This window comes from Halichoeres trimaculatus, unplaced genomic scaffold (genome assembly GCF_033239565.1).
Source record: "Halichoeres trimaculatus isolate MK-OKI-2021-1 unplaced genomic scaffold, fHalTri1.1 fHalTri1_scaffold_10, whole genome shotgun sequence".
NCBI classification, from domain to species: domain Eukaryota; kingdom Metazoa; phylum Chordata; class Actinopteri; order Labriformes; family Labridae; genus Halichoeres; species Halichoeres trimaculatus.
Window position 1 is genome coordinate 32,259,116 of NW_027437187.1, and position 138,746 is coordinate 32,397,861.

Sequence of the window (138,746 nt, forward strand, 5' to 3'; positions counted from 1 at the left end):
ACAGTTAAAATGCAGCTAAAATAATAAATCAATTATGGAACTACAAGAGGATTTTTTTCTTTAATTGCAGGGAACTGACTCACAATATATTTTCCTGTAAACCAACATTTCCAAAAGGAACATTTCACCCAATGCAGCCATGATAATTCTTTGAGATTAATCAGGCTGTGACACACTCAGAGGACTCTTGGACACAGAGCAGCTGGGATTTAGTGATGGCAAGAGGTATTTTCTATGTGGACTTTGATTAGGTTATTTATTTCTTTTATTTTGACACTATCATCTAATTCTCTTCACTTACAGCAGCCACACTAAAAATGATGAAGACTCTTATTTTGAAATGCAGGCTTTGCAGCCTACCTAAAGAATCCTGAAATTTCTCACTAATTCAGATCATTCAGATCCAAAGGTCTCAGCTCGGTTAGGAAACAAAAGCCCGAGCAGCAGCCTGTCAAAGCATAATACAGTTTTGTTTTGCCTCTGACTAAACACGGTCACATGACGCTCTGCAACCACGCTGATCACAATCACGCTCCTGGAGCTCGGTTACCGTGGTTACTTAAAGCTTGGGCTGCATGCTCAGGCAGAATAAAACCCGGTCCATGTGGAGACCAAAAAAGGAAACAAGTGAAGCAACAAAGTAAGACACGGAGTGGAGGAGGAGGTACTGTTAAATAGATGATTTCTTTAATAAAAGACGTTACGCTGTGACATTCAGTGATGAGCTGGAATGATATTGCTTCATAGCTTACAGTACAGAACCCAGCCCGGCCAGTGTGAGTTATTACATCAGACACCAGTGTGTCATCAAACATACAAAACCTCCTCAGTCTTACCCTGTTAATCTACATTCAAACCCACTCCAATGGTGAAGAGAAACACACGAACCACGATGGAAATAAAGCACAGATGGATGGACTTTATAAGCACCAGATAGTAGTCATGATCAATCAACACAGAGGGACCAGAGAGGGGAGGGGGGGAGCTGAGTATAGGACATGCGTCAGAGGAGGAGGGAGGCGGGGTAAAGCCAGGACAGGTGGGCCGAGGAGAGCTGGAGATACTGTTTTGGCCATGCAGAGATCAGCCGCCATTTTGGCTCTGATACAGTTTGTGCATTTTCCACCGAAAAGCAAGATTTGAGTTTAAACATCTTCAAATGCAAACACTCTGAAGCCAAATGCAGTATAGTGGGGCTTTTTGGTCGAGCCAGAATAATACATGTAGGTTATATCTTAGAGAGGTACACAAGGAGGGAGGGTGGGTGAGTAGATAAGTAGTTAAAATGAGGCGATGACATAGATATTTATAATATCTACGGGCACAAAGAGGGAGTGTTTGTGCATGTGTGTGTGCCCAGAGGTTTGTGGGGTGAGGTCAGGGGTCAGTGAGGGTCTACTTGAACTGCTTGATGGGTGGGGGCACCTTGATGTCCTGGCCTCTCTCCAGCCTCTTCTCGCACTCGATGAGATAGTTGACGCCGTCGATGACCGTCTGCACCAGCTGGACCTGAAGGAGGAAGCAAAAGATTGTGGATCGTAAAAAAAAAAAAAAAAAGTGTTGCAGTTCCTTGAGTGTCCACTTGGGCTCCAAAACCAAAGATACTTGGTGGATTAAAGAATTCATACGACATGACACTGAAAACACAACAGCGTCTGAGCTCCACAGGCAAGCAGCTGCTGTGTGATTGGTCACATCTGCTTCTTCGTTGTTCAGCTAATCAGTTTTAGCGTACAGCTTCCTGACTCAAAAGGAAACACAAATATGCTAATTCTAGTAGCTTTTTGATTCAGACGCTTTTGTCTGAAACGACGTACATCACAAGCAAGAATTTAGACAGAAGGAAAAACCTTGTTAGTGCAACCTAGTGCTATAAGTGCATGATTTTTTTTCAATAATGTAGAATAATCTAGCCAACTAACCACAATTAAGTGCTTCAACAATATACTTCAACCTTCAACAACATTCAGTAATTAGTGCTGAAAATTCACTGAGAGCTGGGTCTTTCTAACTCATTCTACCCCTGAGGACAAAGAGAAGAAGGCTCAGATCAAGGGTCCAAGTGTTCCCTGAACAGATGAGTCTTCAGACATCTCTTAAAGTAGAAAGGGACTCTGTGGATTGTATAGAGTTAGGTAATTCATTCCACCATTTGGGAACAACAGAGGGGAAGAGTCTGGCTAGAGATTTGGAGCTGCGCTGGGCTGGGGGCACCACTCACAAGCAGAGTGTAGTGGGTGAGAAGGAGTGTAGACCTGGATGAGGGACCCCAGGTTGGCAGGAGCCATTCTTGTCAATGTTTTGTAAGCCAGAAGAAGAGCTTTGAATCGGCAGAGTTTGTGGCACAAGTTGATTGAAATTAAGCAGGAAACCGATCTGTGGTTGAACCAAAGGTCAGGGACAGCGGAGGAAAAAGGGTCCAAAAAAAAGGTGGTTTTTGCAGTACCACCTTCGGATATATCATCTCTGAGCTCTCTGATTCTTTTTTCCTCTGAAGAGCTACAAGAGAAACAACTCCTCACTATTTTTTCCTTCTCTCCGCTCCAGCTGTCCCGACCTTGCCTTCATCTATCACGTTGTTGGCTCCGCCTGCAGAGAGCCGCTCCCCTGAGTGCTCATCCGTCTTCAATCTGGATGATGGAGACCCAAACGGCAGTGAGCGGCCCACGGTTTGGGTGCTCCTATTTACCATCTCACACTACAACCTCCTCCTGGTTTTATTCCTCCTGAACGAGAGCAAAGAGCAGACTGTGCTCCCTCAGTCCCAAAGAGTCACATCTCAAGGTTATGTAACAGTAAGAAAATCCGAGGAGTGATCCTCATTCTGAGAGCGAATTAGCACACCGAGCTCCAACCAGCAGAGAATTACACCAGGAGAACAGCTCTATTGTGCTGTATGACTGTGACACATAGGCATGACAGCATGAGCAGTGACATAACGAACACACACGACATGAAGAGTCTGGACAAGAACACCCTTCTACTCTCCCACTTTAATGAAAAACAGAAAAGTCTGCAGCTGTTGTGCATCCAAGGTTGCATGCATGAGAGAAAACTGCATTAAATTCTATATCGATAAAACTTTCAGTGCTCTGTTGAGCTTTGTGAACGTGTCTCAGCATCCTGTCTCTGTGTTAAGCTTCTCGAAGTGTAGACATGAGGTGAAGCTGCCTCAGTGTCAGTGTAAGTTGATGTTAAACTGAGCGTCACATAGACTTAGCATGTAAACAGCATATGTTTGATGAAACACTCATCCCTAAGTCTCCTCTGTGTGATTTTATAGGTACAAGCTTTTGACTTTTAACCCAAACAGATTTAAAAATCTTGCTGCATAATGCACAGAAAGTAAACCTTGACAGATACTCTGCTCTCTAATCTCACACCCTCACATAACAAGATATCAGAATAAAAACACACCTCCCTTTACAGGATGTTATCAAGATTATCCCTCCATTGATCTTAGAGGGAAGGAGATGTAAACAAACAGAGTCAGACTGCAGTCTGCTGTAGAGACGCTCTGCTGCTCTGCAGTGAGAAATATTAAATAACAACGGAGAGGAAGTTAGTGGATGTGTGGGTGATTTGGGAAAGCAGTAAACACATGGTGTGTTTTCTTCATGGAGGACTGAATGTGAGAGCTGACCTGATTTTGTATCTGTCAGCTGTAGCATGCTAGCTTTCTTTAGCATCAGGGCTAATTTGATTAGCTTGGGAATCCAATCAGTGTGTACTTCCCTGTCTCTGATAAGTTGTCCTGGTCTAAGTTTGGGTTAGCATATTGTGACTGTCACCAACACTTTAGTCCTACTTTAATGTTATACTCCCTTTCAGCAGACTGTATGCAACAATTTGGTGTTAGTTGCTGGTTTGTACAATAATTTGTTTCCTGACAGTGTTGATGATTATGATGATCCAGTACATATTTCATATTCCAGATCTTAGTTTCCAGAATATTGCTAGGATCTGGATCGTACTTTTGCATCCGTCAGAAATTATGGTGACCTTGTCTTGTATTGTTTTGCAAAGCAATCCGACCATTTATGGTGGAGTTATATACACATATGGTGAAAACAGCCCTATCTCACAATGATAAAGAATCCTTTAAAAAGTCCTGGATCCAGCCAGTGATCAGGATCACCTCCAAAATTTAACCACTTCTTCCTTATTCCATTTTGAACATTTCCTGAAAATTTCATCAAGATCCGTTTGTTACTTTTTGAGTTATGTTGTTCACAGACAAACATAGACATAACTTCCTAGGTGGAGGTTATTAAGCCATTTACCTGGAGCATAAAGACAGTGAAACATATACAAGATCAAAAATGTCTACCTGTGTCCATTTCAACACATCACCTGATGCCAAAAACATTCACGTCTATAAAGTGGAAACACCCCAAAATATTTAAATGTTCTAAACATTGATCCTGGAGGCATGAAGTGTGTGCACTCTATCTTATATAAGTATAGAAAAAAACAGCCTGATCTGACACCAACCTGAGCCCTGTCATGTCTAATTAATAATGTTAAGTCTGCACTTTTTATTTGGGTCTTTGTCTTTCGAATTGGTCATGTTTTTTTTGTTGTAATGTCTATCTCTTTTTCTGGTCACATCACTTCCATAGACTGTATATAGAGTGGATAGCGTGGCTTCGCCATTTATCATTCTACGGTTTTGAAGCCAAAATACCACCGACTCAGGTGCCACCATTGTAGCAGTTTGGAGCCAGATTCTGCGCAGTAGAGATGATGAGGGATTCTGGGAGAATCTGAGTGGAGCTAGGTGACTAACATAAGGATTATTTTTTTTCTTTCGAGAGTCTAATCACTTCTTGACTCTACCTCCCGACATAGTTTACGATCCCCGTAAAAAATATACGAGAACGGCAGCTGTCAATCATTGTTAAACGTTACGTAAAGCCTCGTTTTTAACCTTGTATAACTAATGAAAACGAAACTTTTCAGAAAAAAAGAGGACTCGGGTACAAGACAGCCAAATTATATCTTCAAATCACCACAACAATCGGACGTGAGAAACATTTCTATGAGGTGTATCAATTTTTTTAAGTTTGACCACAGCCCATCTGGAATGGCTGGAAAGCTGGATTTTTTAACCTATACTGCAGCCAGTCACCAGGGGGAGCAGTTTTTGTGGAGACCTCACTTCGAGCCTAGCAAGCTGACGTCCATTTTTTTTACAGTCTATGGCCACTTCCTGCCCTGGTGTTTTCCTGCCTTTGTGACTGTGATCCACATCACTGGTTGTCCTTAAGGAATAGAAGCCTGCATCTCCTTTTTGTCCTGAGTCAGATTGGTGTGTCTTCTCTATCGTTCATGTGCCGTCTTACAGTTCCACTGTTTCAATTAGCAGATGCTTTTGTCAAGTGTTACAAGTTATTTGGCGGCAGGTGCTGCCATTAAGTGTAAGAAGAAATGTTTTGTTTTTCCTGTGTAGAATAATGTGTCCGTAACTAACCACAATTAATCACTGCAACAATGTAGTTCAACCTTCAACATATTCAATAATCAGTGCTAAATACTGACAAAGAGCTGGATCTAGGACCTTCTAATTCATTCTACCCCTGAGGACAAAGAGGAGAAGGGTCAGATCAAGTGTTCCCTGAACAGATGAGTCTTCAGACATCTCTTAAAGTGGAAAGGGACTCTGTGACTCTTAGTTGCTGCTTTGCTCAATTAGTTTTTCCACATAAGATGTTTTTTTGTTGTTGTTATTTATTAGTTCTCAGTTTCCATTATTCAGACTGTGATGTATTGGTGATGCTTTGTTTTGATAGTCTTAATAGTAAAGACTTTATTTCTTTTACACATCATGGAAGTTGTGAGTTTGGGTCTTTCCTCCAAATGAGGAGAAATGTCAAAGGACAAAAGAAAAGATACATCAGCATGACAAGTAGGGGGTAGGGATGAGATAAATATTCAGACCACAACCTGTGAGCACTGATGGTCTCTGAACATATTTATCTGGGAATTCACCTCTGTGACTATGCAAACATAAAAACACACAGCACACACAGAGATGTCTCTACCTCAGACTGTCCCAGGCGGTCCAGGTTTGAGATGTCGAATGTACCGCCCACAGCAGCTGTGTCTACACCGCCTGTCCCTCTCTTCTGCAGACGCAGGTTACCCAGGATCTTACTGAAGCGAGGATCCTGAGGACAGAGGAGGCTTATTCTTACAGGAGCCTCATCTATGAGCAACATTTAAAAGAGTCTTTTGAACAACTGAGGCGTTACCTTGCTAAGCATGGGCAGTTTGACGTGGACTCCGGCCCTGAGTCCTGTGCCCAGGTTGGAGGGGCAGGTGAGGATGTAACCGAGCCTCTCGTTCCACATGAACTCCCAGCCTCTCTCCTGGATCAGACGCTCCACCTGGGGCAGAGAGACAATCACTTTCACCCACACACTCTCTGATCTTTGGTGTGTTTGATGGATGTGGACTTAGTGACTTTAAAGATTGGAAAATGCACAAGAGAGTCAGAGAATCTCTGTGTGGTCAGAGCTTAAACATCCAAGCTGAAGTCTCTATCCCCCAAACATTTCAAGAATTCCCTCCTGTTTACAAACAGCCATACCTCCTTCAGGCCTCTGCAGAACCTCTCAAAGACCCGCTTCATGTTCCCTCCTTTCTCCATAGAGATGACCCTGGTGTGATCCTCCTCATTGATCCAAACCAGGAACGTCTTCTCGTTGTTGTGCCTGCAGAGAGAATTTATATTAAGGTATAAATCCAATTATAAAATATTGATCCTCAACATGTCAGGGCTTATTTTGTCCTCAGAGAGCACACAGGGGAAACGTATTCTGCTTTGTTTACTTTCAACAAGACCTTCAAAGCTGCAAAACCTAAGATCACTTTGTCAGCGTAGAGGTGAAGGTTTTGTTCTTGAAACTGTGAGATAAAGTGAAGAATGGCGTGCTTCCTGTTACTCTTTGTCTCTAGAAAAGAATTTAAACAATCTATGTATGACGAAGTGAGCAAAAGGAGGTGACGACATTAGTCAGCAATCTTAGTCAGAGTTTGTGCCCCCTCAGACCTTTATCTGAGGCTTTTGTTCCCATCTGTGAATAAAACACCCACCGGTGACTTTAGTTAGCACACCTCTCTAACTGCTCGTTAACGCAAATTCCTCATCAGCCAATCACATGGCAGCAGCTCAATGCATTTAGGCATGTAGACATGGTCAAGACAATCTGTTGCAGTTCAAACCGAGCATCAGAATGGAGAAGAAAGGTGATTTAAGGGACTTTGAACGTGGCATGGTTGCTGATCTAAGTATTTCAGAAACTGCTGATCTACTGGGATTTTAACCCACAACCATCTCTAGGGTTTACAGAGAATGGTCCCAAAAAGAGAAAATATCCAGTGAGCAGCAGTTCTGTGGGACAAAATGCCTTGTTGATGCCAGAGGTCAGAGGAGAATGGACAGACTGGTTGGAACTGATAGAAAGGCAACAGTAACTCAAATAACCACTGGTCACAACCGAGGTCTGCAGAAGAGCATCTCTGAACACACAACACGTCCAACCTTGAGGCAGATGGGCTACAGCAGCAGAAGACCACACCGGGTGACCCTCCTGTCAGCTAAGAACAGGAAACTGAGGCTACAATTCACACAGCAACACCAAAACTGGACAATAGAAGATGGGAAAAACGTTGCCTGGTCTGATGAGTCTGGGTTTCTGCTCCACATTCAGATGGTAGGGTCAGAATTTGGCCTCAACAACATGAAAGCATGGATCCATCCTGCCTTGTATCAACGGTTCAGGCTGCTGCTGGTGTAATGGTGTGGGGGATATTTTCTTGGCTCACTTTGGGCCCCTTAGTACCAACTGAGCATGGTTCAAAGTCCACAGCCTACCTGAGTATTGTTGCTGACCATGTCCATCCCTTTATGAGCACAGTGTACCCATCTTCTGATGGCTACTTCCAGCAGGATAACGCTCCATGTCATAAAGCTGGAATCATCTCAGACTGGTTTCTTCAACATGACAATGAGTTCCCTGTACTCAAATGTCCTCCACAGTCCCCAGATCTCAGTCCAATAGAGCACCTTTGGGATGTGGTGGAACGGGAGATTCTCATCATGGATGTTCAGACGACAAATCTGCAGCAACTGTGTGATGCTATCATGTCAATATGGACCAAACTCTCTGAGGAATGTTTCCAGTTCCTTGTTGAATCTATGCCACCAAGGATTAAGGCAGCTCTGAAGGCAAGGTGTACCTAACCTCTGTCATTCTGCATGTTGCTGACCTTCTTGCAGCAACAGTCTGGGAACTAGCTGTCAACTTTACCTCATCATGCTCCAAATTAGAGCTGCAGTCAGCCACTACAGAGGCTTTCTGTCCGCACACTGACCTCCTTAATACTGTTAGAGATTTAATAAAGTAATGGAGAGGTTTTGAAGACAGTGAGTTGGGGAGAGGAGAAGGAGGAGGAGAGGGAAGTCAGAAAAAAAACGCAGCAGTGCGGGACACTTACATTACTGAGAGAGAAAACAAAACAGGGCTATGTGAAGGAGAGAGGTTGGGAGATGAGATAAAGTAGAGCAAAAATAGGAGAGTGAGCTGCCAGTGAAACTAAAGGAAGGGATGATGGAGGGATGGAGTGAAGGTGAATTATTAAGGAGAGCAGAGGAGCGGAGAGGGAGGGTGCTGATTGATTTTGGCTGGCCAACACATCACTGTGGACTATTCCTGGGAACACATGGAAACTTAAAGCTGAGGCAGCCCTGTCTGCATCGCTAATACACCTCCAGCAGAGCTCAGCTGAAGAATGATGGTGGAGTCACGTCAGGTCAGAAATACATAGGGATGATTATAAAGTCCACTTCAAATTAATCAAAGTGTGATTGAGCAAAACAGTGAAATTTGAAAAGCAAAAAAAACGAAGCTTCATCAGGGCTGGCTTTTTAAGGTCATTTAGTTTCTAGCAAATGGGAAGTGGAGGTTCATAAAAATCCAGTTGGATCACACTGAATATTAATTTGTCATAGCATTAGAGCTATTCCTAGAAAAAAAATGAATGAATATATAACATCAGTCTGTCTCAATCTTGTGTCAGATTACTAACAGTCCTCCTCTGATCAAAGAACAATTAATTCCTGTATGTTACAGTTATTTCACATGGTTCTTTGACAGTAATTTTACGGTATCTATCTGGAAACTTTGCTGCCAGCGCTTTTACAATTTTTTACAGTTTTCTTGTTTTTTTTTTTTTGTTTGTTTTTTTAACAGGGTAATCCTCTATTTGTAAGGTTGTTTTACAAATATTTTAAGGTTTATTTTTTTCCGTGGTTGACTGTAATTTTTTGGTATCTGTCAGGAAACTTTGTTGCCAGTGCTTTAACTTTTTTTTTTTCTTTTTTAACAGTTTTTTCTTTTCTTTTTTTTTACAGTGTAATCCTGCATTTTAATAGTTATTTCATGTATTTCTGTGTTTTTACAGTGTTTGTAATTTTATGGTATCTGTCTGGAAACTTTGCTACCAGTGCTTTTACTGTTTTTTTTTTTCCTATTTTTTTTTTCTGACAGTGATTTGCAACTACCAGTGAGGAGGGTACAGAGCGCAGCTATACGCTATCATTAGCATAATAGCTAAAAACAAAAAAACATCCAGGATGTTATTTTAAAGATAATTTCTGTAATTTCACAGTTTTGTATACGATTTTTGAAAAACAGAAAAATACTGTAAAAATTTAGGGTTAAGAACCATAAAATTATTTTTTTTTCACAGTGTAAAATTGATGAAATTTTTGTAAATCTACTAGCATTTTGTTGATTTATAAGAAAACAGGAAAAATCTGTGAAAAATTACAGACGTAATCTGAAAAATTACATTTTTTTTCTACAGTGTATCAAAGTAAAGACATATGCAAGTATATGTAGTCCACTGAATCACTAAGAAAGCAGAGTTATCCCGCTACCCTAGCTTTTTCTGAAGTGTCTCAATGTTCCAGGATGAAATGAGATGCATGGACGCTTATGTAGATTCAGCTTCAATCTGTTGCAGATCTCGAGTACCTACCGAAATCGAAACAAAACCACCACTTTAAATTTGTTTTTCTCTCATTTCGCTGCTCGTTTGTATTACAAACCAAGAGGGAGACTAGAGAGAGGCACAGAGGGCTTAGCCAACAACTGCAAACATTACATGGTTTATATGAAAATTCAGATAAAGATAAGAGTTGAAATTCTTCAAAATGTCCTTTCAAAGAAAATATCATTAAGGACTCAAGATTAAAACCCTAAAAATAGAAAAATGACTCAATATACAAGATATAGAAAACAACAAAGAACAACAAAGAATATCTTGGGCTTTTCCTTCACTTCCCTCTGACTTATTGTGAATTTCCTCTAGAGATCTTGAGTAAATGATACATGTACTGTCCTTTTACCTACTCTGCTAAATCCTTCTCAGTGATTTCTTTTGACCCCATGAGATGTCTGCTTAAAAACTGAGACCCACATGAGCTATATCTGCACACTCAGACTTCTCTTTAATCCTTTTTTAAACACAATGCTAACTCACTTTGCCTGAACTGATATTTTGTTTTCAAGCAAGCAGTTTGAAATATAAACCAGTTTTTATTCATTCACTTAAAATTTTATTATGACCACAGAGTGAAAACAAACTTCCATCTTTTGTCTAGTCGACTTCACAGCTGCCTCAGACCCAGCTGATCACAGTCTAATTAAAGATTTATTCAGTCTTTTTTATTTATATGATGAAAGCCCTTCTATTACCATCAGATGTGTAATTTTTCTGAGAGCAAGTTGAATCTGTGGGATCATGTTTTATTTGTTCAGGCAGACGCATCTTGTCTCCCTTCTGTTAGGTTTTCAGCTGCTGTGTTTCAGGTTGTGAAACCACATATGTTAACCCAACGTGAGCAGGTTAAGGCCCTGTTTCAGTGTTTTTGTAAAACCAAGATGGCTGATGCTGGTGTTACGGACTCTAAAATTTTGACAATTTAATGATGATATTTCACATTACACATGCAACAAAATTTTGCATATAAGCGCTACGTTGTCCATTTCTTGTAATTTTTTCGTGTCTTTTTTGTCATTTTTGCATTTGGAGTGGGTCATTACTTTGTATGGCTCATTTGTTTGTCACGGACACCAAACTGGTTTTGTCTTCAGTGGTTTTACTATTTTGGCTTCTGTGTTTGTCTGAAGATCCTACATGTTACCATGGCTGCATTGTTAACATGTGAAATCAGCTGTTAGCAGCCTGTAGCATGTCAATGCTAACTGGTGCAAGGCCGGATGTTTTCCCACAAGGTGAGGACGACGTGCTGGTTCTCAGGTGTGAGCTAAGAAGTGACGACATGGACCTGTCCTTCCATCCATCGTTATTGGGAAAGTAAGATCTATCTTCAATAAGATGGACAAGCTAGCTGTGCTAGCCCAGCAACAGAGGGAATACCAAAAGGCAGAGTAGCATCATGCTAGTCACAGACATGGCTAACGGAGCTTACACCAGACACCAACACCACATTGGAAGAACTTCACCTGCTGTGAGCAGACAGGATCCAGGAGACAGAGACTGAACAGACTGCTGAAGAAGCTCAGTCCTGGACCCTGTGGAGGTGGAGGCTGGCTGACTGGAGAGTGATGGACCAACTGTCAGCATCTAGTTTCTCATGGACCTTTTTGCACTTTCTATACACTTTCTTACTTTTGTTTTCTTGATTGCTGTTGTGACTCCTCCTGAATTCCCCCTCAGGGATGAACTAAATATTTTCTATTCTATTCTATTCTATTCTATTCTATTCTATTCTATTCTATTCTATTCTATTCTATTCTATTCTCATAGGAAACAGGGAGGATAAAGCTTAACCAACTAGCAGGCAAACCATACCAACAACATCCCTAACTGAAGCTCCATACTGAAGCAAGTACTATCATTTTGAGCTCTTGAGATCAGAATATTTATTTACACCCAGAGTCATGGTCTTGAAACCAGAGTCTTATAACTGAAATTACCCAGGACCAAAAGATATATGATTTTAAAAGCATATTTACAACTGATTTCCTGTTCAGTGTCCAAAGACTGTAGCATCTGTGACACGGTTCACAACATGCAGGGTTAGCCCGTCCCTTCCTTTCACCTACCAGATACCACGAGCGTCCGGCCAGTCCCGAGCCATTCCTGCACACGTCAGGAGGGGTGACACGGGCTTGTCGAAGAGGAAGTGGTCCTATTACACACACAGAAAACAGAAGTTATATATTCAGAGAGCTGACAATGAGTAAAGCTGAAGCATTGAAAACTTAGAGGGGTCGATATGGTCTGAGGGGAACAGAAACAAAGGTGTGAGGCTGGAGAGCTCAATTATCATGTCAATCTTTCTTTCATTGTTGTGAGAACAAAAACAGTGCTGCAGACACAGCACCAAGCCATTTCTGTTTACTGAGAAGAGATTTTATACACTCTCTTTTTGTCCTCTGCTATTCATAAACAGCGAACCTGAGTATAAAATAATATACAAAAGCTCAAATCATAAATACACCATAAGGAACTCAGGGACAAAAAAGTGATTGTCAAGTGACTGTTTATATAGACAATAATCATTTCTTTAATGTTAGTTGAAATTGAGATGGAAAAAAGGTTAAACACGTTATTCACACAGTATTCACAGTCAGAAGTGTTACATCACTCACATCGATGAGCTGTTGCTGCTCTTTTTCTGTCATCTGGGTGAGACTGAAGTACCTCCCTGACAGGTCTTCCTTGAGGCCGGCGAGGGCGTCCACCACCACCCTCTCCACCTCCCTGCGCTCTGCTCGGGTGCAGGCAGGAGGCAGACTCAGCCCCCGGATACTACGGCCTGTTCTCACTCTGGATGACAGCACGTAGCGCTCGTCAAAGTGCCCTGCCTGGATCTGAAAGGGAGACAGACAGAAAATGCAGGAAGTCTGACTTGTATTTACTCCACTGCAGTGCTGCTGCAGTGTTTTTTTCCTCAGAGGTTTTTTCCTCAGAGTGAAGCTTTTGGAGAAGCTTTTCTATAGAAAACTGTAGTTCATTTATTAAAGTGTCTTCATGCAGTGACTAAAATCTGGTGGCATGTTTCTGTTCTGGGAGCTTGAAGCTTGAGGTGGGGCCTGTCAGCAGATACAGGCTGGTGTTAAGATCTGACCCTTCACCTTCACCTGTGTTCTTAAAGGTGGTTTTACCTTGCTAGCATCCAGATCAGTGGGGTGTGTCATGGTGCGGGGGTCGTAGCCGTTGTGCCTCTCTTTGATAATGGGGTCCAGCAGGTCTGCAAATACCTGAAACAGATAGATTCTGAGTGTGAAGATATGGCTTCCCATGTATGTTTTAAGGGGACATATCATGCTTGTTTCTCCTTTTCACCATACCAGACTAGGATGCCTGTAAAGCATTTCTGCCCTTAGTACAAGTCATTTAGTTCCTTTATTTCCCCACAATAGCGTTCTCAATATCCTCAGTTTAGGCCATTCTGAAGATCTCGTTGAAACGCACCGTTTCCAGAATGACCTCCAGTAACCTCGCAACGTCACAGCCCTTTGTGCTCTGATTGGTCAGTTCTATCAGAGGGGCGGAAGGGGTAGAGCCAGGGGGCGTCTTTTGCAGCATGGCAGTATTTATAAAATCGCCATATTGGATGGAGCAGACCGAGCAAGTTTGCTGTTTGCCTAAACTTCACTGTAAGGCATTGATAGCAGTAATAAAACGGCAGAGTGTAGGATACGTCCTTTTGTATTGGACCCCGAGTCAGACCCGGACGGTTCTGCAGCTCAGGAGGAAGAAAATCCACCTCGACACAGATCATCTCAGGACGCTTCAGTGTGATGAGTCAAACCGGTACTGTAACATGTATAGTTTATACGTTTATACTCGGCTCTTGGTGGATGTATCCCTCGGTGGCGGTTGTGTGACTTACTGACATCACAGAGGAGGAGCTGCTTTATCAGATTACTCCAATAAAAAGAAAGGATCCTCGTGTCGTCACGACGTTTGAGACCTATTTTCAGAGGCATCAAATCTCGTTCTAGGATATCAGAAAAAATACAAGATCTCATTTTTTGAAAATTCAGGGGGTGAAAGGTCTTGTTTTCAAATTTATTATATTATATTATATGTAAGTATTAAATCAGGCATCAGCATGATATGTCCCCTTTAAGCTACACACTCCTAACAGGATGTAAAATATGACGTTATCAATGACTTTGAACTTTCTGCTTGGTTTAAAAGCCCGTGACTGTGCAGTGCTTTCAGCTTATACTCCCAATGACGGCACTGTTACAGTGGCCCTGACACACAATGTAGCGCTTACTTCTGGAAATCAACCGGGGAAAAGTTTTCCTCCCCAGCCAAAAAGTTGGACCGTGTGTTTTTCCAATTCGTAACGTTTCTGGTCGCCCACAGGAACCTACCTTTTTCTGTGTTATTTTGTCGTCATGTTTTTTACAAGTTGTCATGCTTTCTTTTCTTTGCTTTGCTATATTACATTTTTCAATGTAATGCTTTTTTTGTTTTTGGGTCCTCATAAGGGATGCACAATATATTGGTATCAATTTCAGTATCGGCGGATGTTGGTCATTTTTTTTACACATCAGCCGATGTGGAAAAGTGGGCCGATATTTACTCATTGGCTGCCAGCCATTTTCAGAGTATCTTAAATGATCTTTCAGGTCCCAAATAATATTGTTTTCCATGACTATGTAAACACCAAAACTACCTAAGAAGAGTAGACTCTCTTCTTTCATGTCTCTCTTCCTGTTTTTGATCCAAAAATCAGACAAACATACTTTTTTATCGCGTTTATCTCAGTTCTTTTTTGTTTTCTACCATTCTCTGTTTTTGTTGTTGTTTTCATCAAATTTTTCCCTTTTTCTATTTCATTTTTGTTGCTGTGTTTTCCTTTTTTAGTTGCTGCTTTCTTGACATCTTGAGGACGCTTTCTCGTTGTGTGTTTTTTTTCTTGTTATGTTTTTTTTGTGTGTTTTAGTTGTTGTTGCATTTTCTTTTTGTTTCCCTGTGCTCTTTATTTGTATTGCACTTCAAGGCCACCAAACACTAAAGCATCTTTTGCTTTATTAAGACTATTCCACAGGCTACATTTCATACAACTATAAAGTAGTAAAAGAGAAGTTCAGTGTACAAATACATGTCTGGTTTCACCTTCAAATGTCTTTTTACCCCATTGAGAAAGACTTTGTAAAGTATTTTATACATTTGCCCTATAAATCATTATTCACATTGTTAGTAACGTTTCTATGCTCCAGCAGCCCTGAAAGGAACTCATTCACCAAGCACTGACCTGCACGTAACCCCACACTCCCCCTGGTTATTTCTCAAAAACCAGAGTGAACATGGACCAAAAATATGCTGACTACCATTAAGAGTGAGAGATAAAATACAGGAAGTGAGATTAAAGGTGAAACAAAGTCAGACCTTCACTATAGATAGAAGCTGGGATCCCAGAAGAGGTGTCCTAACCTAAAACTCTCCTCCTCCTCCCCCAGCACTCCTTCCTCTTCAACAGAACAGGGAGGATGGATGACTGTCTTCTTTGAATTGTGGTGTGGCAAGTTTCCCAAACATTTTGTAGTCATTCATGTTGAAATCATTCTTACAGTAACAGGAAGTCAGTATGAGGCTGACATTCAAATGAAAACTGCTTCAGTGAATGAGAAACAGCTGCTAATGAAACTCATGAGGAAGTGCTGAAAACTGCAGTTCTTCAAATGACCACTTGAGGCTGGCACCAAAAGTGAGCCAATCCCAATCGATGGCCATGGTAAAATGCAGAAATAAACATCTTTCAAGCCAAATTCACTAATGGACATGTGAGACGAGCTACTGTTGATTAGTGTTTGTTTTTTTCTGACCTCATAGGACTCCTCGTCTCCTGCCACCATGCCGACCGTCTTGATGAAGGGGTGCCCAGGGTTGTCCACGCCCGTCTGGATGGCCTGGTCCAGTGTGTAGCCATTGGGAGTGGCCTTATCCAGCAGCTTGGCATAGATGGCAGGTGTCAGGTGAGTGGCCATGCAGTTGTTGTGTTTGCGCAGGTCAGGGTACTCGGCACTGTTCAAATACAGACGTAAGATAGAGAGGAACAAGTCTCTTTAGCTGTCAGTGTGGGCACAGCTAGGGATGAAGCTGTGTCCTCTGAGTGGGTGCTGGATAAATTACTTAAATAAGGTCAAACCTGTTAACACCTGGCTACAGGACATCTGCTCTGAGAGATAGAGGACACACAGGGACATGAGCCTGGTGCTATTTAGCATATTACTTTAGTGAAAGTCTTTGTAAGGTTGCCTTTACTGCTACACTAAAGTGAAACTATTTTTGTTCTGCTCTGTTTTTCTGTTTGATCCCAACAAACAGTCTCTAACGTGCCAAAAACTCAACACAGTACTCTCGTATGAGCAGTGCAGAAGCAGCCAGTTGAGTCACAGTCCCATGCTGTTGAAACAGTTCCCTGAACTGTTAATATAATATCTTTAAATAAAAAGATGTGGAAGTTTTTCCAGCAGCTAGTCACAATCTCACCCATGTCATCCCAATCTAGAGATTTCTCCAGAAAAGCAACTAGATGTGGTGAATTCTTGAAGACATTTTGAAGGGTCATCAGGATGTCAATGGTTGTCACATGGAGTCGTTGGCAGAGTTGTTGACCTAGTTCCCCCGAGTTGTTTGGATCACATGGTACAATATTGACTATGTGTATAACCTTACAAAGCCTTGTCCATACTTCTGCGTTGACTCTACGCTGTACTTGGTGAAATACTTCGTTGTGTTTGTGACATTCTGTAATACTCTGCTGAAACACTTGTGGGCAGTGTTGTCAGTTCCATAGTCAGATCACATGCTTCTGGTCTTCTCTAGGTTTTCTGTTTTCATTTTAACAACAACTCTGAGGGTATTGTGTTACAATAGGGCTGATAATAACTGTTGTAGTAGTTATTTCAGGAAAGAAGAGAGAGGAGACGTCTTGGCTGACGTGGAGCAATTCCACGAGTCGCCATACATGGGTATGTTGTTGTACATCAGTATGCCGTAGCATATGTGATTGGTCTGAGTAGCCGGTGTTCCTATACAGAGACCAACACACGGGGTCTGACCTGTACCTTCTCCAAACTGCAAATATGCAAGCAACAAAGACCGCAAGCTCTGTTATTGGTCTTCTGAGTGAGACCATGACTCCTCCTCATTTCTGGAATATCTGTATATTTGCTGAAGATTTAATCTCCTTCAACATCTCCTCTCTATTCTTCCACAAATTGTTCGGTAAATCACAACATGTATCAGCAATAATTTATAACAATAATAATGCTACGAAAGGGTATTATGTGAGAGTATTAAGAGTAGACTTAAAACTGGGCTCCTGTTTCCCTCTTCCCTCTGTCAGTCTAACTTCGAATCTTAATGTCCTGTTATAGTCACTGACCATACATCTCTTCAGGAGTCTCTGGGTTTGTCTTGTAGGTTTCTCTGGATTGTTACTGGGAATGGCCCGCTGCTGTGGACCCATAAGTTTCACTTTAACCAGCAGCACATCTCCGAACTATGGACTGTGTCTCTCCCCCTCTTCTATCTCTCTCTAACTCCAACACAGTCGAGGCAGATGTCTGTCCAACATGAGTCTGGTTCTGTCCGAGGTTTTTCCCGTTAAAGAGAAGTTATTGCTCGCCATTGCAACTTGCTGAATGCTGCAAAGTGCTGTACCCTTGGTGGGTTAAGGTGAGACCAGACTCCTTATCTTGTCTTGATGTTGGGTTTCTGATAATAACATTTTATCCACATGAACGTGTCTAGACCTGTAGGGATGGGTACCAAATTAGGTACTTATAAATGAACCGACCAATTTCTGTCAAAAGTACCGGGTACCGATTCATGGAAAATCAAAAGGTACCATGTTTAGGTACCTAAATGCATCCTTGTGACTTTGAGGGACTGGAAGAGTAGATAATTTTCCATGCTGACCACTAACACAGCATTGCAAGGTTATATACAGAAGATTAAATATGTGAAGTTAAGAAATTTGAGATTTTATTACTACTAACTTTTATTAAATTGACATTTTTTATCACATGAACACAAAAAATTACCGGAAATTGGTACCGTTGAGCATCGATACCGGTTGGCAGGTACCGGGCATTGGTACCGAATCGGTTCAATTGTGAAAGGTACCCATCCCTATAGACCTGTAAACGATTTTTAGTAAGTGTCTTGAGATTAGCAATGGGTACCGAATTAGGTGCTTTTATAGGTACGGACTGAATCCCATCCGTGGTACCTAGTACCGATTCACGTAAAATCAAAAGGTACCGTGTTTAGGCACCTATACATATGCTTGTGCCTGTAAGACAGTAGAAGAGTAGGTGATTTTCCATGCTGGACACGAACACAGCATTACAAGTTTATATATTATAATATAATGATGTTAAATTAAAAAAAACTTTGCGGTTTAGTATTGAACAAATCTATATTTATTACGACATAAACACACACAAAGTACCAAAAACTGGTGCCGTCTAGTACCAATACTGATTGCCAGGTACCAGACATCGGTAACGTATCGTTTCAAATGTGAAGGTACCCATCCTCACTTGAGATAATATTTGTTATGATGTGGCGCTAGAAATAAAGATTGTAATTGAGTGATATAACATACGATCTAAACCGCTATGAAAAAGCACACAGAAATGTTGCGGGACTGCAAACAGGTGTTGACAGTGCCCTCTCGTGTTTTGCAGGAATATTGCAGAACTTCACGGCTACTTGGACACAGAAGTTTGTGGTGCCAACAGAATTATGAGCCAGGCTTTAAGCAAGTTTCTCGAAGTCTACTGCTTTTCATGTAATTGTTGCAGGAGAATAAGAAACCTAGAAAAATATCACCCACCAAATGTGTACCGTTCCTTCTTACAAGTATCAGAATTACTAAGAAACAGACACTATTTAAGTCCTGATACTTGTCCCTCAACCAGGAAAGGAAATTGACGTATACATAGATCAGTAATCCTATGTAAGGCACGTTGACAAGTACAGTAAGTAACCATAAGGCAAAGGGACTGCAGAGAGTTCAGTGCCAACAGGCTAAAATAAATCTATGCGAGGTGTTCAGTGAATGCAGATAGAGGAGATATAAACTAATACTGTAAATACAATAGTGTAGCTAAATGTTGACCAATAAACCTCTAAATTCACATGAAATATTTAGGCGTAAAGAGAGCTTTCTGTTAAAATCCGGCTTTCATCCAAACAAACACTTCTGAAATGAAATTGCCTTTTTGGAGCAGAGTGTCACAGACTAAGCAGCTCAGTGGTTTCTGTTTCCTGCTGACTCACAAAAGATAGCAACGGCTAAGACGTTTACCACGACAAAAATATATTTTTGATATGAATGGTTCTGCTCACAGAACAGAGCTGAGAAATGAATTATAAACCCACCAACAGTCATCGTGAAGGTTTTTTTTCTTACTGCAGAAAATCAGGCAGAGCATCACTGACTGCAGCCCATGCGGAGCCACAGGGGGACCTCTTAGAGCCAAGAAAACACAGGTGGCTGCAGGTCATCAGTGAAGACGCTCCAACATGTCCTGGTTTCTGTTTTAATACAGGGTTTAATGAATTAACATGCTGCCTGAAAAGAGCTCCAAAACCTGTGTTTTTTTTCCCAAAAAACACAATGGATGGATGACTCACTGACCACTTATGAAATGCAACTAAGTGATGCAGTGATGGCTTTAACCTCACACTTAAGAATAATAATGTACACTGGCATGTTATGATTAAATTTAACACATATTACATTATTTTTTAGCTTAGATTTAACTACACTCTGTTCATTTATTGGCTTGAAACCTAGAGTATCTAATAAGTGCTGTCATAAAATGATAAGGATTTAGGTCATATAACCCCTGAGATAATACAGAAAGAAAATGATATTCTGAGCTGAAACAGAGAATATCATTTGCAGAGGGTGTTACTTATACAAAATGTAAATATTGTGCCCTACAATTGGGATTAAATGGGATTTTTTATCGTCAAACCCCATTCTGTATATTCCTTTTATGACTTGCACAGTAAGATAAGACAGATATGAGTGATAAATTGAGAACTGGAGCATTAATGGGTTAAAAGCTCCCTGCCTGATGTGACTTCCGCAAAACTGCTTTGCTATAAAGAGACGGAGCCCACAGAAGAATCTGCAGACCAATATCAGAGCCTTAAAGTTAAAGATGCTGTATGACTGACGGGCTCCTTTTTGCATAAAATGTCTGGTGTTGTAGGTGCATTTTCAGTGTGACAGTTATGTAACACTCTGGGCTTGGTTTTATATCAGAGCAGCAGATAATGTGTCACTGATCTTTATATATGCACTGCTTTATAATGCATGCATGCGTGGTGTAAGACACGTACACATCCTAACCTCAACCACTGTTTGACTTTCATTTTCTGCTTTTGCTTTTTCAATTCACAGCTATATCCACACATATAGCACAAGTCTGTCCCACGATATTAGATGGAGTCAAGAAAAACCTTCTAGTTCTTTCCACAAAAAAATATGGGAGGACCAAAATGCAAAGATTTCATATATGTGATTCTATGAGCTCCCTCCTATAATATTATTTAAAGGTACAGATGCCCCATGTTCAACGTTAATACATCAACGTCTTTGATTCGTGTCAAACTACATCCTGTTTTAACGATTCCCCGGCTAAATTGGTTAAATATGATACCATTTAAAATATATTTTTTCATTAACTGTCATCTATAATTTTAAATATACAGAAATTGCACATCTCTCAGTGTGAGTTTTTTTTAACGCGGCCGGGGCGGTTACCTTAAATGCCCCCTTCTGAAAACGGGGTTCTGCTGGCAAGGTTACTTCTATGTATTGCACCGCGCCATTTTCCATAAGTTACACACAAAACAACATTTTTTGGCACTAAAGGATTAAGGTGAGGCTGATAACGGAAAACAATGTAGATATATTGAGAAAAAAACAACCCAGCAGGGTGTCGATACCTGGCGGGGTAACTCTTGCGGACAGGGACTCCGGCGTTGACATGTTCCCGGTGGAGCAAATATCCAGCCGTTACTGACCCTCCAACGAACGACAAGAGCCCGATTTTTCGCTGCGAAGTGAGGATTCTTGAGAAGCTGCTTGCCATTTTTATTTTATTTTTTCCTTAAAAGTGATAGAAAGAAGTATTTTCCTCGGTGGCAGAAAGGGAGGGACAGGTGGATGGGTGAGAGTCAGTGATGAAGTGCCTCTAGTGGAATGATAACGGGGAAAGTGGTCTAACGGAGCAGCGTCAAGATGGACAGGCGTACAGGCCGTGGCCGGAAACACGGCTTCAAAATAAAAGCACAATTATTCTATCGATGAACTAATTTACCTTAATTTACCTTAAAAAGGTAAAGTCAGTTTTTTAAGCATGGTTATGAATTCACATATCAGATTTAAAAATGCATATCTAAGTTACACATTGACTAGTTTGACAACTGTATCATATATTTTGACAAGGTAGTGCAAAACTACATTTTATCATAATTAGATGCATAGAAATACAAATATATGAACATGAATTTAATTTGCAATTCATAAAGTATGACTAATTATTGAGGCTTGAAGTGTTTAGAGGTAAAATCTATTATTGTACAGTTTTAAAATATTGTTTTGACATTGTCTTAGTATTTTGCATAGGGTTTTTTTTTTTTAAGAATAATACAATTTACAACATAAAACATTACAAAAAAAAAGAGGCAATTCTATGAACCCTCTTAGTGAACTTTATAAACTTTCTTAAGTTATTTTTGCCACAGTAAAACTTGCTGACCACAATTTAAAATGACTATTCTTTTCCTTTACTACTAGTACCTATTAATGCATTTCAGTGAGTCGAATTACTCAAGGATTTAAGATGTAATCTGGAGGGAATAAAACCCACAAATTGAATTACACAACTGTCCAATCTTCCAACAGAGTATGTATATGTCATTTATTGATCGTTAATTTCTTTCTGTTAAATTTCTGAGTCTGGGCCTGCTAGTGTTGATAACTTCAGAACACTGGCTTATGATATTATTTTTCTGATTTAATTTAGTAATAAGGAGGAGTAATTTGAAAAAGAAAAAACAAAAACAAAAAACGCACTTCTTAAAGGTGAGCAAAAGAGTGACTACTGATAGTTTTATTGTGAAAGCCCTCTAACACAGGAAGTCTCGTATCTACTCTATGCTAGTTTGACAGTTTCAAAGAAGTGCGTGAAGTGAATACTGAAGGGCATCAGTGAATGAGGCTGCAGCAGGGAGAGGTTTCACATCACGCTGGGTCACTCCGCATTCCCCAAACACATACTTACACACACTCATTGTTAACACAACAGATGAGGACAAGAGAAGTTTTTTTTTATTTCCTGCACTCAAACTTATCACAAGGTTAAATCTGTTCATTCACAGCATAAAAACTGCTGTAACTTCCTTATAACGATGCGTCACGCCTGATGTGACTTTACAGGAGTTCAATAAAGGAGCAGATGATTCGAGGTAGCACGGAGATCAGTTAACTATAAGCCTCCCGGCACCCGTAGTATTAAAAAATTGAAAGTTCAAAACGTTTTTATATATTTTTGTATAATATAATACCACTCTATTTTTTTCATTTATATAAAACATCTGTGTCTACACTGGCATACATAAATATAATGTGAAATATGCGTTTCTTTTAGATTATTTTTCCTTGTTTTTTTTCTTTCAGTGCGTCACAAATAAAGTGGATTGAATCAGGTCATAAGTTTACCTTTACAAGCTAAAATTTTATAATGATGAACAAAAAAATATAATTAATTCAAGTTTTCTTTACCAAAACAAGACTTATAATTTGATTTAGCAAAATCTTGGACATCAGCATATAAATGATTAATAAAGTGTGTTGCCACCAGATTCATTATAGGTGTAGGGCCTTTTTTAATTTTAAGATAGTCTGTTTCATCTCGTCAAACATTTCAGTTCCTGTGCCTTGCTGGCACTGTGTTGTCCCTGAATGTCTCAAAAACTCAAAAAATCTATGAATACTCTCCTTTTCTTCATGTTTTTTTTTTTGTTTTCATTGCAGCAATTTGAAACTGCAACAAGAGTAAAAACAAGGGAGTGAAATTTAGTTATAGTGACACATAAAAATAACTCTCTGATTTCTATCAATGTAATAATGAGACCTCCTCATTTCCTTTAGTACCAAGTTTCCAGACAGAGGCGTTCCTGTTTATTTTCAGAGCCTGAGCTCCTTATGAAGGATAATTCAGTAATCTGTGGATTATTAAAGAGGAAATGGAGGGCGTACAGTACTCAGATCAAAGTTCACTTTGTATTTCTGCAGGACGTGGAATGAGTTTACAGCACAGGATGAATTAGAGCAAATAAAGTATGTTCAGCTTGTTAACCTCTTACAACTGGGAGGGAGGTAATCATAATCATTTAATCACATGCTCTGAACCCTGGTAGATTTAAGTTTATTTTATGTTGATGTTACCAAAATACACTTTTGTTCAAACAGAAGCTTGGTGGGACTTGATGATTGTTGTATAATTAGGGCTCAGGAACCAATTCACCTGCATCTATAAACTGCTTCATTGATTATCTCTCAGATTACAGGCAGCTCTGCTTTAAAGGAACAGGACTTTGGATCAAAAAGGCCCAGAGAATGAGGTCAACCTGAGGTCAGCAGCTCCATGCTGTAAAAGGAAGGCTTGAGAAGCCTCTGGAAGTATGTTATAGGAAAAAAACAGTGTTAGAGCCGAGGTAAAGCCGAGTCACAGCATAGACAAAACATAGGGATTTAAAGAGGCAGTTCACTCCAAACTTACACAGACAGAGGTTTAATTTCTCAATAATGCTGTGAGGCCATCCTTTCCCCTAACCGAGCTGATTTTTATAGAAACACGTGGTGCTAACCTGAGGATTAATAATTAACGACCAGCTGCTCTGTGGAAACTATAAAATCAAACTTCCTGTTTGGATCAGTTTGATTTTAGGGTTATCAGCTTCAATGGAAATGTTATATCCTGTGTGCGCCATCCTTTAAACCCTGCCCACTTACCTTCTGTATGGACAGTTATTAACTTTTACAGCACTGATCTTTGGACAGGTTATTATGGGATGGTGTTATCAGGTTTCCTTTTGTTTGAAGTGTGATTTACTTAGAAAAGTCAAGCCAGTCCAACGATAAAGTGAGCAGACTAGGTTTGAGTTACCATGCAGCTTTTCTGTTTCCTTCACGTGGACTAAAAGTCAAAACAAGATTATTAAAACTTTAAAAAAGAAGTTTCCTTAGATAAACTCAGAATCAGGATTTATTTACATAAAACTTTGAAAACAAACAATATTTACATTATGACTCACTTGGTAAACCTTCCCTTTTACTTAAAGGCAACTTTATAACACAAACAAACTAATAAATAAACACAAAAAGGATTAAATCATCAACTTAAGGCTTCAGACTTGATTCTAAAAGGCTGATTAAAAGTTTGAAAAACAATGAGGACATAATTTCCCTGTTCTCCAAACCTCAGTACCATAAAATCATCAAGAGGAACATTTCATAAAACTTTTGTTGAACTGAACAGCTTTGCAGCTGCACCTGTACTCGTGAAATGTCTGGACTAAAACTGAACCCTGGTGGAAGAGCATGAAGGCGGCACTGTTCATTTAAAAACCTTTCATGTGGTGCTTGAAAGACATTTTTCAGATGTGCCATCAAAGAAATCCAGAAACTTTGTCAAAGAAAGTCCAAAAGGCTCAGAGTGACACAGTGAACAGTCAATACTTGTGCTGTGCTCCACAGATGGTCTCACGGTCAGGGAAGAAGTCTCTTCCTGCTGTAGGTCTTCCCTGTGTTTGAGCGTCTGATTGGCTGGCTAAAGGGAGAGAGCTCCACGCCATCAACGTCTGGTCTCCTCCCTGATGAAGCCTCGTCTGCAGAGGAAAGCAAGTTGGAGAAATGTGAATTTTATGATGTTGCAGGCTGTAAATTGTGGGTTCAGATCAGTGAGGCTAAAGAAAATAAACGCAGAAGTAAAATCCTAAAGTCAAAAACACTTCAGTCCAAACTTTAGAAGAGGAGTTATCAGAAAAATGCAGAATCTGTAGGCATGTTGTGTTTCTGTTGTCAAAGAAGAACTGATCCATGAGCCATCAGCAGGCTCTGACTTCATGCAGGAAACAGTCCACAGGGGGAGCAAGAGGAGGAGGAAAACACTGACCATGATTCAATCTATGGACAGTCACTTGATGTCCATTGAGGTTTCTTTAAACCTTTATGATCTAAATAACACATTCAAGTGCTACTAAAATCCACCCACGATGTCAACATACTTCTGAAGTTGTTGGTTGGCTGTGAAAAATAAAGACGCACTGAAATCAAAAGCCATGTTTCCACCAAGCAGTTCAGTTTGGTTTGTCTCGGCACGGCAAGTGATTCATCCTTGGACGGATCCCAAAATAACTGAGACAAGCTGTCCCAATTTTTGGGACCCTTGAGCCGCGTTTCCAACAAGCAGTCCGGTTCAGTTCAGTTCAGTACGGTTTGTCACAGTCTGAAACAGTCAAGCCTGATCCTATTTGTGTTTCCACAGCAAACTGTGCCCTCTTGTGGTAGGTGGCGTGTAAGCCGGATGCCGAAAGCCGCAGCTGTTAAACAATAGTGTGACGCCGAACAAAATGCCACTTACCATGCCACAGCGGCTATATTTTTTTTTGCGGCACACAGCCTTCTCTGAAACAAAACTTGCAAATTAAAAAGAGGAATTGTTGGATGCTTCCCATCGTTGCTTTCAGTTTACTGTGTTGCGTTTTTCTTATTTGTTGGATTTATTAGAGAGGTACACTGTGTCACACCACTATGGTGTTACACTGTTATTCAACTGATGCGGCTATTGGCACCCTGTTCACACGCTGCCTACCACAAGGGGGCATGGTTGGCTGTGCAAACGCAAACAGGACCAGGCTTAACCAAGCCAACCTGTTCCAAACCGTACTGATCTGAACCAGGTTGCTTGGTGTAAACGGGACAAAAGTCTTGTTTTCAAGTCATGGATGATGCACAAGAAGGCCTAAAAATTGACCCCTTTTTTTAATCCACAGCAGTGTTGTGATGAAGCTCTGCCACCATCACCACCTGATGCCTGCAATGGCATTACATTAGTGTCCAAGTGTATTTTCACATCAGCATTGCAAACACACAGCCCTGTTCTGCCCTGTCAGATCCCAATGATCCTGGCTCGCCTCTTTAACGCAGCTGTAAATATCTCTTACCCCTTTTCCACCAGTGCTAAGAACTGGTTTGGTTTTCCATCAGCAAAGAGCCAAGTCTGGGCCACGTCATTGCATCACAGTAAAACATCAGTACGTTACTGCATACTTTCCCGCATGGGGTGGGAGACGGCTACAAAGTTGGCGCTTACAACTAGAAAGCAATTTGATTTACATTACTTGTTTGACTGTCTGCAACATGTAGTGTGCTTGTCTCTCTTTCTCTGAGTGTATCTGTGTGTGCGGCCACGTGTTAGTGTGTCTGTGAACAGAGCAAATCCATGCCGTGGGTACTACAGAGCAGGAGAGAAATGTTAACGCACTAACATGAGAAAAAAGTGACACCCTAGTGTTCCCTCTACCATTATACAGGGGGAAATAACATAACTTCAGACAAGTGCCTCTTCTTACCTTTATAATTTGGCGTTCTCTTGGTTGCAGAGCCTGTTTTGCTCTTGAACAACAGAGGAGAATTAGTCAGGGCTAAAATCCCGCTTGCTGTCACCGGCTTCCTCTTTTTAGAGCTTGGAGGAGTCGCTACTATGAAAGAGGAAAAAGAGGAAAAGATAAAATTTCATACTTTAACACTGAGTTATTAAGAAGAACAAAACCAGAGAACCATAACTCACTGGACTTAAAGTCTTCATTTTCCATGGCACAGATCGTTTCTTCGTCTCCTCGCTGAGGATCAGCGCAGTCGCCCTGCTCGGCCAGCTTCTCTATCCAGTACAGGCCCTCCAGTGGAGAGAGGGGAGACACGTCTGCTGCAGCTGACGGCGACTGTTTTGAAGATTTAATGTCCGCAGGCTCGTCTGTGTCCTCGACGTCCTGCAGTCTGCTGACTCCCAGCTCGGCTTCCTCGAGCAGCTCTGCCAGCAGGGGCTCCCCCTTCAGACAGCGATCCTTCCCTCCGCCCACTCTAACCTGCGCTCTCTTCCTGCGGGGCCAGCTGTTCAGGTTGTCTGGGGTCCCTTTACCGGCACTCTGAGGTGAAGGCGTCAGGGGGATGATGTCTGACGTTGGGATTGGAGACACTGTTCCTGCAGGATGGCGTGTGGGGGTGTAGGACTGGCAGATGAACGTTTGGACACTTCCTCCTTTACCGGGCGTGCTCTTGGCGGGGGTGACGTGAGTGCAGACAGAAGGTGATACACACCCAGGATCCCTTTGCTTTGGGAACAACGCCAAGGGGCTTTCAAACTGAACAGGTTTTATAACAACTAAAGGGCTCTGAGCTCCGGGATGCTGACCCCTTTGTTCTGAATTCATGGAGTCTGTGCGTTTGAATTTCAGTTTGGGGAGTCCTGATGTCTGCATCTCCATTTCCACTTGATAAGTCAGAGGATTTGGAGTGCTTGTGCCTTTCTGTCGACTACTTTTTGCAGGACCTCTTGGAGTTGAAAACCTGGGGGAGTCATTGCTGTACCCCAAGCGAGCAGCAGCTTCTCTCTGTTGGCGATCAGGGGTTTGTCGGAAGCCGTAGCTCCGGCTCGGTGTGCCCTGTAGAAGAACTCGAGGTCTGGGAGAGTCCGTCTGGAAGTCTTCTCCTGACTTCGAAGGCTTGCGGGAGAAGCTTATGTTCATCTTGAGACCTCCGCTAAACTGTGTCTTTACAACTGATGCATCTACTATGTCCAAACTATCGTCTTCTGTGGATGCAGAGTTAAAACGTGACGAGTCCAGCTGCTGGGAATCGGACTGGGAACTGGAGTCAGGGTCCGAAGTTTCCACCACCTTTGGATCTTCCTCGGCCCCTTTCTCCTTCTCAGGAGTTATCGAGCTCGGTTTGTCAACAACGTTTTCCCCTGAATTTGATCTTAAGTTACGTCTGGTGGCTTTTGCACCTTGACCAGACCTTTTAAACCTCAGGGACTTTGCTGGAGACTTTTCTGAAGTATCTAATCCTTCTGAAACAGCAGAACTTCCTGGTGGAGTGGACGGCAGCTTACATGGAGATGCAACATTCAAGCTTTTAACCGGAGTTCGTCCGGAGCGAGTAATCATCGGGTGAGTGGGACTTGGTGTGCTGGTTTGAGTTTTAGTGTTGGATTTAGGTGAGAGCTGATGGTCTACAGGGGGTGTGGATTGTGGAGGAGATGTTTTTGTTAGTGTGTCACTTTTTTCAGGTGTTCTGGGAATTTTCTCAGACGACCTCAGAAGTTTTTCCTGTGGTGAAGCAGCCTTAACTAAGTCTTTGGAGACCCTCACCAAGCTCGGCTGACAGGTCTTTTCTGGGGTCTTGAAAATGTCTCTCTTAGTGTTGGAGCTCCTGGCAGGACTGCTGAACTTGTTGGGGGAGTTGGTCAGTCTCGGGGAAGTGCGAGATGAAATGCGCGGAGACTCTGGCACCTTGAAAAGATTACTCTTCTCTGCAAGTCGACATGTTTGAGGGGAAGGAGACCACGTGACGCTCTTTTTGGGAGTCCGGGTATTTGGACTGCTGAGTAAATGTGAGCCAGACTCAACCAAAGCCTTTACCGGTGTCCTGAGGATACCCTTCAGTGGGCTCTTCATAGGGCTTTGTTTTGTCGGTGTCTCCACCACGAGAATCTTTCTGGTTGGAGATCTGAACGGACTTCCTCTCAGAGACACGCTGAGGTCGCGGGAGCTGCCTGCTACGGGACTCTCAGCCACAGAGGAGACACACAGCCTGGAGGAAGGTGGGGTTTTGGGGGTTCCTGTGGTTCTGGGGGTCTTTGGTGTTGTAGGAGTTCCTTGGCCAGCTTGCCAGTGTTTGCCCGGTGACTTTGTTGGGGTTTTATTTGGACTCTAAAAAACAAACAACATTGTAAATATTGTAAATATTCTTAAACTAACATTGCTCAGTCTTCTTTTTCAGCTCTAAGACGTCTAAAACACACAAAAGTTTATAACATGACTAGGGCTGCAACGACATATTGATAAAAATCGATTTATAAAAGCATCAATAACGTTTTTCGATGTGCTGTGCCATTACTGTATTAGTTTGTTTCCAGTTGATTTCTCTTCTTCCTTTTTGTTGGATTATTTCGCGGTAGGCAACTAGTTGAAGGTGCATTACTGCCACATACTGGACTGGAGTGTAGATTACCTGGGCTGCGGGGCTGTATGCGTCACATAAACAGATCAGCGTGGTGGAGGAGAAGCTGAGCTGGCAGGTGAGGGAAACAAGTAAACACGCGAATATTGGCAGAGCTGGAGAAGTCGTTTTTCCCCAAAATGTCCAGAGTTTGGGAGTATTTTACGCTGAGTAAAGGCACACAGCGTGTTATTTGACAAAAATGACCTAGCAAAGCACGGCAATTCGACTGCAGTGATCCAGCACTTAAAGCGCGAACATGTTTGGCTCATTGATGACAAACCGGGAGCTCAACAGCGAGGTGAGGAGCTACAAAATCCCACATACACTCCTTTATATGTTGTGAAATGCATATGTCTTTTAGGACTCGTTATGTCTTCTTAACAAATCGTCACACTGTTTTAAAACCATGAGGAGTTCATTAAACTAATGTTAGCATTAGCATTAGCTGTCACAGATAGTGGTAGGGCAGAGGGGTGAACTGTTTGACCTGCAGGTGAAAAGATTGAGGACACATTTTTATTTATTTGCTTTTTTTGGTACACTAAGTTCTTAATCTGACGAGATAACAATATATTTTCTGTTATTTTGTCTAAACTGTTGATTCCTTAAGTGACAATACATTTATGTTATTTGTTATACCTTATAAAAGTAGCATGTGGTCAGCTTTAACTATGTTCATATGTTTTTTCTTTGTAATCTTTAAAAAAAAAATAGTCATCAAGTAAAATAACAGCACGTTTGATTTGCGAATTTGACTATTATGCATTCTCATCTTTTTTTTTCCGATTCATCAATTAATCGTAAACATAATTGTCAAAGTAATCGATTACTAAAATAATCGTTAGTTGCAGCCCTAAACATGACTGTAAAATAATGTTAAGGTCAACAAAGTTAAGGAGGAAACTTTACTTCAAAGACACTGGAGTCTGTGAACAGCCGTGACCTCGTCGACCTGGTTGCACGGGACAGCTCGGACTGACTACTCGGAGATTCAACAGCTCCAAAAAGAAGCCGCATGGGAGAGCGGATGGTTTCCACGTTGATTTTCACTTCCCTGAGCGGGAGCTGGGACGCAGAGAGAGCTCTGTCCAGGTTACGGGAGCGAGGCTGAGAGCTGGAGTAGAAGGTGTTTGAGTTCCTTCGAGCAAACTTCTTAAACCTAGGGCTTCTCCTAAGGTCTGAAATGAAGAAGGTACAAGAATACCACATTATTTCATTAACTATCAATCAATGAAAGTTAGTTAAAAATTTTAAAAGTTGGATGTAAAATGTTGCATTTGAGATTAAGATTTATTTTATACGTTTTTCTGCTCAAGACAAACCAATAGTTAGAGAATTACCGTCCGCAGGTTTGATAGGCGACTCTTCAACGATGCAGTCCTCAGTCGGGACAGATCTCCTTTAAATAAATTGAAAAAAAAAAAAAAAACACAACGTGAAGCATTTTTGCAGGGATTGAAACTGTACAAAACTAGAAACAAAACTTAATAAAACAAACTGTCAATATCTAAAACCTACCGTCCCATTCTCTGCCTGTAAAGGAATCGATTGGACCCTTGTTTGTGGAGTGGAGTTTCACACACTGTCTTTGTTAGAAGTCTGTGTCTCTCTGAAAAGGAAAAACAAAACATTAGTTCAGCATCTGAACACATCACTGGAGAAATATACTGTCACTAATTAAAAACACAAAATCTTTCTCTAGCTTTCACTTTAGCAACAGGTTTCTGTGCGACGCCCCGAAGCTGCAGCGAGGAGCGTTCAGTTTGTGCTTCCTTTGCTGAAAATTAGACTGTTTCTTCAGACTGCTTCTCCCTTTGCAGTGGCAGGTATAAAAAATAGATTTTACCTTCAGGTTCATGAGATCTTTTGCGTTTTAATCCCTCCACAGCGGACACAGACCGGCTCCTTGGAAGCTTGGCTCTCTTAGATGGGGAAACAACTTCTTCATTGAACAGGTTTCTTCTCACCTTTGTCACCTCTGTGGAGGATCACAACATGGGTTGGTTTTCGCTCAGCATTATAACACTTATTTCTTTATCACATAATTAAACAGTCCCCCTCTATGGGCTTCAATCAAGAACTTAAAGAGTTTAATGTTGCCATTGATATACAAAAACTGACACTGCTTGATTTCAGCTATATGTAGTGACACAGAAAGCTATCTTTGCGCTCAAGAGGCTGAGGAGACTCTGACAGATGGACACAAAGACAAGTCAAGCTGTCCCCAGTCATTTGAACATGAAAACTCAAAACTTTAAACGTCAACAATGCGCCTGATGTGAACATACCTTGTGTTTGTTGTTTCTGTGGTTGTGGTTTTGGTTCTGGTACAGGTTTCTCTGAAGCAACAAAGGTCTTTGATTTGGACTGATGAAAAGAGAAAAAGGAAATAACCATGAACTAATGCACATCCTTTGTTATTGTTTTACACCAATTGTAGGATAAAGACATCAGCGTAGATTCATTGGCTTTCTTACAGCTCTCGTGGCCTTTTTGGGCATCTCTATCTGACGGAGACTCTGTGAGGCTTCGGTCATACTGCGATGACGGGTCAGCATGCCGCTCCTGCAAGGACAGGAAAATAAGAATAAGCTTTTAATTCTAATATAATCATTTTTTAAAGCAAACTAAATAAAGTCTGAGACTGAACTTAAAGCCTCCACTCACCTCCTCTTGCTAGCTGAGCGATTTCGTAGGTCCTGCAGACGATCTCCACCCTGTGTGGAGAGAGGAGGCGTGGAGCCTGAAGGAGAAACGCTGTCTTTGGCAACGGACTCATCGCTGAAGAAGTCAGAGGGAAGAACAGCCACCAAAGCTTCAGGGAGCTGCGTGCCCAGACTGTGATAGACGTCTGCCAGGACTCGAGGCACAGCAGTCAGGAACCTGCCGTAAGAAATAACAATTAATAGATTTATACGACCCAGGATAAGAAACCTGTGGCTCCTCTAAATCTGCCTCAAATAATAATCAAACAGGGGAGCTGTGGTGAATCCAGTTAGTCGTCTTTTCTGCATTTTTAAGTATCAAGGTAAAAATTTGAGCCTGGTTCTTGAGAGAACGTAAAATTGTTAGGTTTTTTGCCCAGTGACAACAAGAAATCTTATCTTATTTCTAGTTAGTTATGATTAATGTGGAGTCTTGGAATAGGGGGGTGAAAAGACATAAAATTTGATTTTTAAAATTCAGAAATATCTCAAACTCACCCAGGGAAGACATCGTCTTGAAGGAATCTTGTCATGCAAACAGGATCTTTAGTTAAGGAGATTATCCTGAGCATCTCAGCCACCTGAGGAGAGATTAAAATGAACTTTTTAATTCATGATGTTTATTGTATTCAGAGTTCTAAATGATTAACACTTCTAAAGAATGACACACCATCCTACTTCTTTGGTGTTCGATAAAAAAAATGCACCCATTATTGTATGCAATCATAATAACAGTGCTAACTTTAACAAAAAATGCTGTAATCTTTCTCTAAATAAGGACTACAAAAAGAAGGATCTTACCTCTTCTGCCATCTGCTCAGCATCCAGTGAGTCCGTCTGCTCCGAGGAGAAAAGTTTACACAGCTCCAGCCTCAACATCACCTGCAGTTTACACCTAGAAAACAAAACCCTGATTACTGACATCAGAAAAAAACTGATTTGAGCAGAGGAAAGAATAACTAAATAAGTTTTTATTGGTTGGAGTTTTGTAACACTGTGAAAAAAGTTGCAAATAAAAAAAGCACTAACTCTGAGACTTTGCTGTCAACATCAGAGGTCGTGCCGTATTGCTGCCTGATTGATTTTCCCGTCTTGAGGAGATGCTGCTGGACAAACTGGGAAGTCTTTACCTGCAAAGAAAGATCAGAGCACCAAATCAACCACAATACCACAGTTTAAACTAGACTTAACGTCATGTAGTTACTCTTGTAGCTATTGTTGTGGCAGCTGTGGTTTTTGACATTTTGGCGTGCTTTCTCTGTTTTTATGGAACATCATCCGCTGAGCTTTATTGACAAGAAATACTTTCCAACAGGAGTGATTAAGTCTTACTTTCAGGTCTGACTCTGCCACCAGGAAGGATTTCACTGCACTCAGGAGCTGCTGGACGGATGTCAGGAGAGAAGAGTCTCTCTCTGCCACAGTCTTCTCATAACTGGACTTGAGATGGGACAGAAGTTCAGCCTCACTGGCAAAACCTGTCAAAGGAAAAGAAAAATACTTATTTTGCTTCTATGTCAGAGAGAGAGTTCGACTAGGGTGTTTTTTTTATTGTGTTCTTCTAGAGAAAATGTGAGTAAAGTTTTAACAGTGGCACTCACTGATGCTCTTGGCTCCTTCAGATCTTTTCCTGTCACTCGACCTTCTCTTGCCCTGCCGGTCTGACCCCCTGCTCTCAGGCTGCTCCGCCTCGGCCTGAGTCTTCTGGGCTTTGACATTCAGTCGTGCTACATTTAGCATCTGCAGAGAGCGGCTCATGGTCTTCATCTTCTGTTTCACCGGTGTGCGCTGGGTGCCACCTGCAGCTCAAAGGAAGGAAATGATGAAGAAGCAGCTTTACTTTAAATGCTGCAATTTGGAAATATGTTGTGCAAAACTAAACATAACAAAAAATCTCAATCAGAACATCCCAGATTTTATGTATGCATAGAAACTTTCAAGAGCTTTCTTACGTTTCTTGCCCCTTTTATCATCTGTGCCTCGGGACGTTTGATACAAATCAGCCAGACCAATGATCAGCTCTTGCTGCAACACAGATGACTCCTCTTCTTCTTTCTGCTCTGGCGCAGCGTGCAGCAACCTGATCAAAAAGGAAAGAAAAGCATCAAGGCCATGTTATATGTATCAGAGACTTAGAAAGGAAATATCTGAGGTTGTAATCTTCTTACCTCATTGACTCCATTAAATTAGAACTCACTCCTGCCTGGTCAGACTGAGGGAACCAGCTCTCCAACACGCCTGCTGTCAGAGGGCGGTGGCTGACTTCCTGCTGAGCCCATTCAGGAACCTGATAATCTTTTGACTTGTCTAAAAAATAAAATATATATTTTATTACATGAGAAATTCAATGTATAATCCAAAATTAAAAAACACTATTTTCTTCATACCTTCCAAATTTTCACCATCTTTCTCCATCATGTCATACACAACCCCCAGAACACTGCTCACAACCTCCGGCAGGTCAGCTGAGGTGTCAGCTGTGGCGGGGGCGATGTTTTCAGAGGAAGGAAACTGGAGCTGGGTGATCTCAGGTTGTAGAACAGTGAGCAGAGCTGAGGAGTGTGACAACGGGGAGAGGACAGCTGAGCACACCAGGCCGCAGATGTTCACCTCAGAGAGCTGCAGGGGCATTAAGAGACAAGGGAACGCTTAAAAAGGAGACAATAAATTATACGAATCTGAGAAATACAGATCAGGAACAGGCACTTCCAGAAAAGCTTTGTGCATCATGTGTTAAAAAACATCTCACCATGTGCAGACCATGTGCGGACAGTTCCCTCAAGAGATGCTGGAGGGCAGCAGCAGCTTCCTGATCACTGCTGCTGGAGCACTGGAGCACCCATGACTCTGTGGAGGTCTGCATAAGCGACGAGGCATCCCAGCCCTGCAGCACTCCTTTCAGACACACTTCCAATGAGTCAGGGAGGAGCTGCTGCCTGCGAGACACTGGTTCCACCTCGATCCCACAGCTCTGTGACACTTCACCTTGTGAGGGGAAGAAACAACAAGTGAATAAATGAAGGCAGCTTGTTCTTATTCTATGATTATATACTTCAATCTTTTTGTGTATAGTGTATATCACCTGTTAATTTGTCAACATATGTTTTGGCTACGTACAACCAAACCAGACAATCCACATTATCAACATACCACATCTTGTCCCTTGCCTTGAGATTCTGCACTAATGTGTAGTTGTTTGTTTACTGACTTCAACTTCTGTACTACCAACCTTGTCTCCACTGCAGAACACCCCCTATAACAGGGAAAGCCAGGCGATGGAGCCTTTCAGAGGACAGCAGATATCCAACGCTTGACTTGAGTGTAAATGGGTCTCTACCAAAGCTCAAGTCTGTCATCTGAGAGCTGCAGAGGTTCAGCAGCGCGACCAGAGGGATCACTTTGCCACCTGCCAGAGCCAAGACCTCTGAGAGCTTATCGAAGCCGAGGTGATCCTCACAGTTCATGACCTGGAAGAAGAAAATGTAATAAAAAATTCATTAGTCGTCCGTCCAGTCTTGAAATTATGTTAATTTCTTTCCGCAGCAGTCCAGTGCTGACAGCTCGCCGCTATTTTTAAAGTTGAGGAACGTCTCTTGTTGCGTCCTACGTCATATCTGAGCATATGCTGAAAGAACGCACCCTGACAACTTTCCATTTGAGTGGATACATGGTACCTCAATCGTTCTGGGAAAGGAATATTCCACCCCTGTGAAACCCATTAAATGTCTATTCGGATTGGCACTTTTCTTCGGAATGAGGTGTAAAAAAAGGTTAAATTCTTTCTGTTCGAGCAAATAAACCAAATGCAAGCGGAATATTCGGGTCTATGTAAACATGGCTACTGATGAATTCAAAATAGGAGTTTAGCAAAAACCCGAAACTTAGAGTTGGTATTTGGTTTGTTTCTTGCTATGAAGATTTTAAAGCATCTATAAACATGTTCATCCAATAGATGATGGTGATATTTCTGCAAACTTACTCCTGATATCAAGCACATAATTTGCAAAAGCAAGGAAACAGAAAGACGACAATGTTAAAGGTAGAGCTATGAAAAAATATTGATACAGCAACATCTTTAGCGAGACTTTGAGCTGTGATAAAAATATAAATATTTCAACTCTTAAAATCAATATTTTTGTTGAATTAAAAATTTGTATTTTTGTGGAGTTGGAAGTAAAATATTTTATTTTTTCGTATTTATATACGTCAGCTGCTGCAATGCATTATGGGGCGTCCTTTCTCCTTTCCTTTCGTAAAGGATGGTCCAGTGTTTCCTAAGCTAAAGGAGCTAATAAAGGAAGCAACGACCTTCCTTTCCTTAACGTTTGGAGAATTCGAACAGCCTTTATCATGGCCGATGCTGAAATACTACCGGGTCATTCCTTCAGTAAGGAAGGTTCCTTACCAAAAAGGAGTTTTCGAACGCACCCATAATTTCAGGATTCAAAGTAATTTATTCCTAAACTTGATGATGTGGGTTTTGATGCTGTTAATATCAATGTTTTCTCTCTGTTCTTGAAGTTAGTTTAAAACCAGTTTAAGTTTAATTTTAACAGTGTAGTAGACTGATAAAATAGTCATCATAGTCGTGTTTTTCGCAACATTAGATGTTTTACAAGTAACATTGGTCACACCAAGTGACACCCAACTATTTTTTTGAAAGTTTTTGTATGAAGCACTGCATTTGACTTGCATTACTTCAACAACAATAGAATAGAAAAGCTGTTTTCAATCCAATAGTAAACTGTTTGGAATATCGAAACATATCACAATATTGTGATACAGTAATATTATCGTAACGTGGCCCAAGTATTGTGTATAGTTGCAAACTATGAAGTCTGAGCACTCTGTAATGACAACTTTGTGATGACATCATTTTTAAAGCACCCCACACCATATTTGTTATATAATCTGTAGAAAGTTTGATGGTGCAGTCAGACAAATCAATCAGCCTCTGGTCTTAAATATGAACTTCCACGACAAAAAGGTGCGGAGATATACCTGCATTTTGAATTTTTCTGCTCATAATGATGTGATTTTAATAATCCAAAACTTGGCCACATACAAAACAGCAAAAATACTTGTACAAATGTTTTGTTATGAATGCAACGATACATCCTCTTCTCTGTTCATATCTGGTTTATTGGAAAGCTCTTTTGAGTGCAAAATAGTGAAATCTGTTCTGTTCTCACCTGTAGATACGATCTGCTGTCAATCCAGTGCAGCACCACCTGTTTCTGAACCAGCATGTCATGAAGGCCCCTGGATATCACCTGCTCTGCCACATCTGTACTCAGGTCAGGATTTCCCAAAGATAGGTAGTCCACAAGTTGTGTCCTGGAGCGTGGACACTCAGAGACAATAAACACCACATTCTTCCCGTTGTTTGAAATATCATCCTCCTGTGAAACACTGGACTTCCCTGCACGGCTCGACTTCCTGGGCCTCAGGGACAGCTTTGTAGGGGAGGTGATGTCCGGTCTGTCCCACTGGAAGTCCAGCAGGGTTTCTTTGAGAGCATTCTGGACTGATGCAGAAGGGTGCTTCTGCTGAGAAATTGATGGTTTCTCTTTGATGTCAAACTTTGATTCAAACTCTATTTCAAAGTCCTCAAAAGTTTTGTGCCGGAGCTCCTTGAAGTCAGATCCCCTTGATATGAGACGACCGTTACGGCCAGCCTTTGATTGGAAGAATTTATAACCCCATCGCACTTTATCTAATCCGTACTTGCAGCTGAAGTGAAGCAGAATTTGCAGAATTCCTCGTTTCAGTAGATGATTCCTGACGTCCACTTGATCACCCGAGCTGAGATCTTCATAATCCACATCGATAACAAAAACCAAGTTGTGTAGCATTAAAGCCATTCCGTCAACTGTAGTGTTTCACGACAATCCATGTATGTATAAGGAGCTTGATTCAATGAAGTCCAGTCCGCTGTCATAAGTAACACATTTAGTTTAACAGGAGGGTCACAGTTTGTGGACACGATGACGCCATTTACAGCAACGAGCATTGAAACATTTCAGTTTGTACTGTCCGTTAACATAAAACATACCAAACCAAGCTCAAATTTACCACATTACATGGCTAAACCTTATCTATCGGCGGTAATCACTAACTGTACAACGCCAACACTAATATATTACCAAACGTCTATTCAAACTGCTAAAACTTCATATTAAAACTCAACAATATTCGCCATTTTGTCGTCGCCACCAGCCTGATCTAACGTTCGCGCTCCTTCAACAAAAGCCCACCCCTTCGCTGTGATAGGTTGAATGCGGTTACAGCAGCTACTCAATTGGCCCAAAATAAATGACGACACTTGCAAGGAGTCGCCAGAAGTCTCATAATGACTTTTGCTTGGACATATGTCCTGTCAATCAAATCTAGACCGACTCACGTTACTTTGTGAAACATTCACTGGCAAGACGATGCATCCAGAAGTTGTTGAAGGACCCGGAAAAAAATGCAAGTATTAAGTTAAAAACTTGATATTAACAAATTAACACACCCAAGAAATTTCAATAAATCGTTTACAATTGACTTTGACAGTTGAAGCACCACTTTGAGGGGTCACATGTTCCAACAAGTTTAAATATTTGCATGTAGGTTAAACTTTGTGTATATTTATACGCTCATTTAGAAATTTTCGTAGTATCTTCATCGCTTTCGAATGTGACCATTTGTTTCTGAACAAGTTAAATGCTCTAGTTTATTCTCAGCAATAATATTACGTAATAGTTGTTTAAAAAAACAGCAGCGTGGTTTCGACGGTTGCTATCTTAACATAAAATTCCGAGCATTTAAGGAGTTATTGAATGCACCAGTGACAGACGCTGTTCTCTTTCGTTTCACTTAAAATAATTATAAAACAACAAAAAACAACAACAACAACAACAATAAAAAAATAATAATAATAATAATTGTTATTATTATTATTATCATTATTATTATTATTATTATTATTAATAATAATATTATTATGTAAAAATGAACTGATAGAGTAGCAATTATTATTTACGTTGACATTTGAATCGTTTGCAAACAGGTATGTAAAAGTAACTAGACAGTGATTAATTAAAAGTGTTAATATGTCAAGATGAGACTATGTTTAAAAGAAACAAAATGATCATGAAACTCCTATTTTCTTTATTTTGGTGGCCTACTGATGCTTTCACTTGTGTGCCAAGTGAAAGGAGTGAGAAAGAGAGTTTCTCATCCTGTCCACTCTATCTTTCACTGTCTTGACTTGGAAAAAATCATTTGAACCAACATTTGCCTTTGGTCTGGAGGTCTGGGTCTTATCACTAGTTTTCTAAAGTTCCCTCAAGTTTTGAGCAAAGATGCATGCTCTTGTTCTATCTACAGACAGAAAAAAGTGCCTGCAGCTTGTATCCCATGTTAATATTTGTAAAGCCTTTGCATCTGAAGGGTAGATAGAATAGATAAGAAAACTCATCTTTGTAATTAGCCATAACATTGTGTCTGTCATGATATACCCATCTTTTTTCTTACCAGGACCGGAGGGAAAACCAGAAAAAGAAAGATTTAAAGAAACCAAGCTCTTTGGAGACGAGGTATGTGGGTCACCTTATGTTTTGCATCCGTAATCACCTCTTTTCTGCAGCACCAGGGGGAGATGAAGAGCTTGAAAAAGCCCAGAAATAGAGAAAGGGAGTTGAAAAAAACCTGCTGAATGTTCCAGACTCTGCTTCTCTGCTTACTGTGTCCTCAAGTCATGAGACCAGGATGTAGGTCAGGGATGCTTTCAGGAGCTGCTGCTTCTTAAAAACACAGACACCTGTGCAATAAAACACAGTCAGAGGATGAAAATGCATGTAAGATTATCAGTGTAGACTACCTGAGGTAAATGGGACTTATAGTGATGAAGCTTTGACATACGTCAGATTTAATGCCTATCTGGGGTAAGGCATGATCTAAAAGTTTAGACTGCTTTAAAAAATAAGACGAGTATGAGATGGAGGTCAAAGTTTCCGATAAAAAAAGTGTCATAGTGGCACCACTAAACACTTGTACACACTTTATCTCTAAAGTTGCATGTTTGTCATGGTTTACTCAATTAATTAATTAAATTAGCTGTAGCTTGTAGAAAATTTACTTGTGCATTTACATCACAGGAGTGTGCAGGTAGACTGCACAGATGCAGATGGTGTCAGAAGTACAAAAACATTGCTGTGACCCACTAATAGCTGGCTAGAATCAAATTAACTATGAAAGATGATTACTTTAGACATAAGATGACATAATAAGAAAATGATTGAAATAAAATCTAAAAAATCAGGAGAAAAGAAAGAATCTTGAGCACAGAAGGAGGGTGATTGAAGTACAATTTGTATCAGTTATATTAAAAGTTGTGTCGTTATCCTATCTGATGACTCAAATACTTAACAAAAGTTGGTCCCCTGTTCCTGCAGTGTGTCCAAAAATGGCTACTGTCCTGACGATAAACCCTCTTGTTTCACTGTGACCTTTTAGTTGCAATAAACAGTCGCCTCTTGGCTTTCCATCCAGCCCACTTTGTTTATTTGACCTCCGACTTGGAGTTTTGTTTTATGGTGTAAACATAAAAGAGGGTTCAGTGGGTCACTCTGGAGTTCACTGCATACCTCACTGGCGTCCAGCCAGACTCATAGCCATCACAGATGCACCAAACAAATGTCAATAGATTCATCAAAATGCAACCAGGTCGAGTGTGCAGATGTGAGACAGAAGCAGAGCAAACACACAACAGGCTGTTTAGCATAATGCTCTGCAGGCTGTGGGGGAAATCACTTAGCAGATGCTTTCAACTTGGCTGAGGATTGTTCCAGATATCGTTCCTGCTGACCTGCGTATGAGCGCTTATTACGGCAGCAGCCTCGCCAAGATGTAAATGAAGTCGTAGGTACGCCACTGAAGTAAGGCGAGCCTGATTCAGGGCTGCTTTCTGATACTGCTGACCCTAAATATAAATCCTCCAGTCCCTGCAGACTGTTTCTCTGGCTTCTGTTTGGACTACAAATAAGGCAGAGGACTGGCTTGTTTGGGGACATTTCTTTCAAAAATAATATTTATGACTCTCTCCTTTTTCGGACAGGTTTTGGTGGTGAAGGGAACATGAAAACAGCATGCAATAATATTGCTGTAGGAACCAAATAGGCCTTTCTGTTTTTCTTTGGGGACATTTTCCACTCGATCTACTTACAAATAGATTAAGCCAGGTTAATTTCATTTAAAACAAAAAGTTGAACACAGACTAAAGGGGAAGTGGATGATAAACTTCAGAGTGCAAACGTATTAAAGAGGATGATAACAGAGGTGATTCACTTGTTGGATTGGAATAAAACAGAGACAAAGTACACAACCATGAATTATTTTTTGACTGGTGGGAAAGTTTTGAAACAGGATGTATATTTCAGTCGTTTTAGTCAGCTGTGGTATGTTTTGCTCAACAACGTCATGATGCATGCATCATTTGACGCCTAGTTTACTGGGGGAGTCCATGATCCATAAAAACAGACGATGACGCAGACAGTGTTTAAACTTTAAACAAAGAGTGGCATGGTGATCAGTCTGAGTACGGATTAGAAGTTTATATAATCTCTGTTGTTGTTCCTCTTTCACCATGTAACTATGATGACAGGGTCATACAGAGTAGACTTTAACTCTTATATTACAACATCCAGTAAAACTGAACACATCTTAGACTCAAAGTAACATGTTCAAAATCATGTGTACATTTAGACTTTTTGTCAAGGTCAAAAACAAAACCAAAGTCTATCTAGTAACATCTCACTAAAATACATTTTGACTATGCATAGGCTACTTGTATAAAGCTAAAACTCTTTACATTCTTTAGAAACTCAATAACTCTTACAGCTGATGTTTTTAAATGAATGGATTTATCATGATGGGAAAATGCAAGAGTTAAAAAAACAGTAGAGGAAACAAGATTAAATAAAAGTTATAAAATGGTGTAGGAAATACAAAAGTGGTGTATAAAAGATGTTCAGAATGCAGTATAAGACATATTTGGGTCTAAAAATGTTGTTTGCAGGTCTAGTATAAATTTGCCCATATCGCCCCCTGATGGAGAACATTTTCTTTGGTCAGAAGCAGATGTTTATGCAGCAGGTAACACTGCAGAAAACTGACCACTTATCATCTGGTATCTAGAGATATAATTTCACAAGTCTGTAATTATGTTTTTGACCACACTTAGTGACGAGAAATCACAAACAAAAGCAGAAACAGTTAAAGATGCTATGAGGAGGATCTGTTTTTATTGCACTCCCTCGCCACCTTCTGGCCCGGAGTCTCACACACACTGACATAAATTACTTTTGGTGAAGTGTGTGCTTGTTTAGGAATTAAATGGAGATCAGATACAAACAAATTTTCTTTCTTTAAGACAAGGTAAGGTAATTATCAGTATGGTTACGTTTGAAACAAAGCAAACGTTGTGGCAGCCGGATAATATGTAGTGCTATCGGCAGCCTGGTGCTCCGACGTATCTGTAGGCAAATGTGGCAACAAGTAAACACTGTCAGTTTGTAAATAGTTTAGTAGCTGTTTATATTTAGCACAGCTGTCAGCCCAGTGCTCTAAGACATGTCTGTAATGTGTAACGTCAGTGAATCCTGGTTATGTCCTGCCAGTCATCTACCAAGCAGAGCTAACGTAACCTCACTCTTCATTTTATTGATAGACTCTCAAGTTTGAACAGACCACTGCAGAATAACTGCTGACTGTGGGTTGGAATAAACATTAGCACAAATAGTTTAGCTCCTGTGTTAGCCTTTAGCTCGCGCTCTATCTCTCTCCTGTTTATCTTACTTCTACTCTAATGCCCTTTTTCTGTCTGACAGTTTGGCTCCAGTGTCCACCATCACTACAAAATTAATCACAGAAATTGTTTTCAGCAGAGAAAAACACAGATCCCTCTTCTCACAACTCAACTGTGTCAGCTGGCGTGGTGTCGTAGTGGAGACCTAGACGTGCCGTAAATCAATCCGGTCCTGGACAATTTGATCGAGAAGCTAAAAAGTAGCATTTTGAAATAACCTGTAATCTCATTTCAAAATGTGGATTACAATCAGGCATATATCTTGAAGGGAAACATTTTCAAGACCACTGAGAAACTCCTCACAGCCCCTTTAACAAACAGAGCATTCATATGATACCGTTACAGTTACCAAATATGTCAGTAAGAGCTGTTGGTTGTTGGACTTTTGCAAAATCAAACATTGCCTTCTTTGAACTTTTATTTTCACAAAATATGATCAACATGGGAATGAATTTTTGCCCACAGAGGGCGCCAAACATGATCAATGTAATCTAAAAGTTCCTCACAGCAGCTTTAATCAGTAATCCAAGGCTTGGGTGAGCTTGGGGGATTGTAAGGTTAAAAGAATATCTAATGAAAGAAAAAACAAACCATAGATAAGAGTAGATGCGTTATTTGTCACTTTTAGGGAAAAGTATTCACTATGAAAACAGGATTCTCTGCATGCACACCTCTAAATGTGCTCTGTGCTTCTTGTAGATTTTAATGTGGTTATGAAGTGGACAGAAGGCAGTGCTGTGTTTGTGTCTGTATCCTCTCAGCTCTGTCTCATTGACTCAGCTCACACACCATCATTGAGGTTCACCGCTCACAGCAGTGACGTACTTTCAAACATCTCAGAATCAAACTTCCATCAGAGGAAGTGAAAGATCACGGCGTAGGAACTCTGTGTTTTCAGCTCTAAGGCTGGTACATGTGAGCTAACAGTACAGTTTGTTCCATGTGCCGCTGGTTCTCCTTAACAGATGATTGGGCTGTTATGTTATTGTGCCTCCTGCCAGGATGTTCAGAAACACATCATGGACGTCACAGGGTCACATGACCCTCCTCAGACCTCTCCACACTGCCTTCCTGTTGATTTTAAGATTAGAACAGTTGCTTTTAGAGATTATAGGAGTCTGGTACCTGCCTTAGATTTCTGGAAGGATTAAAGTGAAAGAATTAACCTTTAACCCTTAGCGCAACCTTACAGCTTTGGTTTTACTTCACAGGTTTGTATTGATGAATGGGTGAATAGAGAATATTCTCTCTATATTCCCAGCTCTACATTATTTAAGTCTACCATGCATTTCTAGCCATGGGAAAAAAGAGTCTTTGACGCAGTTGGAATTAGAGTCCGACCGATATGGGATTTTTGGGGCCGATGTCGGTACCTATACTGGGGGCAAAAAGAAGCCGATATCTGATATATCGACTGATATCCGATATATCGGCTGATATATGTTATAAATTCATTGATATACACAGGATAAATACTGTATATGAACACAAATTATTACTAGCTATTGAAAAGTTCCATCTTTCATTTAATGCATGGGACTAAACTAGATTTTAAGTAACAATGTAGCTGCTTTCCAAACATGCAATAAATACAATTACATCAAAATACATTGAAACATCTTCAAAAATTATTTCAAACAAAACAATAACTTGTGAATTTATAAGGCCAGGTTAATCCTGCATGGCATTATGAAGTGAGACACTGAGTAGTAGCCTTATTTTAATTAACACACAGGAGCAGGAGCAACAGAATCTCTGCGGAGCAAACATTTTTATAATCGGCTACATTTTGGCCGATGTTGATTAATCGGTGACAGGCTATAATCAGCCCGCTCGATTAATCGGTCGGGCTCTAGTTGGAATCATCATAAATAACAAGTAGGGATGGGTACCAAATTAGGTACTTTTAGAGGTACCAACCAAATTCCGTGTGTAGTACCAAGTACCGATTCATGTAAAATCAAACGGTACCATGTTTAGGTACCTAAACGCATCCTTGTGTCTGTGAGGGAGTGGAAGAGTAGATGATTTTCCATGCTGGACATGAACACAGCAATGCAATCTTGAAAAACAAATATAGTAAATTGAATAACTTTAGGATTTTATTATCAAACAAATCAATATTTATAACCACATAAACACACACAAAAGTACAGAAAATTGGTGCCGTTGAGTATCATTTCAAATAGGAAAGATACCCATCCCTAATAACTAGTGAATAAACAAAATGTTGTGGTCATTTTGATGACGCTTCACATACTTCCTCTGCAACGTAAAGGAAGACAGGACAGTCGGTGCAAGTTTGGACCTGAACATTTATTCTCCTGTTATTATATCTCTTATTCTTCTATCTCTCTTCTAGCACAGTCTGTGTGACGCTAACCTCTCCAGAGCTGCACTGTCACACACAATAACAGGCAGTAATTACGTCCTGGATGTGGTTAAGTGTGACAGCTGCACGAGCACTTGACAAATGATGAGTAATGTGTTTGTGTGAGGTACGAAGACCATTTGTGTGAGCTATTAGCTGGTCCTAGCTCCTATTGGTGTCGTGTTTGTCGGAGATGGCTCATTGTGCTTGGTTTGATAAGGCAGCAGGTTGGATTTCAGCTGTCACGTTTCTCTTACAGATGAGAGAGCACGGGTTATAAACTAAACTAGACGAGGCCACAGACCGGATGGTTTTCAGACACTTATTAAATTCATCCACTGTTAAAATCGGGAGAGTGAAACTGATTACTTCCTGTCACAAACTAACCTCAAACTAACTGAAACATACCTTACAACTCTTATCTCTTATCGCCCTCACTCTTAATCTTTCTCAATCTTTCAGCACCAATGCTTCAAAAGCTGCCTCTGTTCTGCAGCTCACAGTATTTCTTAAGCTTTACCAGGCCCCCCTGAACAATGACACTTTATAGTCATGAAAACCTCTCAAAGAGTTTTTTTCTTATGTAGGATTTAGCAGACTTGGGTCACAGCTTGGATATTCATAAGGACTGAGTGAAGGTTACTGGAACTTAAACTGGTCACTTCCTCTTCTGTCTCAGAGAAACTTCTATTTTAACCCCCTAGCATAGCAGTGACTGCAGGGAACAGCTATTTAAAGCCATTTCTCCTGAATGCTCATGTCAGAATTTCTCCTTAATTGTTTTCATTCTTCTTAAGAGATGAAGAAAAAAATGTTTCTTTTTTTAATTAAAATATTTGATGAATTTAGAAAGTATCAGATATGTATCAGAGTTGGTTAAAGAGCTTATCAACTATAAAATATACACAAATTTGAATGTGTGCAAATATGTTTAAATGTTTTGAAAAGCATAAAAAGAAAAAAAATATTCATGGAAATTATCGAAAATCACTCTTAAATTCATTTTACATTACGCTTATAGTGTGTTGTGTTGTTAGACGGATTTAGATTCCCCCGGAGTGGACATGTCTGTAACTTCATTAAAAAAGTCAAATGTTTGAAAAAATGATCAAAAAGATTTCCTTTTTTTTCCATGCCCTAAGATGAACAACAACAAAAAAAACTTAAGGAAAAAAAATGATACAGACTTTCATATGTCATGCATCTTTAGGTTAAAGGTAGGGCTGGGACAATATGCTATTCTCTCAATTCAATTCTATTACAAGTTTTGGGGTGCCGATTTGCCTTACGTTGCGATTCTTCGATATTTACCATTTTTGCGATTTTTTGCTTGCTTTTCTGGCACCAGACCATGTGCAAAAGTAAAATGGTGATGATAATGTCTACAGACTATATCAGGAGCCAAATTTTCCCATAAAGTGCACATCACGTGAGTCATAGAGGAACATTTAGCCCCCTGCTGGGGAAAAGTGGTAACTTTTTTCCAGTCCACTTTAAAAACAAAGACTGAAATGAAGAATCTGAATTTGAAAAAAAAAAAAAGATTTCTTGACAAAGAATCCTGATTTTGTTATTGTCAAACAAAAAACACAATATATCGTATTTATTTTTTTGGATAACACTTTACATTAGAGATCCGCAAATTTCATTGCACTTAGGTAATAATTAGACACAGTTTTTTCTTATTTCTTTGAAATTACCCTCAAAGTTTCATGAAAATTTGGTGAACATTAGCTCATAACTTCTGTCTAGATTCTGTTTTGCAGTGCGCCTGTACTCTCAGTGTCTATCACAATCAGGAAAGGCCAATTTCCAACCCCACTCTTGGTGAATATCACATCTGAAGCCTTCAGTTGTATCATGTAAAACATTATAGGCCTAATCATAAAGGTTTATCATTTTATGATCTCAATTATGCATATCAACAAACTGGGTACTAAAGAACTTGGTGAAATTAAATAACAAATAGCTAACTATCAACTGCTTATTGGGAAATTGAATTATTCACTTAACATTTCAAAGGTAATTATCAGAGGAAAAAATGAACCTAACTTCTGTTTTCAAGAACTAAGCAGATATTTATCACATGCTTCTGTGGAAATAGCAGAAATGTGGAATACTTCTAAAAACATTTTGTGGTGTGTTTGATTTAATTTCAAATTAATTATTTGCTAATCATCACCTTTTTGCCTTGCAATTTGGAGGAAATTTCAAAGAAACTGGTAAAAAACACCCACCAATTGTGACTTGTGACAAAAAAAATGGACATTATTTTAAAGAAGTTATGTGCTAACTTCAAAGAAATAAGAAAAAACGCTGTGTTATCATTACCTAAGTGTGATGAAATATGCGGACATCCAAAGTAAAGTGTTACCAATTCTTTCTCCAAACCCTATTAAAAGGATATTTCAGTTCAGATTTGAACTCAGGTCCGCTTGAGGATTTAATCAGTTAAACCAAACAGTCACCACGAGGGGTGCAACTTTTGAGGACTTATCACAGAGTTATGTGCTCTTAGATATATTTATGACATTAAATGAACTTTTACTTTAATACAGAAATACAGAAACACTGATACAAAGTCATACAAAGAGACTTGACATGGACATGAAAATCTCAAAGTCGAAGACCAGGTGTAAAAAAGATGAATAAAAGATGTGACATTGAGGAAGATACAGAAAGAGGACATCATAACATATAAAAGAGGAAGTTAAGGGACAATTGGAGTTGATGTGTGGTCTTAACAGGCTGTCTATCTCCACTGTTAGTGTAAGATAAACAGTCCCTGACTTGTGTGTAAACTCTGCTTCGACTGCGTGCTCGCTCTGCTAGTGACGCACTTTCAGTAATGACAGGTTTTCATCAGCCCACTGTCAGAATCACCCAGCCCTCACAGAGAGCCGCTACAGCTCCTGAAGACCCGACTCTCCTAATCCACTCGATGACAAGTGAAACGTGATGCATGACTTCCATCCCATGCCAGCGTGTCGCAGACTGACACGACGCTGCAGAGGCTTAAGTAGAGAACCTGCTGGAGTTGCAGCTCGGTGTCTCGGCTTTAAATAGACTCTGATGAAGTAAGTTAGTAAGATGAGAGAGATGTTTTCTGCAGAGGTATGGTGGCTTCAGTGTTGGGATGTGAGTGCTGTAAGGATATGTAATCTTAGAGGGACATGGATGAAATAACAATTTGACCTTTCAGCTCACGAATAACAAAAATTGCACAGGACACAGGGACAGGGAGAATGGATCACACACAGGATAGGGAAAAAATGGAGATGCAGCTTGTCTTTTGTTTAATTCAATGAAAAAAAGTTTAAAAACAGCCAATGTCTGACCCTCAAACTATTACAATGGGTACTGAAGTATAGAAATAAGAAGTCAAAACTTACACCCAAACCAGATGACTTCTAGTTATATTTCAGTGTTTTGAAGTGGGGTTTTATGAGTTACAAGTTACTTGTTATTGTATTAGCTACAACGAGCGACAGTCAACTGGTCCTTTCTGTAGCTGCAATTCAACCATAAGAACTATCCCCTGGAACTATGTGCATTTTAACCGTCAAACCTGGGGTATAAAAAATACGGCATTATATCAGGATACTTTGACCTGTGATAAAATATCAATATTTCAACTCTTAATATTGAAATTCTTGTTAAAATAAAAATTCAAATTTTAGGTGAGTTGGAAGTAAAACACATCTTCGACCTCCAACATCCACTGCTGCAGATGGCGCCGAAGAGCTACTCCACTGTATGTTGCCCATAAACTGTATAATAAATATAATCTCTAAGTATCAACATATTTAATTCTTAAATGTGATGATGTGTGTTTTGATGCCGTAAACATCAATGTTTTCTCTCTATTCTTGGGTCAGTTATTTTAAAATAATTTTATGTTCAGTTTTTTACAGTGTAGTAGACTTATAAAATAATAATCATAGTCATGTTTCGCACAATATTTGACTTTTTATGAGTAATGTTGGTTATACCAAGTGACATTTATCAGTTTCACCAACTGATCACGTCTTTCACCCGATAGCTTATTTGCAACATTAGTTTAATGTTACAGTAATTTAAGTGACAAACTTGATGCACTTTATGCTTTCAAGTTGAGTGCATGTATAAAACACTGCATCTGACTTTCATTATTGTAAACACAATAAAAAGGCAAAGTGGTTTTCAATTAAATAGTTAACTGTGTAGAATATCATAATGTAATATTGTGTAGGGCTGAACGATTTTGGAAAATAATCTAATTGCGATTATTTTGGACCAATATTGCGATTGCGATTTAGCATGTGCTTTTTTGGGGGGTGTTTATCCTCTACATTATTTATTTTACACAAGTAAGAAACTGTTCTATAGTATGACCAACACAACAAAGGATATTGTCAACATATAAACAAGTCTTTCCTGTAATGATTCCTATAATGAGATGAATCGATGCATTAATTGATATGATCAACGTATCTAACTATTACAATCACAGCAGAATATTGACTAATTGATTGAACTTCAAGCAGAACAAGAGGCCTAGTATGAAAAATAAACTAAAAAGTAAATATGAATCCTCTCTTCTATGAATCTCACACTAAATAAACTGCAAAAATGGGAATAAGACCAAATCTCTGGCTTAACTATTGAGATATGTCAACATGTGGTTTGCACTGTTTTACAAAATGAAAAAGAAACACTGTTTGAACATAAATATCAAATGTATCAAAATCTTACTGATCTCTCATCAGTAACAAAACACAAACTAAAGTGCAGAAATGTGAATAAAAAAGTTTTGGCTCAACTACTTAAATATGTAAACTTTTGGATTGCTCTTTTAAAATGCACTTTAAAACTAAAAACTAAAAACTAAAAATTGCAGCCTTTGCGATTTGAAAATTGCATCCTATTATTTTGCAATGTCTGTTTCAATTCGATTAATTGTTCAGCCCTAATATTGTGACACTATATCGTGAGGTTCTTGCCAATACTCACCCTTACTTCACAGAGGTCTAAGAACTTTTGGGGGTGAGACCTGCAAGCTGAACATTCTTGATTGGTGGAGCACCCACAGTGTTTTTTATTTCTTCCTCCGACCACCATAAGATGGCACCCAGCTGTTAATGTCGTGGTTTAGTACCTCCTAAACAATGTTTTCCTGTGAGCCTGATAATGTGAATGTGTCTCTGTCAGCTCCTGGTGTTCCAGTTTAAAGAGTGACCCTGTAAACTGGAACTCCTTTCAGAAGTCATCAAATCCATCTGTAGTGCAATAAACATGATCAAAACCAGCACAGGCTGAATATCCTCCATGCTAACAGGCTAACTGCAGTGCTGCACATAAAGATAGTGTCTTTTCTGTCTCCCTTTATGGTTTGATTTTCATTGATAGGCCTTTGTTGTTGTCCTACTGCCCTCTACTGGTCTGGTGTTGGTTTGCAACTCCCTTTTTTTTCTGCATGTTATTGTGCTGCTTTGGCTGGGTCTTCAGCCCTACGTTCATATACTTGGCGGAGTTGACTTTGAGAGGCTCAGACTCTGGCATTTTTCTCAGTTTCAAGTGACAGCCGACCTGTCTAATGCAGACAAAATGCAGATAAAAGTTGCAACTCTTGGTGCTTGTATCCCCTAGCAGTTACTTTGAGAATAGCCTTCAATTGGCCTCCTTTTCCCATCTGTCAACCCTTAACTTCAAAAAAGGAGAATTTGCACCTCTGAATCAGAAACTGAAACAGAAATAAAAGAAACACTTTCAATCCTTGAAAATATTTATTAAAGTTCATATAACAAATCTTTTAACATATATGTATAAAGTGACACAAATATACAGTATGAAGGTTATTTTCTTTAAAAGTCAAGGTGACTTTAGAAGTCAGAAAGAGCAACAAAATGTCACGTCTACAACTCCACTTGGTTATGAGCAAAGAGAAGAATAAATAAAAACATTCAAAAGGCATCGTTTGTTGAGAAACCAAAGACATTTCATCACTGTGACACTGTTATAATGGTTTTTCCACTGATTCAGTGACGTCCAGGTCACTCTAACGCTTTGCTCAGTCACAGTATTTACAGTGTGATAAGTCAGAACTTTTTACAGTAGTCCTTTCTGTGTTGACTGGTCGGGTAAAAAAAAAAAATTGGAGCACAAAAATACCTTTACATCTTCAAAGTGGAAAAATATAATTTCCATCGTTCAAGTTTTCCTCACAGAGCTCTAAAGTAGAAAAGGAATAAATCTGAAGAATGTTGTCGTCTGCTACTTTACACTCATATCTATACAGCAGAGTCACCAGCAGCCTGTGGCGCTGACACACTCCTGTACAGGTGTGCATCAGGTGTGTTTTCAGCTACAAACTGTGTGATGGATGTTAGTATATATTAAATACAGACTTCTGTTTGACAGCAGCAGCTCACACAGGCAGGCTGGCAGAAAGGCCAGTTTGGTTCAGTTCAGTCGGCCTCCATTTGAAGCGGCGTCGAGGCAAAGCGAGGAACATGAGTGCTGGAGAACAGCACCCTTCACTGCGTGGAGTCGGAGTCACTGGAGTCCAGACTGGCCTGTGTGGAGGTGGGTGTGCAGCTGCTGTGAGCGCCTGGGGGGCAGTGGAGGGTCTGTGTGCTTCGCCGCAGGTTCTCCAGCGACTGCAGGAAAGACCGGCGTGCCCTCTCCTCCTCCAGTGGGGAGGAACCTTCTTCTTCTACCTCTGCGATCTCAGCAAAGGTGACCGGTTGGGTTTTGAAGCGAGCCTCTCGTGACCTGCGGGAGCGGCTCTTGCCCCTGGCCGGGCCCTTTGGGACAGGCAGCTGCTGGGGGAACTCCTCCATGGCTGAGGCCATGAGGTGAGCAGGCAGGACGTGGAAACCAGAGGCCTCCATAACCATCTGACGCACGGCAGCCATCGATGAAACAGATCCACAGGAGTGCAAAAACAAATGTGGAGTAAGTGTGAACACAGCTGGAGGAAGATGTCCTTTAAAACTGTGTGTCCTTGTCTTTTCTCCTTCTTCTTGAGTCTCTGTTTCAAAGTGATGCAGAGCAAGAGTTCATCCAAAACCAGGTCAAGCAAACGCACCTCGAACCTCCTCGTCCAGACAGAAACAGCTGTTTCTACACCGCTCTGCTGATTCTCAGCTCTCCACTGTGAGTGCTCCTGTCTCAGTTCTGCTGATCCCCGACGTCTCCCCTCTCTGTCTCTCAGTCTTGGCTGTTTCTTGTGTGTGAATCTGGGTCTGCTGAGGCTAATGCCAGCGACAGCTCCGGCACACTCTTATATAGCAGCTCTCTACCCACTCACTTTCTCTCTTTCTCCCTGTGTGAGCCAGATCCCTCCCTCCTCCCACTCCCCTCCTCTCTGTCTCTCCGTCATGGTTCCGGCTTTCAGAGCAGTCAGTCAGCCCTCAAAAATAAACATGTGAGAAGAGACCGTCTGTGTGTGAGCTGGGGAGGGGGGTCCAGGAACAGTGGGGGGAGATCAGAGAGGTAGGGATCAGAAAAAAGTGGCAAAAGTTAAGAACAAGCTACAACAAAACAGCAATCGTCCAAATAACCAAAGCATGAAACCAGGATACTTTTCCTCACTTTTCTCTGAACAAAGCAAAGAATCATTAAGACTGCGCTAAGAGGAGACAGAGTGAAGTGCAGGTCATGCAGCGTGTCACCGATCCGCAAACAAAAGTGTCTTACCAGAATCACCCAGCAAAACAAGCCACGTCATCCTAACTGTAACCCAAACACATTACATCTGTCAGTGCCTCTGCTGCTGGCTGTGTGTCAGGGTTAGTGTTGATAAGCTGGCTCCTTACGTCTTCTCTCTCTGTAACACACACAGGTCCCATGTTTTCCTTTTAGGAAGGCAGAGACAAGCTGTGCAAAGCCAACATTTGATCAGTTTGTATCTACATACAGTGAAGGCGCCTTCTGCAGGGACTGACGCACACACTGAGTGTGACTGTAAAGATCATCCCTGTTTGTACTCAACACTCCTGCAAACAGGTCGAGCAATAACACTGCCACCAAGCTTTCACTTACAGACCAGAGGAGCTACATTTCCTGTGTTCACCTATATTTGTTTCACCTCTCTTCTAAAAGGTTTCTTCATCTCTAACAGACTTAAGGATGGGACCAAATATGAAACTGAAAAAAAACACACTGACCATCAAATAACAAGTCTTCCAGTGAGACACATTGGAGCATTAACAGTCTTTGAACTAGTTTCAAAGTCGTCAGGGTCTTCAGATTGAGCCTAAGCAAAGTCGTTACCAAAGTTTCTGGAAGTTGTTAGGGTCTTCATTCAGTTCTTCAAGTGGCCACTTGAGGGCGGCTTCAAAAGTGGGTCAGTCCCTGATATGATTCATGTTAAAATTTCGAACTTTGCAACGGAAGAACATGTTTACAGACACAACAGAAAACTATCTTGGTCATTTTTGTCACGATTCATGCCGATTTTTTTTTCCTGTGTTTTTCGTATATATATATATATATATATATATATATATATATATATATATATATATATATATATATATATATATATATATATATAGAGAGAGAGAGAGAGAGAGAGAGAGAGAGAGAGAGAGAGAGAGAGATAAATAGACTAGATAGACAGACAGACAGACAGAAAGAAAGATAGATAGATAGATAGATAGATAGATAGATAGATAGATAGATAGATAGATAGATAGATAGATATGAGACATTTACCCTCTGACCAACATAGTGGGACTAAGTGCATTTGATATGATCCTTGGTATGTGTCAAATATAAACTTAAAAGAAAATAGCAGGAAACAAAGGTTGTTTCAGCTGCATCAAGACCTGAGGGGGTATGTCGCAGATTTGGGACAATAGGCATCAAGGGGTTAATATTAGGGATGGGTACCGAATTATTCTGTCAAAAGTACGGGGTACCGATTCATGTAAAATCAAAAGGTATCATGTTTAGGTACCTAAATGCATCTTCGTTACTGTGAGGGAGTGGTAGAGTAGCCAATTTTCCATGCTGGACAAGAACACGGCATTGCAAGGTTATTTAATGAAGAATAAATATGTGTAGTTGAAAAAAAAAAGTATCTTATCATTAAACAAATTGATATTTTTTACCACATGAACACAAAAAAGTACTGAAAATTGATACCATTGAGTACCAGTACTGTTGTGTACTGGGCATCGGTACCGTATCCTTTCAAATGTGAAATGTACCCATCCCTAGTTAATATACGTTAGCTATTCAGTTTATGTGAAGGTTAAAATTATGTTTGATTAGGAAATGTGTCACTTTTAATCACAGCTGTGTGTTGATCTTGAGCTAAAAACCGTAGTTCTCCAGATTTCACTTGAGGCAGGGCCCTAAATTGTGTTATAATAAAAAAGGAGTTGGTATTATTGGTTGTTTTTCTTCTTACTCAAGTTTGTTTAAAGAAGTGGATCGTAGATGTTACTTAATCAACACTTTTTGGGCAAATTAATTAGCATAGATGCTCTAGAAGCAAGATTTGTTTTATCTTGTTTTTATTGATGCCACAGTTAACTTGTTTCGATTCACCTCCTTTTCATCTACTGATAGTTGATGTCATTACTATCCTTTATTTACAAAAGAGTGGTCAATCTTATTTTTTTCCCATCTTGTTTTCTTGATTGCTTATTTCTTATTTTTAAGAGAGTTCCCTTTTAATTACAGGGCACTTTGTCAGTTTGTTTGGTTTGTCTGGTCCTGATTACCTCCACCAAGGAAGTTATGTTTTTGTGAGAGTTTGTTTTTCTGTCTGTGAACAGCATAACTCAAAAATTAACAAACAGATCTTAATTAAATTTTCAGGAAATGTTCAAAATGGAAGAAGGATGAAGTGATTACATTTTGGAGGTGATCTGGATCACTGTCTGGATCCAGGACTTTTTAAAAGGATTCTTCATCATTGTGAGAAAGGGCTGTTTTCACCATATGTGTATATAACTCCATGATAAATGGTCGGATTGCTTTGCAAAACAATACAAGACAAGGTCACCATAATTTCTGACAGATGTTAAAGTACAATCCAGATCCTGGAAATATTCTGGATACTAAGATCTGGAATATGAAATATGCACTGGGTCTTTATAAGGTGACCCTGGAACCTTCTCCGTTGCCCAAATATGGTCACTTCCTGACACGAAACACCAACACATCAGAAGCTGAACTTGATGCTTCAAATAGGAAACCGACAAACCAATGGATGACATCACGATAGTTTCGTTGATCATATTACGATCTTTGGATGAAGTGAATGTCGCAGTGGGCATGGTAACCTGTAAACAACATCCACATCCCCAGGGGCAAACCCCAGTGTCATCTGTAGCTGCTAATATTAACTTGTAGTATCACCAACAGTAGCTGGTGCATCATCCAGCGTCCAGTCATTTGCACCTAAGTGCCAACTTTTTTGCATTTCAGGCGTCGACCTCACGGGCTTTCCTGGGCTGCAGAGTTTTCAGGAGTGACGTTATGAGTTTAAACATCTCCCCCCTGGTTTGGTCACACATTCCAGGGATGACACCTCACATGGGAGAGCAGGTCATCCCGTTTCTTATGTCTCCCCACACTGACACACAGGCACACACAGGAATGTACACACACACACAAACACATCCTGTAAGGTTGTAAGTCCTGGATGTGAACTTGCAAAGACCCCCCTTGCTCTATTTTAGGTATAGATGTAAGGTCATCCTCGATCAGGCCAGCAGCTGCCAGTCAAGTGACATCACATGACTTGTGGTTCCTTTTAAACTAAAGATGACTTCTCTAATATAGCGTATTTAAATTAATGTTTTACACATTTTTACTTCACACATTCATTGGATCAAGTTTAGCCTGTATGTTTTTGTGAGGGATTAACAAATGCACACTGAGCAGTGACTAAGTGAGCCAGGAGCTGTGTGTCCTTGGGGATACCTTGTTTTTTCTAAAAGACCCTGCTCAGTCTGCATGTGTTGTACACAAGGACATCTCAGGGAAGATCAATGCCAAGAAAAACATCTCCACTTCTATTCCTGTCCAAAGATTTTAAAGATTTTATTTAGGATTAAAAAATTCCTTTAAGTGTTTGAATCTATCACCCAGTAATGACCAAACTTTTTTTCTAATATCTAAGTAGAGACATGCACATTTTTTGATGACATTATTTCAGAAACTTTTCCGTGAGATTGGGCTTAGAAGTCAGAAAGTAATGGTAAAATACTTTTACAGTTCCGTTATACTACCCTCACATCTCTTTTCAGGGCCTACATGTATTTGTGGAGCGTGAACCCAAAAAATTTAGAGCTCCCTCTGCTGACTGGCTGCAGTATGGGTCCTTCACCTCCTAAAATTTACCAAGGGCTGAACTGCAGAATTAAAATACTGGTCACATAAATGTTGCTAAAACATGCTATCTGCTATAATAGTAAATTCTTATTATGCTGATTTATGTCCGTGTTTCTTTTTTTTTTTTTCGTGATAGTGTAATTTGATTTAATTATTTGACTTTTAAAAAGAGTAAGTGTGACAACATGATTGACAGCTCTGTTGACGAATGGGGCTCCTGAAGCAGTATATACCAGCATGACTGGTGAGGTGTGGGAATGGTGCTTAAATGGCTGCCAACAACTCTTTAAGGCCCTTCAAAATAAGCGAGGCTTACCTCTTCCTCCAACTTTTAGGAGTTTATTTTCATAAATATGCAAATGGATGGATGTGGATGTTGAAATCTTACCTTTTAGTACCCTAATACCCTGACATAGGGGTGGCCATCCAGCCAGGTACTTATGGCCCTTTACCACTTTCCACAAGGCTGTACTGTACTCGGCTTGACTCTACTTGTTGTGATGGTTTTCCACTAGCCTGGTTCTTTGACCACCAGGGGGCAAGGTCGCCGGGTCCATGTCATTTTGAGCACGACACAACAATCACAAACAATGGAGGACTTGGAGGCAATAGTATACTTGCTGCTCGGTCTGAGCTTTTTGTCACAAACCGAATGAAAGAGGAAAGCAGAAGTTGCAGTTGTCGATGACGACATTGTCTGACCAATTAGTAGCTGGCAGTCCGTGACGTCATCTTTTAGTATCCACTCAGCGTACTTGGAACCACAGCGGAGTAGGTACTAAAACTGGCTTGTTCTAGGGGGTACAAGGTTAGTGGAAACACACTGCAAACCGAGTAGGGCCGAGTAGAGTAGGGCCAAGGCCTGCGAGTGGAAAAGGGCCATTGGAGCCAAAATCTTTACCGTTGTATTGCAAAGAGACACATTATGTTCAAAAACAAACCTGCCAGAAACATCCTGATGTATTGCCCCTATATTGCCCCCTAATGGAGAACATCTACCTTGGTCAAAAGTAGAGTTTGCTGGTGTTTACCCTGCACGTAACGCTGCAGAAAACTAACCACTTATCATCTGGTATCAAGAGACACCTCAAGGACAGGTGAGGTTTGATTCATATTCAGTCTGGATGTTTGACCACACTTAGTGACTGACTTTTCCAGAAATCACTAAAATAAACAGAGCATTCACATGTTACTGGCCCTTGACCATTTTCACAACATCGTATGTGGTTATCACTTCCTGAAACCCCAACCTTTTATCACACCTGCTTAAAGACTTATCTTTCTTTAACTTAATATTCACTGTTTGGTTTCCCAGCTCAGTTATGTTTCTTTATCTCCTGCTGATTCCTATGTTAAGCTGCTGATGGCATTTTTAGGAGAATACTTCTCACAGACAAACAGATCAGCTGACAGAAAAGCCTTTGTATCCTCCTCTTGATCACCTACACCACCCTCAACACACACATATCCACCAACACACTCTTTTGTTGTGGAAACAGACTGCATGGCTTTCAACCAGGACACTTGCAGAGTTTTGTTTCATATTTTCGTGTCGTTGACTAATGTCCCATGAAACCTGCAAAACACCAAAACAAGTTTAGGAGAGATGGAGGATGTGAAGATGAAACACACTTTTCTTATTTAGTTTAATGTTGTGCGCCTGCTCTTCAATGCTGCACTTACAGTAGTGCCTTCTGCTTGCAGCAGCATATTTAAAGCTAATTATAACTGTCATATGAGCCAGTATCAGCAGCACAATGTGCATATAAATATATCACTCCTAGTTATGAAACACGGTTGGAAATAAGGGCAGTGGCTGAAAAAGAAATCGGATGGGAGTCAACGTAATTAGCAAGAGGGCTCGACTCTCAGTGTATGCAACTTTACTGGAGTGTAAGTTTGTATGTGTGTAACAGGTAGAGTTACTGGACTGACTTTACAGATTAGTGCATGGGCTGATGGTATTATCAGTACAATACACCAATGTACAGATTTGAACCCTGATAAGAATTCAGGGATATGGTTTCACTCGATACAATGAAAGCATTTGTGCATTTCAATCAAGTGGCATCCTCTGGTCTAAGAATAGGAGACAATGCTGAAGTGCTAAAATTGGCTGTTTCTTGAGTGTCCACTTGAGGCTGGCTCCAGAAGTACCGGTACCACGTACACACCAACCCAAAAAAGCTGTTTTCAAAGTAGAAATGTACATATTGAAGGCCTGGTTCAAAAAACGTCTCGTGTCTGAATCGCGAATTTCACTATCAGCACACACCGTATGGTGGGTGAATTTTTTTCTAACTCGCCCGTTCAGAGGATATTAAGATCATGAGCTTGCCCAATCAGAGGCACAGCTCAGGTCATGTGACTGACGGGCACCCTATAGCTGTACTCAAAACCCTTGCTACTCCCAATATGGCCGTGAAAGCCGATATGCTTCAAAAATCCATTTCAGAAACAGACAGATGACGTCGGGGAGACTACATCCATTAATTATACAGTCTATGATTTCAATATATGTCGCTTAGCAGCCCTAAGTCAGGTTCACAGTTTCAACTGCGTATGTGAAAATGAACTGTTGCACAACAGTGCTATTTGAGTTTTATTTCCCGTATTTTGTAGCTGTTCATTTTAACAAATACTTATCTGTGCCGTCTTTTAAATCTCAACATTTTTAACTGAAAGGATAAAAGAAATAACTTTTCTCTGCAGCAATGCATGTGTGCACGGGTAACAAAACATGTGACTATTTCATGTGCAAACTATTTCATGTGTGTGCCATGAGTGGGATGAGAAGACAGGGAACAGATAGACCGAATGTATACTGTTTTAAATTCTTTCAAATTAAAAGCACCTTTCATGTACTGCAAAAAATGTTCAGTTTCTCTCATGATTTACAGACACTAAAACACTGAACATGAAGTGGGTCAAGTAAGTATTAAAGTAAGAAATTAAGACACATTCTCTGTGTGAGAACAAACTCATCCAAAAAAATCAACTCAAGACAAAGATATGTGAAAAGAAGATCTCCAAATCCCTTTGGTTCTGTTTGCTGCTTCAGGCAGGGACTTCCAGGAATCCTCTGGTTGGTTTGCAATTTACTGGAAAGCAGCTGGGATGAGAGTCAACATGGATCATGAGATCAACATGCAGATTGGTGATGATATTGAGCCAGTGCCAAGTTAGACCTCTCAAACTACAGCCACTTTGCTAAACCCAGTGTTAAATGAGAGTGCAAAGAAGTTCCTCTTTTCTTACATTTGTAAAGTCAAATGCAAGCATGCACTAAAATAGAGCATAAAGGGGGGAAGGAGGTCATTATCCAGGTCTACCAGGGTTAAAAGGTGAGGTACACACAGCTGGACACATTCCCGCACGGGCAAATCACCTGGTACCTGCTGTGACAGGATGCCTCTGTTACTACAGCAACTCAAATGTCAAGAAGGAGGGGGAACAAAGCTGGTAAGTCACATAATGGCTCAGGTACTGTATGTTCTCTCCCCCTGCTTCAGCATGAGCCTGCACGCTGACAGAAAGTCTTAGGAACAGAACAGGACGATAAAGAAGGTTTCATCGTTGTTATAAAATGTGAAACAAAGAAAGCACAGAAAAAAAACAGAGTAGTGAGCTGATTTGTTCTTGTGCTGGAGCAGTATTGCCATTTTTAGGAGGGCCCGCATGAAGACATTACATGCTGGGATGTATCTGAGAGCTGAAGCTGCAATGCTGTTCCTATAAAGTCTTCATGTGTGAGGTAATGTACAGGGAGCCGGTGGTTATGATGATTTGAAACCTGACACAGTGAGAGGCAAGTGTCACATTTTTGAACACTGCAGCTGCTATCGTGACCTCTTCTGGTTGACTTTGTAGAGATCAGCAGCTCAGAGATGCTTTCACCAGCTCTGCTGTCTTTGTCTGGATTGCAGGACAAGATGTTGCCCCACCTTCATCAGAGATGTATTGGCTCTATTTCCCCCCTCTGAGGCCACCCTCAGACGGACACTAATGTTTTTACCACAATGTCAACAGGCAGAGAGGGGATGTGACAATATTCTGTGGATTTACTTTAATCTGTCATCAGATTGTAGTACTTATAGTGCTGTGTAAAATTAATAACCATTGTCATGCTGGCATGCCAGGCAATACTATACTATAATTCAGAGTTGTGATGTTCATAGACGAATCAAATCTATTGATCCGCTGTTTAACACAATACACAACAACAGGCACTGAGTTGCAGTTTTGACTTTGTTATTTTTATTTATTTATTTATTTATTTTTTGTTGTTGTTGTTATGATTCATACAGATGCACATACAAGCTGCTCTTTTTGCATCAACTCAGGGAAGGGAACTTAATCACCATTCCTCCCTGTGATAATTTACCGGATAAATCAACTTTACTCCAGGTTGGCTTCTAAAAAACAAATACATGAATACAAAAAATGTGCCCGGTTTTGATTGCTCTTTAAAAAGGAACAGATCCATAAATTGTACCATAAATTTCATCCCTACTGTTATGGCACTTTTACACTGTTAAACTCATAAAAGCATGGAGTGAATGAACAATGATTTTGAACTAATACTTCATAAAATCATCACAAATTGTTTCACCATTATGGTTTCAATCCAGTTTTTAAAAAAATGTTAGATAAAAATTGGCAAATAACTAAATAGAAACATGTAATACATATTGTGCAAATACATAATTTTTGACCAAATTTAGGTAACAGCAAAGCCGTTTTTCAACTATAGATATATAATAAAATAGGGTAACACTTTACTTTGGAGGTCCGCAAATTTCATTGCACTTGGTAACAATTAGACAAAGTTTTTTCTTGTTTCTTTGAAATTCCCCCTCGAAATTTCACGAGAGTTTGGTAAAAATTAGCACAAAACTTCTGGCCAGACTTTGTTTTGCAGTGCGCCTGTACTCGCAGTGTCTATCACAATCAGGAAAGGCCAATTTATAACCCCACTCTAGGTGAACATCACATCTTAAGCCTTCAGTTGTATAATGTAAAACATTATAGGCCTGATCATAAAGGTTTATCATTTTGCATGTGATCTCAATTATGCATGTCAACAAACTCGGTACTAAAGAACTTGGTGAAATTAAATAACAAATAGCTAACTATCAACTGCTTATTGGGAAACTGAATTATCCACTGAACGTTTCAAAGGTAATTATCAGAGGAAACAATGAACCTAACTCCTGTTTTCAGGTACTAAGCAGCTACTCATCACCTGCTTCTCTGGAAATAGCTGAAACATTGAGATACTTCTAAAAACATTTTGTGGTGGGTTGTGATTTAATTTCAACTAAATTATTTACTAATTGTCTCTTTCTTACCTTGCAATTTGGAGTAAATTTCAAAGAAACAGGGAAAAAAAGTTAACTACCAATTGTGACTTGCAACAATAAATTTGGACATTATTTTAAAGAAGTTATGTGCTAATTTCAAAGAAATAAGAAAAAACTGTCCAGTTATTACCGAAGTGTGATGATATTTTGCAGAACTCTTAAGTAAAGTGTTACCCAAATTTATTTTGTATCTATAGTTGAAAAACAGCTTTGCTGATTTAAAACCTTTAGGGACTCAAACAGATGATACTTGACCAAATTTCCCATGTAAAGAAGCAAAAAAATAACATATTACACAGTGGGTTGCAAAAAAAAAAAAAAAAAAGCCACCGGCAGCGTGTTAAAAACACAGACCAACAACATTCAGTGTCAATATGCTATAGTGCTGCCTCTGATGAGGTAACTAGCCAATCACGGTTTAAAATTTCAGGGCTGGCCATGGCGTCCCCTGGCTCCGCCCCTTAGTAAGCTAACCTCTTGGTAAACACGTCTTTCTCCTGAGGTTTGGCCTGGTTCTCCTGACTCCCCTCTAGAGACCGAGTCAATGTCAAGACAGCACAAGGACAACATGGTTATTTTTAGACCGAGACATGGAGACTGGATGGATTCCTGCACAGGAACACTGTGTGTGTTTACATCCAGTGTGATTAAGATAAATTAGGCTTTTTTAAATTTCCTGGAGCAGTTTTCCGTCCCTTTTTGCTCTTCTGAGATTTAGAGGGAATTTAGATGTCTCAGGAGATAGATTTATCACTTTTAAGAGAAGTCAGACGTGCAACCTGAAGGGGTGGGCAAAGTTAAGACAGGGAGCTCGCTCTGTTTTGATGGGTGTGTCAGGGGCTCACCCAATGAGCATCAACCTTTCTATCCACCCTTCCTCGAAAGTGTTTGTTATGTTTGAGAGACACAACAAAAACAAGGTGCGCAGATATTGATGACGAACCCCACATTGACACCTAAAGCTGTGACCACTCATACTCAAGGTTTGGGCCTCACAATTTTTTTTAATGCAAATCAATAGATTTTTACTTTTTTTAGGGTGGTAAAGCCTGATTGAACCCGTTTACGTTTAAATGACTTGTTACATATAACTGGCTGGATGGGATACTTCCGTCCGATTGGTATTTAGGTCAAACCAGCTTTGTGGTTGGGGGATTGAGGGTGTGAATTTCCATCCTCTCCTGAGATTTGATTCCAGGTAGAGCGGCACATCTCTGCCAAGTTATTACAGAAAAACTATTTGCAGGTGTCAGCATCTGTTAGAGTCCCTGTCCTTACCTCCTCGCTTCAGATACCTTTAAGTGCTCCATAGGAAAACCAGAATATAGGTCATTGTTTCTGTTTAAGTCAGAAAAGACCAAAAGCTGCTTTTAATGGTCCAAAAGTGACTTATAAACAAATAACTTCCCAGATGGCGAGCTGACCAGCTTCTAAAACTCACACAGGAAAGATGTGACTTTTCAGGGCAGGGGGCGGATGTAACAGAGAAAAAACAGTGGGAAGATGCATTAAAAGCTGTTAATTTTCATTTTTCCAAGAACAAGACATAATTAAAGCTGCAAGCTCGTCCTGGCCGCCACATGTGCAGCAAAATCTGCCTCAGCCAAAAGCCATGTGAGTGGATGAGGAGTGGAAATAGTCAACTTTGGCAGTGTTTTATATCCACATCCAGTGAGTTAAAAAAGAAATCTTTAATAAATTTTCATAGTGAATGTGTGTAGCATATACAAGCCAAGTTTGGAGTTGATAAGATGAAAAACCTAGTACTTGTTCAATGAAACAAATGGTTGAAATCTGATGTTTACATCCAAATTGTGAACTTCCTGGTTAGAATTCACAGTTGTCATGAGAAACTTTTTTGCAGGCAAGTCTAGGCATAAAAGAAAAATTTCAGGGCTGTAGCTCAAAGTCAAAAGGGCTGCAATTTTGAGCCCCTGGGTGGCGCTATGGAGCATTAATGTTTGCAAAACCAGTGATAGAAATGCACTCAGGCTGTGATGGTGAACACTTGTGTGCGTTTTGGTCCTGATCCAACATTGTACAAAAGAGCTATTAAGGTTTTCGTGAAGTGTCAGAAATGGTCAGATTTTGCGGTCATTTGTGGCCACGCCCATTGAGTTACAAAAACTCTATAAATAACTTTTCATCATCAACTTGTGTAGCATAAACAAGCCAAGTTTGGAGTTGATTAGATGAAAATCCTGAGAGTAGTTGATCGAAATATTTACTCTGTAACTGTAAGTCTTCCTGTTGCCATTTGGTGGCGCTGTACTCTCTGGGAAAAATAATGACATGGTTGCGTCCGGGTCGTTACACTGAACTTGTGTGTCCGTTTCGTGAAGATGGGAAATAGTTGAAAAAATACTGAACTTTTATCCCTTGTCCTGGCCATGCCCATTGAGATTCTATAAATGTTTTAATAACTTTTAATCGCCAATGTGTCTGGTAAACACAAGCCAAATTTGGAGTTGATCTGATCTAAAACCTCAGACTAGTTTGTTCTAATACATATCCTATAAATCATCAAAATTTGATGTTTAAGTCCAAATCACAAACTTCCAGTTCGAGATTCACGATGGTCATAAGAGACTTTTTTGTAGGTCAAGGCATGATAGTTACGCCAGCGAAATTTCAGGGCTCTAGCTCAAAGTAGCCCAAGGGGCTACAGTTTTAGGCCACTAGGGGGCACCATGGAGCACATTCTTAATCACTAATACTGGATTCATAAATTTTCACAGCCGACTAAATTTTGTGGCTAGGTGTGTTTGGATTTATCTCAAGCGAAAGGCACGCAATTTGGGGTTAAAAAGGGGTAAGAATAATCCTTAAGGTTTCAAGAGTAAAACCACCAACATTTCCTGCTACTGCTACAGAAGAGGCTTCACTTTAAGACTCTGATGGATGTTTTTTTTTTGCGTGTTGTTATAATATCTGTTTTTGGCATGACCTACTTGTGCTCACGTGCAGCTGTGCAAATTGTGAACCACCTCCAGGGACAGTGAGGGTCACCAAATTTCCTGCATCGTTATTTTAGGGGTCTCAGACTGAAATGTTCGTAACCTCTGATTGTTTGTTTTAAGCTCTCAAGACTGAAGCTAAACCAACAACACAACCTGGAGCAGGCAGGAGGAAAGAGAACAGAAATGTTAATGCATGACAGGCGTGGAAAAGTGAGGATGAAGAGGCTTAGAGGTGCAGGGAAGGGAAGGAGGAGGAGGAGCAGATTGAGCTGAAGTCATGAAGCCCAGGGGAGAGGAGAGGGGAGAGGAGGGTGAAGTGAATCGGTCAACTCGTTCCCAGAGCAGTTTCCCAGAAAATCACAGCATGACTTCAGAATGCACTTACAACAAATTAAATCACGTACACACACGTACACGTGGATTTACAGCAACCTGTACAGAAAACTTACCGGATACAGTTTAAAGGTACAGTACAGATAAAAAACACTGAATATCCCAGGGTCTCCCTGATTTAAAGGTGATGGTGACAGGCTGCAGAGCTGAGGTCTTACTGATCTACAAACATTTTTGTAAATTCACATTTTTATCCATGTGCTTTAACTGTGTTTTAATCCTGGATCTTTAACTTTTTAATTCTACTTGTTTTCATCTTTTCATTTTGTTGTCTTTCTGATGTTTCATTGCATTTTATTTGTTGGTGATTTGAGCCTTTTGTATTGTTTTAAGGGGATGTGAGGAGTTTGAAAGTGATCTTGCAGAAGTCTCTCTTCTAGGTATATGCCTGATCATAATCTATGCTTTAAAATGAGGTTATCAGCAAAAATATACAGGTCAAGGGTTATTTTAAATTGCAACTTCTTAGTGTCCCAATTGGGTCGAGCAGGCCCTAATTGATTTACGGCACGTCTAGGTCTCGATGACAATACCACACCAGCTGACGAAGTTTTGAAGCAAGAAAAGAGATCTGTGTTTTTCTCTGCTGAAAACTACTTCTGTGATTGTACTGCCGGTGGACACAGGAGTCTAACTGTCAGACAGAAAAAGGACTGAAGAGCAAAAGAAAGATAAACGGAGAGAGATACAGCCTGAGCTAAAGGCTAAAACAGGGGGCTAAGTTGATTTTGCTAATGTTGATTCCAACCCTGTTCAAACTTGAGAGTCTGTCAATAAAATGAAGAGTGAGGTTACGTTAGCTCTGCTTGGTAGATAGCTGGCAGGACATAACCAGGATTTACTAACGTTACACATTACAGACATGTCTTAGAGCACCAGGCTGCCAGCTGAGCTAACTATAGTTAACTATAGTTAACTATAGTTAGTTGTCGTATATAATTTACGACAGTGTGCGGAGACTCCCGGCCACATGGTGGCGAGGGAGTGCAATTAAAACAAATCCTCCTCACAGCATCTTTATTTTTTATCATTTTTTTATTTTGTAAAATACATTGTCACCCTTTTTTGAAAAGTATTATAAAGTGCACACGGAAGCTCGCAAACTGTTCTCCCCTCAGAGGATACTTCACGACTAAACTGCTTCATGACTTACTGAGGAGTTCAGGGGTCCACATAAAACTCATGTTTACAACAGTTTACAGTTCACTAGTAAAGATTTAAAAAATAACTCTACCAAAGAAAGCCTGTTTGGACTGAGAGGAAACACACTTTCCTCCGAAACTCATAGTTTTCTCTCTGATTATACTACAGTATATGTGTTTTAAGAAACCCAGAAATGTAACCTTGTCTGTCCACTTTTGATTTGATATTTTACCCTGGTCTTTATTTTCTTCCTAAAAAGGACTTAAAATGGTTAAAAAGGAAAAATTAAGCAATATATTATCAGTGTTACGATTACAGCACACAGTACATTTTTTAGGTGCCAAACAAATGTTTCACAATTTACTGAATGATTGAATCATCCAAAGTTTGAAGCTCAATGAAAGCAGTGGAAATGCTCAGTTAAAATCCAGATTTTCATTTTTTAAAATCACCCTTAAGCACCAATCTGAAGTTTTTATTTTACAGATTTATTTGAACATTTTGCCTCTACCCTGAAATACGTCACCTAAGTTATATTCACACATGCAAAAAATTCATCAAATCTCCTGAAATTCTAAGGGAGGGTGTCATGTGTGAATGCAAACAGCCACATATTTCAGCCTGGCTTTATCTCTTTGTTTTTCAACCAGCTGGAGATACTAATGAACACTCTCCATGAGTTTGTGGTGCTGCTGTGGGCGTAAGTGGAGGATGACGATACCAATAAACCTGCTGGTTGTAGGAAATATCTGACTAATTCAGCAGCTTAGAGACTGATAAAAATCACACATACTTTTCTATAATCAAATAAAAACATTCCTCACATGCTTCTAACTTCACCTAAGATGATTTGACACCTTATTGCATCATTATACTGCACTGTTGAATCTAAGTTTACATACATGGTTTTGTATTTCCTGCAGGGTAAATCCTCCATCATTGTGGATCAGCACTCTATAACAACACACAGCCTATTTAAAGCTCTCTAATCAAACATGCTTCAGTGGTTTTGCAGCTCGTTGTCTGTGTATACGGAGACTTGTGCCTGGAAGTCAGGTGTTCAGTGAGCAGCATGCAGGAACAGAAACAGAGATGGACTCAGACCTAATTGGTCCTGATCCAAGTTATGAAGAAGTCAGCAGTAACCGCAGCTCTCCCGTAAGCCCAGACGTTTCCAGCTCTGTATGTGGAAAGAGTAAACAAAGGCTAACCCGGGAGTGACGGGCAGCCTGTTGGTTAGCGCTGAGGTCAGGGTCGGAGTTCCTTTCCTCCCTTCCAGGCAGAGCGGGAAACATCAGTTATAAGAGAGAGCTGGGAAAGAGCTGCAGATGTCTGAAACAATTAACTCCCATATATATTCTCCTTTACAGTGAAATCTTTCTTTATTGCAGATAGTCAAACTCATTATACATGCAGGGGTGTATAAACAAGCCTCTAGCAGGATGTGTCTCCACAGCACATCCTGTCATAAATGAACATATGTGGATGCTCCAGGCACGTCCGAAACATAAACACAGTCCCCTCTATGGTTTCAACGTGAGACACTGTCCCAAATCTAAATCCAATGTTCAGTTCAGACCTGGGATGTTCTTTTCTGGAACAAAATATCCCAATCTGTGTCCCTCTGGAGGCCCCACATCAGCAGCCTGTAATAAGCAGGCACAGCGTGCAGCCACTTTCTCACCTGCACCCCTCCAACAAAAGGCCGAGGACCTGTTACACAACCTGCGCGCTCGCTGTGGGTCTTCCTTATCCTTATTAACCAGCACACACACACACACACACACACATACAGAGGGTCTCGCAGAGGAAAGACCATCTACTGATCCTATTACAGCATGAGTCCACAAATCCTGTACCTGAACAAAATCCAGCGTGCAGCCTGCAGCTCTGTCATGTGCTGAAGCTTTTTCCTGGTAATCATGGAGAAGAGAGAGGAGTAAAGAAAACAGCCGCTGGGTTTTGATTCTAGTTTTAAGTCAGGGGCCGGAAAAATAGATTATTATGTTTGGGGTCAGATTAAGTTGTAATAATCACCGTGACTGCTGTTCTGACAGAGAAGCCAAGTGGAAAATATCTTAAAGTATACGTTAATGAAGCATCACCAAAGAAAACACACTGTATGTGGAGCTTCAGCTTGGATTTAACATACATTTTAATTTAACATACAGAACTTCTGATCTGAAGAAACCTCACTTTAAGTAATCCATACGACACAAACAACTATTAATAAACAGCACGCAGTGGGGTGAGTATGGCCTGGACATGCATTGGAGAGCTGATGTTACATGGTCAATGACCTTATGTCTAAATTTAACCTCATATAAAATATCAGCAGCAATCTCCCAGAGGAGCAGCCTCAGTGTGTCTGCAGTGCAAAAAGAAAAAAAAAATCTTATCAAGTGATTTTATTATTATCAAGTTATCTAGAGACAAAAATGAGGTCTGAATTGCTTGAAATGAGTAAAAAAAATCTGCAAATAGAATAAGAACAAATTTCTATAAAGTTTGCTCAAAACTAGATTCATGTCTTGACACTAGTTACTCATTTTTGTCTTTAAACAACTTGAATTTTGACACTTTTGACACGTTTCTGGACTGAGATGTTAACTGTGGCTCATATCAAGTGTAATCAAGCAATTGCTGTTGTGGCTCCTAAAAATTTGGAACGTTTTACCATAGCATGTAAAACAACATCTCTGTCTGTTTTTTAAAATCTCTTCTTAAAACCCACCTTTTTCCTCTGGCTTTTAACACACACTGTTCCCTGATTCTATTTATTTTATTTATTATATTATTTGATTGCTCTTTTAGTGTCCTTCAATGGTGTTTAAATTATGTTTTAGGTTTTGAGTAGTTTTTAAATTGTTTTGTATTCCACATGAAGTGTCTCTCTTGTCTCTTGGTGGTCATGTATTGTACTTTAATTCTATTTTATTTTATTTTATGTTATTTTATGTTATTTTATTTTATGATTTTATTTTGATTTATTTGTTTTATAATATTTCACTTTATTTTATTTTTTTATATTATGTTATATTATATTATATTATATTTATATTTTATTATTTTATATTATTCTATTTTATTAATTATATATTATTTCATTTTATTCTTTTATATTAAATAATTTTATATCATATTATTTTCTAATATTTTATATTATTTTATTTTTTTATTTATCTTTTTTTTATTTTATTTTACTTCATTTTATTTAATTTCTATTAAATAATTTCTCTGTACAGCACTTTGGCCAACAATGTCTGCATAACAAATAAAGTTAGATTGAATTGGATTGGATAATGAGGCAATATTAACTTTAAATAAGACCAAAACATTTTATAAGTTTTTAGCATTTTTTGCAGTGTGCACTCTGACTAATGTTTGGTCCTTTGATAAACCATCCCTAAAAGAGAGGCTCAATGTGATGATGTGAAAACCAGGCGTCTGGTTGGTTTGACTTAGTGGTTTCTAGAAACTGCAGTCCTCATAGCAGCAGCCTGGGTTTAGCTCTGACTTGTGTCTCTCTGCTGCATGTCAGTATTCAGTATCCTTCAGTATCTTCAGCCACAGCGTCGGTCTGATAAACGAGGACTGTTTTCCATCAAACATCTCTATCACCTTCACTGAGCATAAATAAAACAAAGCTTGCATAATGTGTCTGGCCTCAGAGATCTTGAGGGAATCATTCAGTGCTCCTTGTATTTGGTAAACATGACGCTTCAGTGTGTTTCTGTTTCCTTAACAAACTTCTTGAACCAAAACTGTTTAAAGGGCCCGTTAATGTAAAAATGTCAGGCTCTCTCCTCTCAAGTGGAGCACAGTAAAAAACTGATAGAGAAAACTTTCAAAAAGTTGTCCTTTTTTTCTGAATTAATTAGATAATTAACTCAGAACTTTGGATAAGAGACATCAGGAGATACCAGTTTCTTTCAGTAACATCAACTTCATACAGACCCCTCAGGACCTAACATACATAAAGCTGGTTCTGATCTGCTGAACATCACAGCATTTCTCCAGAATAATACAGATGACACATCTGAACTTCATTCACTCTGACTACATGGTGACTCAAGTGATTGATACTGGATATTTAGTTAATTCAGAAAAAGATCACTGACTTTTTTAATTCTGTCTTAAAGTATTATCACTAATTAAGTTTATTTTAGTTTGATAGTTTTTTTTATTGTATGTCCACAATTTGTTCATTTTTTGTTTCATTAAAAACTTTTTTTGCAATATGTTTACCTTTCAATTCACTTGAAATTACACTTAAAGCTTCTATCATTGTAAATATAACCTGTTTTTGCCTTTTTAAATCTGACTTTAAATAATTTGTACTGATAATAATAATAATAATAATAATAATAATAATAATAATAATAATAATAATAATAATAGATATATAAATAAATAAAAATAATAAATAAATAAATGCATTTCCTAGTTTGGCATCAGTAAAATCTTTGTTTTTAATCTATTCATCCACTTATCTCTATATAACTTGCAGAGCTGAAAGTTTTTTGAAAATAGGCCACAACAGAAGAGAACTGAAGAAGAAACTTTTTATTTGAAAACCACATCAAATCAAATACTATGCTCCTCTTTTAGTGTCAAAAAACAGTGTATGAGTGATTTTGAGGTAGTTTTTTTACTTCCTCTGTTAATGAACTCCTTGATTTTGTTGTGTAGAGAGCATTTTCAAATATGTAAACACACTTAAATCTTCTTCTGACAACAACTGTCAATCCATTACACAAGCTTTTCCATTCACCAGATGCAACTTTTTTATACTTTGAAAAAAAAAAACTAACACCAAACTGCACCAGGCACACGTTGGACATCCTGAATGTTTTCCACTTACTGAATCAGAGGTTTTCATCCTGAACTGCATTTTTGAGGAGTGGTCAGACTTCCTCTAATTTAACAGGAGAATTAACTGATTCACGACTAATGGAACTTAAATCGTCTAAAGTGGCCGTTTTAACTGAATCTTATCTTTCAATAGCAGCTGTGTTTTCTTTAAAGAGCTCCAACAAGTCAACAGAGCAAGGATTGTGGTGACACCATGACACTTTCATGACGTGCTTCTCAAGTCAAAGTCAAGGAAGTTTGGCACTTCAACCACAGTTTTATGAACTTGATGAACACAAACAAGCATCTTAAATAAGAAACAATCAAAGAGGGAGTACTCTCTGGTTTGTTGGTGTGAGCAGAAGACTTTTTCTAACTGTTGATATGTTTTCAGGCCCACTGAGAAAGAAACACTCTCAGACTCAAAGAGCATCAGAAGCATCGTCTCATTCACACTGAAACCCTCAGATTGAACATTGTGTATCTGAAAACCAGAGCACACTTTCTTCAGCCTCAAGTATCCGACTCTTCACGGTTGCTGGGCTGTGAACCTCAGCTTGGTCCCCGCCCTGTGGCCCTCCGGCTCCGGGTAAATCGTCCTGAAGGTCAGGTTTATCCTCGGGCCGCGGTCGTGGTACTCTTTGGCCACTTGATGCTGGCAGAGACAGAGACGCAGATAAGTTGAATCAACTTGATCATAATTCAACCACATGCAAGCAAACAACAACAAATAAAACATTCAGTGTCAACACTGAGACATGTAAACAACAGTTATAAAGAGCTGCTTACAAGTGTTTATGAAACTGTCTGCTAAGGAGACTCAATAAACAAATGTTAACATTTTCACATGTTGAAAGAGATCAAATGATTTCTTGTCAACATGTCTTTGATTAAGCCTGTGGTACATTTCCCTCCAGTCCCTGCCCACAGCAGCACACAGCTTAGCCTCTGTTCTGGCTCTCCCTCCAGGTTTAACCAACAGGCGCCGTGCAAACTGCTGCAGGAACAGGTAATACTCTGACTTTTGATAAGACCCTCATTCAACCGCACTTAAAAAAATAACCAGAGCTAGATTTAGGGCTTTTTATCAAGGCTACAAAGTGTTTAGACTGCAAACGTGACCCAAATACAAGAGGCAACTTGTATAAGTAAAATTGTGCCACAAAGCAGAAGTGCAAAAAAAACAAAACAAAAATTGCAGTTCCAACAGTGTCCACTTGAGGCTGGGTCTACAAGTCAGGGAAACGTCATGAACACTCATGTTAAATTGACCTTAGTGCAGAGTGAAAATTGTTTACATGTTTGGTAATTTTGTTCTTTTATATTTACTGAATAAATGTAGGGGTGAATCAAGGCTGTGTTTTGCTTTGATTTTTAAAAAACTGCGAGGCGTCTGTTGGTGCCCATTCCCAAGCTGCAGGGGACAATGTATCTCAAACCTACGTCTAACTGGCGTAAGTTGAAGAAGTCTGCCTTTGTTTACAACACATTAACATATCTGTCCTGTAGATTTTTCTAGGACCACTTCCGCCATCTTGTGCGCGCATCTTCGTCCACCAGGTTAGGAATTTTCGAGTGTATGCGATGCGGAAATTTTCTGCGTGAAGGACTCAGTGAGGGGGTATAGATTATTCTATAACTCAGCTGTTTTAGGACATTTAAACTGTTTTGGGTGTTTTTTTCTTTCTGAAACAGGCTGAAACAAGCTAAAATTCATATCATTTCTTAATTAAAAGCTACAACCAGAAAAGAGACTGTAACCAATATAAAAACATATTTTTTGGTGGGGTTTTTTTTTTGTTTTGATTCTTGAAACTGCCGTTGTGTGGCAGGTGACAACTGAAGTGTTCACTGTTCACGTCCAAACCAGTTGTTTTGTGGTTTTCTACCACAAAATCCTCAGTTAGTGGTACATTTGACTCCTAAGAATGACTTTTATTACAAATTCAGGACAAAAACAAAACAAAAAAAATAAAGATATGATAGGTAAAAGTCTGTCCAAAGGGGGAACCAATGTCATCAAAAATTAGAAGTTCCTTACAGGAGCTCTAAGGTCGACTATAAGTATGGCTAAATTTATCTCTCATGGTTGAGTGGCTGCTGGCAAAAAAAGAAAAGGTTACTGTTTAGCTAACTAATGACACTAGTTTTTAGCATCTTTAATCACTAATTTTTCATTGGATTGATGACTTTGTTTTCTGGTTCCTAAAGAATCCAATTAATTTTTCTTGGAGCAAAGGATCATTGTGATCACAGTGTAAACAGTGTATACAAAACGTTTTGAATTTAAAGCTCCTGTGATAAGTTTTAGATGGTCATGAAACCATCTGAAACTCTCAGTTTCCTCTTTATGATGTTAAAAAGCAAACACAGCTTCAAATGAGAGGAGTGACTATTTATGCTCAGTTATTTTTGAAGTTTAAAAACACTGGCAGGGTTTGTTTCACACTAAATGACTGACTACATGCTGCTGAAAAAGCAACAATGACGGACAGTTCCACAGGGGGCGCCATAAACATTAAAAACGGAGAGTTCTACACAGGAACTTTAATCAAACAACCTAATTAAACTACTTCCTGTTACTAGAGGGTAATAAAGTCAAAATATGTATTCAGTTAGAGATTAGTTAGAATATAAAAAAATGAAAACAAGTTATTTTATGCCGATTTAAGGAGGAATGAAATGGATAAGAGCAAAAGATAAATAAACGAGCGTGACAAGAAAAGACAAAACAGTGAGAGAAGTTGCCTAAACATGAAGTATTTTGCTGCACTGCTGACCTTTGACCTCTGCTCAAAGGCCAACCAACAACAGCCCAACACAAAACAAACATTGTTTTTCCTTATTGATGGATAAAAGTCAGATATCCGATAAATACTCTGAGGTTTCACCCTGAACTTTTCACACGCAAACCCAGTTTTAGAGACACAAACACACTCTCCTCCCTTAACTACATCTGAAAGGAGGTGAAGGGTTGGTTTTTCCACACCAGTGCCAAAAGAAAGTGTCTGGAACAAGCAGCAATAACCCGTATCCCTTTTCAAAACAAAGCTCGGGATTGACTGGCTTAGTTAAATATTTAGCACTTGTTTCCAAAGCTTTCGAGCGGAGCCTGGAGGTTTCATTAGGCCGACCAGGGCGGCACTCACCGAGAAAGAAAATTAATGGATGGTGTGATCTTTCTCAGGGTGGATCTTTAAAGCTGAGGTGAAACCATTGCTGGGATACTGAGGGAGGCGTCATCATAAAACACAGGTGACCTTTTTTTTTCTTCGGGTGGTTTAACTTCTTTCTTCTCCCAGTTTTTCCACTCACTCCTTTAAATCCTCTCTTTCTTTTAAACAAGTCAAGTCATATTCAGGAAACAAACAGGTCTGATGTGGATCAACTCACTTTTGGAGTCAGCCTCAAGTGGCCGCCTGTGGAACTGCATTTTTTTTGCAATTCACAGTTGTTAAAAGACTGCAGCTTGGCAGGAAACCAAAGTTTGTGCACTTTTCACACAGCATTTGTTCCAGAAAGTAATGTCTGCTCCGAGCTGAAGAGATTTAGTCATCATGACATTAAAGCTTTTGTCCTGCTTCGTAAACTCACTGTTGAATGTGACCTAATTGCCTCCATCAGAGACCAGCCACACACTCACCCCCTCTGATACAAACACAAAGACCTTTCCTCCTCTTTCATGCACTGGTATAAACCTGTCTGCTGCCTTCATTGTGAAACTAATTACTCTCATTATGTTGAAGCTCTGCAGTTCTCTCCAGCCCGCTCCATCCGCCCTGGCTGCCTGAGGAGGAAGTCAGTGCTCGAACACAGATCCGTCCTCTCACGTGTTGAACACTTAAACACACATGTGTACACACACATGTTCAGGCACACAGGAGCGGGGAAGGTGAGCTCAATCTTCAGTTGACCTAGCTCAGAGTTTACTCTTCAGTGTTTACTCTAAACACTGATGTGAACCCAGGAAACAGGTTTTGTTTGCAACCTTGGAGCAAAGTCTTTTTCTAAAACCAAACAGATAACTTTGTTTTGATTTATTGAATTTTTTTTTCTTATCTTTGGCTGTAAACATGCCAATAAGTGGTAGAGTGCATGAGAGGTGAGCCTTGAGGTCATAACAGATACATCACCCCTGCATTTTGAGTCAAAGAGTACAGATTTGACTCTCTTAAAGTTTTTTTAAAGGTTTCACATACCCTAAAACAATTACTGAGTTTTTTCTTGAAGATGCTATGGGGAGGTTTTGTTTTATATTAGGCTGCCTCGCCACCTTTTGGCCGGGAATCTCATGCACTGTCGTAAATTATTTTCAGCGAGGCGTGAGTTTGTTTTGTAATAAAATGGAGATCAGATAGAAACAATTTTTCTATGTTCACAACAACTTTTTACACACTGAGGTAAGGTGCAGTGCAGTTACGTAGCATTATGGTTTGAAATATGACATTGAGCAAAGGTTGTAGTAGCTGGCTACATGTAGCGCTATCGGCAGCCCGGTGCTAAGACGTATTTTTAGGCTAACATGACAACAAGTAAACACTGTCAGTTTGTATGCAGTTTAGTAGGTGTCTATATAGCCCAGCTGACAGCCCAGTGCTCTGGGACATGTAGGGATGAGTACCTTTCACACTATGAAATGATACGGTACCGATGCCCAGTACCTGGCAATCAGTACTGGTACTTAACGGTACTTAACGGTACTTAACGGTACCAATTTCGGTCCTTTTTTGTGTTTATGTGGTAAAATATATCAAGTTGAGTAAAAGTAAAATATAATTTTTTTTTTCAAATTTTTCAATTACCGGGCATTCTTCAATATATAACCTTGCAATGCTGTGTTCATTTCCAGCATGGAAAACCGCCTACTCTACCACTCCCCACAGTCACAAGGATGCGTTTAGGTACCTAAACATGGTACCATTTGATTCTACCGTGAATCGGTACCCAGGACTTTTGACAGAATTTGGTCGGTACCCATTAAAGTACCTCATTTGGTACCCATCCCTAAGGACATGTCTATAATGTGTAACGTTAGTGAATCCTGGCTATGTCCTGCCAGTCATCTACCAATCAGAGCTAACGTAACCTCACTCTTCATTTTATTGATAGACTCTCAAGTTTGAACAGACCACTGCAGAATAACTGCTGACTGTGGGTTGGAATCAACATTAGCGCAAACAGTTTAGCTCCTGTTTTAGCCTTTAGCTCATGCTCTATCACTCTTCTGTTTATCTTTCCTCTCCTTTTCTGTCCTTTCTATCACAGGAATTGTTTTTAGCAGAGGAAAACACAGATCTGTCTTCTCACTTCTAAACTTTGTCAGCCAGTGTGGTGTTGTCATAGAGACCTAGATGTGCCGTAAACCAATCCAGTCCTGTTGACCCGATTGGGAAGCTAAGAAGTAGTATTTTGAAATAACCTGTGACCTGTAATATTGGCGCTGATAATCTCATTTTAACCTCTTAAGACCCAGCGTCCACATATGTGGACATTACATTTCTGCCTGTCAGACCCATGATACTTCACTTTTTAAAACTTTGACCTGTTAGCCACATTTAGGGACACTGTCCACATCATGTTTTGGCGAAATCATAACATAACACCCATTTTACTGAAAAAAAAAGAAAAAAAAAAAAAAAAAATATATATATATATATATATATATATATATATATATATATATATATATAAAACACTACTGAAAAACAACTAATACAGAACTCATAACACATATAATCAAACTTCTCCTACAGTGACCAAGTTCTGTTATAATACTTTTTTACGTCTTACTTATCCCAAATAGTAAGGTAAAATAAAAATTGCAAACCAGACAAAAGCTCGGGTCTTAACAGGTTAAAGTGTGGTGTACACACATAACTTTTACACAGCAAGCTGCAAGTAGAGGTTGCAAAAAGAAGCACCATCATCCTTCACTGTCGGCAAACACTGTTTTAAACGTACCGCTAACTCCAACATGACGACACCACAGCAGAGGAGGTAAAACTATAATTCAAAGAGCAAAAGACCCTCGCTGATACCTTGCAGTTGTTTTCTGTGGCTGGAGAAAAGAGCTTTTGTCACTTTATAAAAAGTAGTAGCTTTTCCCCATTTCCTGATTCTGTATAATTCACTTAAACTGGCAAAAAGGAACTTAGTGATTATTTCAGATACATTCCAGTATTCCAGGGGTTTGGGAAGCGTTCCCTGAAAGCTGATTGGTTTTAAAACCAAAGCATGTAAGCAGACTCGTGTCTCAAGTTCAATTTTTTTCTCATCATGGAAACTGTTTTTACTGCAAACACCAAAAACTGCTTTAAGAAAATGTGACTGAGAAATTGTCACCAGGAAACCATATTCATCAAATCGATCAAAATGATCTTTGTATTGGATCTCCCTCTGATAAATACCTGAGACTCTTTGGTGTAAACAAAGGAAATGACACTGTAAGTCATAAAACAACTGCTCAAAGGGTTCACATCAAAGTAAATTCTCTCTCAACACCAAATAAAGATGTTTCCGAAAATAAAGAAAAAGGAAACCTCAACCAGTCATAAAACTAGTTGAGTCAAGCCGGCCTTTAAAGACAAAGACTTTATTAGAGGTGCTCACCTGCCAGTCGTCCTGTGTGGCCCCTGACATCAGCAGAAGCGTCCCGTGACCCAAAGGAACTCGAATCCGCTCCACATAGGTGTAGTCTCCATTTTCCTCCTGATACAAAACAAAATAAAGATTGAAGGATGACGTTTGACTGTCTGTTAACACACACACTCTTCAACACAGCTGGTACAATGTATATCACATGAGTACATCTACATTAAAGCCCCCTTAAACCATGAATACTATGACCCTCGTAATGAGTGACAGCTATTAAACCGAGGGCTCTGAATACTCAGCTGCTTCCAAACATGAGACCCGACTTCAGCCTCCGTTCTAGTTCCACTTTTACGCCTTGTCACCTTTTGATGCTCTGAACTTATCTGCCTCTTTTTAATAAGGATTTTCAGAGCACTTCTGCTTTATTTAGCAGCATCTGTTGGAAGGAGGAGACGGCCTGTTTGACGGGGAGCCGAGTTTAACCACCACAGGAACACACGTGAGAACAGCGAGGGTCAGAGAGAGTGTCTGCAGCTTTAAGACGGATACAATCAAACACTTTGTGAGACCACTTTAATAAAAACCAGGAGCTGGATTTGTGCTCAGTGAAGTGGAAGAATACAGGAAGACTTTTTTTCTCAGCTAACACGTCTCAAGAAGCCAATGCAGAGGTATCAAACAGTCAGAGGTGGGATACACTTCACAAGTTCACAGTTAGTGTTTGATTTCAGTTGGAAATGAATAACAAAGTTTTCCCCTTTAACAGAGAAGGCTGATTGGATGAATGGATGTTGATAAAAAGTGCAGAAAATGTTGCAGATTTTGGGTAAACATGAGTTGAAGTAAACCCAGGGTGAGACTGCAGGCTGCTCGAAATGTCTTGTTTAAAAAGTCACATGAGAATTCTGTGAGACCAACATGAGATTTGCTCAATTTGTGACATCACAAGTAGCAGAATCTCCTGAAAAGTTGTTTTTCATCCAAAAAAGGGAAACATGTGACACCAATGACCTAGCAGTCAAAATGCTTTACATCTACTTCTGTTTTTTTTTTAGGATGTATTGAGACATAAAGTATAGAAAAGGAAATGTAACTATTCATCGCCATCTTCTCACCGGCAGAGGCTGCTTGCGGAGGCTGAACATTCTTGTGTCTCCCAGACTGAGGGAGGCGATGCAGGGCTGATCACCCAGCGACGCCTCGTCGTCACTGTGCCAGCCGATGCTGTCGTGACCATCCCGATAAAGGTTACACAGCAGAGAGTTAAAGCTGCATCCTGTCGCCTGCTCGATGGCTTCACGGAGGGTTAAGAGCAGCGGATGCCACTATGAGAGGACAAAGACGGACAGAGAGTTAGAGTGGGTCAATACTTTGTTTGGCTCATTTGTTGGTCATGGACACCAAATTGGTTATGTCTTCAGTGATATTTTTACTATTTCTGCACCTGTGTTTGTCTGGAAATCATACATGTAACCATGGCTACATTGTTTACATGTGAAATCAGCTGTTAGCAGCCTGTAGCATGTCAATGCTAACTGGTGCAAGGCCTGATGTTTCCCACAAGGATATGAGGAGAAGGAGATGAGGACTACGTGCTGGTTCTCAGGTGTGAGCTAAGAAGTGACGACATGGACCTGTCCTTCCATCCATTGTTATTGGGAACGTAAGATCTATCTCCAATAAGATGGACGAGCTAGCTGTGCTAACCCAGCAACAGAGGGAATACCAGAAGGCAGAGTAGCATCATGCTATTCACAGACATGGCTAACGGAGCTAACACCAGACACCAACGCCACATTGGAAGAGCTTCACCTGCTGTGAGCAAACAGGATCCAGGAGACAGAGACTGAACAGACTGCTGAAGAAGCTCAGTCCTGGACCCTGTGGAGGTGGAGGCTGGCTGAACTGGACAATGATGGACAAGCTGTCATCATCTATTTTCTAATGGACCTTTTTGCACTTTTTATACTCTTTCTTACTTTTGTTTCCTTGATTGCTGCTGTGACTCTTCCTGAATTTCCCCTCAGGGATAAATTAAGTATTTTCTTTTCTATTCTATTCTGAGGATCAACAGATGATATATGGTGTGTGGGGTTTTGGTGAAAACTGAAAAAAATCTGGCACATCTGTACCGTCTGAATTTATGTTGGAATTTAACAGAGTTGACCCAAAATACAACATCCCATTTTTAATGTGTGTATGAAGGGAAAGTTATTTGATTTAGGTCAGTGCGTTTATTTACATTGCGAGGGATTCCTGACGCATATGAGACATATTCATTGACCTAATGACCACACTCCTACCTGTGGAAAAGCAAACAGGATTTAATGGGATAATCTTACCTTTGTGTTTGGAGCCATTGTGGAGCGAGCATACGTATAAGGCAGCTCTCCATACCAGCAGGTAAGCCTGGGCTCATCGTATGCGTCACCTGAACAAACACACATGCACAAACACACCTTTACAAGAGATGCTCTGGTGTATCAGGTGATCACAGTCTTGTGGACAAACTTAAGCTTCTGGCAAATAATGAAATGTGCACCAGTGTCAGTTACCTATATTTAATCTGATCTGTCAAACCCACTGAACACTGCTGGTTCACATGTTGATTTACATAAAAGGTTTTATTATTGGTCTTTTTTTTTTTAATGGTGACTATTCTAGTCCTATGCTCACGTGTCTGCAAGCATGAATTTTAAAGCTACAGTAAATTCAGTTAATTCATTTAGTTCAACTCAACATCTTAAGTAGTTACAATTATTATGGAAAATCACTCTAATGAATGTCTTTAATCAAATAAACATGATGCTTATTTGTTACAAATTAAAATATCAAGTAATGTTTAAAAATGTTGCACATCACTTTAAAACATAATAAGTTGACCTTACTCAAAACTTAAAGATGTGATATCAGTAAATTTGCCTTATTAATTAAATAAATGTAATAATAAAAAATTGAAGCAGATCGGAACAACTAAATTAAATAACAGTTTAAAGTACAGCTGGGTCTCATATCCACAGTGTTCCCTCCTCACTATCATGCTATTTAGGCCAAATTTGAAAATGTAAAAAGATATATTTATTTGTTTTTGACGCAGTCAGTCCACACCACATAGAGCATAGACAGCTGGTCCATGCTGTGATGCACAGACAAACAGTCCATGTCATGTGGAGCACAGCCGACCTGTGCCACTGCTGCACGTGTAGAAGTACAGCAGTGGCACAGGTCGGCTGTGTCCCTCAGAAACTAATGATTTCAAATTGTGCCCACTCAAACAGAAACAAACTTAAATCTACTCAGAAATCATTAGTTTTATTACTGAAAACTCAGACATTTGAGTAAATTGAACTTAATAACAAATTTAAAGTTTTCAGGCTTCAATTGAGTCATTTGAATTTTGGGGCTTACTGTGCGATTGATGCATCCCTAACCTTGTCAAAAAACTGATTTAGACCAGAATATTTTGCACCTTTTATCTCGTACCAAGTCAGTTTAAATCACCTGTACATATTAAAAATGCAAAAATGCAAACACATTTTGTTTTTCATGAACAAATATCACAATACAAAGTTCAACAGTCTGTTTGTGATCACTATTAAATGGACAAACTGATGAGTCCCAAGAAAGAAAGTAGGTTTGGTTTCAGTTCAGGAGCTTATTTGTGAACATGAAAATGATTCAGGTGGAAAATTACACTCATATGAATAAAAAACACTTTGTCATTATATCTGCGTGTTGTATCACATTAACATTATTTTCTACAGAGAAAGAAAGACACTAATATCCATTTCTACTTTGCTCCAGTAATTAGGTCAATGCAATTTTCACTTCAAAAGAGGATGGATGGATGGAGTTTGTTTTCAGAGCCATTTTTGGGCTGAATGATGGGACGCAGAGAGCTGACGCAGATCAGATCTTAATGTAATCATTTCAACACATGGACAGCGATCACCTGCTCCATCCGTAGAGTGTTTCTAGCAGCAAGCAGTGGAAATTTAATACCTTAACTCAGTATCTCTGTGTCTGGGAACTTTTGTGGCCTTGGTGTCTCTCTTCTAAGAGCCAGTTTTCTGTCCTGTAGCCAGCCCCCGGCTCTGAAACACGAGGAAACCAAAACAAACTGCTCACACAGCCTTTTACTTTTTATGGTACTAAAATATTTAGGGACTCTGGGAGTGATCATTTAAAACTTGTGGGTCATTTATTGACTTTCAAAAGCCTTACTATTTCAGTAACGATACACTATCAGAGGAAAATCTGAACACTTTTGAACCACCTGATAAGACGTCACTCAAAGGCTGGAGTAATGGTCGGAAGAACTGAGTCAGAGGGTTCAAAACAGAAAAAATAAACTAAATGGTTCATAGGATGTGAGAAAGGAGACCGCTGAAGGTTTCTGATCCTTTTTCCACTACTTCCTCCTTGAACCCAAACATCTCGGGGACTTTGTTGACAAAGTCTGAGGAGTGATGGATTTAGATTACACAACGTGCAGCTGTGAGCCGTGGTTGGAAACCATCTTGGTCACTTGTCTTTATCATGCTGCTCTTCTGCACCGGAGCTATCGCAGAGTAACACACGAGGTGGAGGAGAGCCAGCTGACAGAGAGGCTGATTCTGAGGCAAAGTCTGGACGGGGTTCAACGAGCTCACTGTATATAGTCTGTCCGCACACAATGTGACTTATTCTTTCCTTTCACAGAAACACTTGTGGCTTTTGCGGGACGTGTGCTAGGGGAGAGAGGCTGCAGCTTTTGCTGCAATCTTATTCAGATCAGAGAAAAAAGCTGCTTACGAAAAGGTGTCACAAGAGAAATCCGGATGTGCACTTAAACATTTTAAAAGTGGTGCTGTTGAATTAAAAATTAATGCTGTCAGTAGGGATGGGAATTGATGAGATTTTGTCAATACAGATGCCCTTATCAATTCTGCTTATCGATCTGATTCTTTATCGATTCCCTTATCAATTCCTGTTGTGAATTTTCTTGGTACAAAAAGTAGCTTTACAGGTTTTCTGTGTCAACAACATTTAATTGAGTTTATACTGTGAGTGAATAAAATGTAATTGGTCCCTGAGTCTGGATATTTCTGGGCATAATTATACAGAAACAGGTAAAAATTGCACACAATGTGACGTTGATGTTCTGTGTTGCAATATATCAATTATTCAAGTAGGCCATCTAGTGTCTCAAAGTGGTTATAGCAATGGTGTAAGTTGTTTGGAAGCTTTCTGTAGTTATGAAGTCAGCCATGAGCCTTTCAGTTGCCTGTTAGCTTTTGACATTTGAAATTTTCAGTAATTTTTACAAAGAGTTGATGTGATATGTTTCTGTGATGAAAGTTGAAATTCTATTCTAGTTATACGTATGTTATGTATGCCAACTGCTAGCATATCAATGCAGTTTCCCATATACGTTAGCATCAGGCTTGTGCTATTTTGTTATTTTGGTAAATAAGATGATTTATACCATTTCGAATGTATTGAATATGAATCTCCTGAGAGAGAGAGTTATGTACATTTCTTTATAAAGTCAGTTCTTCAGTAAAACTTGAAGCTGAAAATCCTGAATCAGAGTTTTCTTGGGACACATTATCTAACTGCTAAGCTAAGATAGCAGCAGCAGACTAGTTAACGTAAGGCCCGGCACAATGTAAAGAATTGATAAGGGAATCATTGAGCACAAAGGCTAACAGTATCGATGGATTGAAACATTTCTTATCGATTCTCAACAGGAACTGGTTTTTGATTTCCATCCCTAGCTGTCAGGGGATTAAAATATTAATCTATTTAATTACTGGATTTATAATGAATTAATCTTATTAATCACATTTTAATCTCATATCTGCTTAAGGTCCTAAAATAAAGAATCTGAATTCTAGGACATTACAAAATTGTAGTGCATGACAAATCTGACTAAATGAATACACGAAGAAGAGAAAATTTGTAAATCCACATTTTTTTTAACTGCGTTTATAGAAATAAATTGTTGTTCAGCAGGGGGAGGCGGGGTCTAGTGGGGCTTCTCAATCAAAATCATGCGCGTAAACTACTGTGGGTGAGAGCGGTGCACTCTTTGGATGAGAGCTCAGCATGGATATGAGGAGAAGATGAGGGATGACGGATGCATAATCAGACGCTGCAAGTCAGAAAAGTTCAGGCAGCTCACGCTCCAACTGAGGATGTGTCACAGTAGTTCAGAGAGAAAGAGCGGCGCGACGAAAGAAGAGACGACAGAGATCATAGAGAGGATCAAAGGATGGAGCGCCCAAGATGAATGCGATCAAATAAAAGTTTGTTTTGTTTTTTGGATCAAACACAAGAGGAGAGACATAAAAGAAGAGAGTCCACTCTTCTTAGTTAGTTTTGGTGTTTACATAGTCATAGAAAAACAATACTATTTGGGTCTTGAAAGATCGTTCAAAATGCTCTGGAAATGGCTGGCAGCTAATGAGTTAATCTTGTGTTAATTTTTATAACGTATTAATTTTTCGGTGTTATTAACGTGTTACAGTGACAGCCTTAATTACAATATTTACTTTTTCCACCTCATAAAAAGCTATCAAAAACAAACACATGACACATGTCCCGGGAACTTTCCGAAAAGCATCTGCTGGGGGGAAACCCTGCTCACCCAGGAAGCATCCTAAGATCACGTTTCACTCCTCCCACACTGCTATTCTTCCCCCATTAATACCCACCCCGTCTGTAGTTTGTCTTCTGGGACCAGGGAAGCTCTGCCAGCAGCTTACTGAACATCCAGTCAGCCTCTTCAGGGGGGAGAAACCCAGGCAGCAGCCGCAGTCTGGAAAAACAAAACACACAAACACTTTGAGCAAGAATGGAGCTCACATGTTTTTGTTTTTTTTACGAGCGAGCTTGAGATGAGGCATTTTTTGGTCATACAGTAGACTGAAATACATGTTGATGCCTCCATATGAGAAGGGTTTTCTTAGACAATATGGTTTTGATGTGAAAGACTTCTGGTAGGTGTCTCAGTGACACTGAAATACTTGTTTTTCATTTTCTACAGCAGAGTCTCAATGAGTGACACATTTGAAAGTAGGAAACAAGCAGGATGAGATTCTTTGTCCAGAAAAAGTCATTACAGACGCCACCAGAGACCCTTTTGTCCACAGGGGGCGCAAAGATCAACTTCACAGGAGTTTTTAATTTCACATTATACAGATTACTACAGTAGCACATAGGTGTCAGACGATTTGCAAAAGCCACAACACAACGGTAGTGCAGCCACAGCTGAAGTTAGAAGAGGTTACTTATCCAAACGAACACAGAAAAGTTGTAAAAGTAAGTTAATGATCGTTTTATTTTTTACCTTTAGCAATTATAAATATTAGGGGTGGGAGAAAAATTGAAAATTGTCAGGATCTTTTGTTTGACAACATCAAAATCGGGATTCTTTGTCAGTTTTTTTTTTTTAATTGAAATTCACATTCCTCATTTCAGTCTTTGTTTTTAAACTGGATTGGAAAAATTTAACACCTTTCTCCAGCAGAGGCAGATATGTTTTTCTCTGACTTTGATGAGAAAATACAGCTCCTGATAAAGTCTGTGGATATTCTCATCATCATTTAACTTTTCCTCATGGTCTGGTGTTCAAAAGCAAACTTAAAATCATAAAAATCGTAACTATCAAAGAATCACAATTTTAACTGAATCAGCACCCCAGAAAAATTGTGATAAAATTGAATCGCGAGAAAAGTATACCGTCCCAGCTCTAATGCTAATGTTATTAAAGAAATATAAGTATTATGAAGAATATCACAAGGTGTCACCACTACAAAGTTTTATTTATCATAGATGAAGTTAATAATTTACTTACTTTTACAACTTTTCTGTTTTTATTTGGATAACTAACCTCTTTTAACTTTTGAATTTGTGTTGTGGCTTCTGCAAATCATCTGACACCTACTGGCCACCGTATAGATTACCCACAAAATACTAAAGAAAAGAGATGCAGGTATTCAGAGACAAAATCTAAAAGCCAATGTGTAGGTAATTTAGAGTTGACACGCTGAATCCTTTTTCAGTATCAAAGCACACTAGCTGTCTGTTTCACAAAAGTTTTTGATTTGATTTTACTTCTTTAGAGCTAGTTTTAAGACTGATTAACCTTATTTCAATAAATGTTTCCAGCTGAGAATTGAGAGAAGCCCCTTATGTCAAAGAGATGAGCATAGAGTGCTTTTTGTTCAACACTGCATATTTCACAGAGACTCTCTCATGTAAACATCTGTCATGTTGTACTCAGTTGCTTACATGTAAAGTGCCAAAACAGCATAGCAGTCTAAAGTTAGAGACTTGAAAGAGTGCTTCAGATTTTGGCTTTTTTGAAACCTTTACACAGCTGTTTCATCAAAATATACAAAGGTTTACAATTTGTCAGTTAGAGAGAAACAGAAATGGTCAAATATGGCCATGAAGGGACTCAACCATCAGACAGCTTCCACTTAAGTGAACTGATCGCGTTGATGTCATCTAATGATAAATGTTAAATCTCATTTAAAAGTGGGATGCCTCTCAAAGTTTTCTCCTGCTTAAACTCAGAAAAGCTTTAGACAACTGTTAAAACTTTTGTTTTAATCAAAAAAAAAAAAGTAAATAATGTCACTACTCTTGAGAAATAGTGTGATTGTGGTTTGCAAAATGGCCAACTGCCCCAGAAAGAAGACACCAAAGATGAAAGTCAGAGTAAAAGATGAATCCAGCATCATGTGGTGTTAGTCTAAGATAATAATCTGTTTGATTTCATGAGTGTAAAATATTCTGGTTGTCTTTCTTCCCAATGTGCAGTACAAGCTGCTTAGTCATTCTGGATCAGTCAAAACAGCATTTCCTCTCTGAGCGTCCCGTGAATACAAAAGTGAAGCAGGAGGCATGAAACTTGGAAAGAGCTGGAACCACTGATAATGATGTGATGACTGCCATCTAGTGGACTTTAAACTCAATCACAGATGTGTCACCCTCACTTCAAACTGGTTTGGTGCAGGAAGATTTAAAACAAGATGAAATCCAGGAAAATTTAAAACAGGGTGCTCTTAGGGTGTTGAACTCGACTCACCTTGACACTCCTGAAGGTCCATGGCTAATCTGATAATCACCTGCCTTTCTGTCAAGAGCAAAGTAATGTTTAAATGAGCCAACCTGTGCAAACAGCAAAATAACCAGCCAACACATTATATTATCTACTGAAATTAGGAGTGATTTTTAAAAAAATGAAGTGAGGAAAGGAAGAAAAACTTACTCTATCACCTTCTCTGGTGGAACTTCTCTGGTTGGCTGAGTCAGAGAAAGAGAAAGTAAGCATGTTTCTTAAATATCTTTTCAAAAGGCTCATTTTTTAAGAGAGAAGTTAAACGTTGTCAAGATTCTCTCCCTACCTTAGAGGGCTGGTGAAACTCAAATGATGTTTGTGTTTTCTGTGATCCGCATCCCCAAGAAGCAGGACCTCTTTGGTCACCTTTGGGTTGTTGGTTGTTTGGGACTACAGCTGTAAAAAAACGGCAACAACAAAAAAAGTGCTTTTGTGTCAGGTGGAGTAAAATGGCAGACATCCTCATATGTTTTCCAACCATGAATGATTTGGAGGCAGATTCATCTGTCTGCAGATGTCTTATCTGATGTATGATGTTTTCAAATCCTGGAGGTTTTGTCAAATTTACATGTTGTGTTGGGTGTATAATGTGCATTTGTCTCTATGGTAAAAATGTATCTGTGCTGCTGCTGTCTTGGCCAGGAGACTCTTGGAAAAGAATTTTTAATATTAACAAGTCTTTTTCCTGGTTGAATAAAGGCTAAATAAAAAAATCAAAATAAAAACAATAACCAGATCAAAATAGTATCAGAGGCTATAAAGTCTCCATAAACAACCCAAGGGTAAGAAATGGTCTTTAAATCACCTGCTGGTCCTGGTTGTTTGGGCAGCTGTTTGGCCCAGGAGCCCTGGACTCGGGCACGCTGACGCTTGTCTGACATCTCATCACATCTGTGGAGTGAAAAAGGAAACAAGCTGTTATCACAACACAAACTCTTCACACACAAAAAAGATACAGAAGGGCAGCTAATCACCTACTATACCGTTGCAAGAAAAGTATGTGAATTCTTTGGAGTAACCTGGATTTTTGCAAGAAAAGTATGTGAATTCTTTGGAGTAACCTGGATTTTTGCATACAGTGGTTGTAAGTGTATCCCAATTTCAACTTTCACTACGAGCATTTGGAATAAACACATTATGACCACCTCACTCCAATGCAATAAATAATAGAATGCTAAATTATCCCTAACTTGATGAGAAAGGGGTCTATACAATATTTTGGTTCCCACAGTGTCACTCAAGACTGTGGATTTCTTTTAACCAAAATATGCTTTAAAGAAATCCACAGTCTTTTTACATGAAAAAAAAGAAACCATAAATTTAACAGTTAATAGCATAATTTGAGTTTAATTTCCATACTACAAACCTATGGAGAAAATCAGTCACCGATTTAAATGTACGACTTCTCGTTTTATCAGTAAGACATTATTTTAGCTGCTCAATTAACGTCATAAAACAGGCTGTTGTGATGCTAACGAGTTAGCACCTATGTAAAATAAGCTCAGCCTGCATCCGTTAACCTCAATAAAACTTTATTAAACTAAAAAAAAAATCAATAAAGTTATCCAGAATAATGTTTATTCATGACTTACCAAACTGGGACCTAAACGGGAACTCTACAACGAGCAGAGGTTAGAAACCTTCACACAAACCAAGAGGTCTAACGTTTGACAGCCATGCTAGGTGTGTCGCACGAAAATAAGTCCTACCCGGAACTGAAGTTCGACAAGAGCTCTAAAACGTTCCTGGTCCTTTTTTGCCATAGAAAAATATTTTGATCTAAATTTAGAGAAGGAATAATTGTTATAATTTACTGCATTCCAAAAAATTGATTGTCAATATATCAAGTATACATTTCTGTAAAGATGGGACGTTTTCAAATAAAAATTATGAAAGTAGTTTTGAACTTTAAATGTACTTTCACTTAATGAGAAGAAATACACACATTAATACAGCGTAAATAAATAAATAGATTCACTTTATGTTTCAAAACTCAAACTTTACTTAAAAATGAGGATTTTATACTTCCTAAATAATTAATTTTGTGGCTTTGAAGCACATTTTCGCTCAAAATTTCCGTTATCAACTTTAACTTATTTGCACTTTCGCTGTAATACTTAATCATCCTATGCAATCATTTCTTGCAACACAATTCATATTCTCTTGAGGTGTATTGCACATACAGAGGGACAATATTAATGTGCCTCAGACCTATACGGTTTCTACTTTTTTTTATATATAATACTTCTCTCTAAGTAAGATGTCACGATATACCTATGAAAGAGGTCTATTTTTTTGTCTTAGTCAAATTGACTTGAGTTGAATTTAGGAGGACCATTTTCCTGACTTTTACAGACTTATAGTGAAGTAGTTGATAGTTTAACCAAAGCAAGAACCTTATAATCTTAATTTATCTAATCTTATTTTCCTCTCGAAGCTGTTGTTGAAAGAAAAAAAGAGTAGTCGATAATGTGGTGTATGCCAGAGATTTTATTAACAAACCATATAAAACAAAAGTTGCAAGCAGTATAAATGTAAACAGCATTTTACATGAAGAAATTTCAATTTCTAAGCATATTAAAAGACTCTTTACACAAGATAAGGATTCACAAGGCAGCTCAGTTTAGGCACAGGTCAGACCAAGTCATACAGAGTTTTCAAGCTGTGCATTAACTTTGTAATGAGGATAAAGTTCTTTACTTTGGAGCAAACATTTGATCCTAAATAGGCAACAACATCTCCAAGTAACAGTGAACCACAGCTTAGGATTTATGTTATTCTTCACCCCTGAGAGATGAATGGTAACACACAGAGGTTTTTTCATTTTTTTTCTACAAAAGGCAGAAATTGGAGCAGCTGTTTATTGTGACATAGCACCAACTGATTTACATCCTCAGCACATTTTTAACCAGCAACACCCGCTCATTGAACCTGACCACACCAGGCATTTATATCAGTAGAAAGGCACGTCAGTGTAATGCAACAGTGGAAAATAAATGAACGTCTTTGGCTTAGAATAAGTTATACGTTGGTGCAACAATAACCCACCACAGAGTATCATCTTAAATATAATGCAAACACACAGTATTATGAAAAAAAGGTAGAAAGAGCCAAGAGATCAGTGAAAGTATTATGAGATGAAAAGAGTAGATGGTGCCATCTTTAAATGGCTGATTGATTTGTAGACAGGTTGAAATCTTTGCTTAAGGTCTGTCTTTGGCTCATATGTTCTAAAATAAATAATAATACATACATATAAAAAAAGATACCCACCACCTTTATCCACTGCTTACAACAGCAGGGTTAACAAATCACTTATTTATGGCTTTAGTGTTTCCACCAACAGTGTCAGTGACAAAAAAATATTATGTCCTTTGCTAAGAGCAGCATTTTATTATCTTTTCAGCTCCTGCCTTCTTTGGAGATCTCTGTCCAGAGAAATCACATCAGGGCTGAAGTTTTACTCGTCAACACAAAAGTTGCGCACAAACAATGATGTGCACATTAACCAAAGGTGAAATCTCAGGCAACCCTGGAGGATCAACCGCACAGATACAAACACAGGCAAGCTCTCTCTTTTTTTTTTTTGCTTTAAATGTCGCAGCAGGTGAGAGCCAAGCCGGTGCCTGCAGGTTTGTCGGCCGTCTTCTTATTCACTTTTCAAACTGGCTCCGTTCTTCTGCTCGCGCAGCTTCCTCCGCTGAAGGTACCCGGTGCGCTGCAGACGGTTCATTCTGGCTCCAAAGAAGATGACGAGGTTGCTGGGGACGAGTTTGGTGGTCACCCAACCCTGTGGTGGAGGAGAAAACACAAGATGCATGGGTTTAATCTTCGTCTTCCTAAAGGTCCCATATTATGCAAAAAACACTTTATTAAGTGTTTTAGTGAAATTTGTGGGTCTTTGGCTTCCTTCCCAGCCCACAAAATGTGTTATTTAATGATAAAACCTGTACTTAGTAGTGCTTGTAAATGTAAAATCCTGGCCCAAAACGAGCAATTTCTGGAATTTTTCTGGGATTTGCCGACGTCAGCAATTCCCTTTTTTGACCAATCAGAAGCAAGTCTGACCTGATTGGTCCACAGGAGCAGAAACCCCCGAACCCCCTCCCCGCCCACTCCCCTCCCCAGGAGGAGAATGCCAAGTTGAAGAGCCATCACTGCTTTGTTTTTGGCTGTAAACAGCCACATAATTCTATGCACAAGCTTCCCATCTCAGAAGAAGACAAGACTAAGTGGCTGGAGTTAATTTATCAAGGAAATGTGCCAGCTACACTCAGTAAAACTGTGCATGTGTGTGCTAGTCACTTCACGGCCGACTGCTTTTCCAACTTTGGACAGTCCAACAGAGGGCTGGCGAATAGACTGGTCCTGAATCCAGGCGCATTACCAACCATCCACCAACAAACCTCGGACCCTGGAAATGTGAGTATTTTAAATGCTGTGTGCTGTGGAGCAGATGTAAGAGCTTTTCCTCAGTGTCCCCCCCTGTCTCTGTGTTAGCTTCAGGATGCTAACTTTAGCTGCAGTTAGCCTATTGATTTTGTAGCCTGTATTGTTACTGCTACTTTTCTAAACATTGTGCACTCGGAGCTTGTGGCGCCGCTCTCAGTGACGCTGAAGAGCGGGCGGTATCAGCGGTGGCTCATTTACATATGAAGGCCACGCCCACTAAATCAGAGCGTTCTGAACAGAGGGGCTATGAGAGCCTGGAAACAATGCTGCTGCGCTTGATTTATTGGCTTTTTGGACCTAAACATATTACTACCATTTCATGAAGACATCAATGATCCATATTAAACTGCAGAAAAGAAGCAGAATATGGGACCTTTAAGTCTTATCCTTTTGCTATTTTAAAAATCACTTTTGGACCACCCTTGTTGAGAGGTTTTTGCTTTTATGTTTGATTCAAAGTGTTTTATTTTTTTCACATTTCACACATTGTTTGGTTTGTTGTTGGTTTTCAGGGGTGCAATCATATATAATGAAAAAAAAGTTATGCTGCCATAATTCATAAGTTAGCAGTCTCACAGGTGTTGGAAAGAAAGCACAGCTAAATAACAAAACAATGTAAATCAAACATCACTACAAGTGTTTTAAATTTTATGTTTTTAAGCAGTTGAAGAGTTCTTTAAACTGTTTAATGTGTAAGACAGCATTTAGATTGTAATCTTGAATATACATCAGTGTTTTTGCCACAAGGGGTCTAAACTCAGCATAAGAACATTATCAAAGTTTCCTCTGTAGTTTGAGTTTCCTTCTTCTTACCATGACAGCGTGGGGGAAGTAGCCGTTGGTCTGACTCTGCAGACCCACAGTGGTGAGCTCTGCTGCAACGTAACGCTCTGGGGTGGGTTTGTCCAGGGTTGGCTTCCTGATACGAGTCATTTTGGTGGCCACGAAGAAGGGCAGCACGCTCTGCAGAGACACAAAGGGAAAACAAATTTGATGAATCAGACGATTAATTATATAGCTGTGATTCATGACTAATTTTATCTTAAGACTCTAGAGCAGGGGTAGCCAACCTGTGGCTCTTTGCCTTTCAGTGTGTGGCTCTTTGATCCATTCATGAAAAAATATATATATAGTTATGAGTAGTGGTGTGCTGATCAATCTAAACTATATATATATGGATGCTAATGTTGGGATCAGTTGGGATTGATACTTAAGTTTCAGTTTCTCTTCTCTAGTTCGAATTTAAACACACTAACAAACACAGTAAATCTCGCTTTGAAAATTGGAAATGTATTGATTTTCATTTTATGTTATTTCGTTTATGTGTGAGAGGAAGTGTATTTGTAAGACCCTGTGTGTGATGTGGCTCTCTATAGTACCGGTTGGTCTCTGGTAGGTCATCACTGCTCTAGACTACGGTCTAGACCTGCTCTTTACATTTTCCCAACATCAAGATAAGATGAGCTTGTTAAACCCATATTATTAAAAAGTCTCCCAGTGATACCGTTTCTTGTATTCAAATAAATCCTGTGTGATAAGAGACAAAAGTTCTGCAAGGATCATCCAGTACATGCAAAGTAAAACACAAAGCGATGGAAATGATCGAACGTCTGGTGAATTCAGGTGAAAATCTCTCTTCAGGTTTACTGAGGTGAACCTGCAGTGCACGTTGCGACCACAAGGTGGCGCATGAGTGACTTTTACATGGATGCTAAAAACAGAACAAGCAGGCCTTGTTTGGAGCAACAGTTTAAATCACCTCTGCTGCAAAAAACAGACGTCGAAGGAAAAACTTTGAATTAAGATTAAACTTCATGAGCCTTGAGAAGGGATTGAATCTGGATAACTTGACAGAATCTAAGGATAATGAGGAGGAGAAATCCTGCAGTGGGCAGAAAGAGATGCAGATTGTGGGCCCTGACGTGTCCTCACAGCTGACAACACCTTTGAAAAAAAAACAAACCGCAGCACAGAGGAGGAGAGGGATTAATCCCCAAACTCACCTGAATGATGATGCCCTGACGCCTGTACTCCTCCTGCAGACCACGAGAGAAGAAATCCACGAAAGCCTGCACATAAAAAGAAGATGGGTCAGTTTAGCAGAAGCAAAACAAATCTCTGATTTATGTTAAAACTGTTCATAAAGAAGTCATGCACACACCTTTGTAGCAGAGTAGACTGTGAGCAGAGGGACGGGGTACATGCCGCTGGCAGAGGAGATGTTGAGGATGACTCCTTTAGACCTGGGAGACACACAAAGAGGATTTATGACGTTAACAACAGGGCTGCAGAAATGTCTCAGTTTGCATTTTGTTTTGGTGTTTTTGTGGCATGAACAGATTGCTACACATTGCTCATTTGGCATTCAGCATCATGGAGCGACCCTGCAGACATCGTCAGGTTTAGTGATGCTGCTGTAACACTTCTCATGGCAGGGATTTCCTCAGGATGTGATCCAGTAACAGAGCAGAGCCTGAGTTGCTGCTAACAGGTATTTTCTCGCTGCAAATCCTCAAACTTTCAATGATTTTTCCAGGCCAGTGGGAACCCTGTGTCTATACACAGTCAGCACACACACACACATACACACACACACACTAAAACAGTGTGGTAGTGGCCGTGTGTGTTGCCATGGCAGCCTGTTGCTGCAGTGATGTAGTGGAGCGACGCTCCAGCCTCACACGGCATCAAATGTGCCTGCACTGCCATTGGCTAACCGGGGTCACATGGGAACAGAGCAGCCAATGGGGTGGGAAGAGCACTTTGTGTGAATTGAAAGCTTGTCAGCATTGCGAACAAAGGAGGAGAGGAAAAGAGATGCAGTGATGGAGAGGGTTTCTCGTCCTCCTTTTCAGTCAGAGTCACCTTTATGAGGTGAAATCTCCTAAACCATGATCTGAAACTATGAGTTTAACCTTCATTGTCAGGTTTTCCAGCTTGTGCCACAATCCCTCATTCATAACAACACTGCAGTCATGTCGCAAAACATGGAAGCCAATCATTTAACTCACCTCTCAGCCATCCTGGGCAGCACCAGACGGGTCATCTAAAAGAGAACAACACATGCTCTGTTATCAAATATCACAAAACAGTGACACAAACTCATCAGGGAGACACACGGTGATAAGGAAAGAGTTTAAGAAATAAGTCTAAAAGTAAGGAGACAGAGAGAGACATGCAGGGAGCGACAGAAAGAAAGAGAGTTGCGTGGGTGGCGAGTACAGACAGCGTTGGTGTAGTCCACCGTTGCTTTGGGAACAACTGAGACACTGCAGGTACCGTGGTAGAAACAGCAGAAAGAGAAAGAAGAGGAGGAGGAGGAGGAGGAGAAGGACAAAAGAAGGGAAAAGTGAAACAAAAACTTTCAGGAGAGTATGAATATTCAGTCTGCAGTCACTGAAGCTGAAAGTTGTTGGGAATATTTCCTCCTAAAAACAGCAAAGATGAGCAAACTCACCTGGAGTACTGAGGTCATGTTGACGTTGATCATGTTTGTGATGAACTGGAAACACAAAAAGTAGCTTTGCATTAATGAATGAATCTCAAATCTGAAGAAGCATTTGATTAAAGTGAAATAAAACACTCACATTGTCCAGATCAGGGATGTGAAGGAAGTATTCAGGGTAAGGATAGGAGACGCCAACGTTATTGACTGTTAAAGACAAAAAGAGAGAAGAAGGAACAATTACTTCACTACTTTACACAAGAAATCTGATGCTAGAAGGAAAAACACCAAGTTTAATTTCTACCACAAGGTGGCAGCAGAAGCAAATGAGTGAAACAAGCCTTCACTCCACAGCCGACTCAGCCACACCTTACAACCAGAGCACAATTGGTATCATAAAAAAGGACACAGAGTTCCTAAAATGTTCGTCTAAAGAGTACAATGTGATCTCCTGAGTGGAAACGTGCAGCGACGGAAACTTTGGAGCAGCTTGAAGCACAAAGCACGAGCCATGACGTCAGGGAGGAATCAGAGTCTGAGAAGAGTTTTAAAACAAATGCACGACAGGAACGGTCAAACAAGTTTCCACAACCTTAACACTCTTCAGCTTTTATCACCTGCTCTGAGTTCTGATGACTTTGAACCAGCAGCGCTCACTTCCTGCAAACAAAATATGTAACATGACCTATTTGTCGCATGCTTCAAGTTCATCTTGTTTTGTCTAATCTGTTATCTCTGCAGCAAAACGAGAGAAGCAGTCAAGTAGAAATGCTTTGTTGCATGTACAGTTTTCACATTCTGTACTTGAGTATTTCTTTTATGACAACTTGAGGATGAAAAAGCCAGGTGCACAAACGTCTGAACTTTTAACTCCCTACACTCCCAACTGCTGGAGATTCAAGTTATTAATCCCTGAGGGGAAGCAGGAATATTGCTCTCAGGATGTAAATGCAAATGTCGTAGAGAAAGGCTGCACAAAGAAGAGCAGTTAGAGGTCAGGAGCGTTTAACAGTTACTGTCCAATCCTTAAGTCACATCCTTAAAGACTGAGTCAGAAGTCAATTCATCATTTGAGACTTGAGGCATTTGGGAGGCAGAGTTGATAGTTTTTGTTCAGCATTTCTGCAAGCAGCCTCGCAAACTCTGAGACAGCTTAAAGGCAAAACAGATGACACCAATGTATAATTTCTTTGCATATTCAATCGACACTAAGATGAAACTGCAAAAGGAAGTGCAGAGTAAAGTTTATGCTCCATATTTGCAGGAAACTTTGTGTTTTGCACAGAAACATCTCATAGTTACGTGAGCGACTCTCCATTACCAACTGAAATAAAAATAAGAAGTAAAGAAAAAACCTTTGCTTCTACTTTTCTGAGCTGTTGGACTCAAGTTTTTCCTCCTGAGGTGAGAACGTGTGCTTCTTCTACAGCTCTTTAAGAGACAAGCTGATGCTGTAAAAGTCAGTGCTGGTAACTTTTAGATAAACAGTTAAAGCTCTTACCCAGAACACCGATCTCCAAACCAGCGAGTCCCGCCTCGATCTTTGAGTAGATGTCTGATTTGCCAAAGTCGACTGCGATGGTTTTGGTCTCTACGCCGTACTGCTCCGCTGTGAAGAAAGACAGATCAGAGATGAGAGGAAAGACACCTTGGAGGTAGATGCAGAAATGAGAGTGGTGTTAATCTGTTTGATTCTTGTGAGTCTGAGAAAGCTCACGTGCAAGTCCCCTAAAGTTAAAGTAACAACACTGTAAAAGTTGAAAGAGCTGACATGGGTCATAAAACAAAAAAATGTGGACAGAAACTCAGTCGTTAAACGGTCATTTGTTGCATTTTTGAGCAAGAAAAGTCACATAACATCTCTGCTTTCCTGGGCTACACTGTTATGCCTTCCAGCAAGCAAAAGTTTGTAGGATGACTCCCAAACAGGAGAACATGAACGCAGCATTAGCGTGATTTCAAGTGTCAGCAGTCAGGGATCATCCAGGGCGCTGACAGCAGAGTGATCCCCTGTTTGAAAGCCCTGAATCCAGTCAGTGTCAGGCCTGAACTGAGGAGGGCACTGCGTACCAACAAACCAGATGAACCATCTCCTCCTCCCTCCTCCTCCTTTCTTCCTCGGCCCTCCCTCCGCTCCCTCGTCATGTTTGACGCGCCTGCTGCAATTAGAATTTATTGTCCAAAGACTCGTCTGGCTGTTAGCTGGTGGAGGGAGTGAGAAGAGGAAAATTCCTGGGATCTGCCTCAATGAAGGCCAGTGTGTCGGTGAATATTAGAGCTGAGACCACATCCAAGAGGAGACAAAGCAGGTGCAGGCCCGGGAACTAGACCCAAGTTATTTTTAGCCTCTCTGAGTGAAATTAAACAACAAAAGCTGCAAGCGTTTGATCTGAAGTTGCCTGATTCTGGGGTGGTTCAGGGTTGCCAGGTTGGTGCCATTAAAGGTCAGCAGAGAGAGGAACATTTGAGATAACCAAATCATGGGTGGGGCAGGATGGGGCGCCCTCTTCCACTCTAAGGAGGGCGGCCTCTGTTAAACTAATCGTGAGGGAGGAGTGCCAGAGTTTGGCACCCTGCTCGTGACTACCCATCAGCACCCTCTGTGTGGACTGGAATCACGACAGGGGAAATTGCGCTGTGAGAGACGTCAGAGACAGACGGAAAAAGAGCAAGTCAGGAAGAGGGCACTATTTGGACGAGGGGGGGCTTTCAGTGCTCAAATCTGGAGACAGGCCAAGTTTTTCCTCTCATATGGACGCTTGTTTTCCTCTGGTCTGAGAGTTTCTTTGAATTATGATGCGTCTTTCTTCATGCTGATGAAGAGGAAGTAAAACACAACCTGCTTTGTCTGCTGCATGTTTCCAGGACACCAAAGAGCAGGAAGCAGGTTTGCATTACGGTTTTTAAAAGATTAAATCTAAATGACGACACCGCCAACAATCCTAATGTCTGGAAATCAAACAAATTATCCGCATTAACTATTTTCTTTTCCTCTTTTGATAAATTCTCAATCCACATATCCAGGACACTCCCTGCTGCAAGGCCCAGGAAACCCTGTAGCTGACCAGGTGGGAGGTTGCACGTCAGCGCCTGCCCAAACACACATCCTCATCAGCCCACTCGCTGTGCTCTCAACCCAGAACAGGTTTCCATGATGTGCTGCAGACACACACACACACACACTCTTCCTTCTTTTAAACACACTTACCAAGTGACCTGGCCACGTCATCCAGCTTGTCCTGAGAGCGGCTGATCAGCATCATGGCGAAGCCTCGACGGGCCAGCTGCAGAGGAAAGGAAGGTTAGTGATGGACGACAAAAGAATTTACATCATTATTAAACACATTAAAGTTACACATGGTAGGAGAAAGGAAGGAAAGTCTTGAATTAAGCTCAAAGAAACTGGACTTTGGTTAAGTTTACCTCAACTTTACATGATTAACTTAAAGAGAAGGGACGACAAAATGGAGATTTATCCCCTTTTCTCTCTGAGGCACACGTGTAACAAAGTGGGGTCAGCAATCACTGATCGCTGACCCCACTTTGTAAGATGTGTACATCCATAAGACCCACTCTCTGGGCAGTACAGCAGTTGTTTTTCTTTACGAGACTTTTCAGTTTGATCTCTTTTATAAGGATTGTAATTCTGCTAATTTGTCAGTTTGAAAACTTTTCAGAATTTGTTTCTTAAAACCGTTTCAAACTGGGGTGCAAAAATGTGAAAACGCACAACATATCGGTGCACAAAAATCAGGTTGACTCGTGCATTTTAGATCTGAACAGCTGATTCAAGCACTGCAGAAATTAAGTCAGATGGTTGCCGTTTCAACTGAAACTCCAACTGCAACACATAACTGTTCTAAAAGGTGAGAGGACGCCTGAAAAATAACCTGAAAATGAAGCAACTCGCAAGAATTTTAAGTAATTGTGAGCTTGTTTCCTGCAGAGAAATAATGATAATAAAAATAAGTAATAATAAAAGAAAAGATAAAATAATAATAAAAATGAAATATGGAAAATAAAATAATAATATTAAAATAATTAAAATTAAATAATGATAACAAAATAAAAAATAAAATATAAAAAATAAAATAATAATTCTGATTAAATAATTTAAAATAATAGAATAATAAAATAATTGAAAAGTAAAATAAAAAAATAAAAAAAAATAACGAAACAAACAATAAAATATAAAAAATAATAATAAGCTACATTATACAGCACTTTTCAAAAAAAATAAAAAATAAACAAAGTGCTCTACATAATAAAAACCATCAGTAAAAAGAAATAAAAGAGAAGAAATAAAAAGGTAATCAAAGAGAAATGTGAGAATATAGAATATAGAAATATAAAAGGCTAGAACCACTATCAAATAAAGGAAAGGAAACATCTGTAACATAAAAGCAATCAAAGCAATAAAAGATTAAAACAATAAAAAGCAACAAAAGGTAAGCTCTCCCCATGGAACTGTCAAATAAAAAAGTTAAAAATAAAAATAAAAGCAGCATTTTGAGGATTAAAACACGCTCAGCTAGAATCTCAAATAAAAGCACATCTGTAAAAAAAAAAAAGTAGTGGTAAGTAAAGTAGAGTGGTGAAAGTGTGTCTTGTCTTGTAACAAACTGACTCTCTTCTTCTTTAGCTGCTTTAAAGCATCCCATACATGTCCACACAGCTTTATGCAATAAAGTGAACTGTTTAGTAGTGATGTTTATTAAGTTGCTGAATCCTAAAATCCTCTGAAGAATGCAAAAAGTTTGAGTTTGACCAAGAAAAGAAAGCCATGTTGTGGTTTGAGCTTTTACTTTAAGGCTCTCTGATTGTGAAAAAGCCCTCCTGAGATTTCCTCAGACCTTTGCTGAAATTTCATGTCTATAAATGAAGTAATATGTAAAAAATGTAAGAGAGGCTGTCTTGAAGCATCGTATTGCATCCTGACTAACACGTTTCTGCATAACTATTAACAGGTCTAAAAACCCTGCATGCATCAAACACTGTAAAATGTTGCTGGACTGTTGCGTGACAAGCAGCTAGCCCCACTGTAGCACCGACAGCATGAGTCAAAGGCCCGACATGACTACATTATACAGCCGCACACCCACACAAGTGGAGCCGAACACGTGGCAGGGTAGCCCCCATTCAACGTGTGCCTGTTACCCCGGAACCAGCTCCTGACGACAAACCTGGATTCAAGTGTGTGTGCATGTGTGTGAGAGGACTCTCCTTCACGTTAATAGGCCTGTAAGAGCTCTCCCCTACCGAGGTCTGAGTTAACACACTGTGTGAGTGTGTGTATGTGTGTGTGTATGCATGAGTCATAGCTTTTTTTTCTCTCTTTGAAAGAAATGAAATAAATAAGGGTCCAGGAGCCTCACCTCCTCCGCATAGGATTTCCCGATTCCATCAGTGGCTCCAGTCACAACTGTAAGGAGACAGAGAGAAGAGAAAGAAGGTTAGCACAAGTTTTTCCACAACTCTGACAACGTGTGGAGGAGCAGGGGTCAAATCTGTGCATCAATTCAGAGTTCCTGTTTGTCCAAACAAGGACGTTCACATCATGATGCCCTTTTCTTTGAGGTCAAGTTTTAGCAGAGCTTCTTTTGGGGCTTGACTTGAGTTTTTGCATAAATTTAGAAGCAGGAATTGGAAGAAATACAATGCAACTGCACATTTAAAGAGTTAAACATGCAAACATTGTAGTCAGAGAGGGGTGGCTTTGTGTTTTGAGTATCAAACTTGAGGCAAAGAGGGAAGTGTGCACAAAGCTTAAATGCAAGAAGAGTCTGCAGAAGTCAAATCAAGATCCTGCAACACTGCTCTTATGATCGGTTTCTTTAGTCGTGCAGGTCAGAGGTGTGGCTTTAATTGAAGAGTACATCTCTCAATGCAATGTTTGCTGCAACAACAACAACACCCAATTCCTCCTTTGCATACCGTGTCAGGCCCTTATGGACTCACTTTCTGCACACCTGACGTCAGCCGAGTCTGTGGGATTAACACTCAGGATTCAGAGATTATAACAAACTCAGAGGTAGGACTAAAAGCTGAAAAAGGAAATGGTTTACGTAGGGCATGGATGAATGTGATCAAAACCATCAGTTTGAACCCAGGTGAACTTCCTCCATTCCTGACTTTGACCTCAAACTCCTCTGATCTCAGCGCCGCAAACCTCCCAGAGTGGCATGATTTTCTCCTCTCTGACTCATTATTTGGCACGACCTGCTGCCTTCACCGTTTCGGTTACTGTTGCATCTTGTGAAACGCAAAACAAAAACAAAGAAGGTGCACCCTGATACGCGCCTCTTTGTGCAGACTTCCACGACGCACCTTTCACATCAGGTTTGTCGGCTTCCAGCTGTCAACAGAGCTGCTTAGAGCCCCGGAGCTCTTCGCAGGTGACAGATGGGGCAGTTATTTGAAGGCTTTCAAGTAAGCAAACCCATCAGCATGCACGCCCTGTCGTACTATTTAGGAAAGCCTCTCTGTAAGCTCCACTATGACAACTTTATTCATCACTCAGGTTTGGTTTCCTGCTCACAAAGCGTCCATTCTGGTTTTGCACAAAAAGGCGAGCGTGCAGAGTGAATTAAGAGACAAAGATGATATGGATAGAAGCTGTATCACAGGAAAAGAGGCTCCAAAGACAAAAGGCAGGGCGGAGATTGTAGAGCTAGGAAGATAAGATGGCATACATTGCAGCAGAACAAGGAGACGAGACGGTGTAAGAGTCACAAAGAGATGTTTCTAAGATCATTTCGGTGACGTCTTATTAAAGTCGGAGGAAAGCGTGGATGTGGACAAAGAATTTGGCGTCCATGTCGTGGGGAGGAGGTGATGTTCTTCTTGTGTTCACAGTTCTCCTCACCTTGTCAAGCAAGCGGGGCTATTTTTAAACCTTCACTGCCCATCAACCCCAGCTCCTCTTTGACTGACAGAGGACGGGGGAAAGGATGGATGAGAGTAAAAAGGAGGAAGAAGACAAAAACAGGTGGCGTTTATGTCGTGGATGGATTGGGGGTACTCAAACACACATGAATATATTATTAGTGAGGCTTGATGAAAGATTAATAGAGGTAGAGGACATTCTCCGGCAAAGAGCTGGAGAAGAGGAGGAAAAAGAGACAAGATGAGAGAGAAGAGGGGGGATGCAGGGAGGAGGGAGTGATGACTAACATGGAGCTGGAGAAAGGAGGAGGGTGAAGTGGGGTAGGGAGACGGAGGGGAGGGGAGGGATGAGGAGGGATCCTAGGGGCGGCTAAAAATAGAACTGGAGCGAAGCAAGAGAGCGAATGAGTGAAGGAGAAAGAGACAGAATAGAGATGGCGGTTTGAGGAGGAGGAGGAGGAGGAGAGGGGTGAAGAAGGGAGTGAATGAGAGGAGAGGAGTGAGAGACAGAGAGGGGGAGAGTAGCACAAAGTCAAAAGTGAAAAAGAGAGCAGAATCCCTGGTTATTTTTAAACCTCCCCCCTGTGTTAAGAATGAAACGCTCCGTGGCAGAAAAGCCTCAATGGGCGCGGGTCGTACCAACTCCAGCTCTGGCTGCAGATGAAGGTGGAGGCAGACAGGGGTGGGGAGAGAAACATGGGGCTGCAGAGGAAAATGGCTGAGGACGAGGAGAACACAAGCACCTCAGTGAGCTGAAACATGACGATTCAGGGTTTCTTTGTGGTAATAATGTAGAGAAGCATTAGCAGCTACCACGCTCGTCTTTTGTAAGAGTTTTCTTCATGTTGCAATAAAACACACGTTAACTGATTGAATCGAGGCTGTATTTCAGTCTTGGTTTGGCCATAAAAGTCTCACTGACAGCATTCATTACAGACACTACATCATGTTAGTGTCATTGGAAGCTGGAGGCAAATATTTCTCCTTTTATACTTCTGCAAAGCTGAAGCGCAGCAGAAAACGATGCCTTACTTTGATTTCTTCTCATATTTTAGCATAACACTTCATGAAATGCATTAAAATGCTGTAGATTTACATCATTAAAGCAAATAATGCTCCCTTAGTGGGTTTTTTTAATATGAAGTCACATTTCTTTTCCTTCATCATCAGCCTGAAAATTGGGGGCTGTGTTTTTCCGTAAGGCGATGAAAGTAAGTTTGTCACGCCATTAACTTATATTTCTAAGACACTTTATGACCTATTTTTTTTTTAGATTTAATAGAGAATAAAGGGTTTTTTATACCTCTTTTTGCATTATTGATCAGTAAATACAATCTGTTATTCAAACCTGTGAGTTTTTCCAGCTTCATTTATTCTAAAATTTTGCATCATTGTCTATCGGGTGAAAATTAAAGCACTAAAACTGAAGTTACTGTCATTTAACAATGCTTTCTATTTAAAGCTGCATTTTAGGGATGCACCGATACCAATCGGTGGTATCAGTTATTGATGATGTATCGGTGCCCCAGCGCTCTTTGCTCCTTGGTTTGAAATGTTGCCTCTGATGCACTTTCTTTGTTTTTTGCTGCATTACCAGTCAACAGGGTATCAAAGTTTACATTTAAAAATAACTTGTGTAAATTTTGAAGAATTGTTTTGATGGTAAACATTTATATATTTTCATAGTTTAAATAAATATTAACATCAGTTATTCCATCTACTTGTTTTTTGCCTTTTACCCAAAACATTACCAGTCTTATCCCACAGTAGGGCATGCAGGTTATTGTTTAACACTGATATCGGATCGGTATCAGTTGATACCAAAGCCCAGGTATCGGTATCGGAACCAGAAAAGGTCTGTATTTCTACACAATCGACATAAAAAAGTTCAAGAGAAAAGCAGAAAGAACACGAGTAGGGATGGGTACCCAACAGTAAATTCTACCCTCCATTCCTTTTCCAGAAAATGATCTGTGACCCTGTCGTACCAACCAGGTGTTTTTTCCCAGGGATTTCACCAGTGTTCTCTCAACACTTGTCGGTTTTAAGAAAGGTAAACTCGCCGGGGATCGATAGAGCCTCCGGATCAGTCCAGAACAGCTGAGAAGATGCTCCGGTGAAGTGTTATACTTCAAGATCGCTGACTGGCTCATTTCACCGTCAATCGAAAAGGGATTCGGCCTCAGACAGATCATCCAATCATCATGCAGAAGCCCAGCGTCCAGGCCAGCCCACTGCCTCATAGACCCCCAGAGACGCTGAGCGTCCGATGAGCAGACAAAGCCCAGCGTTTATCCAATGACCGTCCAGTTTCCACAGTGGAACAACCCACTCTACGCTTCCCTGCTGAAGTCAGAAGACGCTCAGCGTCTGACTGAGTTAAAGCGCTGAGACGCTGCGGGGATGAATGAGAAGGAGGTGGAGCCAGTTACCTGTGATAGGAGCTGATTCTGAACAAAAGATGAAGGAATTCTAGCACATATAATCAAATGGTACCATGTTACAGTACCTAAATGCATCCTCGTGGCTGAGGGAGTAGAAGAGTAGGCAATTTTCCATGCAGGACATGAACACAGTTTATATATTGAGAATAAATATGTTAAATTGAAAAACTTTGACAATTCATTATCAAACAAATTAATATTTACTTCCACATGAACACAAAAAAGTACCGAAAACTGGTACCCATCCCTAGACATGAGTGTTTACATCAACTGCAAGACCACGACCTGATTGGCTGATGGAAACATTCACAAATTCATCCTTCAAGAGGAAAACACATCAGCAGGACATCAGCTGGCCGCCTACGAAGTAGAATACCAACATAAGATGCAGGAAAAATATCCACCATCAGCAAAACACAGCCTCACATAAAGGTATGTGATGGTTCCACTTCAACGACTGACCTCAGGAAAGTACGCTGTTCAACAATCTCAGAGTCATCTCACTTTTCAACGCCGCGTTATTTAGGACAAAATGCTGATGTAATCAGCTGCTGGTGGTATTAAGTAAGCGTGCAAGCTTGGCCGTAGAGTCTGACAAAGAACGTGACTGAAGTTACCCAAGACCAGGACGAAAAAGCTTGTAATGTTCAGAAACAGGTTTCAACGAAAAAGCAGAAAAAAAGCCTGAAAACATCTTCGACACCTTCCAAGAAACTACAGGCCACGTCAGCTGAACCTGAAATCGAGGAAGGACAAAACCACACAACAAATCTGACAACCAGACGGCCCCTCGGTGCTCAGACTACATTCCTGTCAACTGGGATTACTAATCCAGCCTAAAGAGAGGCCCAGTGGGATGCTGCTTATACCTGCATGACTGAGCTACAGGTGCTAAAACTAACACCTGTGTGTGTGAGAACACACACGTACAACATCGCTGTTTCAACTCTGACCTGAGAGCAGAGAGCGTGCAAGAATGTGGCGAGGATTGAAAACACAGGAACAGAGTCACTCTTTGAACCTGCAGCTGACAGAGAAGAACGTGTGTTACGTGTTAGATTGCACATGTGTTCAGACGGTGCATGCCAAGCATTTCAGGAGGAGCAGAAGTGACAGTCTTCACTTTGTTATTGGATTCTTTAAAAATTCTCTGTATATCAAAAATTTGTAAGGAACTTTGTTACATCAGGGTTTAACGATCCTAAATAGTTGATGCAATAATCTAAGTTTGAAACAAAACAGTGTTCCTCATGTTTCATTCCCACTTCTCCCATCATATCACCTTCATATCTTAATGATTAGGAAGATTATATGGGTGATAGGATGAGATAGGTTTGATCAATTTTTTAAGACACTGGAAGAAGTTTTCACGTTGTGTTGATTCTGCTGCCCCCTCTGGATAAAATCGGTACTGCATGGATGTGTCTCAAATGAATGAATGCAGATCTTTTTAATCACATCTGTACAAAAAAAAATCATTAACTGTAATTTAACAGCTGTATTTTGTCAACTATGATTTATGATCCACTGTCCCAGTGAATAAAAGTCTTAATAATGTAAACATGCACATGGTTTTACTGTGAAGTCCTCGAAAATTAGAAGAGCATTCAGGCAATGGTACAAATATTCATTCTTTAAGTGAGCAAATCCCTGGTTGTTGACTTCCAATGCCGATATCAATTATTGATATTGCTGTTATGACTGATAACCAATATTTACCGATATCAATATCGGTATTAAAAATATCAATCTCAACACAGATGATGTGTTGCAGTAGATCTGAGAAAAAGAGCGGCGCAATCGTGAGAAAAGACGACCATGGAGAGGATCAAAGGATGGAGTGTCTTTGATAAACGTGATCAAAAAGTATGTTTTGTCTGTTTTTTGGATCAAAAACAGGAAGAGAGTCCACTCTTCTTAGGTAGTTTTGAGGTTTACATAGTCAAGAAAACAATATTATTTGGGTCTTGAAAGATAGTTCAAGATGCTCTGAAAACAGTCGGCAGCTAATGAGTAAATACCGGCTTACTCGATACCAATATATATTGTGCATCCCTACTTAGAAAATCTGTTCACTAATCCTGCTCTAGCATCAGCTGAGAGGACAAAACTTAATATCTAAAGAAAAAAAACTCTTCCTGTTTGTACACAGAGACACTTCAGGGTCAACTCCAACATCCCACCTGAGCACAGGCACCAAACTCAGGGACGACCCGTGGCATAGGCAGTATAGGCAAATGCTAGGGGTGCCGGCAATCATGGGGGCGCCAGCGAGGCAGGCCCTCATGATAAGATCATTAGTGAATGATTTGATAATGATTTTTTGTATAAAAGAATTTCCAGACTTATATTCAGTTATGTTACAAAAGAATCCAGCCAAACATGACAATAAGCTAAAAACAAGGCCACTAGATGAAATCTTACCCAGGGCACCAAATTGGCTAGGTCCGGCTCTGACCAAACTCAGAACAAAGAAAAAACAAAGTAACGTAATTTCATGTTGAAGGTCACAAAGAGGTATGAGGAATACAGTGAGACCAATCAGAAACGAGTAAAGACCCCTCACAGTGACTTTAAGCAGATTATCTTATTTATAATCAGGCTGAGCTGTTGCAGCTTGATTACACTTAAAGTCTCAGTCATCAAAATCCAAATAATTGTGGGAGGGATCTGCGTCTTCTGAAAAACCGAGGTCTGCCATCTTAAACATGGAGACATTTTGGAAAAGATCCCTCCATCGACTTTGGAAACATCTATATAAAGACAAAGACAGAAATAAACACTGAAAACATCAGAACTTTAGTGATTTTCCACTGACTATAACTCTCCCAACGCCCCCTCCCCTCCCTGAGCCTGATGCCCCCCTCCCAAACCCACCACCACCAAAATCCTCGTGCTGTACTTATGAATGACTACACTCCTCCCACTCATTATATAATAGTACCGTTTTCTGAATAAACGTTGTCTTGGGAGTGAGTGAGAGTGAAGTGTGTGTGTGTGTGTGTGTGTGTGTGTGTGTGTGTGTAAGAGGGGGGGTAGTACAGTGGGATGAGGACACAGAGTTCCTCCTGAGTCTTGAAACATTTCCGCTTTGCTTTTGAGAGGCCATCGGGCATCTTCAGTGCAACAAATGCAGAAACTATGAGATTCAGCTGCAGATAAGGTGCATGAGGAGTCAAGTGTGCAGGATTCAACCTGCACTGGATTCTGCAGGAGCATGATCCACCTGAACACGATGTCCAAAAATACTACCGTTCACTTCAGCCACACACACACACACACGTCCCAGTGCTCCCAGCAGGACTTAATTCCCCTCACGTGAGCATTGCATTACACACACACAGATGTAATGCAACAAAAAAGGCTCTACGCAAGCGTGCACGTGACTGACAGCACCACTGACGCTCAAAGACGCACACTGACAACAAAGGCTGAATGTGTGTTGATGGGGCAGCCACGTATGAGTGATGTCAGGAATAGAGAAAGGGGAAAATGGAGGTTTGGGAGCGGCAGTGTGTGAATTCATGAATGTATGCATGTGTGTGTTGGCAGAGAGGATGTGTGCACAGCTTCCTCTCATTCATTCCCCAGTAAACCCCCCCTCCTCTCCCATTACGACGCCTCAGAGGAAACTGGTCCACTGTGCCGGCCTGACGAGGGCGCACTAGCACTACATCTCCGCTGTGCTTAACGCTGCACATCACGTCCAGAGGTATTGACATCCCCCAGCCTTTTCTGTCTCCCTCCCTCCCTCCTCAGCAGTGGAGCAGCCCCTGCTGCTGCTGCTGCTTCTGCTGCTGCCTGCTCACTATTCTGAGGGTCTAAAAAAAGCAGCAGGAGGAGTAAAAATAGCAGCGCGCCTGCACTGCCTCGTCTGGGAGCTGCCTGCCTGCCTGCCTGCCGCAGCACCTGAATACCAACAAGATCTCCCATCACCATCACCACGGCGACCGAGCTGCTGCTGCATCCTCAGCTCTGATACCAGGGTGAGGGATTCAGGCTGGTTTTAACAAAATCTTTATATTAAGATAAACATGAAGTGAATTAGGAGTCATGTGAGAGAATGAAAACAAAAGAAAACCTGAAATTTATGTGACTTCATTGATCATTTTCAGCATAAATAAGGAAATTCTGACATTTTTTCAAAATAAAAGCATGAAACAAACTAGATCTTATTTTTCGTATGTCAGAGGAAGCTGGCACAGTCCTGACTATCACTTACCTACAGGGGGATTTGGGGGAAGATTTAACTTCTTATTCACAAAGACAGTGAGACAGATCTAAAAATGAGCCCACCACCCCCCAACCAAATCCCCAATTAAGATTCTCAGTGAGGAGAGACTGCGGTCCTTGTATGCCCCGCTCTCGTTACGTACTGTTATGTAATCTGTCGCACCCCAAACTCGCCTATCAACGAGCAGCCCCTCCCACCTCACAGCCGGGGAGGGAGGGATGCAGCACAAGATCCAAAGACAGCTACCCCCCTTCCCTCCACATCCACCACCACCACCATCCTCCTTTTCCTCTTCTAGACCAAACACACACATCCCATTCTCCATCCTCCCACCTTCCACATTCTTTCACACACACACACACACACACACACCTTTAAATAGCAGGGGGAGAAAGTCACATGGGTGATCTAAAAGTCGACAGAAATAAAGCTTGATCAGGACAGAAAGGGGGAGAAAGAGTGAGACAAAGAGAGGAACATGCACTTCAGAGTCGCCAAAGATAGCAGCAGCAGTATCTATATTTGGGTACGGAGCAAAAAATAGTTCCCCCTCCCTCCCTCCCTCCTGCAGTCACATGCTTTGTTTAAAAATCAATAGTTTCTTTCAGGACTTGCATTGAGACAAGGTGATTTTAGAGCAGGAAACAAAGTTTCCATATTTGACTTTGTGGCGTTTAAGGACAGGCTGTGCTGCGTGGAAGTTTGAGTTTCTATCAAGGGAGGAAGTAAAGTTTACAATCTGTCTTTGAGGGGGAATCCAGATCTTCTTTTTCTTAAAAGATAAGCACACAAATACAGATTTTACTGAAAAAATAAATAAAGAAAATTAATGATCTCAAGATAAACACTCATTGTATTTTGTGTGAACAATTTTTTACCTTAATATCTCCAGTATTGTGCTGTAAATAGCAAAGGATTTTGGGACTATTTCACTATCAGTCTGTATTTCTGTGTGCCTGGAAAAAACTGACAAAGTGAGTTAGTATGAATGTTGAATACAACATTTCCTCCATCAAAGTATCAATAATTCTTTCCATGAGGATTAAAATGTGGTAATGAATATATTTAAGTTAGGACAAACAAGTATCCACACGCATTCTGCTCGACTCTTTCTAAAATTTCCTCTCCAAAAAAGTTTTAAATGTGTCCTTGATCAAATTAAAGTAAAACTCCACCAGAATGTAAAACACTTCAAAACTTAGTTAAATTGTTAAGATTGTTGTTATTGTTATTTCTGACATCCTGATTTACGACTTACAGCGCACTCAACCAATAAACAGACTTCTAAGAAAACTCCATCCAAACCCAGAGCTTGAACCTCAGTGTTTGTGCAACAACCTCAGGTGTCTCTGATCCAAACATGACTTCATGCATTCTTCTTCTTCCCCTTCATTCGTCCCAGATTAACACACGCCAAACGCTTTGAAGACGGTTTCAACAGATACTCAACAAGTGACCGAACTGCCTCTCTGGCATGTTGGACTGCAACCAACCAACGTAGGAAGGTGTGACCCCGCGGAGACAGAGAGAAAGGGAGGTAAACAACCCAGGACAAATATGCTGGTGGTCCAGTATTGAGCAGTTAGATCACACAATAGAGCAGATACACCTCACACAGGAAGTGCACGTGTGCAGGGGTTGGTGTTTCAGGTATTCTGCTGAAAAGAGGTTGTTTTCAAGTTGTTAAACTCATGTTTGTTTCAGTTTTCTTCACCACTCTACCACAAGAATTACCTGCAACAAGTTCAGAACGCACAGTGGCAGAAAATTCACCTCTCATAACAGTCTGTTTACACCTGATGTGGAATGATTGATGGTTTCAGATCAACCTGTTTGCAACCATGTAGGACAGGCTACTTTGGTTTCGAGGATCAAATTTGAAATAGGGTGATGGATTTCTATATCTGGCCTGTGAAGGTGAAATATTAAATGTGTTGATGTGTTAAAAAGCAACTTTAACCTGTGATAGGATCCTGCAAAAAGTAGATTGTTGGTTTTAAAAAGCATAATATACAGTTATGTCACCCATTTTCAGCCCCCCTTTCAAAAAAACAGACATATGACTGGGATTCACAGCCCACCGACTAAATGACAAACCTTCTCATTATTAAAAAGTGTGTTAAAAAACGAAACATCAACATCATCTCATTAATCTTTACGATAAAGTAAGTATTTTTGTGCTTAATAATAAAACAATTAATCAAAGAGACAGTACAGAGTGGGGGTTGGTATGCTAGTGGAATATTATTAATTAAAGCTCCTGTGAGAAGTTTTTCAATAGTTTTAGAAAAGACTGAAATCAAATTAGGTACCTCTTCATTATCCTAAAAAGTTAACAAGACCAAAATTGGAAGAGGGGTTATTTCTGTTTTTGCATTTTTGAAATCTAAACTGCTGCGAGGGGGGTAGGTGTCATGCTAAGTGAGTTCATGTTGCTTAAAATAAAAGCATATTTTAAGAATCTACAGCAAATATTGCCAATATGATACGTTTGATTTTGAAGGGGCCAAATTCCAGCTTTATCCACAGGGGGCGCCAAAGTCATCACAGCCTTAAAGTTCTACACTGGAGCTTTAAACATCCTTCCAGTTTATATTATGAGGATAGCAGCTTGCATTTATCTTTTATCACACACAAACGTTTATCTTGAGGGTTTACAAGTTGTAATCGAACACATGAAAAAAAAAAAAAAAACTGTGAAACCTTTAACATTAAACTGTTGTTATCTGACTTTTCATGAACTAAACTGTAAACCTAGAAAATAGGGGTGGGCATTGGCAAGAACCTAAATGTGCAACCTGCAATATTCTACACAGTTAACTATTTGATTGAAAACACTTAACACTTAAACTACTGTGACATTAAACTAATGTTGCAAAAAAAAAATGATTGGGTCAAAGACATGGTCAGTTGGCGAAACTGATAAATGTCACGTGATGTATCCAATTTTACTCATAAAAAATGCAATTTTACACAAAACATGACTATGATTCTGATTATATCAGTCTACTACACTGTAAAAACTAAACTTAAAATGAATTTAAAGTAACTGACCCAAGAAAAGAGAGAAAAAAAAATCATGCTAACTGCATCAAAACCCACATCATCAAGTTTAGAAATACAGTATTTTGAATATATTCTATGGCGCCATCTACTGCAGTGGAGGTGTGGAAGACGTATCATATTTCCAACTTTCCTAAAATATACATTTTTATTTTAACAAAAATATAGATATTAAGAGTTTAAATACCATTTTTTATCAGAGGTCAAAGTGTCATGATATATTGCCGTATCAATATTTTTTCACTTCTCTACTAGAAAAAATTTGCTAGTGTCAATTATTGCCAGCTGCAGCACGACTCATATCGCATTTAACCTGGTTTAATAAAAGGTAAAAAGACTGACAGTAGTAAATTATTGTTTCTTTGTGTCCTGTGTCCTCTGCTGCAGATCAGTTCCCTTTGTGTAAAATCAAAGATGAATTTAGATATCCAGAAGCTTTGACAAACTATTCAGGGTCAGTGAGAGAAATACTGTAACTGTGCTGCCAGAAAAAAACAAAAGAAGCCAAAGAGAAGCTGCAGGAGCAATTAATGTCTAATATTTTCAGATGATTATTGAAATAAAATCAGGCTATTTTCATGTGCATTTATAAATTATCTGAGGGTTTTTCACGAGGCAACACAAGCAGGAGATGAAGAGAGGAAGATGGAGAATGTGAGAAAAATGAAAAGCTAAAAAAAGCGCTCAGCAGGCTCAGAGGAAGATGATGGGACTGTAGACTCAAAGAGAGAAACAGATACACACACCAGCTGGATGGAGAGATGGGTGAGGAGGGGGGAGTGGGAGGAGGGGAGGGGAGGAGGGGAGGGGGAGGCATGAGAGAGATGCAGAGGATTTTTTTTTCCTCTACCCAGCATCCCTGGCTCAGGCACGTGTCACAGAGCGTGTTCATCACATGAACAGCAGTGTTCTCTCTCCCTCTCCGCCCACACACACACATTCACACACACACACACACACACACACTCTCTGGCTCATACAAATCACTAGGGGGAAGCACATTCACAAGGATGAAGAAGAGGAGACCCTGCCTCAGTAGAAACACACACACACACACACAGATACATCTCATTCACATGTGTGCATGTTCCTCACCGTGAATGAAGCTTATTCCTATTCATAAAAAAACACTAAATCATCCTCATAGGACGAGGATTTAAGCCGCTGCTCTGCTCTGATTGGCCCACCGCTTGTGTTGACAATCCCACACGCCTCAAATGTTTATTTTTGCAGTCAAATCAAACTCAACCAAATTCTTGCGTAAGTGCTGACCCAAGTCTTTGTCACTCCTGTGCGGCTGCTGATGAATGGCTGCATCCCTCTTATATAATAGCACCATTTTCTCAATAAACTCTGATGTCAAAGGAAGGAGGAGGGGGGGCACTTCCAAGGCGCATGTCACATCCCCACCACCACCACCAGCACCAGCAGCATGAGTGGAAGCAGCAGCCCCCACCCTCGCTGAAAAAAAAGCTCCCTTTGGTCTAATTTACTTCTCTGTAATGGAGTTTTACGCACACGCAACAGAGCAGACACTGGCTCCCTTATATAATACAGGATGCTGTGGGCTAAGAGTGGAAAGAGCAGAGAGGAGAAGCTCAGCTCTAATACACGTTAAGAGTGGCTTCAATGGAAGTAAAAACTGCAAAAATGTCACCAACAGATAAAAAATGTGCAGATCTCCACAAAAAAGAGTCAGAAAATGTGCAACCTGGAGCTGCATTATTGCTAAATCTGCATGCACATGATTTAAAAAAATCTTCTGCAAGACGAAATGTGTCGTTTTCATTTAAATAGTACTTTAAGATTTGAAAGAAACTGAGCTGCAGACACGGATATGTCTTTGCAAAAAGAGGGGAGGGTGAGTGTGCAGTGTGGAGAGGCTGGGGAAGCCACTGTATCTCAGGCTGCAGTTCCACTACTCTGCCACTAGGGGTCTCACGCACTAAGGGGAAGACCAGCAGAGGAACTCCAGAGAAATCCCTGCTCTGTCTGTCCTCTCTGTGCCAGTGAGAGCTGCACGGTGAGAGCAGCAGCCATGAAAACAAGAAAAACTCTCAACCAATGGTTTTTAAAACTAACATCAGCCACTTGACCTTGTGAGGGGAGGAAGGGGTTAATGTTATCTGACCCTTTCATCAGTTACCAGGCAGACTTGGAAACAGGTCTGACCAGGAAATGACGGTAGTCTTATGTGTTGCGACAGCAGACGATTGCAAAAAGCACATGTCCGGAGGATGACACACATTTTTGAGAGCATGACACTTTAGGAAATACCGGTGCAATGAAGTGTGATGTCTGGGAGTGCTTATTTTCTAGATGTTCCAGCAGAAAACACTAATTCCTGAAACTTTAAGTCAATAAATGTAAATTGTTTGGGGGTCTAAAAAACTCATAAGCGATTTAGGTGTAAAAGAAGTGCATCAGGTTTTAAAATTACGCATGACGCAATGTTGAAATATCCTCCACAGGCTGAGAAAACGACGTCAAAAAAGCAGTTAACGCAAAAATCGATCATAAAAGTGATGAGAGAGTTTGATCTTAACTCTAAAACTTTAACATTGCCTCATCCAAGTTTCTTCCTGAGCAATAAAACGAAAGAATAATATAAAAAAGAGGAGGTCTGACGTGTTGCAACAGGTGCGTGCGCCTCTGTGCTCAAGGTGGAGACACGCACTTGACGCACTTGAAGAAATCACACCACCGCCAAAACCTGGTCCGACCTGCACATCTGGTACAACCAGCTGAGGAGGACACCTCATCCTTAGCACACATCTCTCACCTCCTCCTCCTCCTCCACCTGTTCTCTACATGCCATAGCTCCAACCGTTGTGATTGAAAATTAACGTCAGACTCGTCAGACTGGTGACAGCAACTGGTTTCAGGGAGTGGCATGCAAGTTCCCAAGACGGAGAATGCAAGAATAATGTGACCGCAAGGAAAATTTAGAAGGTTTCTTTAACCCTTTGGTGACTGAACTTGAATTTTAATCACTGAAACTGAAAAAGTGAGGGCTCACATTTGACCTATTTTGTCTGATTCAACAGAAAATCTTCCTCTCTTTAAAAGAGAACACTCCAAAATGAGGGTTAAAGTAATCTGGGTTCTTCAAAAGTGCAGAAAGAAAGGCACAAACAGGGGTTTCGGGGTTCTGCAAGTGGAGGGAACAGAGGGGGGTGGGGGTATCACACTTTCTATATGACCAATGGATGACGAAGCGATGAACGAGCGCATGACTCATCGGTGTGCTCCGGTATTCCTCCGCATATTTCAGCACAATCACAAAAAAGATATGTACATTACTCATTCCTAAAGACTCCTGCTCTTGCGTCACGCGTTTCATCTCCTCTGATGGCGCAAAGGGCATCAATTAAACACCCCATTCACAAAAAAAAACACGATTTGGAGGCAAAGTGCGTCACGGTGCAGATAAACACATGGGTTTTTTCTCCACATAGATCCCAAACATACATTAAAACATTGCTTTTCATCTGGTTTCGAGGGTTCTAAATGAAATATTATCAACAAATCCTGATGAGAGTTGGAGCACTCGGTAGAAAATGCGCAGCGAGAGCCTCCAGACGCAGCAGTCTCCTCAAAAATAGGAGACTAGAGAACTGGGTCAAGCCATGGCAGGGCGATTCCTGAGAGACTAGGCTCTGCTGAATCAAAATACGCAAAGATTTCACAGGAAACTCATCTCTATCAACCAAAGCAGGGTGAAAAAGTACACCAAAAGAGAAATTCTTACAGGAATGTGTTATCTAACAATATGTAGGGCAAACGGATGAGACAAGGTGATGTGACAAGCAAAAGCGACGACACAAGCCAAAGCATGGCAAAACACCGGCTGGACTCTATCAGACACAAAATGATGCTCAAGATGAGTCAAAATAAAGATAAATCAGCACAAGCTGGCATATATTTAAAAACAGAAGCCACAAAATGATCAGGATGTAGGTCACGTTTTAATTGGGCATACGGGTTTGTCCTACATCATGCGGATGGGCTAATGTGGTTCAGTAGTGCGCTGCCTGAGAGCTCACCCACATAAAACAGCTCTGTGAAAAGTGCGCATAGCCTGCGCAATTTGGCTCCTGGCTCACCAATGTGGGGCATCCCCCTGCCGCTCCAAATGTGGGTGAAAACGCTGACTGAAGCCCCTGAACGCAGCAGAAGAAGACGCTGCTGTGTTCAGGGAGGACAAAAAAAAAAAAAAGAAGAAGCTCCAATTGAGCTAATAAGGAGACTGATCCTGCCAGTCAATCAGCTGCTTACCTGCGCTTGTTACGCAACACCAAACTCCCATTTGAATTAAGCAACAAAAACGCAGCTCCTCTGTGTGCCAAAGTCAAGTTTTAGCCCCATAACCTCATTCTGGTGTTTGCTCGTCGAGTCCACCTGACAACTCCTGAGCTGCCCTCTTCGTGACCGTGATGTAGGTGGCGTGAAATTTGATGTGACCCAACTCACCTGCCCATTTGCCCAGCTTCGTAGACAGCAGCTGTCCGTTCCCCAAGACCCAGATCCTGAAGCCAGAGAGCAGCCTGTAGAGCAGCCACAGCGTCAGGGAGGCCACAGTGAACGCACCGACCCAGAAGAGAGGCGTCTCGGCCCTGCGGAGCGTCTCCTCAATGTTCATCCAGCTCATGGCAGCAGTTCTCGGTGACTCGGCGTGTGTGTGAGAGTGTGTGTGAGGAGACCTCAATTTTAGGCAATGTGCTCTAATTTCCAAGCCACAACGTGAGAGAGAGTCCCTTTATAAGGAGGTTGTAGCATCACACACACTCCCCCAACTCCCCCAACACTTGTCTAGCCTGATTTAAAGCGCGCCGCCCACCTCCTACTCCGCCCCGCCCCTCTCTGCGGCGCACTGGCTGCTGCAGCTGTCTCTCGGCTCGTTCGCGCCTCTGGTTGGTGCATTTGCATGTCAATCATTCCTACGGCTTCCCCCATTCATTCGATTTTCTGTATGAAGCAGGGAGGGTCAAAGAGAGACCGGGATGGGAAGCGATTGGGCCAACATTACGGCAGCTTCCATCCGGACGCCGCCATTGGCTCTCGCAGGAGCAGGTTTGTCGGTTTCACTCAGGATTATGAAACCCTCCAAACCCACGCTTTCGGAAAAAAACTGCCCACACCACTTTATGAATGAAAGGATGCTCCCATTGGTGAGAGATGCGCGCGTCCACCCGCCCTTTGGAGAAAAACTGGAGACACCTCATTGGCTCAAGTGATGCCAGTCTGTGAGGTCAGCCTGCTCCCACCTAAACATGACTCACTCGTCTATTTTAGGTATTCTGTGCGCATCATTCTCCTGATAGGTAATAAAGTGAGGAGGAAACAGGTGCAGAGAGACAAATCAGCGGTTACATCTCCTCATGATGCGCCACAAAACTCTTCCACACTGATGTCAGCTGCAGCATGCGCCGCTGTGCCAGAAAACTACAATCCCCAGCATTACCCTGCCAACTCTCGCGAGATTTCCCCTTCTCGTCGTAGTAATTTCCTCATCCCAAACATTGAGGAGGGGGGAGAAAAGATGTGATGCGTGCGTTACATAAACACAGAGACAAGCATGTGTTTCAAAATCGCTTTATTAACGAGGTTTATCAACATTTCCACGCACACTGAGTGACACAGTGGGTTTGTACACGCTGGATGTTTCAGCTCAAACAGCTGTCACGATTTCCTCCTCAGCTGTGGATGCTGTCTCCGACCCAGAAAGGATTTTTTTTTGCAACAGCATTTTTGAGTCTCCATCACCCTACACCCCCCCTCCGCCATGCTCCCTATCTCTACCTCACACACACACACACTGAAATAAACATAAAATACAGACAAACCAGGAGTCTGCTGCACAAACTACAAAATGTCACATAGTCAGAAGAGGAAGAAGAGTATAAAAATGTGTCCAAATGCTGACAGCTAATATGCAGCTGCTTGAATTCGTTGATACAAGTGGAGGGATCGAAGCCAACGTGACACGGAGGAAGCAAGGAGCAGGAGAGTGTGCAACATTTTTAAAGAAGGGGGAATTAACTTCACATCCCACCAGATGTTTTACAATGAAAGTTTAAAATATTTAAAGGTATTAATGTGACAAAATGTCATCTTACACAAAATAATCTTTCACAAAAACAACCTTAAAGACTTATTTTACATTCTGGTGTCACTGCACAATAAAAATACACATTTTAAAAAAGGTAAAACTTCGACTGGAGAGCTCACTTTTACGCACAAAACTTTCATACTAAAACCAGCCCTCACACACTCACACACACACACACACACACACACATGAAACGTTTAGTTTCAAAGCATTTTGTATGACAGGTTTTTTATGTGTCTAACAGTGTGTGAAATAACAGCATTAAATATAAACAAATTGCACACACTCGTTTGGAAGATTTCTGAGAATCCACAGTCACGTCTCGGTCGTGTCCTCTCAGCCAAACAGCTGGAAACCAAAAAGAAAAGTGTGGATTTAGTCGTGCAGACTTCTCTGGTGAAATCATTGTTTTTAGGACTTCAAACATTCAGAGAAAACACACAAATAAAAACTACATCCCTGCCTCTTCTTAACACGCATGGATTTTTACGCACAGACACACACGAAGCATAAATTCATGAAACTACTTTCTGTTTCTGTTTCTCAGCTTCTGCAACAACTTCACTAAACTCCACACCCTCCTGCTTTTTTCTGTCCTCTTTTTTTCTGTTTTGTTTAGACAAGAAGTTTGTTTACACCCCCCAGTATCGATATCCCTGAGCACACACACACTCACACACTCTCTAAACACACACACCACCTCCCCTTAACTCTGCAACACAAAGCAGCTCTCACAGCTAAGTTTCTGCCCCCCTCCTCTCAGCACACACACGCACAAACACACACTCTTTGTGGGAGCATGTCAGAGTCAACACTGGCCCCACTTTCTGCTGACACACACCCTGAAACGATCGTGGGTTACACACTGCAACACGATGAAGAAACTGCCCCTAAACTCTTTTTTTTATCAGCATCATTTCACATCAAGTAGGTTCTAAATTTATTTTGCAGTTTTATAGTTTTGTAATCACGAAAGAAAGGTGGAGAAAATGTAACTTCGCTGGAGCGTTTGGGGCTTTTTTCTCTTCTCTGCCAAAACTTCCTCAAACTGGAGAGTTTATCACAGATTCCAGCCACATTTTGTCAGATTTTTCTCCACAAAAACACGCAGATTTTGGCTCAATTTATCTGTTTATTTTTACACACTTATGTGAGAGTTTCCTCGTATTTTCTTCTGCGTGTCGCTGTCCGCCTTCGTGGTGCTGAAACGCGCATTTCAGCACCGCAGCAGTGGACAGAAAGCAGCATTTAGCTCCTCTGTGAAGCCCCTCAGATGTTACTGATAGACTTCTGACATGCACTGATTTTTCTTTACGAGCTCCACACACACACACACACACACACTCATACAGATACATACACACACTCACGACCGAGACACATCCTTCCTCCTGCTTCACTCTTGACACAAAACTCATCTTCCTGTAAAATCTAACAGTCCTGTTTTTAAATCTTCTTCTCCATCTTTAAGACAACATGCACACGTTTTTAGCTCACACACACACACACACACACACACACACACACACACACACACACACACACACACACACACACACACACACACACACACACACACACACACACACACACGCACCCCTGTTTTTGGGGTGACACGCTACTTTTACGCACGCCAAACGCGCTTGTTCTAAGACGCAGCTGACTCCCAGTAACGTCCCGCTTCACCTGCTCTCCGCAGCAGCTCTTTCTGCCCAGTACGATGTGCATTTAACCTCCAAAACTCCTGACACACTCTTAACTCATCCTCCAAACACTATCCCCAACAACAATTTACAATTTGGGTCATAATGTCATCACATCTCCACACACACCTTCAGCTCCGGTGATCCCACGACGTCAACGACGTCACAGCAGCTGCGTCTGGGGACAGAGACACGAAAAACATGAATATAGAAATAAAACACGTAAAAGTATTTTAACTAAGAGCTTTCAAAACCACGTATTTAACACTTTTAATAACTACTGACAAATTTAAGTGAGGTAGAAACAAATAATTGAGATTTTTAAAATGTATTTGTGCTTTATTCATATTTACCTCACATGCCTCTTAACAAAAACTCAAATTAAAATGTGTGTTGGAGTTTAATACATCAGACTTTGGACAGAGGATCCCATTTAAATAATTTTTCCTCCTATAATTCATAATTTTCATTTTTCACATCCTATCTTTTCTTTGCAAATTCACAGATTTTCAAAATTTGAGGTGTTTTGATAAAAATAATGTGTACGCTGCATTTTCACACAACATACTTTATATGTGTTAATTTTTGGGATTGGTTTTAGAATTTAGAATATGTTTTAGAATATAAAACAGGTGATATATAACTTACCTGTGTGTGTGTCGTGCGTGTGTGTGTTGGTGTGTGTTGTTCTCCACAGCAGCTGCTGCCACATCGTCCTTTTTTTATCCTGCAAAGAAAAAAACACACCTGGTTTTAGTGTCACCATACGAGAGGGTTTTTATTACTCACACACCGAGTGATAACACACACACAGAGAAACACACACTCTGCTACGTGGGAATAGAAAGGCCAGCACACACACACACACACGCTCTCACACACTCTGTCACACACACAAACGAGCAGGCGTGAAGTCTAAACACTGACATGTTCAATGTTTCAGTCTGATCAAAGTCTCTACACACACTGCACAATGTACAGATGTGCATCTCAGCACATACACACCTATCACACACACACACACGCACACGCGCACTCCGCCACATGCAACCCTCCAGCTCCCATCCCTGATGCTCCAACTCTCACATCAACACCGTCAGAATCAAAGAGCAAGAATCAACGTCACAGGATGTTAAAAACCACAACATTTAAAAATTCATCTGGATTTAACGCCTGATCTAAAAATCCAAACTGAAATTAACCTCAAAACCTTCATCTGGTTTAATCTCAGGGTCATTTTGCTTTAATTTGTGATTTTAGAAGAAATATTCTTATCATGGGTTTACTCTTCTCTGAGAAGACGCATCAGACAGAAATAAGTCAGACGTGTTGAGGTTGAGGTGTTACTTTGTTTTGTCACGGCGACACACGAGACTCACTGATTCACACACAGCTCAAAGTAAAGAGAAGTACATCCAAACTTAAACACAAATTTGTGCATGAATTGTATTTTTTTTCCCACAAACAATCTAAATTTAATCTATTTTGGATGATATAAACACACACACACACACACACACACACACGCACATCTCCAGATGTTTCATGTCAGACTTGTGTGTGTCTTTCTGCTCGAGCGTGTGAGCGTGTTTCAGATGTTGCACATTTTAAAACCATTAAATTTATACACACACACATATAATCAACAAAACACACTGAGCTTCTTTATCATATGGGCACTTATTTGTTTCCACCTCACACACACACACACTCACACACACTCCTGTGATAATAAAGCCTCTAAACCATGAGTTAAAGTGTGTTGACTTTAAGGATAATTTGTACAATTTGAGCTTAAAAAAATGGACTATTGTTAATTTTTCGTGCGTCTTCATGTTTATTTTTAATTTTAGATGAAATGTAAAGTTTGTATACGTTTCTACAGAGTGTGTGTCAAAGTGTGTGTTGGAACCTTTACTGTCTCAGCTTTACAGACGTGTGTATCACCTCAAACGTGTGTCATCTTCTCTCATTAATTTCACTGTGCAGGGTTTTTTAACACACACTAACGCTTACACACACACACGAGAACTTCATACCCTGACTTTTCTGTCTCTGAATGATGTCAGACTGAACATTTCTGTTTCTTTACCAACACTAGATTGTAAGTGTCACCAATGCTTCAGTCCTACTTTAATGTTATACTCCCTTTCAGCAGACTGTCTGCTACAATTTGGTGTTAGTTGCAGGTTTGTACGATAATTTGTTTCCTGACAGTGTTGAAAATCATGATGACCCAGTACATATTTCATATTCCAGATCTTAGTATCCAGAATATTGCCAGGATCTGGATCGTACTTTTACATCCGTCAGAAATTATGGTGACCTTGTCTTGTATTGTTTTGCAAAGCAATCCGACCATTTATGGTGGAGTTATATACACATATGGTGAAAACGGCCCCATCTCACAATGATAAAGAATTCTTTAAAAAAGTCCTGGATCCAGACGGTGATCCAGATCACCTCCAAAATTCAATCACTTCTTCTTTATCTGTTTCTGAACAATTCCTGAAATTTTCATCGAGATTTGTTTGTTACTTTTTGAGTTATGTTCACAGACAAAGAGACAAACTCTACCAAAAACATAACCTCCTTGGCCAAGGTAAAAATATTCACATTAAAAGAAAACTAGCAGCAATTTTTCCTCTGAAAGAGTCTTAAATATAAACTTGTGATCCATCCTGTTTAAATAAGGGTTGAAATGTTTGGTTTTTACTGGCACAGTTTTTCCTCAGGTGTTTCTAATACTTTGCTCACAAACTAAAAACCCGCCTCAAAATTAGCACGAGTTACATCTAAATAACGTCAAACTCATGCTACAAAACTGACTTTACAATCTTCACCTGGCTGCAGGGTTAGACCCCTTCAGTCGGTTTCACTCAGGGTTTTAATAATCTGACATCTGAGTTTGCACAATCTGCAGATTAAACCCAGAAATGCCCACGTCAGGTCACTAAAACTCAAATCAGAAACACTCTTCTCTTAATGTTTGTACAATTTGAGAGGAAATGAGGATTAGTGTGGAGCGAGGATTCATCCAGCTGTTGCTTTTTTTCTGTTTCATCTTTAAAATCACTGTTGGCCTGTTTCTGTTTGTGCACGTTTCCCTTTTACAACGACAGAAAACTGTTGAGCTGTCGAAGCTGTTTCTCATGTCAGAGTTGATCTCATCCAGGGGCCTCTTTGGTAACTTCCTGCTCCCATGATGAGGAATCACTGAGACATTTAAAGAGTAAGTGGTGTCATATTTAACTGAAAAAATCCTAAGGTTCAGCAGTGCTTTGCTTACTAAATGTTTGGTATTTTAAAAGTTATAATTTGTGCCTTTATTGTGAAAGGACAGGGCAGTAAACAGAGCAGGAAACGGGGATTAAATGAGGAGTAACACGTGGTCAAAGCAGCTCCTCATGCTGGGTTTTATTATGATTTTTTTACAGTATGAGCCTGATTGACTCAGACGCTGACTCTAAGGTATGAAGCAGAAAACAGAAGATGTTAAATCAGCTCCATGACGGGAGAAAGGACGGTTTGATCGCAGTTTGACACAAGTAAGGCCAGTTTGGAGAGGATGTCATTAGTCTCTCTTGAGCTGGATGTGGTTTTTGTCTTGTGTAATCATTGTATGATCCCTGTCTCATGCATTTATTTGTTTATATTTGTCAACATATATTTTTTAAAATTCTGTATCTGCTGTGTTTATCAATCAATATGAACATAAATTCTGTTATTTTTCCTTGTTGTAGCTCTTAAAAGTAGTTTTTTTATTTTTTATTTTATCTTTTTATTTTTTTATTTTTTTATTTCACCTGACTCCCTACAATAAAGTTAATTTTTCTGCAGCACAAAAGTCTCTTTGGACTTCTAAATGCATGCAACAGTCTCAGCATGAAAACACTCACAGATCAACTGTCTTCAGTTTTTTATTTTCAGGGCACGCTTTAGTCAACTCCTTCCTCATATGATTGGTCTCGAAAGATTCAAGCCTTGAAATCAAATTTCAGATCTGGATCACCTCAAAAAACACCTTAAAAACACTAAAGTTAGAGCTAGAATGGAAAAAAGTCACTGCAACTGTTTTAAAATGTGCAAACATGGTTAAAGCGATAGCTCTAACCATGTCTATGGATGTGTTTTATCTCTTTCTGGAAAAAGACGTCAGAGTCAGAGGCTCCTCTCTGCTCAAATCAGGGGTTAATCTAATTAAATTAATGAATCAAAATAAAATATTTTAATCTGAAGGGATTTCCTGGTTAATTATAGACACTAGGAATTAAAATAAATAACTCCTAATGCTTAGAGTTTTGCATCCAAACAGAAAAATGTGGATCAATTTAAAATGATACTTCAGGAATCGAAGTCAGAAAGTCAAGTGAGCTGAGCAGAAAATAATCCTCATCAGGAATAACAACAACTAAAAAAAAGAGACGTTTTATTCCTACATGATGTGGTTAAATGTTAAGAACACTGAAAAGTGTGATAAAGTCAGAGCAGGAAGGTTTTTTTAAGCTCTGCGAGCACAAAGTTTCAGAATCTATTTTTTTACGACTCAATGATTCATTTGCAGACTTGTTCAAACTCGATCAGCCCCTCGTTTTTCTCAGCTCCACCTTCCTGTTCGCCTTTTACTTTCCTTCTTCCTTCTCCTGCAGAAACAGGCTTTAAACCTAAAGATCCACAACACAAAGAGTTTTTTTTTTTCTTTACGTTTGAGTCAGATTAAGAGAGGTTAGAGTATCAAATCTGTTGCAGCTCACATACAGTGGTATCTTGTTTTAATTCCTCCTTTTTCTGCAGCTTTTTGGTTCGTTTGCTCTTGGATTAGATCCCATTCACGCTCAGTCACACCCATCTACCTCCTCAGTTTGGGATTAGACGTCTCCCTCCGGCTCAGACGACTGGAGAGGGCGGGTGTGTCCCACTCAGACCGGCCGGACTTTCAGGAGTTTCAGGTGGTGCTTCTGGGAAAAAGGTGTCCTCTTCTCCCCGCCCTGCTTTTATTATCCCACTCTGCTCCACGGACAGCTTTACTTTCCTCTTCCCCTCCTCGCACTGGCGTCACTTGTAGTCCTTGGAAAACAGAAAAAGAGACAGATTGTCTTAAAAAACTTTGAGTACACACACTTTTTAAGAAACAGGAGAGTGTGAAAACACAGGAAAGGCTCCACCGACGAGTGAAAAGTCAGAAGATATGAGTGAAAGAACAGGCTGCTACACACACACACACACACACACTTGTAAACACACAAGCCTCCTCTTGTGATAGATAAATGAGGATATTTCACACTGTACGTCTTAACCTCAAAACACACGCTCATCAAAGTGTAGATAAGCACAAAAAAGAAAAGACAAAGTGTCAAAGAAAATCAAAATAATTAAGAATAAAGACCTGAAAGCTCAGATGTTTCACCATCTTCTCATTTTTTGTCACTTCTGTTGACTCAAAACACACAAACAGTCACAAACCTGGTGCACTAAATGAAACAATTCTGCTTAATCGACCAACAACACTGAGTGCTTTAAAGTTTTGATATCTTTACACACTTTCTTAACGTATTTTTCATCACATACACACACTCACACACTTAATTCCTCTTTAAATGTTGTTGTCTGTGTCAAATTATTATTTAATTTAGTTCTTTTTTGTGTTAAAATAATTTAACTGTGCTTTTCTTCACTTTTCCAGAGTGTTCCTCACGTTTCCTGTCTCATGTTTTGATTTCTTCTCCCCTGACACAAACGTACCAACGTATCTTTTATGTTTCATTTTCCAGAGTGAAATCTGATTTTTGAAGATTTAAAATGTTAACAAAATTACCCCTAAAGTTTTACCCTCGTATATCTTGAATTATCTGTCAGCCTTTCTCTCTCTGAGTGCGTGTGTGTGTGTGTGTGTGTGTGTGAGTGTGTGAGGTGAGAAGTTAACGGTAATCACAGAGATCTGCAGACTGTACGTGTGTGTAAATGTGTGAGTGATGTCATTTTTTAATCTGAGCATGCAAACTTACAAAGACAGACAGAAGCTGAAACAGACGAGAACAGAACAGGAAGGAATAAAGTCGACCTGTTAACACCTGAACCCCTCAGTGCACACGTGCAGAAAGAAGGAGAAACGTACTGAATCCTGACCTCTCAGCATCAGGAGCTCCTGCATTTACATCCTCACACTCATCCTCACATTTTTATCTTCTTTAAACTTAAACAACAAAGATAAACAGTTTACTGTTCAAGCCGTAGTTTACTAACATGCTTACACACCTGTGTGAATACACAAACAGGGTTACATACTCACACACAGCCACACACTGGTCTATACATATGGATTTGTCCTTCTTGTGTGACGTAAAAATGTATTCTTACTTTAAGTCTTTGGCTTTAATTCCTCTCTGTGTTCGAAAATATTCTTAATCTCTGCTGGCAGCAGGGGATTTCTTGCTCTTAATATTTTTGCAGTTAACAGGTGATTTGAAATTTAAACTGCACGACTCCAGTTGCACCTTGTATCCTCTGTTTCTTATTTTAATTATTTTATTTTATTTTTTTCTGTAAATATTCCTAATTTTTTATTTTTATTTTTATTTATTTTATTTAATTTTTTATTTATTTTGTTTCATTATGTTTTATTTTATCTTAATCTATTTTATCATTATTTTTTTTCTATTTATTTTTTTTTATATTTATTTGTTTATTTTATATCTTAACTTTTTCTATATTCTAACTGCTTTTTCATTATTTTCTGATTAACTGTTAGCACCATCACACCAAGACAAAATCCTTATATGAGCAAATGTACTTGGCAATAAAACTTGATTCTTATTCTGATTCTGTCAGATTTTGTTACTAATGTATACTGTCTAAATATTTATATGCTGTATGTCTTTGTGCAATTTGTTTCTTGTTTTGTGCAGAGTGGTCAAGGTGCAGCTCTACCTTTGCACAAATTTCTGCAAAACACTTTTATTTTGTTATATTTTTCCCCATTTTGTCAAGTCTCTGCTTTTACACTTCTGACGTCAGAGGTTTTGCATTTTAAACTTTTCACTATTTCCTTTTTTTGGACCTGTCTCCTGTCACCACGGCCTCGTACACACACACCACCACCTTTTCTCACGCCCTTACACGGAGTGGAAGGAATCATACAACCTGCAGGAGGGTTGCATCTTTTATTTACTTAAAATAATATATATATTTTTTGGCATAAACTGATTTTTTTGCATATCTTTTTTATAGTCTTAGCATCTTAAACTCAACACTCTAACTTCTGATTAAAAGAGGGGTCAAGGTGTGTCTTTATCTTTGCACAAATTTCTGCGAAACACTATTTTTGTTGTTATATTTTCCCACATTTTGTCATGTCTCTGCTTTTGCACTTGTGAAGTCAGAGGTTTTGCATTTTAAACTTTTCACTATTTCCTCTTTTTGGACCTGTCTCCTCTCACGACAGCCCCGTAGACACACACACACCACCCTTTCTCACCTCAGAATGACGCCCCTACACGGAGTGAGGAGTCATACAACCTGCAGGAGGCTTGCATTTTTTTTTTACTTAAAATGAAAATAAATATATTTTTTGGCATAAACTGATCCTTTTGCATATCTTTTTTTATAGTCTTAGCATCTTAAAGTCAACACTCTGTACCTGCTGATTCAGAGAGAGGTCAAGGTGTGTCTTTATCTTTGCACAAATTTCTGCAAAACACTTTTTTTTTGTTATATTTTCCCACATTTTGTCATGTCTCTGCTTTTACACTTGTGAAGTCAGAACTTTTGCACTTCCAACTTTTCACTATTTCCTCTTTTTGGACCCGTCTCCTCTCACCACAGCCCCGTACACACACACACCACCCTTTCTCACCTCAGTGCGACGCCCCTACACGGAGTAAGGAGTCATAAAACCTGCAGGAGGCTCTCATTTATCTATTTATTTATCTATTTATTATCATTATTATTATTATTTTTTCATAATCTGATCCCGTTGCATATCTTTTTTATAGTCTTAGCATCTTAAACTCAACACTCTGTAACTTCTGATTACTCTTGGATTACTAATTTAGGAGAAGGCAGTAAATTAGTCGTAGAAACACCTGTATCTGTGACATTTTTGTAAGAAACTGTTTCATGCATTTCTTTCTGTCTAACAAACAAGTAAATAAATGAAAAAAAACTTTTTTTACTCTTCTTTAGATGACAGTCTGTGCACGGAGAGGATCGTAGAATCATAAAAACATTCAATAAAAACACTTTCGATCAATTTTACATAAATATCATATCCTCAGAAGCAAAAATGTTTTTATTTTCTAACATTTTTGGTAAAAATTTGGCATTTTGGGAGCTGATTTTGAAGTGTTTGTGTTAATTTTGTAAATTTTTATTACCCTTTTGTGCTCTTTATAAGCTTTGGTTTCAGAAAAAGTCTGATATATTTCAAACACACTCCCACACACACTTTTATATTTCATTTTCTTCATGTTTCTGAGACTTTATCTCCATCTGAGAGCAAATGCACAAAAACAAAGCAGTTGAAGACAATTGAATTCCTCCTGTGATCTCAAATATCGCCTGTTTTAACCTGTGAAACTTTCACAGCCCTGTCTTTCAGTTTTTGCTGAGGAGCATGGTGCTCAGCTGTCTTCAGCTTTCAGCCATTTTCTGTCAGACAGGAGGAGCTCTCTCTGAATCTGCTCTCTGGATGAATGGAAGCTGTTTTTACTCCTACAGACGAGCACGGAGGAAAACACATGTGTACGATGTAAACAACAACATTTATGACTCTACAGGAGGCTTTTCTTGATCACTGAGGGGGAAGATCTCCCATGCAGACACACTGAGAGCTCAACAACAAAATGGCTGACCTGCATCTGCAAAACCCTCAGACACAGAAGAGGAGAAGTCCACATGCACAGAAGCAAACCCTGACCTGTGTTTGTATCAGAAACGTGTCTTTAAGACGGCTGATCTGAGCTGAAATGCAGTTTTTGTTTGTTAATAAAGGAGCAGCAGTTGAAGGATGAAAGTGTGACTCATGTCTTAGATCTTTCCTCTCCAAAATAAGTTTTCTTTCTCCAAAACTGACACACAGCACAAAACATCAATGCTCTTATTAAAGCTGCTGCTGGCTTGAAATGATCTATAAAATCAAACTTCCAGCTCTAAGACAGATTACTTCCTCACGAATTATTTTTCAAATTCCATCTAGAGGTAGATACAGGTGAAAAGAAGAATAGGAGACACATTTTTTTCTACATTTCATCCTCAAAGATCCTCAAGAAGTCATTGAATAAGATAATCAACCATTAAAAGAAAGCAGTATCATTTATTTTTAATATTAAAAACTTCACCTGCAAACAGGAGTGTGTCCCGAGGGGGAGCACGGGTGCTAAGGCCCACCTTTAAATCTGATTGGCCATCTCTGCTGCCAACCCAAAATCCTACTCTCTGATTGGTTAACTGGCTTGACAGAGGCGGGACATACAGTTTTTTTTCTGGTTTCTCTCAAACATAGAAACTTGAGGTAACTTGACTGATCTACAAGAGCGCTGAGCAGGAGAGGAGTCAGCGAATCAAAAATCATGCTTCAAAAACTGAAATCTTATCGAGTGTTTTTGTCTTGTTTGAGTAAAAACTGTCTTATTATACTCGATATGAGCCACATTCTTCTGGTCAGACTAGAAAAATGTCTAATTTCAAGATATCAAAAGACAAAAATGAGCTCTAAATGGCTTGTAACAATTAAACAAATATCTGCCAGTGGAACAAAAGAAAAGTTACTTGTATTAAGACATTATTCAGGTTTCAAGCAAAGTTTTGTGCGACTCCTTCTTCTTGGGTCATATCGAGTACAAAAAGAAAATTTTACTTAAAACAAAACACTTGATAAGATTTCAGTTGTTTTGCAGTGCAATAGTGTTTTCTGGGATAAAGACTCCATTTCCCATGAGCACCGTCACCCACTGTCATTGACTCTTGCCAAGACTTGCATCTACTTTGGAGAGCAGATCTTCTTTTTAACACTTACTTTGCTTTGTTTGAAAAAAACTTTTCCCAGGATGCAAAGCGGCGTGGTTATGTATTTACTTTGAGTAACATAGCAATACTGTTTGTAGCAAAGTTAAGATGTTCTCAATCAGACACAGGTTTTTAAAAAAGTGGAGATGTCTTTTGCTGAATCTACTGTTGTAAATAAGTGAAGAAAAACAGGAAGTAGATGCTGAAATGCCTAATACTTGGAATTTTCTGGCATAATTTGAAGGTTTGGACACTGGGTGATCAGCAGCTTTAATCCAAACACTCACTTTAAAATATTTCTTTGTTCTTTTTTTTTAAATGAGAAAAAAAGAGTTTTTGTCCTCCAAAATCTGATACACAGAGTTTAATTTCAGACTCTCTTTATTTTAAAGCGAGGGTATTCTGCTGTCTCATATTTTGAACGTTGATATAAAATAGCAAAGCTGGATGTTTATGCTTAATGTGTGCAGATTTTCAAACCTCCGCAAATTCATATGTTGTAGAAATTTCCGAATCTGTCTGTTAACTGACCCAAAGAGTCTTTTATTGAAACAAAAAACAAAAAAACAAAAACAAAGGGGGTATGTGATTTTAATGAGAGTTGCTGAAATGATCAAGTCATCACATCAGGACCTCCTAACTGGTTCATACCACGTTGGGGTGGGGGGTGGGGGGGCAAACACCAGGATGTGCCACCAATAGGCTTCTAGAGGGCTGGCCAATCAGAGGGAAGAGGGTTTGTAGAGTGAGGGGCCTTAAAGGGGCAGCAGCCAAAGACTGAAATAAGGTTTTTTGAAAACAACAGTAAGAAAAAAATATTGATTTTCTTAAACTGTGAATGATGTAAAGTTACTACAGGAGAACAAGAGGCACAGAATAAAGATGAAAAAAAAAAAAAAAAAACACTTTAATATTCTTTAATGGGGGAAAGGCAATAGTTGTGCTTCGCAAAGAGAGCCAATCCAAAACCCTTTGCGTGCCTTTCTTTCTCTGTGTTCTAAATATTCTTTAAAATCACAAAATCAGGGGAGTTTGAAGCCTTTGAATGCTTTAGATTTAAGAAAAACTTTAAAGGCAAAAGTAACAAGAGCAGCAGAAGCATGTGAGCTTCAAATGTGTTGAAATGAAGTGAACAATAAAAGCTGAAACCAAAAGGGAAGATGGTTTATCCTCCTGAGACAGGAGCTTTTGTTTTATGTGCATTTTTGATTTTCTCCTTGCTGTTTGGGATAAGTAAGACCTAATAAGAATAAAAACTAAACTTGGTCTTTGAACAGGAAGTTGGCTGTTTGTGTTCCGAGTTTGTTATTAGTTATTAGTTGTAAGTGTTATTGTACTTAAATGAGCTGTGTTGTTTTTGTTTTTATTGGGGTGTAAAGTTTTAAAAAATGAAGTGTGATGGGTCTGAAAAGGCAGGAATGTAACATATGTAGACGCTGTGTTTTAGGAGGTTAAAGTGACTTTAGTGACATAAATGTAGCATTGAAACACTTTTAGGACTTATGTTTAAGGTTTTAATTGTAAAGTTGCACAAAGACGTGTGATGTGTCACAGAAAGGTCACAGAATAACGACCGGAAGGTGCTCCATGTTGTTTACAGGTTGAACAAAAGTTCATCCAGAGAGAACAACACGTGGACACATGTTCCAGGAAGCAACACACACACACACACACACAGATGCAGACACACACGCAGACACACAATGGTCCATTAAGATTTTTTACTGGAGCAGCTTTTATTCCACTCAACGTAAAACAGGAGAGAGCTGGATGATGGGGAGGGCAGAAGGTCGAAAAGTTTTTTTTATTTATTTATCTATTTATTTTTAATTATAAAAGACAGAGTTTTAGACTGAGTGTGTGCCCATTCAATCTCAGGAAAAAGTTAAGTATTAGGATGACATTTAATGCACAGAGCGAAGGACAGAGATAACTTTAAGCAGTTTGTGTGTTTGCATCATGTCTAAAATATTTTAATTTACTTTTTTTGCGAGAGGTCGTAATAAAGTCAGTTCCATTCATTTGTTGTTTTTTCCTCTTTTTCATTTTGGGCTCATTGGAGGCTGGAGTCTGTCCCAGCTGTTACTGAGCACAAGGTGTGGTTCCTCCTAAACTGTTCTCCAGTCTATCACACACCTAAAGGTAATTTACAGTGAGCAGTCGACCTGATGAGGAGGAAGCTACACATGCAAACTCTGCACAGAAAGGTTCCTGCCCAGCCAGGGATTCAGACCAGGAACCTTCTTGCAGCTGCACAACTCAGTAAAAAAAAAATTAAAAAAATCCAAATTTATCACATGGATTGAAAGTTCCTGTAACTTTTTACTTAAATTCTTGTCTCACCTTCAGCTTCTGGTAATCATTTGTTTGTTTATTCAAACAGGTTTAAGACAAAACAAAACAAAAAACAGAACAGAGATAAATAAGATGAAGAAACAAAAACAATTAAAGAAATAACTCTAATAACTTAGATCTTTATACCTTGTTCTGAATGGTGTAGGATGAAGTCAGAAAATTTTCTAGTCCTACTCCTTTGTCTTTGCGTATAACTTATAGTCTGATCTGTTGCAGCATGTGTCGAAACCCAAAACAGAGGAAAACAAAGTGCATCACAATAAAACAAACAAAAGAACACAAACAACACAATTTTTATTAGTTTAGGTTTGCTTTCATCTCACTGTTGTATTAACTTAAACAAAAATCAATATAAATATTTCTGAACTGTTTAACCCTTGTATGGTATTCGGGTCTGTGGGACCCGTTTTCATCAAAAGAAAAATGCAACAATTAATTGTTTTTTCAACCTGAAATTCATTGGCTTTGGCTCATTTTCTGTGAACAACATAACTCAAAACACATTTTTTCTGACCACATACTCTACACCCACCCTACCCATTTATATTACATACAGGGTGTTTTGGGTCCACTGGACCCGGGGCTAACGTGTAGGTCCTGTGTACCCCCGCTCTGTCTTCCTCCTTTCTGGGCCTCCTGATTGTGTTTTCTGCCTCTCCTGTTCCTGCACAAGGTGTGTGTGTGTGTGTCTGTGTGTATTCATGCGTACGTGTGTGCTTGAAAGTTGAAACATTGTTGAAAATTCAACAAACATTATCCACTCTAACATTCCCGCACATTTTCCCCTTTTGTCTTGCGGGAACCAAACTTTTTTTTTCTCGTACACTATCCCATAAATAGACCCATAAACACTGGCTAGGTAACAACAATACTAATACCACACAAGTGTTAAGTGATGTGAAAGTTTTCATTTTTTCACTGCATTCGTTCCACAAATTGACTCCTTTAACGGATACACGGTGTGTTTTGGTGGTTGTAAGAACCGGCTGCTTTTTTTTTGAAAAAGCATAATCCACTGAGATTGTGTTTATTTTCTCTTTTTTGAAACAACTTTTGGATCTTGTCTTGGTTATCATTTCTGACATCTTACAGAATTTTGTAAAAATGACACACATAAACAAAAAAAAAAATTCAAGTGTGGGATTCAAAACAAATTTGGAGCAAGAGGCGCTTCCTGAAACCTAAAGTCTGAGCTGCTGTATGAACAGGGATACACGCAGTTTTATAAATCTAAGAATGAAGTTTCTCCTAAACAGTTTAAATGTCTTTATTCCTAAAAGCATCTACACGTTCACCCTAAAAATACACCTCTTTGTATTTTTGCATCAAGCTTTCATCAGGAAGTCAAAACTTTAAGAGTGTGTTTTTGACTTTTTTAAATTTCTGACACATCTGTGATCATAATTTGCATCATATGACTGTATTTGTGCAAATTTAGTCACAGATACACAGATTTGATTCATCAGGGACAGTTTGCAAAGGAAACTAAAAGAAGCTTCTAGTAAAATGTCCAAGCTGCTCATTTCTGTATCAGTAAACCCTCATTAAAATAAAGCAATAGACATTTAAAAAAAAACGGTTTGACACAAAGTTTCCTTCATCTATGTTTAGTTTTGCTTCATTTTAAAGACACACACACCTGATTGCAGTTCCAATTAAGAAACTTAAGAAAATCAAAATCCTCTTAACCTACCTAAGTTTTCATCCAAGTTTTTGTACTTTTATTTTTTATTTTTTGCATGTTTTTTGTTTTGATAAAGATTAGTAATGTAAGATTTTCATCAAATGATGTAAGCTGTGTTTGTAAAGTGTGTGTGTCCACAAACTTCTCAAGACTTTAAACTGCAAAAAGAAGCAGAGTGTAGCTGAACTCCTGCTGTGCGTTATTAATATTTCTGATGTTAAATCTGCAGCCTGATCATACGACAGTGAAGAGTTTACAAAAACAAAACAAAACAAAACAAAACAAAAAGAGCTGGAAACAAAAAAATATAAGTAAACACAAACTTGTGTTTTAACTCACTGGAAGTAATGAGTTAAAAAATAAAAATAGACACTAAATCTGGTGAAATGATGTGATTTATCCTTTCTATAATTTACTCATTTTATCCTTAAGTTTGTCTAATTTAAATCTGGTGTGTCACACAAACACACACTCACACACTCTGTTTCTCCCTCTTTCTCACACACACTCTTAAAAGTGTTAAAGTCCATTTTAAAAACTCTCCACCTTTCCTCCAGCTTCCAGATTTGTGAATCACTCATTCTGCTGCTTTAACATCAAGATTAAAACATGTTTTTACGTCTTTAAGAGGAGGAAACTCTTCTTTAAGAGACTTCAGTGCTGAATTAAAAGTTTGATTCTGAGTTAATCCAAACATTTCAGACAAAACCATGTGACAGTTTTTAAAATAACAATCCTAAATGTGTCTTACTTGTGTGTAAGATTTAAAATCAGCTTCATGTAAATCCTCCTGAGCTAACACTGAGGGTTTTCAGGGCTTCACATACACACACACACTCCTCTTTAGGTTGACAGCCTCAGGTAGTTTTCTAAACCTCTAAATATGATTTTGCACATTTGTTATTCTAGCATGTTATTTTATGTTGATATGACAAAAGATTATAGAAGTTTTTGTGATGACTCTTAATGATAAGTCGGCATCGTCTCAACCACAAAACGTATTTTAGCTTGAAATCTCTGTCCAAATAAATCAGTAATGCATGAATTGAATTCAGGTGGGTGTGAGATTAAAAAGTTATTACCCAGAATGCTTTTGTAAAATTGTGACCTGAAGGTTATTGTCAATACAAGGAGTTCTTTGTGAAGCCGAAGCCTTCAAGTTAACACCCAGAATTCCTTTATGAACTTCATTTTTGTTTGTCTCTGTAAGTAAAAAAAGAAACAGAAAACAGAAACAGAAATCTTATCAAGTGTTTGTGTCTTATTTTAACTAAAAATGGTCTTGTTATACTTGATTTGAGCCACATCAAGTTATTTAAAGACAAAAATGAGCTCTGAGTTGCTTGTAACAAGTTACATTCTCTTTCAATACCTTAAAAAAGACATTTTCCTGGACTGGTCAGGAGAATGTGGCTCATATTAAGTCCAAAAAGACATTTTCTACTGACAATAAGACAAAAACACTTGATATGATTTCAAGTTTTGCAGTGGCTGTGGATATAAAACTCTACTTCACAATAACTAGATTTACAGGTGATGTACTGTCCACCTTCTATGACAGACTGTTTGTCTGTGAAATAAATTTATAACATCAAACAACAACCTAAAGAAGCTAAGTGAACTAACTAATATAATATTAATTATTTTGGTAACACTTTACTTTAGAGGTCTGCAAATTTCATCACACTTAGGTAATAATTAGACAAAGTTTTTCTTATTTCTTTGAAATTATCCCTGAAACTTCAGGAGAATTTGGTGTAAATTAGCTCATAACTTCTGTCCAGATTCTGTTTTGCAGTGCACCTGTACTCACAGTGTCCATCACAATCAGGTAAGACCAATTTACAACCCCACTCTGAATATCACATCTGAAGCCTTCAGTTGTATCATGTAAAAAATTATGGGCCTAAACTTAAAGGTTTATTGTTTTGCATGTGATCTCAATTATTTATATAAACAAACTGGGTACTAAAGAACTTGGTGAAACTAAATAACAAACAGCGAACTATCAACTGCTTATTGGGAAATTGAATCATTCACTGAACATTTCAAAGATAATTATCAGAGGAAACAATGAACCTAACTTCTGTTTTCAATAACTAAGCAGCTATTTATCACCTGCTTCTCTGAAAACAGCAGAAACGTTGGGATACTTCTAAAAACATTTTGTGGTGACTTGTAATTCAATTTCAAATACATTATTTGCTAATCGTCACCTTCTTACCTTGCAATTTGGAGTAAATTTCAAAGAAACTGGAAAAAACAGTAACCTACCAATGATTTGTGACAATAAATTTGGACACTATTCTAAAGAAGTTATGTGCTAATTTCAAAGGAATAAGAAAAAACTTTGTCTAATCATATCTAAATCAACCAAACTAAGATAAGAGCTGACACAAGACGTCTTATTTAATCAAGGTAACTTCTGTTGGTGTTAGAACAGCAAAATGTATTCAGTGTGTGTGTACCAGAAAACCTGAAACACACACACACACACACACACACACACACACACACACACACACTGGATAATCCTGCTCTAACAGTTTAATACCTGAAACTTTTCGACAAATGTTTCTTTTTCCTTCCTTACTCAGTCTCTGGAGTTTTTTGCAGATGTGACAAGATGGAAAAATAAAAACAGGGTGAAGAAAAAGTAGAAAGGGAAAGAAAACAGACAACAGACGTGTGTGTGTAAGTGTGTGTGAGGGTGTGTCAGTGTGTGGCTGACTTCTTCATGACAAACATTTCGATTCTGGTTGTGCATTTGCTTCTCATCTACTTTAAATTCTTACATTTTGCAGTTTCCTTTTCATTAAAAAAAAATCTTCCTTCACTCCTATTGAAGTTGCAAAAAGTAAACAAAACACACATTTCCTTGTAAGGAACTTTTGAGTAACGTGACGACTTGTCTGCGTGAAAGACAGGACATCAAAACAAAAAGAAGTTTAACCTGAGCTGCTGTCGCTTCCTTTCTTCTTGTAGTTGCATTACGGCATCACTGAATTGAATATCTTTGTTTTGTGTTCACTTTTTGGATCATTTAAAGAGGATGCAGGTTAAATTTGAAATGACTGACTCATAAAGAAGATATTGATAGCTTGGAAAAAGAGGGAAAGGCAGCTCTAAGTGTCACCTTAAAGGCAAAACTCAGGACAAAAAGACCCCTTAGTGTCAGAGTTTGTGCTTTTTTTCAAAATCTGTTTTGTGTCTTTTATTATTTTGGGGTAAAACACAAATTAAATAAGACAATAGCTCTGTATTTAAAGCTGCTTTTAGAAGTTTTACATTTTTATTCTTAAAAAATGTTTATAGAGAAACTGTTTATCTATAAAATCACAACAACACACACACCACTTGGTCTTTAGAGGGGTTAGCGCAGCTGCTTCATGTTGTAACACCTTCTTTAATTCTACATTTCTATATCTCTTGTAAAGCTGCATCAAAATGAGCATTTGTTGTGTGTTTTTCTGCGTATGTAGTGCTGGAAAATGTGTTTTCTTTGTTTTCGACTTCTGTTAAAAGCAGAAGACTCTTTAGGAAGAAGAAAAAGAGAAAGCTGGGAAACAGTTTTTGAATAGTTAACTTATTAAATCCAGGAGTTTTGACTTTTAATTGTGACTTCAGATTAATATCAAATGGTTTTACTCTGCGTCAGTAAAAGTTTCTATTTCTAAATGTGGATTTTTGTGACTTGATGTAGAAAGGAAGTGAAAAGTAAGCATCAAAAAGTAGATCAGCGACCAATCTACGTCACCGTATTAGGTAAGGTTTGAACGAGGTATTAATTAGGGCGGTTAATAGAGTGTGTGTGTGTGTGGGGTGTGTGAGTGTGTGTGTGTGTATGTGTGTGTGACAGTAAAAAGAGATCAAGGAAAAGAAAAAGTGTGAGAGTGAGTCAGTGTCAGTGTCAGTGAGAATGCGTCAGCATACGAGTGAGAGTTTAGTCGTGAAATTGTGCATTCCCCACTTCAGTGTGTGTGTGTGTGTGTGTGTGAGTGTGTGTGCAACTGTGTGTTTCTATATATACAGAATTTGTGTTAATACATGACATACAGTGATTGTGTTAATTTCTCCCCATCGGTTGCACAAACAGGGTGAAAAAACAACAATCTGCAGGATTTCTGATGAAAATGTAAAGAGGAACAGAAAGAGCTTCACTGACGCTCACGCAGCTCAGATTCTTAGTTTGAGTTAAAACTTAAAAACAGTTTTAAAGTAACTTTACAAGAGAGTAAAAAGTTCTTCATTAAAAGTTTGTTTTGTCCCGTCAATGGTTCAAAAATCCTTGAACTTGAAGTAACAGACGCAAACGGAAGAGGCTATTATTAGACCCACGAGGCAGTTGTGTGATGAGTGTGTTCACGTGCATGTGTGTGTGTTGTGTTTATGTTTGGACTAACAATGTCAGAGCAATGACAGGAAAATCAATTAATTACTTATTATGTTTGTGTATTTGTAGTTTTTAATTAAAATACTGTCAGGAAAGGAACAACACACACACACTTCTGAGGAAAAGGGAACTTCTGAGGAGCACTTTTACAGCTCGTCTCTGAGAATTTTGCACCAAAAAACTCCTCAATTTTTTTTTTTATCTAACACATATAAATACTCATACGATGAATTTAGATGTTAAAGCAAAGCTGTGTTGTGATGATTGGAGGAATACACCCTTCTTACAGTCCCTAAAATAATTTTCCTCATTCTGAATTCATGTTTTCAAAACTTAAACCAACATTAAAGTTTCTTTTAAACCTTAAATTTGGATAATACAACAATTTAACAGCATGATAAACCAAAGTGTGAGTCTCCCTTGTCAGATTTGCTGTTGAAATTTTTGTTCTATTTCAATTTAGCATTAACTTGTTCACCAGTAAATCTGATTGTGTGTGTGTAAATATGAAGATGTGTTTTGTATGAATGCATTCAAGTCTTACGGATAAAGATGTGCAAATAAAAGGATGTGGTTTGAGGGTCGGTTTCCTACATCTTCTCACTGCTGGAAGATAATTTAAAGATTTGTCATTTTTTCCTTTTTTGAAATGTTTGAAATAAATAAATCAAACAGTAAATCCTGTAATGCAAAGGATTTCGGTGCCAAGAGTTGAAGCATTTAGAGGATATGTTCATGCTCAGGAGTAGCTGAGGAGAAACTGAAAAGCTGTCAGACTGAATGATTTTGAAGTTGCAGCAAAAATTAGCTTCTCTTTTGTCTTAATTTGTCCTTCTTGGGTTAATTTGAACGTCTAAAACTTGAGCTTTTTATCTTTTTATCCTGGTCGTTACTTCTACTTCTACTTCTGAAA

At 39.7% G+C, this 138,746-nt stretch overlaps 5 protein-coding genes across 6 annotated transcripts; all 5 read right to left on the bottom strand.

Annotated features, from left to right (window-relative positions):
- Positions 1-665: 665 nt before the first annotated feature.
- On the bottom strand, positions 666-21,317 carry LOC141796008 (creatine kinase U-type, mitochondrial-like). Its single transcript, XM_074676861.1, has 9 exons — positions 21,040-21,317; positions 15,888-16,086; positions 13,206-13,301; positions 12,690-12,911; positions 12,141-12,226; positions 6,593-6,716; positions 6,255-6,389; positions 6,045-6,170; positions 666-1,509 (listed from the first exon to the last, which is right to left on the bottom strand). The coding sequence occupies exons 1-9, from the start codon at positions 21,183-21,185 to the stop codon at positions 1,396-1,398; spliced, it is 1,248 nt and encodes a 415-aa protein (XP_074532962.1). The 5' UTR covers positions 21,186-21,317; the 3' UTR covers positions 666-1,395.
- Positions 21,318-24,088: 2,771 nt separating this feature from the next.
- On the bottom strand, positions 24,089-38,334 carry ticrr (TopBP1-interacting, checkpoint, and replication regulator). 2 transcript variants are annotated; one of them, XM_074676860.1, is made up of 21 exons: positions 37,281-38,334; positions 35,318-35,555; positions 34,838-35,073; positions 34,476-34,707; positions 34,257-34,395; positions 34,041-34,168; positions 33,690-33,887; positions 33,421-33,566; positions 33,118-33,218; positions 32,890-32,983; positions 32,587-32,669; positions 32,051-32,266; positions 31,861-31,948; positions 31,672-31,750; positions 31,230-31,361; positions 30,902-30,992; positions 30,724-30,782; positions 30,293-30,561; positions 26,952-29,091; positions 26,734-26,859; positions 24,089-24,987 (listed from the first exon to the last, which is right to left on the bottom strand). In XM_074676860.1, the coding sequence occupies exons 1-21, from the start codon at positions 37,950-37,952 to the stop codon at positions 24,869-24,871; spliced, it is 5,586 nt and encodes a 1,861-aa protein (XP_074532961.1). In that variant the 5' UTR covers positions 37,953-38,334; the 3' UTR covers positions 24,089-24,868. The 2 variants fall into 2 exon arrangements, with proteins under 2 accessions (XP_074532961.1, XP_074532960.1); XM_074676859.1 differs by having other exon boundaries at positions 24,091-24,987; positions 26,734-26,862.
- A 12,752-nt stretch (positions 38,335-51,086) lies between these two features.
- On the bottom strand, positions 51,087-52,560 carry cunh11orf96 (chromosome unknown C11orf96 homolog). The gene has a single exon (XM_074677974.1). It carries the CDS (start codon positions 52,202-52,204, stop codon positions 51,824-51,826), a length of 381 nt encoding a protein of 126 aa, XP_074534075.1. The 5' UTR covers positions 52,205-52,560; the 3' UTR covers positions 51,087-51,823.
- Positions 52,561-71,083: 18,523 nt separating this feature from the next.
- On the bottom strand, positions 71,084-88,782 carry alkbh3 (alkB homolog 3, alpha-ketoglutarate dependent dioxygenase). Its single transcript, XM_074677860.1, has 10 exons — positions 88,654-88,782; positions 87,867-87,952; positions 87,348-87,457; positions 87,212-87,246; positions 87,029-87,076; positions 84,648-84,751; positions 80,292-80,380; positions 79,065-79,274; positions 77,965-78,063; positions 71,084-72,010 (listed from the first exon to the last, which is right to left on the bottom strand). Exons 2-10 carry the CDS (start codon positions 87,940-87,942, stop codon positions 71,885-71,887), a joined length of 897 nt encoding a protein of 298 aa, XP_074533961.1. The 5' UTR covers positions 87,943-87,952; positions 88,654-88,782; the 3' UTR covers positions 71,084-71,884.
- A 755-nt stretch (positions 88,783-89,537) lies between these two features.
- Positions 89,538-116,391, bottom strand: hsd17b12a (hydroxysteroid (17-beta) dehydrogenase 12a). The gene is made up of 11 exons (XM_074678623.1): positions 116,058-116,391; positions 100,334-100,380; positions 98,167-98,242; positions 96,460-96,567; positions 95,101-95,165; positions 94,971-95,015; positions 94,525-94,559; positions 93,675-93,756; positions 93,517-93,582; positions 92,327-92,476; positions 89,538-90,851 (listed from the first exon to the last, which is right to left on the bottom strand). The coding sequence occupies exons 1-11, from the start codon at positions 116,233-116,235 to the stop codon at positions 90,711-90,713; spliced, it is 993 nt and encodes a 330-aa protein (XP_074534724.1). The 5' UTR covers positions 116,236-116,391; the 3' UTR covers positions 89,538-90,710.
- Positions 116,392-138,746: the final 22,355 nt, after the last annotated feature.

Coding starts and splice junctions, on each gene's coding strand:
- LOC141796008 (XM_074676861.1), bottom strand. CDS start 21,185: ATGGCAAGCAGCTTCTCAAGAATCCTCACTTCGCAGCGAAAAATCGGG. Junction 16,087..21,039: donor CGCAAGAGTTACCCCGCCAG/GTATCGACACCC, acceptor GTATTTGAACAG/TGCCGAGTACCCTGACCTGC. Junction 12,912..13,205: donor CTGATCTGGATGCTAGCAAG/GTAAAACCACCT, acceptor TCTCCCTTTCAG/ATCCAGGCAGGGCACTTTGA.
- ticrr (XM_074676859.1), bottom strand. CDS start 37,952: ATGGCTTTAATGCTACACAACTTGGTTTTTGTTATCGATGTGGATTAT. Junction 35,556..37,280: donor ACAGCAGATCGTATCTACAG/GTGAGAACAGAA, acceptor TTCTTCTTCCAG/GTCATGAACTGTGAGGATCA. Junction 30,993..31,229: donor AAGATCTCATGAACCTGAAG/GTAAAATCTATT, acceptor TTTCCTTTTCAG/AGAGACACAGACTTCTAACA.
- cunh11orf96 (XM_074677974.1), bottom strand. CDS start 52,204: ATGGCTGCCGTGCGTCAGATGGTTATGGAGGCCTCTGGTTTCCACGTC.
- alkbh3 (XM_074677860.1), bottom strand. CDS start 87,942: ATGTCAGACAAGCGTCAGCGTGCCCGAGTCCAGGGCTCCTGGGCCAAA. Junction 78,064..79,064: donor TCCGCAAGCAGCCTCTGCCG/GTGAGAAGATGG, acceptor GTTTTGTATCAG/GAGGAAAATGGAGACTACAC. Junction 72,011..77,964: donor CCACACAGGACGACTGGCAG/GTGAGCACCTCT, acceptor TGTCTCTGCCAG/CATCAAGTGGCCAAAGAGTA.
- hsd17b12a (XM_074678623.1), bottom strand. CDS start 116,235: ATGAGCTGGATGAACATTGAGGAGACGCTCCGCAGGGCCGAGACGCCT. Junction 98,243..100,333: donor GGAAATCCTATGCGGAGGAG/GTGAGGCTCCTG, acceptor TTTCCTCTGCAG/CTGGCCCGTCGAGGCTTCGC. Junction 95,016..95,100: donor ACATCCCTGATCTGGACAAT/GTGAGTGTTTTA, acceptor TTGTGTTTCCAG/TTCATCACAAACATGATCAA.